The sequence below is a fragment of the Ambystoma mexicanum genome, chromosome 4q, assembly GCF_040938575.1.
Source record: "Ambystoma mexicanum isolate Mex_15411 chromosome 4q, UKY_AmexF1_1, whole genome shotgun sequence".
NCBI classification, from domain to species: Eukaryota; Metazoa; Chordata; class Amphibia; order Caudata; family Ambystomatidae; genus Ambystoma; species Ambystoma mexicanum.
The window spans coordinates 899,134,424-899,278,602 of NC_090928.1; the positions used below are offsets into that span (position 1 = coordinate 899,134,424).

A 144,179-nucleotide genomic window follows, 5' to 3' on the forward strand; every position below is an offset into this window, starting at 1 on the left:
ACTGGTGGAGACCGCAGCAGTCCAGCTTCGTTCGACGCCCCTGTGGAATCCAGGTGAGCGTAACAGAATGCAAAGCCTTACTACAAATCTCCACCCGGGCGTTATGGAGACCTCAGAGACTGACCAATTAGCCCAACTACTGGGAGAACTAAGGGCTGAAGTGCATTCCGCCCGTCAAGAGACTAATGCTCTCAGGAGAGAACTGATTGTGGCAAAAGAACGTACGGATGATCTCGCCAGGCAATTACTTCAAGCTCAAGCTGGGCACACACCTTTACCTGGACTCGGGGGAGCTTCTGCCCAAGCTCTATCAAGTAATCCAGTGCAAGTAATTTTACCAGGGACAGTTCCTTTAGCACCGCCAGAACGCTTTGCGGGGGACCCAAAAAGGTTTGCCGTGTTTAGGAACCAGTGCCACCTGCATTTTTTTATGTAGACCTGGAGCCTTTCCGAATGATCAAGCTAAGGTACCCATTGTACTATTGTATCTCAGCGGCAGTGCAGCCGATTGGTCTATTCCACTGGTCAACCAGGATGACCCTCTTCTTCCGGATTTTCAGGGTTTTCAACTAAGCATGGAAAGACTATTTGCCCGACATTCCCAAGGCCAAGCTTTGAATAACAAACTTTTGTCCTTGTGTCAGGGTAACCAGGATCTGCTGACCTACATCGCACCCTTCAATAGGTTGGTGGTAGAAACCGTTTGGCCAGAGGTCAAGCGGATTACGCTATTTTATCGTGGGCTACGAGATGAACTAAAAGACATTTTGGCACAAGTAGTGAACCCACCTCAAGATTGTGCTGAATACATAGACCTGGTTGTCTAGTTGGATAACAGACTTCAGAATCGGAAGGCTGATCGGGCTAGATTCAAGAATCGAGTATTGGTAAGACCTAAGGACAACGTCACACCCAAAGGAACTGATGTATCTGAACCTATGCAAATTGGGGGGTTAAAGGACCTTTGACTCAAAAAGAAAGGGACAAGAGGCAGCAGTTACAATTGTGTTTGTATTGTGGAACCTCGGGGCATTTTTTACGGGATTGCCCAGTGAAACCACATAAGAAGGTGGTAGGAGTCGCCAACAAAATCAATATGGAATCAGAGCCGGGAAATGACCACGCCCGACAAGCGTAGAGGTCCGCTTGCCGAGCATGAAGAAGGACACTCAGACCTCGCCTCTAATTATACCAATGGTCCTTATAGATCAAAGGCAACCATCTTGTATGCACACAGTGAGAGCATATATAGATAGCGGAGCCATAGGAAACTACATGGATCGAGAATTGGCTACAAGGATGAACCTGCCTCTTTGCAAAAAACCCACAACTGATGTAATCACCACCGTTGATGGGACCGAAATAGCTTCCGGTCCAGTAACTCATTCAACTATGGAGATGACACTGTTGGGTCAAGGTGGGCATCGAGAGAGCATTGTGTTTGACTTAATCAAGGCCCCACAGTTCCAAATAATTCTGGGAATGCCATGGTTGGAAACTCATAATCCTTTTATTAACTGGCGAGAAAAGAGAGTGACCTTCTCGGATTGTGCACACACTTGTTATCCTGAAAGAACTTTGATCAAAAGACTGGCTATGGTCACAAATCCGATAACTCAGTTACCCCAGGAATACCAGGAATTTCAGGATGTTTTCCAGAAAGACCAAGCAAATACGTTACCACTCCACAGATCATATGATTGCCAGATCGACCTCCTATTCCATGCAGCAGAATCAACACCCTCACTGACCCGAAAATCTTCATTTACGGCAATATTTGGATCAATACCTTGCTAATGACTTAATTCGCCTGTCCAAGTCTCCGGCAGCATCGTCTTTATTCTTTGTCCCTAAAAAGGAAGGTGACCTTAGGGCTTGTATTGACTTTTGTGCATTAAACCAAATAACGGTAAAAAACCGATACCCGTTGCCCCTGATCCCAGAACTACTGGACCAAGTAAAGGATGCTCGTATCTACACTAAGTTGGACCTCCGAGGGGTGTATCATCTGGTACGAGTGAAAAAATGCGACAAATGGAAGACTGCCTTCCGTACCAAATACAGTTTGTTCGAATACCAGGTGATGCCTTTCGGCATTGCAAAGCACCGGCAGCCTTCCAGTATTTTATGAACGATGTCCTTCGCAAACTCATAGACGTCTGTGTTGTTGTATACAGATACGACATCTTAGTATACTCTTCATGTGAATCAGACCATGTGAAGCACGTTCGTGCTGTACTAGAAAAACTATGCCTGCATAAATTATATGCAAAATTGGAAAAGTGCGTTTTTCATACTTCGGAAGTTGAATTCCTTGGATTTATCCTGACCCCAAATGGAGTTCGAATGGATTCACGAAAGGTGGATGCAATCCTCAAGTGGCCCTCACCTACCTCGATTAAAGGGGTACAGAGTATGCTTGGATTTGCGAACTTTTACCGCAGATTCATTCCTGATTTTTCACATCTTGTACACCTCATCACGGCTCTTTTGCGGAAAAATAAACGCTTCCAGTGGACAGAAGAAGCTGAAAAGGCCTTCCAAGACCTAAAACAGAAATTGACTTCAGCTCCTGTTTTAAAGCACCCACGTCCAGAACTTCCGTACGTGGTTGAACCTGATGCATCCAGCTAAGCCATGGGAGCTGTCCTTTCCCAAAAGGATCCTGAAACTGGTCAACTTCACCCGGTGGCGTTCTGGTCACGGAAATTTTCAGCACCAGAGTTAAACTATGCAGTTACCGACAAGGAACTAATGGCCATCAAGTCGGCGTTCAAAGCCTGGCGGCCTTATCTTCTCGGAGCTCGACACACCATCATCGTAATCACGGATCACAGGAACTTACAAAATTTAAAGACAGCCAAGGCTCATTCGTCATGCCAACTTAGATGGGCCTTATTCTTTGCGGAATATGATTTTGTGATTACTTACCGACCAAATTGTCGAAATGGCAAAGCAGATGCCTTATCTCGTATTGGAATGGGAGAAGCATATTCAAATCCAGAACCAGTACCCATAATTTCGGAGAGAAGAATTGTTAGTATAACCACTCTACAGACTCTGGACGACATCCATAAAAAGATTCAACAGCTTTTCGACCCTGCAGCCTTACAAAGCTGGTTGAACAAAGTCAAAGATTATTCAGTCACCGATCACCTACCATACTATCAAGGACGTCTTTACCTACCAAATAAAGAATTACAAGAACATGTTATCTCCAAGTACCATGAGTTTTTGATAAAAGGGCATCCTGGGATCGCTAAAACCGAGGCCAAGATCAAAAGACAATTCTGGTGGCCTACTTGGCGGAAAGACATTAAGTCATTTGTACTGTCTTGCGGTATTTGCGCCCAAAATAAGACCCAGAAAAGGAAACCAGCAGGCCTATTACAACCTTTGGACATTCCGCCTACGCCTTGGCATACCTTATCCCTTGACTTTATTACTGACCTTTCCCCGTGTAATGGGTATAACACAATCGTAGTTATAGTGGATATTTTTTCCAAAATGGCTCATTTCATTCCATTAAAGGGTCTACCTTCAGCCTCAACCTTGGCCAAGGAATTTCTAGAACATATCGTCCGAATACATGGATTCCCCTCCGTATTGGTTTCCGACCGGGGAAGTCAGTTCATTTCTCAGTTTTGGAGGAAATGCTGTCAATTGGCCCAAATCGACGTTAGACTATCAACCAGTCACCATCCTCAAACCGATGTTCAAACTAAGAGGACCAATCAGACACTAGAGCAATACCTACGGTGCATGTTACACCAAACCGAAGGCAATTGGAAAGAAAATTTGTGGCTATCCGAATATGCATACAACAACTCATTGCACTCAGGAACAGGACAAAGCCCATTTTATATTATATATGGGCGACATCCTTGAACCTCTGAACTCGATTCGCCCCAACACTTAGAGATGCCCGCCATGAACCATCTACACGCCACTATTACACAAGCTTTTAAAAAGGCAACTGAACATTTGAAACAGGCTAAAGAAAGATACAAGAAAACCGCAGATCAACATAGAAGCGAAGCTCCGAAATATCAGATAGGAGACCAAGTTTGGCTGGCTTCAAGACACATACCTTTAAAGGGGACTTACACTATTAAAGCCATTATTAATCCCGTGGCCGTCAAATTGGAGTTACCGTCAAATATGCAAATTCACCCAGTCTTTCATGTTTCACTTCTAAAGCCAGTACAGCCAGGGACAAGGCTAACTAAACCACCTAACCCCATCCTAATAGACGGGGAATCAGAATGTGAAGTAAAAAATATTTTGGACTCAAAAATAGTCAAATCAAGACTTTTTTATCTGGTTGACTGGAAAGGTTATAGTCCACAAGAAAGGTCATGGGAACCAAGTCACAATATTCATGCACCTCGATTGGTGAAAAGGTTCCACCAGAATTTCCCAGACAAACCGAGACCAGTGAGGAGAACAGCCTTAGGAGGGGCCTTGGGGGGGGGGAGTGCTGTCACGATGCCTGCCCCCAGACATCCGGAACAGGTCTGTCTGTCCAGGGAACAGGCACCCAAGAAGACACAGGAATTCCCAAAACCCTGCCTACGGGCTATATGGGTTCAGTCTTGGCGCCGTAGGCGCCAGGCTCATATTGCCAACTTTAAACTATGCAGGTCATCCTGCAAAGAACTAATGTACAGGCCATCATGATGCCATGAAGGGACTACTTTCCTTTAGGAACTATTTTGCTGCTTGGGTGTGGTACTGGAACTTCTTACCTGGGAACTACTTTTTTGATGCTATTTAAACCACGCCCAAAGAGCAGCACACGCTTCGCGTTATTCTGCATCTTAGCAGCGTAACGCTCACCGTGTCTGCAGTCCAGCATCCAGTCAACAGCCACACCCGTCTTGTGTCCGGAGCCGATCCTAGAGAAAAGGAAAGAAGAAGAGAAGGTTAGAACAAGGAGATTTCCATTTGGTCATCATCTTTTCCTGCAGCAGCCGCACCTGTGGATAAAGGAAAAAGACATTAAAATAAACCGCGTCGCATTGCCAGCTGCAGCACCATACTCACCTGTCTTCAGAGAAACGCCACGACCCGGCGCAGCACCCGTTGAATCTCCGCCCGAAAAATCAGCATCTGAAAAGACAAGAACAAACAAAAGGTGAGCGGGGTTCCGCCAAAGACATTCTTTTACTTACCGCAAGATACTTACTCAGAATTTTAGCGCTTGAGGCAGTGCTGGTCACCATCCTACGTGAGACATTTTCGGCAAGGCACCGCACCTGCAAAGAAGATAGAGAACTATTGGTTAATTACATTTGGAACAATATTACTAGCTAGACAGTGCTTGGTACAAACTGACTTTTACCTAAGCGCTACCTTCATCCATCGAGGTGAACTCACTCCTTAGATCACGCTGCAAGGGAAAAGGTATGAAAGGAGCAAGAGTGAATTAACAGACATTTGAACTCTAAAAGAACTATACATTCGGTTTACATGCTACTTACCTCGGAGTCATTGTTGTCTGGAACTCTGCCAAATACCTTCGGATCAGTGAAGTAACTGAACTTCTACACGCCCCTGCACTTCACGCAGGATGGAGAGTTCATCCTTCCAAACAATAAGGTGAGACTTTATGAAGGGGAATACTGGAAGTTTTCAGGGAAAATAGTGTTAGTGTAACCTCTCTACCACGGGTGGCTAATCCCCTTTACTGCTTTTAGGAAAATATTCCTGCGGGCCAGACAGACGAAACTGAGTGGGCAAGTGAAGTCGATCATCACTTCGCTACGAGTCACACTGGTGGAGACCGCAGCAGTCCAGCTTCTTTCGACGCCCCTGTAGAATCCAGGTGAGCGTAACAGTTATGTCAAACTGTTGCAATGCCAGATTTACAGCCTTTTCTCATTTACTGCATAGCTCACAAAGCTCTCAATTACATTGGGGGTCTATTTGAGACAATCCTGTGTTTTCCTTTGCACTATATGTTGGCACATTAAGCACAGTCCTTATAATGTGCAAACTAAACTACAAGTTCCATCATTCAATTCGTAAACAAAACCACAACGTTTAATAAGGTGGCCAGATGTAAGTTCAAACATTTTGAAGATATCAATTGCGCTTGCGTTGTGATTTAATCCCTAATAAAAAAATATTTCAACCTGCTGTATCCTAATAAAAACAATTCTCTGTGTTTGCGTCAAGTTGAAGATAAATGTACAACATTGATATGCGTTAAACGCACAGTTACAATAATTATAATTATTATCAAAGCAATACATTAATTTTTGGGTGTCCATTCTTGCAATGTAAAATTCAGGTCATTCTCTTTCAAGAGCTATTTATAAATTAAACTTGTTTTTAGGCTGATGTGTTGCTTTGAGGTTCATGTTACCACATTTGTTTCTTCTTACTAACTAAATGTTATCCCTGTAATCTTTACGCTGGCCATTTCAGGAACACCTTACAATGAGACTCTTCTAACACTGTTGAAAATTCAAAGGTCCCCTTAGCTTTCGGTTTCTCCTTTACCGCAGGAATGAAAATTGTTATGTTCATATTTCTATTTAGATGTCGATATGAAAATTCAGACACCTTTTTGTCCCCTCACCATAATATAATTTAGAAAATAGGTTACTATTATATATATTTGTTATCAAACCATGTTAAATTTGTAATAAATAAATATACAAGTCTACAAGCAGACGTGCACGAGTCTTCTTGTATTATTTCTTTTATTTTACATATCAAAGACATTGGTGTGGTTTCCCATTAAAGGTTTTTGGGTAAATATATTAAAGAGTAACTTGTTTGTAACAAGGAAAACATGTTGCTTTACTAGCAACGATAATTGAATATCACTTTGAATAGCATTTGAAAAAAAATAGTAAAGTATCACAAAATAGAGTAATTTTGGTCGACAATTGCAAAAACCAAGAACTCTCTTACACTGTGACGAAGGTAGGATTTGGGCCTGAACAAAACAGAGCTGTCCTCTGGCAAAAATTGTCTAGCCGGAGCACCCTTCCATGTAGACCCTGACTGCCGTACTCGTGCTCCGCCATCCTTTGCTGACTAGTATAGCCCAAACTCGTACAATGAAACACTCCAAAGCTGTATATATATGTCTCATGCGTTGCACACATTTTAGTGTCAATTTGACTATTCTGACAGATAAAATGAGCATCATACCAAGTGTGCATTGTATGCTCAGAAGGAATACACAATTGAATTACTATCACAGGCATGTTTGATAAATTGGTTGTCATTCTTATGTTGCCGAAATGCACTTTGTTTTTATGCAAAGCTGGCAACATCCGATATTCAGGGCACCCACATGTTTTGACACCTAGCTCCGCCCCTCAGCCCCGCCCACACCACTGACAATCCTCTCCTACCCGTGTGTGCAGGAAGGGGGGAGAGAGTTCCCGCTGTACATTTTGTCAATTTCCATCACTGATTGAGACACATACAATGGCGGGATGGTAGCTAGATGGAGGGTGGCGGGGTAGGGAGGAGGAATGGAAAGGTACTACAGGGCAACGATGTGGCTACATAAGCAGGACATGATCAATACAGAGTACAAAGGCTAGACTCCTTTAGGAACCTTTGTGCTATTAATTCTGTCTGTACAACTGTTTTTGAGAGTTCTTGGGGTACAGAGTTACAAACAGAGATCAATGCAATCATATACAACATTTCTGACAGACAGACATACAAAACAGATGTTGGGGGGTGTAAGGAACTAATGGTGGCAAAAGTAAAGTCAGACACAAGTGATCACAGTTAAGGGTGTTTATTGAACAATGAATACAGGGTGGAAAACCACCTAATCTAAACCTAAATCTAAGATGGGAGCAAGCGTTGACCATCAAATGAAAAATAAGGCAGTCCAAGTGGCGTTGTGTCAAAATAAAAGGACCTATACTAAGAAACACCTATTGCCAAATCCTTGCAACTCATACAGAAAGAGTGTGGGATAAGGTTTCAATAAAGAAAGAAGTGTTCGAAAATAATAAGTCAGGATATGATTGCCAGGGGTCTCCCTTCCCCATGTTTTGAGCATGTACAAAGTGGATCTCCTGAGCATATTACACGCTTGAGTTTTCCCAGCATGAGCTGACAGTTCCGCATCAGCTATCAGGTTCCTCGATGGTTAAGTCTCTTTGCAATAAAAAGTATTTTGCTTTGGCGGCCTGATGTATTCAACAAACAAACAAACAAACACAAAGTTCTGCTTCACGTATACCTTGGGTCCCCCTCTTGCGGGCGTAGACCCTTCATAAAATTGTAGTCACCAAATTGATTAAACAGTTCCTTTCTCAGTGAAGTTCAGGTGATAGGTTTCCACCCCTGGATCTCCCTCGACCGAGATCGGATCCCAGATCACAAAGGGGCACTTCCCTTCCCCTTGTCTTGCAATACTTCTTGCTTTCACAAATCTTAATGTCTTTTTAAACAGGTTTTCGGGCTTTACCCTTCGTTGTCGGTTTCCGGGTTCACTACCGCCGACTTTTCCGATATACAGTTCATGTACTAATTTTCACCATGCGGGATTCACTTCCCCTAGCTTTCGTAAGTCAAAGACTTTCAACTGTACGAATGATTTGATCACCACTTTGATTTGATTTATGACCACTTTGACCCCCTTCCACCTTTTCCTAAGGTGTTGTGGTTACTGTAGTTCAATAGCAGGGTAATCACTGAGTTTCTCGAATGAATACCCATGTGGTGTTTGATTCTGTTGTTCTGGCTTTCCCCTTCTCTTGTATCAACAGTTCTTAGTTTATTCAAAGTTCAATTAGCCGGTTGCCACTTTTGTTCAACACAGTTCGGTTTCTTTATCGGCTCTCCCCTTGTCTCACCGGCTGTGATGAATTGTTTTACTTTCTTGTCTGTAGAGTCAAGGCCGGTACCATTGGGCCTTGCATCCCTCCTCGGCTTGGCTGTCAGCGGAGGAGGTGCCCGGGTACCATTGACATCTGCTGCAACACATGCTGGCTCATGTCCACGGTCTTCGATTCCTTCTCTTGAGGCTTCACGGGTCTCTGTCAATAACAGGAAGGTCACTTCTCCCCTTTGTATCTTCTCGACTCGCGCCGTCTTTCTCCTCCTCTTGAACTGTCGTGCTGAGTTAGCTCTCACATCGTGTGGTCTACTTTGCTCGTCCTGTGCTCTCGTGCTCCACCTATTATCCCTGTGGGGAAGGGAAAGGGCCGTCCAGGGTGTGTGATTCTGATCAATTGCCTGACTTTACCTGACCCTTGTATTGGGACACGTCAGGTAAACGGCTTGGGTGTTAGTCCATTGTCTTTCGTGTTGTTCAAAAGTGTTTGTGTGGAAAACGGGGGGGAGTGTTTTGAAATATCCTATTTGATAGGATGGGAAAAGGTGTTGAAAGAAGGGAGATATCGGATCTCGCCCATCAGTGTCCCCCTCCCGCTCCCCAAAGACCCCCCATCCAGGTGATCCACCCTCACTGGTCCACCCCCAGGAACTGGATCCAATAGCGATGGCCGTGTCCTGGCCACCTGGATGACCCGTTCCCAGGAACTTGCTAGGGAGACACCTTCAGGTTTCTCACACACCCTTCCTCCATGCGATGTAGTCACATTTGTTTCACAGGGGAACCGGGAAACGAAATCTACATTTCCCTGGTCTTTTCCTTTTCTGTGTTCCTCAGTGAAATAATAGGGTTGTAGTTCTAAAAACCATTGCTTGGCCCTAGAGTTAAAGTCTTTGAGTTGGCTAATCCAAACTAGGGGTGAGTGGTCTGTAACCAGTGTGAACATTTGTCCTAATAGGTAATAACTAATATTAATGGCCCACTTGATGGCCAAGGCCTCCAGTTCCAGCACAGAGTAATTTTCTTCACGTGGGAACAACTTGCAGCTGCTGAACAATATGGGATGTTCTAATCCATCACAAACCTGGGATAGGACGGCTCCTAACCCTGTAAGAGAGGCATCTGTCTGTAAGACAAACTCCTTAGCGAAGTTGACTTCCTTTAGGATTGGGTCCTGACACAATGTTTGCTTCAAGGTTTTATAACATATCTCATCCTTGTCATTCCAATGAAGTTTCTGGGGTTCAGCATTCTTAAGTTGTCAGCTGGGCTGTTTTGTCTGAAAAGCTTTGGATAAACCTTCGGTAGTACCCTATTAACCAGGAAAAAGCTCTAAGATCTCTTATAGTTTTGGGAGTTGGTGTATCTAAGACAGTTTTGTGGTTGTACATTCCAGTTCCCTACGAAGAAGCCAAGATATTTTACGGCTGATTGTGCCAATCTGCACTTAGCAGGATTAGCAGTGAGACCAGCGTTTATAAGGACTTTCATGATGGTATATAGATGGAAGAGATGGTCCTTCCAAGTTCTGCTATAAATGATGATATCGCCAATATAAGCTCCACAGAAATCGGAATAGAGTTGAAGGATTTTATCCATGAAGCTTTGGAAAGTGGCCCGACCGAAAGGTAAGACTTTAAATTGGAATAATCCTAGTGGTGTTGAAAACACGGTCTAAACACAGTCTTTTCCTTATCTGGGCCATAGATGGGAACTTGCCAGTATCCCTTGGGTAAATCTACGGTAGTTAGAAAGGTGGCTGCTCCGAGTTTATCAATTAGTTTGTCAATGCGTGGCATAGGATAGGAATCGAAGTCCGATATGGCATTAGCTTGATGGAAGGCATTACAGAATTTCCAGGAACGGTCAGGTTTAGTGACAAGCACGATAGGAGAGGACCATGAGCTTGAGAATGACTCAATAATGTTGGCTTTCAACATTTTGTTGACATCCTCAATCACTATCTGCTTATGAACTTCGGGGAGTTGATATGTTTTTAAGCGTACCACTTTACCCTTAGGTGTTCTGATATAGTGATATCTATTCTTTACTCTCCCTGGTTTTTCCAAGAATACATTAGGAAATTAAATTACTACACCCTTTATGTCTTGTTGGTCTTGAGTAGGTAACTCAGAAGGAATTAAATGAAAGTTATCTATGTCTTCGGGAACCAAACAGGCTAGTACTTTGGCATCGGTTACTGACGGGTTCCCTTTCCACTCTTTCAAGAGATTTATATGATATTGGGTTTTCTGTTTCCTATCCGGTTGGGCTACTCCATAAGGACAGGTCCCCGTTCTTTCAACTATTTCATAAGGTCCGTGCCAATTGGTGACCAGTTTGTTCTCTGAAGTTGGTAAGAGGACTAATACTTTCTGTCCTATGGAGAAAGATCTTAAACTCACTTTCTTGTCATAAGTGGCCTTTTGTTGACTTTGAGCCTTTGCCATGTGAGTGCAAACTAAGTCTCGGACCAACTTCACATGTTCTCGCATTCGGGTGGCGATTTGCTAGATGGGAATATGGGGCTCCTCCTGTTCTTCCCAGGTTTACCGGAGCATATCCAGGACATCTCTCGGCTCTCTTCCATAGAGTAATTCAAAGGGAGAGAAACCTGTGGATGTTTGGGGGTTTTTCCTCACTGCAAATAGTGCCCATGGGATTATGCAGTCCCAGTCTTTCCCGTCCTTGTCTACCAGTTTTCGGAGAATTCGTTTTAAGGTCTTATTGAATCTTTCTACCAAGCCATCGGTTTGAGGGTGGTACACAGAAGTTTGCAAGGTAGTAATGTGGAGTAACTCTTTGACTTCAGCCATAAATTTACTCATAAAATTCGAACCTTGTTCTGTTAGTATTTCCTTGGTCAAACCGACCCTGGAGAAATGCGTTAGAAGATGTTTAAATATCTGCTGGGTGGTATTATTTCTCATTGGGAGTGCCTCAGGATAGCGAGTTGCATAATCCACGATTACAAGGACATATGCAAGGACACCTCACTGATGCTCAACAAGGCTGAAACACGTGTCTGGGGTTGCTGTTGGTACTCTTTCTTGTTCAAAGGAGGTTTGCCTGGCATTTCGGTGCTGGACTGCCCTTGTGGGCAGGACAAAGACTGATATGTAAATGGATATTCCTCCTTTGTGAAAACTACAGTGAGCAAAACGCAGTGGCTGAAGACTCTCAAAGTGGGAAAAAACCACAGAACAGGTTATCGTGCCATGTTCTTTCAAGAGAGGGGCGCCTGCTAACTTTTTTGTAACCTTTCCCAGTGAAGTTTGGGTGATAGTTTCCACCCATGGATCTCCATTTTTAACCATATTTTTATAGATTTTAATACAAATATCATTAACAACATTAAACATTGTTTTCCCCTTTCCCCCTGCCACCCTCCACCGGAAAGTTCTGCATTAGTGTCCCTGCCTTTCAAGATAGCTCCATCCTCCCTTAATTGAACAAGTCCAGAATCCTTATTTTGTGCGGGCACCATTGTTCCATGTAATCCCCTTGCAAAATTTCCAAAACCATGCCCCAGTCATTCCTAAATTTCTGATATTCCCCTTGAATGTTGTATGTTATGCGTTCCATAGCTAGATGTGACCAGACTCTTCGTATCCAGTCAATTGCTACGTGCAGATGTTTCTGTTTCCATTTTTGTGCTATCTCCAGCGAAGCCCCTATCAGTAGACCCATAATGTTGCATTTCTGTGTCGTGGTTACATTTTTATCTTTGGGGTCTCATAGTCCGCATAACCACACTTCTTCTCCCTGGTTCCCCATATCTGGGAACATCGTCTGCATTTGTGCCTTGACGTCTCTCCAATATTGGTGTGGTGCCGGGCACTCTCACCATATGTACTGCCAGTCCCCCTACTGCCACATTCCCTCCAGCATGTATTAGGTGTGTTGCGGTACATCATATGGAGTCTTTCCGGCGTGTAGTGCTATTGTATGAGTATTTTCATTCTCATTTCTCTAGTCTGTATCGCTCTTGTGAGCTTATGTATTGCACCCCATATCTAGTCCCAGCGTTTCTTTGTAAGTGAGCTTTGAAGTGTCTTTTCCCATCTTATTATGTATTGCCATTTGACATCTTATACTGGTGCATTTATGAACTTGTAAGTATACGAGACACATTTCTTTGCTCCTGAATGTGTCATAATGTATGTTTCAAATGGGGTTGGCTCCCTTGTTGCCACTTTTTTGATTCCGGGGGTGTTCAACTAGTGATATAGTTGTTCGTATTTATATCTGTCGATGGCATTCAGGTTTAGGAGCGACTTGCATTCCGAAAGGATTTTATCTGTTGCGCCTGATACATGTCCTCGACCATTTTGCATCCCGCCTCCTCCCATTTGTGGAATGCCCCTTTTTCTATTCCTGGTGGAAATTCTGTGTTTTCAAATAATGGCATAAATGGGGCTGGGTCTATGGTTAGTGTTCCTGTCTGTGCCGCTTTGTCCCATATACATAGCGTTGCTTTCATAATTTTTAATGAACGCTGCTTCAGTTCCATTTGTGGTGACTTGCTTCCTGCCTCCTATTCTGCCGTGCTATGCTGGCGAAACGAACGAACGAACGCTCACAGTCTGATTGACACTCACCCTGAGCCCGCCTCTGGCTAACTGGGATTGGCTTGTTTGATAGTCTTCCAATTGGATTGTGTTTAAACCTGCAAACACGCATCCTATTCTGCCGTGCTGTGCTGGCGAAACAAACGAACGAAGGCTCACAGGTGAAGTGACTGTGTCTGGTGATTGTGTTCATTATGAGCGCACCTGGGAACTTTTGCAACAATCTTTAAAAGAACTTTACAAGAACTGACACCATTTTGTTTCTGTTTCTCTTACCCTGATTGACACTCACCCTGAGCCCGCCCCTGGCTAACTGCGATTGGCTTGCTTGCTAGCCTTCCCATTGGATTGTGTTTAAACCTGCAAATACACCCGCATCGCGTGCGCGCATCTCGGGTAAGTACTGAGTTAAGTACCGCTTGGCCGCTTTGTCGCGCAGCCACGGTGCCTCAGAGTCAATTTTATTCACCTAACATGTGGCTGTGTGTTTTTCATTCTAACAGGTTGGACGGAGAGTATTATATTGAGTTATTAGTGTCTCCTCGGTAAGTCTGTACTTTATTGTTTATAATCTTTTTCTCTTTTTTTTGTTATTATTGTTGGTTTTCTTTTTTTCCGCTTCTAGAGTACATTTTATTTATTTATTTATTTTGCACATTGTCCCTTGTATTGATCTCCCTAATGACCACTTACACTTCTTACAAACTAACAACAAGCATGCAACCCATTGTTCCATTGTCGCTTGTTCAGCAATCTAACCCAGAGTCACAAGGACACCTAGATTCTCCCCTGATACCCCAAACTTGTTTTTCTCTGCTACGTCTGTTACTCCCAGGTCTCCCAATAAACAGACCTGATTTCCATTCAGCACTCAGAGTAACAGAATAGACATGTCCTCTCCCCTTTCCCCTGTCACTATCTCATCGGGTGAGACTCACATGCCTTCCGCCCTCACAATTGGGAAAGTTAACACCTCCCATTGTACGCCTCTGAGGCGCATTAATCCCCATCCGATTTCCGATATGACCATGATGGAATCCACAAAAAATTGTCCAGCTGTACGAAATACGAATATGTCCATTTCACCTATTGCCTTTCCTCAATTGTTATCTGATTCTATTGCTCTTTCAATACATGCTAGCTTATGTGAGTCTGTCCATTCTACTATGAGGAATGATTACATTACTGGCGTACCATCTGTGTCTTGTGTGCCCAGTGACCTTTCCTCTGTAAATGTACGCCCGATGCTCAAGTCTTTTGCTTTACCAACACCTTGGACAAACAAACCATATCCGATTGATAATTCTGCCCAAACTTTATTAATGGTGCAACCCGCTCTCACAGCCACCAACACCGCCATTTATAGTCTGTGTAAACGTTTTGAATCCTTAGACTCCAAAGTTACCAGACAAGCTCTACAATTTGAGGATTTGATGAAATGGCTTTCCTCACAACAGCTCTCCAAAATATCTCAAAGCAATGAGAAGCTGGATGAGTCAGTTGTGATGATTCCCAGCCATTTGGCTGTTTGTAACGATAATCCTTCTTCCAAGCATAAGCCACCACAATCATTAAAACTGGTGACTCCTGTTGTTTTGGCTCCTTGCCCCCTTCCGTCAGTCTCAGGTATTATAGGCACTGGCGCTTCTCCTGTGGCGATCACCCCCCGTCATAGAGGATCATAATGTGAGTGATGTAGTGCCTCCTTGTCTTGGAGATTTGCCAAGAACTCAAACCGCTGTGACTGATGGTCAAAGCCATCTTGAACAATTGAAAGCGAGGAATCCTAAACGTATTACTAACAAAAAGAAAACACTGATTCCTATAAAAAATAAAAAACATGATTGGAACCAAAAACCCCAAAAGCACTCTCAAAACTTTCTTTAAAGTACTTGGTAAAACTTCAACTTTGTCTGAAGGACAATATTCTGCTGCTTCAGTTCCTGTTGATAGTGTGCAACCAAAAACACCAGGAGTATCCAATCTGCCCACTTTTCCAACTTCTAATATATGTTTACAAGTGAAGCCCACTGTAACTTTGTCGCCGCTCTCACAACTGGTTAATTCTTTACGTGATGTCCAGAAAATTCCCCCGTGCAATTCGAATACATACCTATTTTCCGCTGCCCCTGGCAAGTCAATTCGGAATCCTGATTGCTCGAGCGCTGCAGGTTCTGGATTTCCAGAATCATTGGGGCAACCACAAGTGTGCCAGGCCCCCTAATACACAGCCTAAATCAGTTTCTTTTGCCCCATTGTCCCAACTGCCTCATGCATTGGACACTGTCGTACCGCAAAGCCTGACGGATGAACTTAGAAAAAGAGTTGATGCCTATCCGCTAATTTGGCCAAGGTCTTTTTCCAAATGCATGCCAAGTTACGTTGCCAGCCAGATGTGTCAAGAGGCGCAACACACTTGTTTGGTTGTCATCAAACAACCAATCCAGCTGAAACCAATGACCTCCAGAGACATAGGCATGAATGGTCATCTAATCATCTTGGTACCCCTATCATTCCGAAATGGACTCCTCGTAAACCAGATTCTCGGTTGCTATCACGCCACTTACACCCACAACGAGCAAAATTCCATACTCTGATTCTCAAATGTAGAGAGGGGAACCATCCTGTGTATGATCTAAATCGGCAAAGTGTGCTGAAAATATTTGGTGAAATTGATGACCTATGTAACATCTCCAGAGGTGATCTAGACCAGATTGAATTTCTAACTGATTACCCACTTTCCATAGTCAGACTTTGGATTCCTTCTGGTGTGGTGTTTCCATCAATATGGCGTAACAAAATGGATTTGTTTGACATGGGGTTTTTGCTAGCACAGGATCCAGAGAATGCATTTTCAAAACCTAAAGCACCTATCACAATGCCGAAAATATATCAAGGCACTCGACGTGATTCCAGAGAACCTTGGGCAGCTGAGAGTTCCCATCAATAACCATTACAATGTGATCTCACAACAAAAATAAGTGTTGCCAGCTGGAACTCTAGGGGTCATGGGCATTTAAATTCCTCCTTCAGAGAGATGCCTCATCTCTTTCATATCATAGCCCTAAAAGAGACATGGCTAATCAAACCCCCATTGTGGGACAATTATGAACGGTAACTCGTTTCCGCAGTGCCCACTGGAGGTAGACCATCCTCCGGCCTTCTTGTTGCTGTGAATATCAAAGCGGGCTTCTCTGTTGCTCCATTGGCCTCTGTGGGAGCACACATACAGCTAGTCAGAATCACCAACGGAGAGATGGTCCTTGCCATGGTCAACTTATATCGAAATGTTGTCAGTATGTTTGACGAGACCTTTTTTGCCGGACCGCATGACATGTTCCACCTTATTTCATTAGACAACTTGATCACATATACCATCATATTGGGCGACCTTAATTTAGATTGTTGGAAGCCCGGACCCCAAAGTCAAGTGGTTTACAATTGGTCGGCACTCATGCGAGAGCGTAACTTCCATATGGTGAATGGTTCAGTTCAGGGTGATATCCCGGCTCACTACACCTGGCACCTTGGTATATCGACTAGCATAATCAATTACATCTATGTCGATATTAAACTATTCCAAAAAATTGAGTCATTCACCGTAAACTACCATCCAAAAAGTGATCATAGTTTATTGATCCTCCGGTTTAACTTGAACCTTTTGCCAACACGAAGGGAGGATCACTATCACAGCAATTTAGAAGTTAATACCTCTCGTATACTTTTGAGATGGAACTTGAGAACACTAAACCAGTTTGAACACCTAATTGTTGACAAGTCTAAAACATCGCACAGAAACCAGTACACAGATTTGCTATACTCTTTTGCTCAGATGGTCATTATTCCCCAGTCTAACAGCATTAGACATCCACATGCCTTTGATCCGATTGTTTTACAAAAAAGGGTCAAATTTAGGTCAAACAAAAGGCAAATTCTAATTTCAAACTCATCATCTAAGTGGCAAGAATTAAAGTCAGCCAAATGTAAATATAAAAATTGGCTACGTGGTCGGAAGTCAAAATTGTTTCAGCAAGACAGCGAAGCCATGGCATTCGCATTGCGCAATAAAAATTCCTCTGGTATGTGGTTCCTCCTTAACAACCATACTTGCCATCAGCATGCAGATGCCCAACTAAATGGAGTGACGGAGCAAACTTGGGCCACCCATTTTTCAACCCTATACGCTGACCCCCAGTATGCAGCTTGCCCCTATGAGCCGGTCTCCCCATCGTCCTGGCAGTTAGAAGCTTCCTATGAAACCATCTATACAATTATAAAGAAAATCAGTTCGTCTAGAGCTGAATGTCCAAATGGGCTATCGAATCAAATGTTCAAAACATATCCATCCATATGGGCATACATACTCTCTATACTTTTTCACAGTGTACTACACATGTGCATTATTCCCTTGTCATGGAAGTCTTCTATAATCATTCCAATCTTTAAAAAAGGTGACCGAACTGTCCCGCGAACTATCGACCCATAGCGCTTTTAGACGCATAGGGTAAGATCTTCACTAGGTTGGTACTCTGTGAATTTAACATCTGGACAGGGATTCATAATTATCGTGATTCTAATCAGACAGGGTTCTTGGTAGGAATGGGAACGAATATTAATCTCTTGACCCTTAATGCAATAAAAGTGCAATGTCAGGAGACTAAACAGCAGATTTCTTTTGCGTTTATCGATCTAAACGCAGCATTCGCCTCTGTGAGTCGCCTCCTACTCTTGAAAAAAGAGATAAGTGTCCACCGACGCTATATGACATAATTCACTCCCTACACCATGAAACATCTATCCGAATCCGACTCACCCTGGATGGTCTTTTGTCAGAAAAAATCCCCACATTTCGGGGACTAAAGCAGGGATGCTCATTTGCGTCAGCGGTTTTAAATTATTACATACATGATGTTAAAGAGCCCCTGTCGAAGATAATCTCAGACTCTCCTAAACTAAATATCCAGCAAATTCAGTCGCTCATGTATGCCGATGATATGGTCCTTATCTCTAGGACCCAAGTTGGGCTTCAACGGCTACTTGATGCGTTTCAAGAGTATGTATGCCTTAATGAACTGTCAATTAATTCATCTAAAACCCAAATCGTACTATATTCACCTAAACATCTAAGGCCAATGTCATTTGTCTGGACCATTGGCCTTACACCGATTGCAGTATTACCAAATTACTGCTACTTGGGAATGACTTTCAAAGGGAAGTTGAGAGCACAGGGACAACTGGAGCGGGTGGAGGGCAAGCTAATTTCAGCCATATCTCAAGCCTGTATCATTATGTATAAGTTTGGCAAGTTCTCGATCTTGCCTGCATGGCACTTTTGGACCAAAAAAGTTGTCCCCATACTGCTATATGGCCTAGAAACCATTCCCACTGATTCCCTCTTCAAATTCAACCAGTGGGAAGCTAAATTTTGGCGCGCAGTGCTCTGTCTGCCGCAATGTACACCGATTTCATGGATGAGATATGAGCTGGGGTTGCTCTCTCTCCAGGCACACTCCAGCTGGCGCCTGTGTTCTCTTTTTAGGAAGTCTTTGCTGTCTACCAAGGAAAACGTACTTCTAAAAACACTCTCGCAATACATGTTTGCAGACAAACACTGTAGGTTTATTAACAAATGGTTATACAAAGTCTATTGTATACTGGTTAAGGCTGACATAACTATCGATCTGCTATTGTATAATCCTGACAAAGCTAAATTAAAAATACATCAGACTGCCTGGATTAACACCTGTGAGCTTTGTCTGTTGTATCGGGATGGTGATACAGTGGGCTTTCCACCAAAGAGAATGGGCATACTGCCTCCATATTTGATACGATCTCCCTCACCCAAATACCGTTATGGCATTCTTCGTCTCCGTTTTAATTTGTGGACCACACTTGACATAAAGGCTAGGTCGCCGGCTTGTGAGCCCAGAACAAAATATGTGTTGTTTTTGTAAAGATGGCAATACTTCTGAGACCCTTGTTCATTTGATTGCAGAATGTATATTCTTAAGATCTAAAAGAGACACTGCCTTCACAAGACATTGTGAATACTTGGGAAATATATTTCAGTTTGAATGCTGGGCAGTACTGTTGGGGTATAACAACAACTTGGCAATACAAATTGCAACTGTTAACTTTTTAGCCTAAACATGTAAGATGATGTGGAATTAACATCATAATTGAACAAGAAAACTGTTAATGATCAGCAAATATGTAAATTATTTTTTTTCTTTTCTGATAAGTATTGTATTTTTGTGTGATGTCCATTATTGTAACAATGATGCGCTAAGTTATGTGGCTAGGTAAATGAATTGTTAGGTGATTCTCTTTTTCATTTTAGAATGTTAGTCTAAGTAATTAATTTTAAGAAATGTTTTTCAGATTAATTGTTTTATTATATGTTTTGTATTCACTTTGGAAGGTTGATTGAATTCAGCCATATCAAATAAAAAAAAAAAAAATGTCACTAATTTGTACATTAGGGCGTCTGTATTGTTTTGTTTCCCTAACCAGATGAAGTGTTGGGTGTGAGTTGTCGCTACTGCTCTGGATTGGGCCGCCCACATTTTCTGTGATTTATCTGGTATCTATTCTTTGAATACCCATAGTTGGGCCGCTTCATAATACTTCTTGAAATGCGGAAGAGCACAGCCCCCATCTTTCCTCGATGCTGTCAGGACCATACTCGAAACTCCGGGGGCCTTTTTCTGATATATGTATGCTAAAATGAGTTTTGTCAGGGATTTGAAAAAGGCTGGAGGGATTCTTATCGGATTAGTTTGGAACAGATACATGAGTCTGGGTAAGATGGTCATCTTGACTGCCGTTATCCTGCCCACCAAGATATCGTTAATGGGTTCCATCTCGTTAGGACTTGTTTGATTTTATCTAACATTTGCGGGTAGTTTTGGGCATATAAATCCTCTATTTTCCCTGTCAAGGTAATCCCCAGATACCTGACCCCACCTTTCGCCACTTTCAGGTGTAAGGTGGATGCTACTGATTGAATATGCGATCTGTCTCCTGCCAGCATCAGGATTTCCGATTTTTGTCTATTTTTTACCCCGATATGGAACTGTATGTGTCAATTTCCTGCATAAGACTCTGGATAGACTTTCCTGGGTCTCCCAGGACCACCAGCATGTCATCCGCGTACGCAGTGATTTTGTGCGTGTACCCTGCCATATCTATCCCTTTTATTTCTGGGTTGTCTCTTATTCGTGCCAATAGAGGCACTAGGAATATCGCGTAAAGGAGTGGGGATAGCGGGCACCCTTGTTTTTTCCCTCTCTCGATTAGTACTTTCTTGGACAGCCCCCCGTTCACTGCTATTCGTACTGTTGGGGAGTTATAGTTAGCCTGGATCATGTCTATAAAGGATTCTCCCATGCCCATTTTTTGCTGTTGAACGCTTTCTCCGCATTGAAGGACAGCACTATAGCTGGGGATTGTGTTATCCCTATTTTTTCCACCAAATGAAGTACTCTCCTAATGTTGTTGTGGGTTTGTCTATTTGGTACAAACCCGGATTGGTCTTGGTGGATCAGTTTCGGGAGGACTAGCGCTAGTCTATTTGCCAGAATGTTGGTGTATAACTTCGCGTCCAAGTTAAGTAGCGCTATCGGGCGGTACGAACTAGGGAGCTGCGGGTCCTTAACCTGCTTGTGGAAGACCACCACTTTTGCCTCATTCATAGATTGGTGACATTGCTCCTTTCCTTGAACGTATTAAATAGTTCTGTCAGGACTGGGGCAAGTATGTCTTTATATGCCTTGTAAAATTGTGCTTTGTAGCCGCCCAGACCTGGGGCTTTGCTCGTGGGAGGTCACTAATCGCCCTATTCACCTCCTCCTCTGTGATTTCCTTGTCTAGTTGTTGCTTTTCCTCTTCCGAAATTGTCGCGAGGGAAACATTTTCCAGATAGGTCTTTTGTTGCCCCTCATCTGGATGATCTGAGGAGTAAAGGCTCTGATAGAATTGCTTAAATATGTCCCAAATATCTGACGTTTGTGGTGTTGTTTGCCATTTGTCGTCTATTAGTGCCTTTACTGTCTGATTCAGCTTTTTCCCTTTAAGTTGCCTAGCTAAGATTTTATCAGCTTTATTTGCCTTTACGTAGTAGCAATGTTTCAATTGTAGCAGGTCTCTCTCCGCTCTCTTGGTGCGAATGGATTCCAGCTGTCCTTGGACGTGTCTCAATGATTTGTTTAGTTTAGATGTTGGTTTTTGCAGTATCTCAACCTGGATCGCGCTTATGTTTGCCTCTAGCTCTTTTTCCCATTGTCGGTTCTGTCTCTCCCTCTGAGTCTTGCATGCTATCAAGTGTCCCCTTGTAACTGCCTTAAAGGCTTCACATTGGGTTTTTCTTTTTTTTTAAGCTTTTCTTTATTGGCAAGGAACAGTAGCAGGTGGAGGACACATCACATCAGCACTTAGCATTTCACATTTAAAACATTTAGAACAACCGATGCATTAGTTGTAAACGGGCATATTAACTTAGGGTGTGTTGAGTCCAGTGGGGCTGCTCAGAGTCCTGGTTGCGCTTCCGCCCCTTCCACCGACGAGGGTGAGGATAGAAGCTCAAAGTCAACTTTGTTGTTCAAATAACTACAAAACTCTGTCCACACATTTTTTGGGTGGCCATTCGCAGGTAGGGAATTGATGTAGTCCTCCTCACACATTTGCGTCCAAGTGAGGGCCTTTAGCCACATCTCAAATGAAGGGCGGGAGCGACGCTTCCAAACTGTAGGATACATCTTCTAACCACTATGGCCCCAACATTCAAAAATGTGGCGACTTTCTTCACTGCAGTTCCCTCCCATAGCCCAAACAACAAAGCAAGGGGGTCGGGACCAATATGGAACCCCACCATTTCTGAGAGGGCTTCCAGCACAGCATCCCAGAACGGGGCCAGTGCCCTACAGGACCAGAACATATGTGTATGGTCAGCTTCACCGGATCTGCATCTCGGCACATGTGGGGTTGGTTGTGTGTGAATTTCTCCACCCTGTGAGGGGTGTAATACAGGCAATTAAGGAGCTTATATTGCATGCATCTGAATCTGGAGTTGAGGGAGACCTTACATGTATGCATGCACATTTTCGCCCACACCCATTGGGTTTTTCTTGATATCTCCGGAAGGCTATTGTGTGCCAGGTATTCGCTCATATGTTCCCTGAGAGTGTTTCCCAATACTGGATCCCGTATGATTTCCTCTGGCAGTCTCCACCTACATAGCCCTGTGTGATTTTCTGCCAGTGCTAGGTCTGCCCACAGTGGGGCATGGTCATAGAGTAAAATGGAGCCTGCTTCCGCCTGCCGTATTTTCTCCAGGAGACCTGTCAACACCCAAAGATAATCTATCCTTGACATGGTTCCGTGGACATATGAAAAGTATGTGTAGCCTTTTTGTATGGGATTCAAGTGTCGCCAGACATCTTCCAATGCTAAATTATTCATTGCCCTGCAGTCGAGGACCGGATCTGTCTATGCTAGGATCCCAGGCGATGTTCAAGTCTCCTCCCAACACTATCTCCCCCACTGCAAAGTGCTCTAGTTTGTGCAGTGTGTCCCTGAGGAAACCTTCTTGTCCAGTGTTAGGGGCATATAGTGCCGCAATAGTCAGGGGGTGGCCCTCTACTTTTGCGTTCACAAAAATATATCTTCCCTGTTTGTCTGCTTCTGTATGGTGTATCTGTACATTTATGGTGTCCCTGATGGCAATCAGCACCCCGTCCTCTTCTCTTGTGTATTTGCCTGTATCATTTGATTATACCCTTTCAATCTGACCTTACCTTTATCCTGTCCTTTAATGTGGATTTCCTGGAGCATTATTATATCGTATTTTCCTTGCCGTAGGAAGTGTTCACCTTTTTCTTTTTGACCCGGGGGTTCAGCCCTCGGACATTGTATGTCAATATTTTTATCCCCATCCTGTCGTGGGTGCTTGGGTTTCTATTTGGACTTCCACTTCTTGGCTAAATGATGAATATGAGTGGTCTTTTCCGGTTACCCCCCCAAGCCCCCTGACTCTGCCTCCTCCAACTTGCGAGTCCCCCCCCCCATAACCGCCCTGAGGAGGGCTCTGGTTCCTATGATCGCTCAGGCGTACGGCCTTCTGCGCCATGCCCTCTGTCATCTCAGGGATAACTTGTAGGGTGTCCTAAAACCCCTCTGGATTCCAAAATGCGTCCCGAGTAGCCCCCCAGCACCTGAATTTGTATGGAAGGCTCACTCCTCTCTTGTCCTCGAATGTCCAGAGTGGAGGGTCTTCCCGGAGCGGGGTCTATCCTCTGTAAACATTCATAGGTCTGTTCTGTCGGAGGCCTTCTTTTTCTTTGTCGTTGGCCGCTTTGTCCTTTTGTCGATCATCTTCCATTCCCATGCTGCTCTTCTCGAGATCGGTCTTCCTCTGTTTATTTCTTGGTGTTCTCCTTCTCGGTCTTGTAAATCCATTATTTGCATTCCTTCTTCACAGGTCGTGATCCTCCGCTGCTTTCCTTCCTAGGAGAACAATAGCCCGAATGGAAAAGTCCATTTATACCTTATTTGTTTCGCTGACAGTTCTCTTACCACTGGGCCCATGTCTCTGCGCTTCTTTAGCGTGGACTGCACTAGATCTTGATACAGTTGAATGTCCTCACCATTCATATGGTATGGTCCATTGTTCTCGCCCTTCTCAAGATCTGTTCCTTTTGGGAGTAGGAAGTGAGCGCTACCTGAAAGTCACGCGGTGTGGCTCCCGGTTGTCCTATTCGTTTTGAGCCCACTCAGTGTATTCTATCTATTGGCACTTCCTCATCTTCTTTCGTATCCAGAATGTCCTTGAAGACTTGCTGAACTGCCTTGTTTAAATCTTTCTCTTCCACCGTCTTTACCATGTTTTTTATCCTTATGTTTGACCTCCTAGAGCGGTTTTCTAGATCCTTGCATTGTATTTCGAGGTTGTGGGTCAAACACACTAGGTATTCCTGGGTTTCTGTGCGTTGTTGTGTTTCCTCCTCTAGATTTTGCATTACTTTCTCCAGGGTGTATGTTCTCTCGCCAAGATTTGTCACCTCTGTTCTTAGTTCTTGCACCACTGTTTTAATCTCGCCTATCATGGTCTCAAATTGTGTCCGCACTGTGGTCATGAACTGTGCTTGCAATTCCCCAAACCACTCTTTCATAGCCTCCTTTGTCGCCATTTCTGCAGTTGATGTTTCCGAGTCAGTTTTAGTGACTCTATCTTCTTTATTCTTTTTCCTCGCCTGTATTATAGGGTCCACACCCCAGCGTTGTGGCAGATTCTGCTCTTGCCTCCCTTGGGGACTCTGCTGGTTGGCTTGCGTTTGTTTCGCCCTAGTCTTGGACATAGGTGCAGTAGTCGGTTGTCTGCCTTTGATGTCGTTGTGCTTGTCCTCTCCCAGTGGGTCCTCTTTAGCGGGGTGTTCGCGTTATGGCACAGGCTACCTTCTTGCTCTTCCTGGTTCTCTCCCTTGCTTTCGTGACAGTAGGAATTTGGGGTTTGCTGTGGTTATCTATCCACCCCTTCCCCTGTCCTTCCAGGCTTTTCCTGGGTTGGTGTTGTATCCTGTGTCACAGTGTTAGCGGGGGTTCTCAGATGCCAGGTCCCTACTGCGATGTGTCCGATTTGGGTGCCTGTCTGGTGAACCATTGTAAAGGACCCTTTATGTCTTCCTGAGCCAGATTGGGTTCCTTTCCTTGGGCTCTCCTGTGGGTGACCCTCTTTAGGAGTTCTTCTTTGCTCCACTCTCCTCTTCGTTTCTCTATCTCAGTGCCTGTAGTCTCTCCTCTCTCCCGCCTTCTGAAGACATTCCACCTCTTCTTAAGTATTGAGCTGTGGGTGACTCTATAGTTTGTAGAACCGTGGTCCGAGGGTATTTGCCCTGTTTGGCCCTGATGTTAGTCCCTGATCTGGGAGGTTGCAGTTGTTGCCATTGTTCCTGCAGAGTTGGTCTCGCTCACCGGTGGTTCTCTGTTTCACTGTTTCCCTGTGTTGCATCAGTGGGGTGCTGTTCCTTCCCTGCTGTGCTTTAGATATCTCCCCCGCTGTCTGGCACCCCTCGGGTGGGGGGCTGTTTCCCCTGCCCCCCCATTATCTCTCCTCTCTCTTGTGCTTGGGTTGGGGGTCCTTTCCTAGCGCATGGTCGCCAGGTTGTGTTCTGACATCCCCTCCCCCTGCGTGTTATAGCCACCGTGAGTTCTCCTCTTCTTGTGGCCTTAGCCGTGCCACGTACCCACGTACCTTAGTGGCTGCCCAGTCTCAACGGCCCGTCCTTGTCTTCCTCTGATGTCCGGAACTGCTGCTATGCTCTCCTCCAGAGCCTGCACTTCCCTCCGCCGGCTGTGGTATGCACCCCTCGTACCCTTCAGTTCTTTGGAGGAGAGGGAATCACTTCCTTGTGTGCCAGCCACCTAAGTGTCCCTGCGTGGTGGAGCGGGTTCCCTGGGCTTAGGTACGTAGTGCCTCCTTTCCGTGTCCGATCCCGGAGTCGGATCGGGTGCCATTCAATGCCTCGATCCGCCTTCCTAGTGTTGCGTCGCTCCGGTTCTCCTCTGTGGGCGTCTGCTGCCCCTGGGATTCTGGCACTTCATTCCTGGTATTTGACGGCGCCTTTGGCGTATTTCTCCCCGTCAGCTGCTCTGTCTGGAGCGCTTCTGGTCCTCGAGGGCTCGGATTGATTTCTGCGAGCTGTGGAGCGGGAAATCCACTTTATTGGATTTCTTTATTGTTGTGGCCCGGGAGGGGGAACGGAACCACACTCAGGCACGTCTTCCTCTCTCCGACGCCATCTTGGAATCCAGTTGTTTTTTTACCCGTAATGTCTTTTTAAACAGGTTTTTGGGCTTTGCCCCTTGTCGGTTTCACTCTCGCTGACTTTTCCGATATAGAGTTCATGTACTAATTTTCACCATGCAGGATTTACTTCCTTTAGCTTTCGTAATCATCTGCCGGTCAAAGACATTAGTATGTACGAAGGATTTGACAAGACCCCTGCATGACCACTTTGACCCCCTTCCGCCTTTTCCTAAGGTCTTTGTTAGGGAGAATTCTCTGTTTAGGCTGAATTTCCTAACCTATTGAGTCCCCCAGCAGCTTTGCTGGATTTTCTGGGTTTATTTTTTTCTCCTGCCAAGAGTGAGACTCTTTTACCCTCACTCTTGGACATGTTTGAAGTGTGTTTCTTTGGTTTGCCTTGTGTTGAATGGGCTATGGGGTCTTTTACTCCATAGGGCCTCATGTGTTTTTGTGAGATGGGTTACACAGCACCCTCAGTGCCGTAACCCAGGGGTGTCCTAGGGACCCCCCAACATAGACTCCATACCCTGGGACTGGCTACTGTCTCCCAGGGTCTATAAAGTCACCATTGACTTTACTAGTCTCAAATCCTGAACAGAACCAGTACAAACCATCATATTGTGGACGTACTGGCCGGGGCAATTCCATTGCCCCGGGGTCTGTTAGTCGAGGGGGCACGTCTCCGTCCCCCCTCATCGAGTTTTGGCTGGTGGCAGTGGAAACTACTTTTTATATTCAACCGCGAATATTTTCCTATGGGATTTCCCATTGTTTTAGGCTAATACCTTTATTTATTTATTTACGGTAGCCTTGAACATACCGCCGGGTTATTTCTTTATTATTATAACACCGGTTGGTATTTTTTGCCAAAACTTGATTCTAAAATGGCGTTGGTGTTCACCTCTGTAACTCTGACCCAAAGTGGAGCCCTTTGTTCCACTTTTGGCGGGCTTCTCCACAGCAGCCCTCCAAAGTGGTGCCACTCTGTCTGGGGTACTTAGGAGGGGTGGAGGGGGATTTAGGCACCCTGGACTGAGTTACCTTGGTAACTCAAGTCGCACTCCGTCCTGATTGGCCCAAGTGGTGAGCCGGCCGGCTCACCACTTAGCATGTTTGAGTGACAGCTAGGCTGGGTGAATGGGGGTTTGCTGCATAAAAGCAGGGCTTTGGGGACTGGAACTTGAGAAGTCGCCACAGGACCTAAGAAGCTGGAGAGGGAGAAGCCGAGCCGACCTGCCAAGACGACACCACCGGTGGAGCCCTGCAGAACCGTCTCACCACTTTTTCCGACGACAGAGGAGATCTCCCGCCGGAGAGTCTTCTTCCCTTAACTGGTGGGGACAACCAGTTGCTGCCCTCTTTTCGCCGTCCCGAAGCATCTCGTGGCCGCCTTGCCTGTGCCAAGCACCCCGGCAACCGGGATACCACTTTTTACCTCAACCGCGAAAGAGGGGTAAAATCCTTTGTGACCGAAGAACTCCACGGCTGGCCTCATCCCTGGTAGTGCAACGACCTGCAGCCTTCCTCCCCGTCGAGATCACCCCTTCCTCGGGACGACGCCGCAACTTGCACCCACTACCAGGAACGACTATCACCGCTGGAGGAATCTTTCCACTTTTAAATGTACTGTGTTCCGCCCGGCCCCCCTTGCCACCGATTGTACGGGGTAGATTTAGCCCTCGGCTCTCGAACCTGGGTAGGCCTGGGACACCCTAACTAAACTTTTCAGAACCGTAGTAAAACCTTTTTTTCTCACCTGCAAAGACTGATGACATTGTGTGATCTTGGGCACATTTTTCGCCTGGCTCCCTCTAAAGCGGGCCCCGAACTAATTCTCCTTGTTCCACCATTGACTGCCTTTGCTAACCTTATGTGAAAAGTGTTTTACCTTACTGCTCTCTTTATTTCTGCCTTTTCCCTCCCTTTTGGTAATACTTGTTGGAGTGCCATCTAACGTTAAGCGCTCACCTCTGCTTGGAAATAAGTGGTGTTAACTTAGAGTTGTCCAACAAATGATTAGGGATGTACATATGAGTAATAGTAACTGTGTTTGACTTTCTTATCTTTTCTAGTGTGCTAGTGTAATTTATGAGTGTACCTTTAATAAATAAGTTTATGCTTTTACACCTAGCTCTGGTTAGTGTTTGCTTGTGCTACTGTGTCTCTGTGCCTATTCTGTATTCTCTGTATACTGCCTAACTCTTCTTGAGGGAAGTCTGGCTGCTCAGCCACAGCTACCACAGTGAATCTGTGCGGTGCAGACTGCTACCAAGTGGGTTTACTGCCAACACCTGTAGTCTTAAATCTTTTGCAGTGGTCCCAAAGGGAACTGCACAGGTTTCTGCCTAACACTGGTGTACAGCGGTGGGATCTGTATTGAGTATACACTTTAGAGTACTTTTGAGATACCTTAGTGCAACTAACCACAAAGCTTAAGCACAAGAAAGAAAAAGTCATTTTTAACCTGTCTACTATGGAAAGTTATAGTCAAGAGTCCCTTGCTACAAAAACTGCTGATTGTCTAAGACTTCTTTGTAGGCATAAGAATCTCCTGACTAAAGGAAAGAAAATAGAGCTAATAGAAAGGTTGTTAGAAAACCAAAGTCTGGAGGATGGTCCAGAGGAACCTATCACTCCAGCAATTGTAGAAAGCAGCAATGATCTTGATATGGCGCAAAGTATTGATGATCTTGGGTCAGAACCAGAAGAGGAGGATGAAACTGTTGTAGATAGTCCCTCTAGGCCTCTGTCTGCTCTACCAGCTGTACCTACTGGACCTTTGCCAGGTCCCACATTTAGCCCTCAATACTTTGAACTAGAGAGAATGAAACTTGAATTAGAGTACAAGAAACTTAATGCTCAAACTGACAAAGAACTAAGGCTAAGGGAAATGGAGCTCAAGTATGAGCTAGAAATGAAGAAATTGTCTGTTGAGAATGCTTCTCTCTCTGGCTCCTCTAGAAGTTCCAGTCCTAAAAGACCCCGGATGCCTAAGGAATTGATTGGTATGTATGAGCCTACGTTGGATGTGTTGGATTGGTTGTCTATGTTTGAGTATAATCACGGGCTCCAGAACATCACAGGTAATGTGTTACTCACCTGGTTGTTCTCTAGGCTTCCCCCTGTTGCAACTGATGTGGTAGTGGAGTTGGGGGAGGAGGATAGGAAAGAGTATGAATGTGTGAAACTAGCTTTGATAGCTAGGTTTGGGAAGACCCCTTCCCAGTATCTTAAGAGGTTTAGGAGCCTCAAAAAGCATGATGGTACCCCTTGGGCTACCTGGGTGTGTGAAGGGTTGAAAAACATAGAGGGATGGATTAAGGGTTACAAGGTGAACACTTATGAAGGAATGAGAAATCTTGTAATGATGGAGTCAATTTATGATGCCTGCTCTCCTGAGCTCAGACAGCACTTGGCTGATTCACAGGAATTAGATCCTAGGAAACTAGCTAAGGCTGCTGACTTGTGGGTTGCCAACAGGGCTACTCACAAGGATTCTGGGGTAACTCAGAAGAAGGATGAGGGAAGACAGCCTAAGAAAGACTCCAAAGAGAATTCTAATAATCCTAATTCCAAAGAGGGCCCCAAACAAAACCATAAGGGTAAGCCACCTGGGAAACCACAGCAGAGTAGTATACCTTCTGGTGCTAAACCAGAAGGAGGTCAGAACAAGCCTCCATTCCAAAGGACCTTTGGGGCCTGTTATGTTTGTAAGGCTACTGACCATGTGAAAGGAGATCCCAGATGTAAGGGTAAACCTTCAGGGGTCCAACTTGTCTCCTTAGGCTTCGCTCCAGAGGAGGAAGTCACTATGGCAAGTGGAAACTTTCTACTACTGGCTGATGAACCCACTGGAGTCTCAGCCAGTGCTTCTTTAGTCTCTCTGGGGTTGTGGGAACAACAAAATTTAGATGTGTATAATTCTATCCCAGATAATACTAAAGAGTATTATAAGGACAGTGTCCACGTGAATGGTCAGGAGACTCCTGCCATCAGGGACACTGGGGCCAGCATAACTGTGGTGGATGAATCATTTTTCAAGGCAGAGGATGTTGCTAAGGCACCCAAATGCCTCACCAAGTTAGCTGGAGGGCCTGTGCAGATTTGTCCCCAGTTACCAGTTCTCATCCAGTGTAATGATATGGCTGTGAAGATACCTGTCAGTATACAATGTGAAGTGCCAGGAAGAGTTCTGCTAGGAAATGACCTGAAAGCTCTGGGATTGGTGTCACATACCCCCAGACCTCCTAGTAAAAGGTTACGGGAGCTCACCAAGTCTGCAAGAGAGAAAACCCTGCGAGGTTTATCTCAGGAGATGATGACAGAAATCACTCCTCTCCCACTGGAGCAACTTACTGCAGTAACTACCAGATCAGGAGCAAAGGGGCAACCCAAGACTCCTAGGAAAAAGCCTACAGCAAGCACTCCAGTGCTTCCAACAAGGACTCCCCCGAGGTTGTCCAAAGTTGTCCAAAGTTACCTGTGTGGTTGAACTAGACTCTGAAGAAGAGCTAGTAGGAGGCCCAGAACTTATTGGAGACCTGGACCCGGCTGACCATCCTGAGCTGCAGTCTTTACTGGCAGAAGGTGGACCCAGCAGGACAGCTTTTCGTAAGGGACAAAGAGAATGTCCAACTCTGGAGGGCCTTCGCCAACAGGCAGCTTCTCAGGCTGATGGGCAAGAGCCTGGGAAGTATAGGTTACACTGGGAAGATGGCCTCTTCTACAGTGAACCAACCGAATCTGAACCTGGAGCATACCAACGCCTGGTAGTGCCCCAAGAGAACAGACAACAGTTCTTGCAACTAGCCCACGAGATTCCTTTGGCTGGTCACTTGAGTTTCAAGAAGACCAAGGAAAGGCTCTCTCTCTACTTTTATTGGCCAAAAATGGGGGCTGAAGTAGATAGGTATTGCAGGAGCTGCCATACCTGCCAGACTTCTGGTAAGGTTGGTTCCAAGAATGTGGCACCTTTAGTGCCTCTCCCAGTTGTGGGAGTCCCATTTGAGAGGATAGGGATTGACATTGTTGGTCCCCTTGATCCCCCAACCTCCTCAGGCAACAGTTTTATCCTTGTTGTAGTAGACCATGCTACTAGATACCCTGAGGCAATTCCTATGAGGACTGTTACGGCTCAGGCTGTGGCTAAGGCCCTCCTTGGTATCTTTACCAGGGTTGGGTTTCCTAAGGAGGTGATCTCTGACAGGGGGACAAATTTTATGTCCAACTACATGAAAGCCATGTGGAAAACCTGCGGAGTTACCTATAAATTCTCAACCGCCTACCACCCTCAGACCAACGGGTTGGTAGAAAGATTTAACAGAACCATGAAGAGCATGATAGGTGCCTTAGAAGAACCCCTTAAGAAGAAGTGGGACCTTCTACTGCCATGCCTTCTATTTGCTTATAGGGAAGTCCCTCAGGAGGGAGTAGGTTATTCTCCCTTTGAACTTCTCTATGGCCATCCCGGCAGAGGCCCCTTGGCCCTGATTAAGGAGGGGTTGGAGAGTGCTCCTTCCCCCAAGCCAGTCAGAGTGACTGACTATGTGATAGGTCTCCGAAGGAGAATGTCACACATGATGGCAGAAGCAAGTGACAACTTGAAAGCTGGCCAAGCTCTGATCAAACATTGGCATGATCAGAAGGCTAACATGGTTGAGTTTACTCAAGACCAGCTAGTTCTAGTTATGCTCCCAACAAGGCAGAGGGCCTTGCAAGACAAATGGATGGGACCCTTCAAGGTTGTGGGAAAACTTGGAGAGGTCAACTATCTGGTGGATCTGGGCAAACCCAGGGAAGCTCCCAGAGTCTTCCACACCAACCGCCTCAAAGCCTATGTCTCTAGACCAGAAGTAGGAGCATTGCTTCTAGCTTCATCGGAAGAGGAGGAGGAGAGTGACGCTCTACCTGACCTCCTGAGAGGCTTACCTTTGGACGAAAAGGTTGAAGGAGTTAATCTCTCTTCAGATCTGACCCCTGAGCAACAGGAAGAGTGCAAAGCTATGTTAAACCAGTTTGCCCCCCTGTTCTCACTTTCACCAGGCTTGACCCCTTGGGGACAGCACGAGATACTCACTGGTGACTGCCTGCCAGTCAAAAGCAGGGGATATAGAATGTCAGAACATGTCAGAACCCACATCAAAGGGGAGGTCAAGAAGATGCTTGATCTCGGGGTAATAGAGCCCTCTACTAGTCCATGGTCTAGCCCAGTAGTGTTAGTACCAAAGGCAGGATCCAAAGAGTTGAGATTCTGTGTGGACTATAGAGCTCTTAATGCAGTCACCAAGACTGATGCCCACCCTTTGCCAAGGACAGATGAGTTGGTGGATAAACTTGGTGCAGCCAAGTACCTCAGCACACTGGACCTTACGTCAGGCTACTGGCAAATAGCCCTGACAGACCATGCCAAGGAGAAAACTGCATTTTCTACCCCAGTTGGCCTATACCAATTCAAGGTTATGCCTTTTGGACTGAAAAATGCACCTGCAACATTCCAAAGGATGGTGAACCAGGTTCTAGCTGGGATGGAGGACTTCTGCATGGCATACTTGGATGACATTGCAGTCTTCAGCCACTCCTGGGAAGAACATGTGACCCACCTAGGACATGTTTTGCAGGCTCGTGAGCAGGCCAATCTGACCATAAAGGCAAGCAAGTGCCAAATTGGTCAGAGTAAAGTGGTCTACCTTGGGCATGAGGTAGGAGGTGGAGAAATAAGGCCTTTGCTCAGCAAGATTGAAGCTGTGCAAAATTGGACAACACCTACTACTCAGACCCAGGTGAGAGCCTTCTTAGGCCTCACTGGGTACTACAGGAATTTCATTGAGAACTATGGGACCATAGCTTCTCCTCTGAATGTGATCTCCTCTCCAAAATTCCCTAAGAAGGTCAAATGGACTGAGGAATGCAATCAGGCCTTTGAAAACCTGAAGAAAGCTCTCTGCCAAGCTCCAGTACTCAGAGCTCCTGACTACCACCAAACTTTCATTGTACAAACTGATGCTTCCAATGTAGGTATAGGTGCAGTTCTTAGCCAACTGGATGAGAAGGGTAGGGAACACCCCATTTGCTTCATCAGTAGAAAACTGAAGGATCCTGAAACAAGGTGGGCAACAATCGAAAGAGAATGCTTTGCTATTGTGTGGGCACTGAAGAAGTTTAGGCCATACTTGTATGGTTCTACTTTTGTCATTCAGACTGACCACCAACCCTTGAGATGGTTAATGCAAATGAAAGGGGAAAATCCAAAACTATTGAGATGGTCAATCTGCCTCCAAGGGTTTGATTTCACCATTGAGCACAGGTCAGGGTGTCACCATCAAAATGCTGATGGACTCTCTAGGATGTATGTCATCGACTAGAGGTATGAGGTTCATCCAGGAGTGGATTAAATCCTCCTGTCCCTTAGTCTGGGGGGGGCGAGTGTTAGGGAGAATTCTCTGTTTAGGCTGAATTTCCTAACCTATTGAGTCCCCCAGCAGCTTTGCTGGATTTTCTGGGTTTATTTTTTTCTCCTGCCAAGAGTGAGACTCTTTTACCCTCACTCTTGGACATGTTTGAAGTGTGTTTCTTTGGTTTGCCTTGTGTTGAATGGGCTATGGGGTCTTTTACTCCATAGGGCCTCATGTGTTTTTTTGAGATGGGTTACACAGCACCCTCAGTGCCGTAACCCAGGGGTGTCCTAGGGACCCCCCAACATAGACTCCATACCCTGGGACTGGCTACTGTCTCCCAGGGTCTGTAAAGTCACCATTGACTTTACTAGTCTCAAATCCTGAACAGAACCAGTACAAACCATCATATTGTGGACGTACTGGCCGGGGCAATTCCATTGCCCCGGGGTCTGTTAGTCGAGGGGGCACGTCTCCGTCCCCCCTCATCGAGTTTTGGCTGGTGGCAGTGGAAACTACTTTTTATATTCAACCGCGAATATTTTCCTATGGGATTTCCCATTGTTTAGGCTAATACCTTTATTTATTTATTTACGGTAGCCTTGAACATACCGCCGGGTTATTTCTTTATTATTATAACTCCGGTTGGTATTTTTTGCCAAAACTTGATTCTAAAATGGCGTTGGTGTTCACCTCTGTAACTCTGACCCAAAGTGGAGCCCTTTGTTCCACTTTTGGCGGGCTTCTCCACAGCAGCCCTCCAAAGTGGTGCCACTCTGTCTGGGGTACTTAGGAGGGGTGGAGGGGGATTTAGGCACCCTGGACTGAGTTACCTTGGTAACTCAAGTCGCACTCCGTCCTGATTGGCCCAAGTGGTGAGCCGGCCGGCTCACCACTTAGCATGTTTGAGTGACAGCTAGGCTGGGTGATTGGGGGTTTGCTGCATAAAAGCAGGGCTTTGGGGACTGGAACTTGAGAAGTCGCCACAGGACCTAAGAAGCCGAAGAGGGAGAAGCCGAGCCGACCTGCCAAGACGACACCACCGGTGGAGCCCTGCAGAACCGTCTCACCACTTTTTCCGACGACAGAGGAGATCTCCCGCCGGAGAGTCTTCTTCCCTTAACCAGTTGCTGCCCTCTTTTCGCCGTCCCGAAGCATCTCGTGGCCGCCTTGCCTGTGCCAAGCACCCCGGCAACCGGGATACCACTTTTTACCTCAACCGCGAAAGAGGGGTAAAATCCTTTGTGACCGAAGAACTCCACGGCTGGCCTCATCCCTGGTAGTGCAACGACCTGCAGCCTTCCTCCCCGTCGAGATCACCCCTTCCTCGGGACGACGCCGCGACTTGCACCCACTACCAGGAACGACTACCACCGCTGGAGGAATCTTTCCACTTTTAAAGGTACTGTGTTCCGCCCGGCCCCCCTTGCCACCGATTGTACGGGGTAGATTTAGCCCTCGGCTCCCGAACCTGGGTAGGCCTGGGACACCCTAACTAAACTTTTCAGAACCGTAGTAAAACCTTTTTTTCTCACCTGCAAAGACTGATGACATTGTGTGATCTTGGGCACATTTTTCACCTGGCTCCCTCTAAAGCGGGCCCCGAACTAATTCTCCTTGTTCCACCATTGACTGCCTTTGCTAACCTTATGTGAAAAGTGTTTTACCTTACTGCTCTCTTTATTTCTGCCTTTTCCCTCCCTTTTGGTAATACTTCTTGGAGTGCCATCTAACGTTAAGCGCTCACCTCTGCTTGGAAATAAGTGGTGTTAACTTAGAGTTGTCCAACAAATGATTAGGGATGTACATATGAGTAATAGTAACTGTGTTTGACTTTCTTATCTTTTCTAGTGTGCTAGTGTAATTTATGAGTGTACCTTTAATAAATAAGTTTATGCTTTTACACCTAGCTCTGGTTAGTGTTTGCTTGTGCTACTGTGTCTCTGTGCCTATTCTGTATTCTCTGTATACTGCCTAACTCTTCTTGAGGGAAGTCTGGCTGCTCAGCCACAGCTACCACAGTGAATCTGTGCGGTGCAGACTGCTACCAAGTGGGTTTACTGCCAACACCTGTAGTCTTAAATCTTTTGCAGTGGTCCCAAAGGGAACTGCACAGGTTTCTGCCTAACAGTCTTCTGGTTACTGTAGTTCAATAGCAGGGTAATCACCTAGAGTTTCTTGAATGAACACCCACATGGTGTTTGATTCTGCTATGCTGGCTTTCCCCCTTCTCTTGTATCAACAGTTCTTTGTTTATTCAAAGTTCAATTACGCTTGCTACTTTCGTTCAACACAGTTAGGTTTCTTTATCGGTTCTCCCCTTGACTCACTAGCTGTGATTGTCAGAATCTGTAAGCAAGTTGCCCACGTAGTGTAGATGACAAATTCTACCTAACAATATACACCTGTGTACGGTGACGTTCCAAATACTTATTTATTATTCGGAAGAATGGACCCAAACACGACCACCAGAGCTCCTAGAACCGGAAAGGAAAGTCAGGTCAGGAACAAACCTTTCTCTGGTAAGGCAATAATACACTTGTTGCAAGAACAGACTAACCTGTAAGTGAAGGAAGTGGTATCCAGGGGTACGTCCCACACTGTGTCTCGGGACAACCAATTTCCTCCAGTATCTAGATAGGAAGCACCTGATGTATCTAGGAACACAATAAATAACAAAACCTAGCATGAAGAAACAGAGTGTGTGTTTCAGGGTTAAGAACTGGATGTGAATGTATCCTCACCGTGCAAGAGGATATTAAAGGTCCTTGAGGAAATGCAGCGGTGACAACAAGAAGGAGCAAGCCAGCAAGCGAAAACAATGTGAAGGTACTATGCCCGACTGCACGCGTATGCCTAATGACCAGGAAGTTCTTAATGTTCAGTCGAGCCCCTGACGGATACACCATCAGTCTCTAGTTCGTACGGGGTAGACAAGAGGAGGTAGGCTTCCAGGCTTACTCGAGACGTGTGAACACCACAAACAGTTCCATGATAAACGTAGCAACAGAAGCTTCCGGTAGGGGCATAATCCGAGATAACAATCTGAGTCGGCAGCGGGGCAAGCAGGATTTTTGTAAGGTTCTGGGGACACCACTGCATCATATAGTCTCTCTGTCATGCACAATAGGTCAGTTACACACTCATACAACACCTTGCATAACACTCCGACACAAAGGACTGTCAGGCTCCCCGGGTCACAGTCAAACCCTCCAGTTGTCCCATCACCTAGGGTGCCGGGGAGTCGCCATCACCGATGGTTTCAGGTCACACGCAGAGGACGGCGTTGTTTGTTTCCTCGTCTCCAATGGCAACTGCCATGGAGATTGCGATCGGGCTGGAACAGCCGATTGCGATTGCTTCCTGCTTTCACATCAACTTCCCGATCACGTGCACGAAGCCCCGCTCACGTGATCAGGAGGCGGCTCACATAAAAGCCGGGAGCTTTGAATCACTCGCCGCTTCACAGCTGTTTCACAACACTGTTTGGCGTTCTTGACTCTTGTTTTTGACCACATCGGATTTTGACTTCAGGCTTACACATCACGGATTTGGTTAACTCTTGCTCCTTGGATACGGTTGCTGATACTCTGCACGGATACTGGTACTTTGGACCTTTGGCTTACGCATAACGGACTGCTTTGGATTTTCCCTATCTGCTCACTTGCTACAACCTGGATTTTGACCCTTGGATTCTTTACGACCTTCCTTCCGTTCTTTCTTGGAAACCATTACGTGCACCTTAAGGGTTACGGGTGGTCAGCCCGTACCTGCCTCCAGGTACTTGACTGTTTGAATCGTTGGCGCTCCCTTGCACCAATACCTCAGGCTCCCTTCCACTGAACATAGGTAAGAGAGTATCATTTATTTGCATTTAACTAAAGCACTGTCTTTGCCTGTATTAACCCTGACTTCCTTCCAACAGCCTCTGGGGTCCTCAGCGCCATCTGATTCAACAAACCAACAACCACCTGTGGCCTCAAAGCTCGCACAGGGAGTGTTTATCTTTCTCTCCCTGTGGGTGATTTGTGGACAGAGGCTCAATACTCTTCACTTCGTGGCAAGTCACGACAGACTGTGAAGCCGTTGCGCTGTGTCGAGTATGGAGCCTGTAGCCGAAGACCCCGTGGTTGCATTGGTACAGGCACTCACAGTACTGAGGGCAGACATGACAGCCACCAATGCGGCTATACATCAGAGATTAGATTTGATCCAAAGTGTACAACACCCGTTACCCGCTGAGTTCAGGTAAGCCGCCGCTCAACCCCCAGTTGTCCAACCTATTGTTCCCCCTGTAGCACTACAAGTTCCTGTACTCATGCCTGCGCCCTTTCCCCTGGCCGCCCAGAAAGATTCCACGGAGACCCCAGAAAGTTCTGCACTTTTGTAAATCAATGCAAACTCCATTTTCTTTGTAGACCTCAGGCCTTTCCCGACTCCACCACAAAGGCGGCTTTCACCTTGTCCCATCTGGCCGGCACTGCTGCAGCATGGGCCAATCTCCTACTGGAAAACAACAACCCTGTCCTATATGATTTCGAGTTATTGGTCACAGAAATGTCTCATGTATTCGACACACGTCATAAAGCCCAATCCCGGGATCTTGAGCTGTTAGATCTGACTCAAGGAAAGGGGTCACTCATAGAGTACATTGCCCGATTTAACCAACTGGCTGCTGAAACATCTTGGCCCAAACCCAAAAGGGCAGTTGTGTTTTACAGAGGGCTCAGTAATACCATGAAAGATGCTATGGCCGTCGTTCCTTCTTTGCCCACATCTCATACTGGCTTAGTGGACCTCGCCCTACAGATCGATGCAAGGCGTTCCGAACGCAAGTTCGAAACAGGGTTCCCTACTACTAGTTTGGCCTCCCCCTCCTCTGATACAGGTGGTGAACCTATGCAAATAGGCGGTATTCGTAGCCCGATCACACAACTAGAGAGGGACCGCAGAAGAACCGACCACGCCTGCTTCTACTGTGGCCTGAGTGGGCATTTTGTAAAGTCCTATCCCAGACGCCCCAAGTTAAAATATCCGGTTTTTCAGAATGCTCGACCCTAGATCCGGGGGCCGGATCGAGCAATCCTTCAATTCCCTCAGACAAGTTCTCCACCTTTGGCAGGAACAGGCCGGTGATGGTAAAGGCTACGTTAAAACCCACACCCGACATCGTTCATGCCGTTTCGATCTATATCGATTCTGGTACCACTGGCAATTATGTCGATATAAACCTGGCCGGGTCATTGAATCTGCCCCTGATTACCAAACAGCATCCGGAACCAGTACAGGCGGTGGATGGCAGAGCACTGATTCCTGGCCCAATTCGACAACAAACTGCCCCGATCACCCTGACTATACAGAAAACACATCAGGAAGTCTTATCCTTTGATTTAATTACGATGCCCCAATTCGGGATTATACTAGGGCTCCCATGGTTACACCAACACAACCCTTTGATCGACTGGAAGTCTGGGCAGGTTCACTTTGAATCAGAAATCTGTCAGAATTTTTGCCTCACCGCACTTGACGACACTGAATCTCCCTCACGTGCCTTGGGGGCCGTCGCACAACTTACACTATACGAGGACGCTTCCACGTCCTTGGAGCCTCACATGGTGGGGGCGGTTGCAGCAAGTATCCCTAAGGAATATAAGGACTTTCATGAGGTCTTTGACAAGGGTTCTTTGGAGGTACTACCACCACATTGTTCTTACGATTGCCCTATTGACCTCATCCCTGACTCCAGCATCCCTTCGGGACGTATTTACTCGCAGTCCCACTCAGAGGAACAGGCATTGAAAGAATACATTCAAGCGGCTCTGAAGGTTGGCCATATACGCCCTTCCACCTCTCCGGCGGCTAGCCCTATTTTTTTTGTCCCCAAAAAAGAGGGCGACTTACATCCTTGTGTGGACTACCGCCGCTTGAATGCTATTACCATAAAAAAACGGTATCCGATTCCCCTGATTACACCATTGTTGAACAGGTTGAGTCACGCCAATATCTTCACGAAACTCGATCTCCGCGGAGCCTATAATTTAATCAGAATTCGCCCCGGAGACGAGTGGACAACGGCTTTTTGCACTCGTTACGGACTGTTTGAATACGTAGTCATGCCCTTCGGGCTTTGTAACGCCCCCGCTACGTTTCAACGTTTCATGAATGAGATTTTTCATGACTTGTTGGACATCTGTGTAGCGGTATATCTCGATGACATCCTGATATTCTCACAGGACCTGAAGGAACATGTACTACACGTCCGCGAGGTATTGTCTCGACTTCGCCATTTTTCACTCTATGCTAAACCAGAAAAATGTCAGTTCCATACTGAGAGTGTGGAATTTTTGGGATTCCACATTACCCCTGGGGGTTTAGCAATGAACCAATCCAAGGTTTGTGCAGTTTTGGACTGGCAAAAGCCCTGTAATATTAAGGCATTACAATCATTCCTTGGGTTTTCAAATTTTTACAGGCGCTTTATCCAGGATTTCTCATCTCTTGTAGCACCTCTTACTGCCTTGACCAGCCCCAAGTTACCTTTTATCTGGTTGGAAGAACACCAAACGGCTTTTGATGCGCTAAAAGCTGCATTTACTACTGCTCCTGTACTGAAGCATCCCGACCCGGAACTCCCCTTCATTGTAGAGGCGGATGCATCCTCCTTTGCTCTTGGTGCGGTATTATCCCAACATTGTCCTTGTTCAGGTCAGCTACACCCGGTGGCGTTTTTTTTCCCGAAAGTTTACTCCTACGGAAACGCACTATACGGTCACGGAGAAAGAATTGTTGGCCATCAAGGATGCCTTTCAGGTCTGGCGGCACCATCTGTTGGGGGCAAAACATGCAGTAACAGTATTCACAGACCACCATAACATCCATGACTTGGCCTCACTCAAGTGCATCAATAGTCGGCAGGTGCGGTGGCATTTATTCTTTGCAGCCTTTGACTTCCAGATAAAACACCGGTCAGGTCTGTCCCACGGGAAGGCGGATGCTTTGTCTCGTTCTCCTGGTGGGGTATTCTTGCCTGTTTTCCCTGAAAAACTACTAGATCAGCATGTCATTTGCCTCTGTACTCCTCCTTTGCCACTTCTAGAGTCCATTCGCACATGGGTTTCGTTACATCCCGAACAGGCCTCCGAGTGGGATCCGATGTTTCATGATGGGCTGGCATTCATACAGAACAAATTATGGTTACCAACAGCCGACACTCGCAATCTTGCACTGGAATGGTCCCACAACAGTGCCATTAATGGTCATCCTGGACAGAAGCGTACGCTGGACCTCCTCAGACGGTGGTGTTGGTGGCCCTCCATGAAACGCGATGTTGAAGGATATGTCAACACGTGCGCTGTATGTGCCCAATGCAAACATCGCCGAGGACGTCCGGTGGGGCTCTTACTCCCATTACCTATACCTCCTAGGCCCTGGCACACAGTGTCAATGGATTTTGTGACAGACCTACCTCGAACCAAGGGCTTCGACACCATTTGGGTGGTGGTCGATTCCTTCTCCAAAATGGTCCGTTTCATTCCCTGTTCTGGCATCCCATCAGCACCGGCTCTGGCCAACCTTTTCTTTAGATCGATCTTCTGTCTTTTCGGGTTACCCACTATTATAATCTCGGACAGAGGACCCCAATTCACTTCTCAGTTCTGGCGGGCGCTCACAGGCCTCTTGGGCATTGATTCCCGTTTTTCCTCCGCATATCACCCGGAGACAGATGGCCAGACGGAGAGGGTGACTAGGCCATGGAGCAGTATTTACGTTGCCTCATTCTACAGCACCAACGATCCTGGCTGAGTGTACTGCATCTCGCTGAATTCTCATATAATAATGCTCTGCATACTTCTACTGGCTTTTCTCCCTTTTTTGTCTTGTATGGCCAACACCCCCGCACCTTGCCTGTTCCAGACCTTACACATTCTGCTAACCCTGCCGCTGTTACCTGTGCACGTGACCTATCGGCCGTTCATGCCCAGACTCTCGCTCACCTTCATGAGTCCCAAGTCTCTGCTAAGTCTGCGGCTGACCGGCGGAGGGCTGTGGCACCTTCCTATGTAGTGGGGGACAGGGTTTGGCTTTCCTCTCGTCACCTCCGGCTGCCTGGTTGTCGCAAATTGCTACCCCGTTTTGTGGGCCCTTATAGGACATCTGCTGTGATCAATCCTGTGGCTTATCGCCTCTCAGTTCCCGCCTCCTGGCGCCTTCACCCTGTATTCCATACATCTTTGCTAAAGCCTTGTCCTGCCCCTACCCGTCTCAGGTCTACGCCTAGCCCCGTTTCTGTGGGTAGCTCTGTGGAATATGAAGTGTCGGGTATACTGGGTTCTCGTATGGTTCGTGGTTGTCTCCAGTATCTGGTGGACTGGGTGGGTTATGGTCTGGAAGAACGGTGTTGGGTCCCCGCGAGTGACGTCCATGCCCCGAGGCTTGTCTCCCGTTTTCATTTAGACCATCCCACCTGCCCACGTGGTCGTGGGCCATTGAGGGGGGGCTCTGTCACGCACAATAGGTCAGTTACACACTCATGCAACACCTTGCATAACACTCCGACACAAAGGACTGTCAGGCTCCCCGGGTCACAGTCAAATCCTCCAGTTGTCCCATCACCTAGGGTGCAGGGGAGTCGCCATCACCGATGGTTTCAGGTCACACGCAGAGGACGGCGTTGTTTGTTTCCTCGTCTCCAATGGCAACTGCCATGGAGATTGCGATCGAGCTGGAACAGCCGATCGCGATTGCTTCCTGCTTTCACATCAACTTCCCGATCACGTGCACGAAGCCCCGCTCACGTGATCAGGAGGCGGCTCACATAAAAGCCGGGAGTTTTGCATCACTCGCCGCTTCACAGCTGTTTCACAACACTGTTCGGCGTTCTTGACTCTTGTTTTTGACCACATCGGATTTCGACTTCAGGCTTACACATCACGGATTTGGTTAACTCTTGCTCCTTGGATACGGTTGCTGATACTCTGCATGGATACTGGTACTTTGGACCTTTGGCTTACGCATAACGGACTGCTTTGGATTTTCCCTATCTGCTCAATTGCTACAACCTGGATTTTGACCCTTGGATTCTTTACGACCTTCCTTCCGTTCTTTCTTGGAAACCATTACGTGCACCCTAAGGGTTAACGGTGGTCAGCCCGTACCTGCCTCCAGGTACTTGACTGTTTGAATCGTTGGCGCTCCCTTGCACCAATACCTCAGGCTCCCTTCCACTGAACATAGGTAAGAGAGTATCATTTATTTGCATTTAACTAAATCACTGTCTTTGCCTGTATTAACCCCAGCTTCCTTCCAACAGCCTCTGGGGTCCTCGGCGCCATCTGATTCAACAAACCAACAACCACCTATGGCCTCGAAGCTCACACAGTGAGTGTTTATATTTCTCTCCCTGTGGGTGATTTGTGGACAGAGGCTCAATACTCTTCACTTCGTGGCAAGTCACGACACTCTCTTCATATAGTCTAGTATCAGCCCCCATTTGCAGCAAAAGTGTCTCCCTCGTCTTGCATTTTATAAGTGATCCACTCCAGGGCAAGTATATCCCATACCTTGTGTAGCCATTCGACAATAGTGGTGGGTGTTTTCTGTTTCCACTTCCTTGCCAACCACACCCATGTAGCTATCAGTAGTATACCATATGCTTTGCATTGGGATTTTAGTGGGATTTTGAACTCCGGATCGAAGAGGCCACACATCTATTCCCTCAATGAGTAAAATGGGGCACCTTGCACAATATCTTGTATCTGTGATTTGACCTCCCCCAACACTTCTGCACCACAGGGCATTCCCACCAGATATGTCTCCAATTCCCCCTCCCTGAACACCCCCTCCAGCATTCCTGAGTTACGCCTGGGTACATGGTGTGTAGCCTTTCCGGAGTGTAGTGCCACTGAACTACCAACTTGTACCATGCCTCCCTAGTTTGCATGGAGCGGGTACGTTTGGGAATCTGTGCTCATAGACATTCCCATTGCTGCAACGGTATGTCTTTCCCTAATGTGTTCTGCCATTTCAACATATATGGCCATGTCTGGTCTGGACCCTTCCCATGTATAATTGCGTATAGGTTCAACACCAATTGTTTATCCCCTGCGTGCGTTGTTATGAATTTTACGAACCCCATGAGCTCTCTCTGTGTTGTTTGCCTCATGGTAGATTGCTTTAGCCAATGTCTTAATTGGTAATACTCAATTATTTCCATAACTCACTTATTGACAACGGCGAGAATGACAGTGGTAGAAGACGGTGGAGGGCCCCACCGCACCCTGGTAGTGGGTCAAAGTGTGGGGAGTCATGGCAATGGAAAACATCTGCGCCACAAATTCTGGAAAATACTTGAAAGTTCTTGCGATATGGGAACCCCTCCAGGATTGTGTAGGGGAAAGAGAGGCTCACTACTACAAACCGAGATTACTCAGGAACATCCATATCCGCTGAAAAGACATCGAGGGACCATGGTGGATAGTTTGACTCAAGGAGTAGAATTGGAAAAGAATCAAGGTCTTTTGGTAAAGATGAGGGTAAGGGGTGGGTGGGGTGAGAGAGGGTTGAGAGAGGGGGCAGATGGGAAGGGGTAAAGTTTAAGGGGACAGAAAACTAGAGACAATACAAAGTCCTCTAATACGGTTGAAAGTGGGATAAAGATGGCGGCAATGTATCACAGAACAAATTGCAACTGATAACTTGTTTATGTCTCTGTTAAAAATGAAAAAAGGTTGGTTAACAAAATACTCAATTATTTCTTTTACTGATACACCCAACTGCTGCTTACACTCATCAAAGGATCTAACTTCTTCCTGCATAGTCATGTCCCCTACTTTGTCGCATCCCACTGCCTTCCAAGCTGTAAAGGAGGGTTGCCGAACAATGGGGTGAACGGTGATGGATTCGTGGAGAGATGTCCTTTCCTAATCCACCTATCCCAGACATCACACACCACCATCAATTTATGGCTCAATCTTACATTTTTAGGCCTATCAAGCTTGTCCAACCTCAACAACCCGACGAGGGGGACCCCTGCCACTGCTTGGTCCATTCTAGCCCATGGTTTGGTGTCCTCACTAGAGAACCATTCCCTTAGGACCCTCAACTGGGCTGTTGCATAATACTTTGCAAAATTCAGAAGGTCAAACCCCCCTTTTTTATAGGAGCCATCAATGTGGCCATTGCTATTCTCTGGGCTTTTCTCTGCCAGATGTACTGTGAGATTATTTTATTCAGTCTTGAAAAATGTATGTGGGAGCCTGACGGGAAGCGATTGAAAGAGGTATAACAATTTGGGGAGAACCACCATTTTTATTGAGGCTATCCTACCTAGCCAGGATATACAGAGTGGTGTCCATCAATTTAGATCCATTTTAATTGTGGAGAGACTACGTGGGAAGTTTCCTCGATAAATTGTTGAGATTGACTCTGTTAATTTCACTCCTAGGTAAAGGATTCAGTTTGTAGCTATCTTAAACAGGGAGACCTTCTCCACCGACGCCATCTGGTTTACCATGAGCCTTAGGTTTAAGATTTCAGACTTGGCCATAGTAACCTTTAGTACAGAAACCTTTTCCATATCCGCCAGTTCCTGTATTAATGCCGTAATCAATGTTTCTGGCTGTTATAATGTCATCAGCATGTCATCTGCGAATGCTGACTCTTTCTGTTCCTCAGCCCTAAAGGGAATTTCCTTTATAGCCTGGTTTAGTCTAATGGATCTGAGAAATGGCTTCAGATATATAGCATATAATAGGGGCAACATGGGGAACCCCTGTGTTATCCCCCGGGATAATTGTATAGAGTCTGATAGGCGCAAGTTTATAGAGATTTTTAAGGGAGGATTAATGTAAACTGCCTTTATCATTTGTACAAATCTCGGACCCACCCCCATGTCCGTAAGTGTCTCCATTAAGAATGGCCACTCAACTCGGTCGAACGCCTTCTCAGCGTTGGTGCGATTAATACTGCAGGAACCCCCGTGGGCTCAACCATCTCTATCAGGTGGGATACCTTTCTGGAGTTGTCCCATGTGTGCCTCCCTCTTATAATGCTGGCCTAATCCGTTGCCACTAGCCCTGGTAAAAGGGGGGCCAAACGCGCCCCCAACACCCCCGTATTAATCTTGGCATCTATTTAGCAGTGCTCTGGGGCAATAGGATCCACATAACATCTGGTCCTTATTGGGTTTGCTCAGTACAATAACATTAGCCTCTGACATTGAGGGGGGTCAGTCTGCCTTTGTTAGTGAACATGTTGTAGAATGTTGCTAGTATGGGACACAACTTTGTTCAGAACCTTTCGTAAAAGGCCTACGGGAAGCCATAAGTGCAGGGGATTTATTTATCAGTAATACTCTAATCACTGCCTCTACCTCCTCACTAGTTATCTCACTTTCCAGGAACGCCCTATCCAGAGCTGCAACGAGCGGCATTGCAATTAGTTTTATGTACTGTTTCACTTCTTGTTGGTCAGGTGGTCTGATTTATATAAGGCAGCATAATATGATTGAAAGATATTGTTTATTTTCTCTGTTTCCATTGCCAACCTTCCGTGTTCAATACCCACGACTGTTATGGTATGCTTTGCCTCTTCTTGCCGCAATTGCCTGGCCAGAGGTCTGTGTGCCTTATTGGCGTTGACATAGTAATGCTGTCTAGTGTACTGTAAGAACCTCTCTGCTTTACAAGAGCAGAGTAGTTCCAGTTGTTAATTAAGGACTTTCAGTTTCCCATATGTATATGTAGATCACTTCTCGGCAATTGTTAGGGAATGCATAGTTTCCTGTATCTGGGCCTTTATATCTCGTTCCACCACTTCTCTCTGTCTCTTTGTATGAAACTGTATCATTAGAATTTCCTCCCAAAGAACCACCTTGAAGGCCTCCCAGACCCCTTTCATTGATATCTTGCAGTTCTCGTTTTCAGCAAAATATTTGTCTACTTTGTCTCCCAAGGTACCCAGGGTCACTTCATTGGACATAATCTCCCCGGGGAACGCCCATGCCCAAAGTTCTCTACGTGGTTCCCATCTGCGTATTGAGATGGTCAATGGAGCGTGATCTGATAAGGAGATTGCCCCCAGGTTCATATCCTCAACCTCCCCCAACAGGGCCACAGAGACCCAAATGTAGTTGATTCTAGATAGTTCCTGGTGTACAAGTGAAAAGCATGTGAACCCACTATCCTCGCCCCTCGATACCTGCCAGGCATCCCTAAGGGCCAAGTTCTCAAAGGATACTTTTAAGCTTTTAGGGGGGAGTTGCTTCCTTGATTACTCTGTGAACTACAGTCCCTTGTGGGGTCCCAGGCTAGGTTGAAATCGCCTGTAAATTTAATCTTTCCTATAGCAAATGTTTCTATTTTTAGGAGCACATTATGCAGGAAACTGGGCTGATTAGAGTTTGGTGTGTATACAGTTCCCAGGGTTAGGTGTTTGTGTCCCAATTGTATTTGCACAAATACATATCTCCCCAATTTGTCCTCCAGTGACTGTAGTACCTTTGCCTGGAGGGAGGTTCTGATGCCTTTCAGTACCCCTGCCGTCCTCCCCAGGGCATTACCATGATATATATGTGTGAAATGTTGAAATCGGGGACTGTTTTGTCTGCTTCTTCATATGAGTCTCTTGTAGCATGATTATGTCCGGTTTATTGCGGTTAAGTAACCTTTCGACTTTCTTTCATTTGGCGGGGGAATTCAATCCCCTTACGTTGTAGGAGGTGATCTTTATTGACATTGGGCCTCATTGCGACCCAGGCGGTAGAGGGTTAACGGCGCCGGGAGAGCTATCCCTCTACCGTCTCATTACAAGGTCTGCTGGCGGGTCCCGCTAAGGACGTCTGGTAAAACCAGGCGTCCTTAGCGGGACCCGCTAGCAGACCAGGATGCTAACAACGGTCCCATGAATTAACGGGCCCATTTTTAGCATCCTCCCCATTCCCATTGAGCCCTATGGCCAATGAGGGCCATTGGCTCTCTAGTGACCTCTTTCTATGGACCCCATTATTATGAAGGTGTATCCCCTTCCTACCATGTCCTTGCAGATTTCCTTCATTTCCCTTCTCAACCCATCCTTCATCTCTTCCCCTGCCCCCTTTGTCTTCCCACCCTCTCCCCCCTTAATCTCCCCCAACTCCTTCCCCCTTCCTTACCCCTCCTACCCTCCTCCAACCTCCCTCCCGGTCAGGACCTAGGTTCCCTCGAACCACCCCAGACACTATCCCGGAGCCATGGACCTGGTGTAACCCCGGGAATTTCCCCCATAGAGGTGCACTACACCCCAGTGTGGGTTCCAACATAGCCTCTCCCACCCCCGGACCCAATCTTCCAGAACTACATTCGTCATTATGAAGTTACACCACAACCTACCCACCAAACATTTTGTCTGAGCTGAGTCTGATTGCATATCGCACAGCCTACTCTGAGCCCTGGCTAGTCGTAATACAATTAACTTATCTCGAGGGACTTTCAGTTTTATATCTCTGTTCCTTCTCCTTTTCCTGCCCCCAACTCCCAATGTCTTTTGCCATCCCCATGGGAGATGCCCCTGGCTGATTGCGTTGGTTGTGCTTCTTCCTCCTCTATATTCAGTATCGATAGCCCCTCTTCGAGTGTTGTTGCTCACTGTTGCCTGCCTTCCCATGTGAACAGGAGACCGAATGGGAAAGCAACGTTCTTTGCTATTAACGCTTTATTCACTGGCTGCATTGCTCTCCTCTTTTGCAGTGTGGACAGTGCTAAGTCTTGGTAGAGTTGTACTTGGGTGCGTTAATAGTGAGGCCTTGTTGAGATCTGCAGAGCGTAACTTCTTATCCTTCATTTTGTACGAGGCTATGGCTACCTGAACATCCGTGGGTCTCGTCCCAGGGTCTCGCTTTTTTGGGTCCACTCTGTGTACATGGTCTATTTTTGCTTCCTCCGGTTGTGTGTCTATCAGGAGACTTCTAAAGCACTGCTGCATAGTGCCCTTCAGGTAAGCGTCCAAAAGAGTCTCACATAAGCCTTTCACCCTTATGTTGGACCTACCGCAACGGTTTTCCAGATCCTCCGCCTGGAGTTTTAAGTTGTGGGTCGCCCTGGCTACCTGCTCCAATAGAATGCTGTTGTCCTTGACTTCCCCTGACACTTCGAACAGACCCTGTTCTGTTGTGTCCACTCTAGAGCCAAGGTCAGTGATTTCTTTCCAAACTTCCTGGAGCAAGTCCCGAAGTTTATACAATTTCGAAGTTTGTCTTTCAGTTTCATCAATTGTTCCTGAAAATAGTTCACCATTCTGTCCTGCGTTCCCTTAAGGCCTTCCTGCAGATCTTCCTTATTAAGTGCCATGTATTGCGTACTTCCCACTTTGTGTCCCCCTGTAGCTTGCTGTTCAGTGGTCCTTCCTTGAATGTCCTCCTATTGCTGTTTTCAGTAACGTTCCAGTTGGCCCCCCTGGGAGTCAATTGATCCTTTTAGTTTGGCCGGCGTGCTCTTCGCTTTGGGCCCTGGCATCTGGGATATTCCTCCTGTCTTCTACTGTCTTGCTTCTGTTGTGGCATTTTTTGGGGCCTTCCCCTACTCTATAGGCACTGTACGCATCCCTGAAGTTCCCTATGAGGGGCTTCCAGGCCTGATGATTGACGTGCTGCAGTGCTAGGCACAGTTCAAGTATGAAGGGCCCTCTGAGCTCACTGATCCCTATATATATCCCGTAGTCTCACACTATTGCAGCCTCTCACTCCTGTTGCTTCCAGAGGCAAGGGGCCTTTTACTTTTCTTGCTCAGCCTGCCTGAGCCCCCCTGGATTAGGGTTCACAGATCACTGCCACCTTTGCTGGGTCCCCACGTCTCCCTCCGGTTGCTTCTTGGCCCCCTGGGCCCTTCTTATAGATTTTTGTAGGGGAAAGGGGGTGGGGGGACAGGGAGTCACTCCCTCCAGTACACATCTGCGTCACGTGGCACACTTGTGGCTTCCTTTCCTGTCCCTTGCCCCCGGGATGGCCTATGCAGCCCAGCAACTGATGTTTGTGAGGAGTCTGGTGTACCGTTGCTACGTGGCCCAGCGTTCCTCCCTGATTTGCCACGGGCAGAGTCTCCCTTGTGGCCCACTGCTTCACTCTTCCCTCTTTGCGGCTGCCGCCCTGGATGTACCTTTTAGTGCTGGCTCGTTCTCCTGCTCATCTTGCGGGACTCCGTGGGGCACAGCGAATGGTACGCTTGTCCCCAAAGCTCCTCTTCTACAATGCTCAGGGGCACAGGCTGCAGTACCACACCGAAACTCTAATGCAGCAACCTTGCCTTCCTTCTTAAGGGTCCAGCTGATTCCTCTCCTCCTCGGTGGGGAGGGGTGGTGGGGTGGGGCACCTTTCCTGGATATGCCATGAGTTGGACCACTTGAAGATGCTTATGAGCGCCCGAGGGCGTGCTGTAGTACTAGGCCCCGACGGAGGACTAGGAACACGTCCTCACTCATCGGCGGCCATCTTGGAATCCCTGCAGGAACATTTCTGATATGGAGGAATACAAGAGACAAACAAAGGGCTTACAGTCTAAATTTGTCAACAGACATTACAAGCAAAAACTGATTGAAAGTTATAGCTGAACGAGTTGGACAGACTCCTAGAAAATCATTGTTGACACCCAAACCACCGAAAACAGATCTGTCAAAGGTGTATGTTACAAACTACTCTACTCAGAGCTCTAAATCAAGAAAATAATCAAAAGACATTGGCCCTTATTGTACATGGTTCCGACACTTGACAGACTGTTCCCAAATGCCCCTATCTTTGTGTATAGAAATAGCAAGGCATTGAGGAACTCGCTTGTGAGAGCTGAATTAAAAGCCCCCAAGAGGGGGAAGAAACATTTTACTTGTACACAACCTTGTTGTAACTATCAACATTGTGATAACATCATGAAGGGCAACATCATCACACACCCACACACAAGGAGAACAATGTATCAGAGCAGCTAGCCATTGAGCAGATTGACAAATGTCATATGATTGGTTCCATGTGTTAATATACCCACAAAAATATTGCGATACAAAAATATCCCCATATTTTTGCGGCGATATTGACCCATGGAACCTGCAGAGGACACCCCCGCAACCCCTGCATTATTTTAAAATGTGCGGGGGACACCCCTACATCCCCTGCTCCCACAAAATATCCTCCCCAAAAATATTGCCTATGGCGAGACAAACGGCCATATGTATGGCGATATTTTTGGTGGGGATATTTTGTAGGGATACCATATGTTTGTGTGCAGAAAACCTCTGAGAGAAGTTCCTTAAAAGTTCTGTCCAGTCTGGTTTGTGAACAGGTGAACCTGTGAGGAGTTCCTGTGAACCACTTCTAACTGCCCTTTAGATTGTGAAGAGGTATGCCTGGGAGGTGTCCATGCATACCCTTTGAGTAATACCTATGGGCACCTATGGGCTTGCACTGCACCAGTTATCCTCCATATCTGGTTTGGCCAACTGAATATACAAAACTTAGGGGCTGTGCAGAATGGGTTATCTGTACCCGGTTTTGTTGTGTTGAGTGCCAACACCAGTTAAACAGTACACAGTAGGAGCTGATTGTTCAATAGTTGGTGATACGCAGAGTCTAGCTGAGTTTTAAGAGCTTTTGGAGCGTGGAGAGCAGAGTGTTTCTACTATCCTCATTGTTGGAGGCGGAGTGATCTGTGCAGCGAACTGCTAACCTCCTAGACTCACCGCGGAGCAGTCGCGGAGTCCAGCTGAGTCTTAGGAGTCTTGGGAGTTCTTGCGAGCTTCTGTAATAGCAAGGTGGGAAAATGGTTCCGGTTGGTGATTCTTCCTCGCTCATGTGAGACAAGGGCAAATCTTTGCAGCAACCGCTAACCAGATCTCAGCTGCGGCGTGGGAGATCTGAAGCAGATGCAGCAATTACCTCAATGCGACAAGATTTCACAGAGGCTGCTTGCATCACTTGTAAGGATTGTCGGGGGGTAATGAAAGTACGGCTGCTCACACACTTAAACGCTCAGCCTCACAACGTAACTGTCGGTGTGTAGTAAAAATCAGCAATGACAATATTTGCCAAGGACGGTGTTAGGTGGGACCCTCCTGTGTGCGTTGCCCCTTTAAGGGGATGTGTTTTCTTGATGTGTATGGCCCCTTTAAGATGGGCCATGACTGCGTCATGGCCCAAGCTAATAAAAGGAGCCCCTGCAGGCACGTGAGATAGAGCGGCTGCAGACTCCCAAAGAGGAACGACTGAGTCCGTGTCTCATTATCAATGTAGGTCCCAGGCCTACACGTGGAGGCACAGGCCTGCACGCCCAGATGCTGAGGGACCCGCGTGCCAGGATGGCAGCCGAGGTCCCCTCAGTCGGAGGCCTGGCAGGCTGTGACCCCACGCCAGGGTGCCGAGACCCATGGCACCCGGGGCCATGCCGGATGTCCATGGCAGGCCCCCACCCCACACATGGTGGGCCTGCACGGCGCTAGCAGAGATAGCTCCCAGGGGCGCCTGCCGGATGACCATGGAAGGCGAGCCCCAACAATGGCGACGAGGATGAGCCCGCATTGCCCCCCCTGCTGCTAGGAAGTGGTGGGGGGGAAGAAGAGTTTCCAGCCCCACCGCGGTTTCGCGTGCCCTGCGCCTTACCGCCGTGGCACTGGGCGGTGTAGGCCCGGGCTGCCCCGCAGTGAGGCATACACCCGGCAACGTTCCGCCGCAAATAAGATGGAGATGAGGTGATCCATGGCGTGTTTCGCCCCGGCCGCGGCCCTCAGTGGTGGGGGTGCTCGTGCGGCCGGGATCGAGGCACGGTGGCACCCTGACTCCTGCGACGTTCATTTTGTGCAGGGGGAGGGGACGAACACCACCCGGTGCGGTGGGACATGTTGCGAATTATTCCCCGGCATCCTGCCATACGGAGGATGAAGGGGTGTGCCCCCGGAATTGCAATGAGCGGTGTACGCCGCGAAAGGAGGGGCGAATGGCAGACCCCTGCGGCATCCGCTGTGCGGAGCCGTCGTGTCGTGCCTGTGGCCCTGGTGCGCCTGCCGTTGCAGAGGCCCAGTGGCCATCCCGCCCCAGAGACTGCGGATGCTGCTCCAGTCCAGAGCAAGCAAAAAGAGGTACGGTCGCAGCGGCAGTGGTGCGCCCCCATGGGAGTCGGACTGTCTTCCCCCAGCCGCGAGAAGGTGGAGGACGCGCTGGCCCGCCCCGCGAAGAGGAGAAGGAGCGGCGTCTGCCGCGAAGCGAGAGGCCGTGCTGGCCCGCCCCTGTACGGTGGGTCCTCCCCAGCCGCGTCCCTCTGCGTGGAGGGTGCTCGTGCGGCCGGGGGAGAATCCAGTCTGCTGCTCCCTGCGGCGTTCGCTGTGCTGTGGGGGTGAGGTGGGGATGCCAACCTGAATTTAAAAAAAAAAAAAAAAAAAAAAAAAAAAAAAAGGAAGCTGACGCGTGTGTGTGCTGTTCCGGCACCCCTCCTCGGGGTGCGGGGATGCCAGGCAGCGGAGAATGTCACGCTCCAGTCTAGCACGAACAACGGGAGGTGGATTTCCCCTGCAGGTGGCAGTGCTGACTGGTGTTGTGCTACCGCCAGAGTCCCCACAGTGATCACAGGCCCGGCAGAGCTGTCGGATGCTCCAGTCGGGAGCAGGTGGATAAGAAAATACCCGTGGAAGATCCCGGGCCGCTGCGGGTGAATGCTACTGTGCTCCAGCGGGAGCAGAATGGAAATAAAATACACATACATGCTCCCTGCTGGAGCGTATTCAAGGACAGCTGATGGCCCTCTGACAAGCATGGGCCTGGTGGGGAAATAGAAGAAGAGCTCCAGTGGGAGCGGACGCCTGGAGGTGGGTTTCCCATGCAGCAACAGCATGGTTATGCGCGTTGCAGTGCTGTTGGAGCCCAAGGATGATTCTGGGCTGACAGGCGGTGTGAAGTTGGGTGCAGAGTCCAAGTCCCTGCAGAAGACCATAACTCCCATATGACGGGAAACAGCAACACCACAGCCTATCAGTCAAGAAAGATAGCTGTTTTCCCCTAAGAACTGTTCAGACATCCATACAATCTGGAGAGGACAAGAAAGGCTAACCTCAGGCATACCAGAGGGGAAGGGCAGGACGGCAAGATCTGAATTTGAGGCTATCCTTCCTCGGGTGCTGGTGCAGTCATCCTTTCCTACTACGGGGTAGGTCGGGGAGGTCGTCGGGAAGTAGATGAGCAGTAGCCCCCACAGCGCTACAACCCACACCCAGACCTGAGTGAGGTGGGCAAATATGGACCACCAAATGCTTTTGGGGATTGGCTGCCTGGAGCTGTGTCCTCTTGTCAGCTCGAGGAGAGCACAACAAAGAACGCGGCCACAACAAGCGGGGGAAAACACCCTATGTCGACTGAGGCAGAAATTTGACCCCGAGGCCCAATGGCAGCAATATGTCACTAAAGCGGAGCATCTCCAGCAGCGCCAGGATGGTTCTGCCACCCTCCGGCTCATCAGAATTCCACACATCGACAGTGGGATCTCCACCCTCATGCTCATTGAGGCTCTCAAGCCAGGACGTTGGAACTATCTGTGCACTGGACACCGCCCTAGCAGCGCCATCAATGAGGCGCTGCATGGGGTATGAAACATGCTGTGCTGCCGGATACTCAGAGAAAATCAGGCGTCATTGCGCGACTGCGGTGCCGGTGCTGTCCATCAAGAAATGTTGTGCTCACGGGGCAGGAGGAGAAAAAGGCCCTCCAGCACCGGGGAAGTGGCGCAAGGTGCTATCAGGTGGCTCGAGAGGGTGGCTCCCACCACAAACCTGTGACGCCAATCCAGCCCATCGGTGGCAGCCGGGTAAGACCTGGCACACCGTTACAGTAGTCTGAGGGGAAGGCCAACCAGCGCAGGGGTTATCGTCTCCCGGAACAGCACCATCAAGCATAAACCACCCTGCCCACCATATCGGTGGCCCTGACTGCCCGCCACTGAAGACACCCTGGCGGCCTGTTGCTGATGACACCTTGCGCGCGATGCCGTCGAAGGGACAAGCTCAACGGGGTTTGGGGAAGATACCTGCTGGAACCCCTGAGTTCAATCGACAACTTGTGTCTGACCAATTAACCAGGCAGCTGTGGGCCCTAAAACCAAGAATCAGTGCATCAGTCGAGAAATGGGTTGCAGCTCATCATGAGTGCTTGTGCGCCCTTCTGTGCCCCTGGAGGAAAGAGATGTGCCAGAGCGGGGGAGCATCGCCAACAAAAAAGGGTGAGTGATGCCATATCACCCCGTACTTGATCAACAGCACATGGAGCAGCCTGGATGCCCCGCAACCGGCGTCTCGCTGCTCTGCTCGGAACATCAAGGGACTAGGCCGATGTGGCCCCTGGTGCCCGCCAGGTGCGGCTTTGCCGGCCGTGAACTATGCCATCAGACTAGGCCGATGTGGCCCCTGGTGCCCGCCAGGTGCGGCTTTGCCGGCCGTGAACTATACCATCCATGGACCGGAACTCGGGAAGTGACTCCTGAATGGATGCGGATGGGAGATGGACTGGTCTAATGCTGCCCGGCGATTGTTTAAAGAGGGCTCAGTAGTATTGTGCTTTGATGCTGTGAACCTGCATAGTAGCTAGATGTTTTAAGTAGTTTCAGCAAAGAATAATAGGGTGAGGCTGTGATCCCGCAGTGGCGTGTGTGCATGTAACACCAGCCGCCAACCATGGCATCTGTTTGTGTATTTCCCGTTCCGAGCCCCAGGTTAATAAATGGTTTTTGCGAACTGTGGTGGAACTGCCCCCATTCATCTAGCAGCGCACTTGCCACGACTGTCACCTGTTTCAGTGTGTTAGAAATGTGTTAATATATGTTAGGGTTGTAGATAGTATGTGTTAGGTCTTTAATGGTTTGAGCAGGCTGAGTATGTGGCGGTGGCCTGTCTCGTTATTTGCCTGCCCCACAAGTTTTAGACCAAAAGGTACGTCATTGTTTTTATTAGGTGGAATGCCTGTGTGTTTCAGCACTGTCTTGTTTGTTCATTATGAAAAAGGAGGAGTGTTAGGTGGGACCCTCCTGTGTGCATTGCCCCTTTAAGGGGATGTGTTTTCTTGATGTGTATGGCCCCTTTAAGATGGGCCATGACTGTGTCATGGCCCAAGCTAATAAAAGGAGCTCCTGCAGGCACGTGAGATAGAGCGGCTGCAGACACCCAAAGAGGAACGACTGAGTCCGTGTCTCATTATCAATGTAGGTCCCAGGCCTACACGTGGAGGCACAGGCCTACACGCCCAGACACTGAGGGACCCGCACGCCAGGATGGCAGCCGAGGTCCCCTCAGTCGGAGGCCTGGCAGGCTGTGACCCCACGCCAGGGTGCCGAGACCCATGGCACCCGGGGCCATGCCGGATGTCCATGGCAGGCCCCCACCCCACACATGGTGGGCCTGCACGGCGCTAGCAGAGATAGCGCCCAGGGGCGCCTGCCGGATGACCATGGCAGGCGACCCCCAACAGACGGGATAGTGTTGTCAGCAACAATACGCAGATCAGGTGTTTTATAGTGGAAGAGGCAGAGCTTTCCATGCAGGTCGTAATTCCGCAGTTGCGAGTACTCGAGTGGCGAGCTCGCACAGGCTTACAGGCTTGCACAGGCTTACGGCCGGATTCATGCTCTGAAACTTATGTGCCTCGCCAAACAATGCAAACTGAGTATTCCCTTGTTCATTACTTTCAGCCAATTGCGACCCACAGAGCGAATCAATTAAGAAATGAGACGCCGTGAATATGGGGAATGCAGCTGGAGACGCAAGGGTTACGATAGATTCAATCAGAAATCTTCCGGGCTGTGATCCCAGGCGTGAGGGCTTGGTTGAACCGGCTGGGAAAGAGGCTTCTTTTGAGGATGACGTGTTCAATGCTCCCCTTAACCATAGGGACCCAATAATTAGCCAATCTAATGTGAAATTGGATAAGGAACTGTCGCCTAGGGCGCCTGAATCACAGGAGAGTGGCTTGCCTGGCGTACCGCCCGTCATCACGCTGCTTGATACAAATAACGATAATCGAGCCCCTGAGAACGTGATAAATGTATCAATACACCTTTTGCACTCAAACAAGGATGCAGTTCATATCTGATCTGCGTATTGTTGCTGACAATATTGTTAACTTTGGTGCTATCACTATCCCGTCCTTGGCAAATATTTTCATTGCTGATTTCTACTCCGGAATTGAACGAAAGAAGTGAAAGGAGAAACTCGATAGAAGTGGTTAATAAACCTCTACACGACCTAACACAAATAAACACAGCACGCAGTGACAAAAACAGAGAAGAGCTCACAGAAAATAGGAAGAGTGTGTGCCAAAGTGAACGTGACAGAACCACAACTCCAGAGAGCCCATCTGGGAATAGGTGGCAAAGTGGGGCCCAAAAACGAAGAAGGATAGAGCAGAGGATATACTGCTCTCAGCAAAGAAACAACGAAGCCTTAAAACAAATGAGGGTATCAGGGCACGCAGTACACCAGTGCCAGGGACCTAATGCAACAATATCTGCAAAAATTGCAAGTACACGTTCAAGTGGAGTAAATTATCGTCTAAGGTCCTCTTCCTCTGATGACTCCACAACAGACTCGTCATTAATGGAACGTGAATTTTCCAAAATAAGGTGCACACATCACAAGGCAAACACAAAAATGGACGAGCCTGACTGTGTACAGGAAGACATAGCAAAGAAAGTTCACCAAGAACTACAGCCAATCCTGATGTCGTCATTGTCAATCACCATCTCCCCTTTCATAAAAATGTATGAACAAATGAATGATAATGTCAAAGACTTAACTACGCTGGCTGCTTCGATGAATTCTAAATTAATACATTTGTAATGCAATAACACCCTCTTCAAGCAAATGTCTCACAAAGTAAACAAAAGAATTGCAGGGTAATTCATAGAATTTCGCAGAAAAGTGTCGCAAGCGGCTGGCGCAGAGTGTCCGCGTGCAATTGTCTGCGCCAGACACGTGCGCTAAAACCGATTTCCGCGCAGAGCGTATTCATGGATTTTAGGCTCCCAAACCAGCCGTGGCGCAGAGTATTGCAGCGACCCTGCAGCAGCGCCAATAACGCCCCCAAGAACGCCCTCGCGCAAGGAAAAGCCATCAAAATCGCAAAATCATCGCAAAGGGCTGCGCTAACCCTGGACCAGTTTACAGGGCTGCCAAACAAGGAACGCAAAGCGGGTAACGTGCATATCAGGGGTACGCGTGAAGTTATACGCGCGATTAGCCAGGGTACGTGTATTACAGGGGTACGCGGGAAGTTTAACACGTGATTGGCCAGGGTACGTGTATTACAGGGGTACGCGTGAAGTTTTACACGCGATTAGCCAGGGCACGTGTATCACAGGGGTACGCGGGAATTATCACACGCGATTTGGCTGGGTACGTGTATTACTGGGGTACACGGGAAGTTTTACATGCGATTCGGCTGGGTACGTGTATTACAGGGGTGCGCGGGAATTCTCACATGCGATTTGGCCAGGTACGTGTATTACAGGGGTGCGCGGGAATTATCACACGCGATTTGGCTTGGTACGTGTATTACAGGGGTGCGTGGGAAGTTACACACGCGATTAGGCTGGGTGGGTCCTCACAGGTGTTCCCTGTACACCCTCCACGGCCCCTGCAGGCAGCCCACAAAACAGGGGACTACCCTGCACACCTGCTCATGTCCCCCTGCACCCCCACCCCCCAGCAGTGCAGAGGCAGCCTCCACCAGGCCCCCACTCATGTCTCCCACCACCCCCAGCCACCAGGGGCACCCTCCACCAGGCCCCCACCCATGTCTCCCACCATCCCCAGCCACCAGGGGCACCCTCCACCAGGCCCCCACCCATGTCTCCCACCACCCCCACCCCCCAGCAGTGCAGGGGCACCCTCCACCAGGCCCCCACTCATGTCTACCACCATCCCCCCCCAGCCACCAGGGGCAGCCTCCACCAGGCCCCCACTCATGTCTCCCACCACTCCCAGCCACCAGGGGCACCCTCCACCAGGCCCCCACTCATGTCTCCCACCACCCCCACACCCAGCAGTGCAGGGGCACCCTCCACCAGGCCCCCACTCATGTCTCCCACCACCCCACCCCCCAGCAGTGCAGGGGCAGCCTCCACCAGGCCCCCACTCATGTCTACCACCACCCCCAGCCACCAGGGGCACCCTCCACCAGGCCCCCACCCATGTCTCCCACCACCCCCACCCCCCAGCAGTGCAGGGGCAGCCTCCACCAGGCCCCCACTCATGTCCCCTATCACCCCCACCCCCCTGCCACCAGGGGCAGCCTCCACCAGGCCCCCACTCATGTCTCCCACCACCCCCACCCCCCAGCAGTGCAGGGGCACCCTCCACCAGGCCCCCACTCATGTCTCCCACCACCCCCACCCCCCAGCAGTGCAGGGGCAGCCTCCACCAGGCCCCCACTCATGTCTCCCACCAGCCCCACCCCCCAGCATTGCAGGGGCAGCCTCCACCAGGCCCCCACTCATGTCCCCTATCACCCCAACCCCCCCGCCACCAGGGGCACCCTCCACCAGGCCCCCACCCATGTCTCCCACCACCCCCACCCCCCAGGAGTGCAGGGGCACCCTCCACCAGGCCCCCACTCATGTCTCCCACCACCCCCACCCCCCAGCAGTGCAGGGGCAGCCTCCACCAGGCCCCCACTCATGTCTACCAGCACCCCCAGCCACCAGGGGCACCCTCCACCAGGCCCCCACCCATGTCTCCCACCACCCCCAGCCACCAGGGGCACCCTCCACCAGGCCCCCACCCATGTCTCCCACCACCCCCACCCCCCAGCAGTGCAGGGGCACCCTCCACCAGCCCCCCACTCATGTCTCCCACCACCCCCACCCCCCAGCAGTGCAGGGGCACCCTCCACCAGGCCCCCACTCATGTCTCCCACCACCCCACCCCCCAGCAGTGCAGGGGCACCCTCCACCAGACCCCCACCCATGTATCCCACCACCCCCAGCCACCAGGGGCACCCTCCACCAGGCCCCCACCCATGTCTCCCACCACCCCCACCCCCATCAGTGCAGGGGCACCCTCCACCAGGCCCCCACGCATGTCTCCCACCACCCCCACCCCCCAGCAGTGCAGGGGCAGCCTCCACCAGGCCCCCACTCATGTCTCCCATCACCCCCACCCCCCAGCAGTGCAGGGGCAGCCTCCACCAGGCCCCCACTCATGTCCCCTATCACCCTCACCTCCCCGCCACCAGGGGCACCCTCCACCAGGCCCCAACCCATGTCTCCCGCCCCCCAGCAGTGCAGGGGCACCCTCCACCAGGCCCCCACTCATGTCTCCCACCACCCCCACCCCCCAGCAGTGCAGGGGCACCCTCCACCAGGCCCCCACTCATGTCTACCACCACCCCCACCCCCCAGCAACCAGGGGCACCCTCCACCAGGCCCCCACCCATGTCTCCCACCACCCCCACCCCCCAGCAGTGCAGGGGCACCCTCCACCAGGCCCCCACCATGTCTCCCACCACCCCCCAGCCACCAGGGGCAGCCTCCACCAGGCCCCCACTCATGTCTCCCACCACTCCCACCCCCCAGCAGTGCAGGGGCACCCTCCACCAGGCCCCCACTCATGTCTCCCACCACCCCCACCCCCCAGCAGTGCAGGGGCAGCCTCCACCAGGCCCCCACTCATGTCCCCTATCACCCCCACCCCCCGCCACCAGGGGCAGCCTCCACCAGGCCCCCACCCATGTCTCCCACCAACCCCACCCCCCGGCAGACCAGGGGCACCCTCCACCAGGCCCCCACTCATGTCTCCTACCACCCCCACCCCCCAGCAGTGCAGGGGCACCCTCCACCAGGCCCCCACCCATGTATCCCACCACCCCCCAGCCACCAGGGGCAGCCTCCACCAGGCCCCCACCCATGTCTCCCACCACCCCCACCCCCCAGCAGTGCAGGGGCACCCTCCACCAGGCCCCCACCCATGTCTCCCACCACCCCACCCCCCAGCAGTGCAGGGGCAGCCTCCACCAGGCCCCCACTCATGTCCCCTATCACCCCCACCCCACCGCCACCAGGGGCAGCCTCCACCAGGCCCCCACTCATGTCCCCCTGCCCACAGGCCCTGACAATCCTCAAGCATGTGCCTCATGGCCAGCCACCAAAGCCCAAAGACACAACCAAGTATTACATGTGCCCATGATACTACTCCAATGGAAACAATGTAAATCAACACATGTGTCTCACACACACACACACACACACACACAATGGTTGCAAGGGAACCTGAAAACCCATATCATGACATGCATGAAAACAATGAGATGAAAACATCAAAATAATGTATTAAAAACAACAGCAATGGCTATCAAAATCAACCAAAATACACAAGTAAAATAATTAAAAAATTAAGCAGGCTGTCTCTTTTCAAAATGAAATCAACAAATGACAATACGAAAAAATATCTTCCAAAGTTCAAGTCCATGAAAAGTAAATGAAGGTAAAAAAGAAATAGAAAACCATTGCTCCATGGCAAAAAATATTCATAGTTAAAAAAATATCCTAATCCAAAGTCCAACTATGTACAAAGTATTCAGGGTCCATCATCCCAAGAGAAGAAATGAAACCTACCAAAAAACCTATCTAAAATGGAACTATATACAAAAGGTGGAGCAGTGTCCGTCGACTCCAAAGAAAAATAAACTGCAAAGGAAACCTATCACTAAATAACTATATACAATGGCGGCGGCCAGTCCAGAGGCTCACTTAGTGGTGTTCCGGGCCAGGGCATCATCGAACTCCTCGTCTATGTCCCGGAGGCGGTCCTGTTCCATGGCCCTGAGGGTCCGCAGGGACGCCGACATGTTCACCTCCAACTCCCTGCGGATTGCCTCGAGGCACTCGGCCCGCCTCAGGGCCCTCCGCATGGAGTTCTCCGCCCTCTATCGTGAGCCGCGCCTCTTCTGCCTGCCGCCGCTCCGCATCTATGGCGTGGCCCAACCGCTGCCACATGGAAGACACTTCCCGTCCAGGGTCCTCCTGCCCTCCGGCCGAAGCCTGCCCCTCCGATGTTGAAGGCCCCGAGCTATTGTGGCTCCCACCTACAGCCTCCTGCTGCTGCAGCTGCTGCTGTCCATGTGCCCTGTCCAATGGTGCCTGCACATCCTCCTCCAGCTGGGGTGCAGTCGTTGACGTGGCCACCCCTGCTGGACGTCCGACTCCCGACTGTGGCAGGGATCTGTTGTCCACCAGCCTGGCCGCACGGTCGGAGGCAGCTCCACAGGGCACCCAGGTGACACATGGGTGGGAAGATGGCATGGAGGACGACTGGGGCATAAGGGGTTCTGTGGAGAAGTGGGTCGGAACAAGGTCCAGGAAACGGAGGAATCCAGCCCTGGTGTGCTGTCCCAGTGGGTCAACGCGGTCAACGAGCCATGCGAGAAGACGTGCAGACTCATCATGAAAAGACTGCAGGTCAGCTCGCATAGCCCGTTGACGCAACGCCACCCCACCCTGGACAGGCACAACCTGGTGCAGGATAGCCACATCCGCAGTGAGTGGAAGGCCAGGTGTCGTAAGCCAATCCTCTCCCTGAGAACGGGTCTGGAGGTAGGCATCCCCGCTGGTGCAAGATGATGCAGTGACAGGAGCAGGGACAGGATTGCACACAGGCACCTCCGCGGCGGCCTGTGCTGCCTCCTGTCCCTGATCCTGCACTGCACCACTAGCACCAGTGGAATCCCCACCTCCAGACCCCGCCACTGTTGCTTGCACGGCCTCCTCCTCCACCAAACCCCCCACCAACCTGGAGGACTTCGTGCCATCTTCCCCCGTTGGGCCCTGTGGGGTCCCAGCTGCCCCTTCTGCTGCCGAGGAGTCCAACTCCAACCTCCGCCTCTTGGACCTCCCCTCGGCAGCTGCGGCCTGGGACGCGGCACCGGACTCCTCACTCCCTGACGAGATCACAACCTGGGAGGGGATCCGGGCCTTGCGTCTCCGGCTGGTGGTGCGACCCCTGACGCTGTGCTCCACAGCACCTTCTCCGCCCTCTTCATCAGTTGACGCTGCAGACAGGGAGAAAGAAAACACAGGCATCAGGGCACTGTAAAATGGACTCATACACACATGACAGTTATACATGAGTGGCATTGGTAAACCTCAGACATGGCATCACAATCCCCAACACACATGTCATTTCAACTTGCACACATGAGCCATACCACAGCCATAATGCAACAGCCAGCACCATCCATTCACATACAACAGCATGAGCAGCCAAAGGTCATCCACACATCACATGCAACATAGGGAGTACACTACACATGCACACACAACACCAAACTTGCATGCATGTGTACACCTCCGCCAACTGTCGCAGTGTTTTGATCGACATCCATGTCACACCTGACAATCATTCCTCCACATCCTGTGCCATGCAAGCCCACACACACAAGCACCATCCATGTGTCACACATGAGACCCCTCGCATGTGTCACCCTCACGGCCCTGTACACCCCCCCTACTTGGCCACATAAAAATACATGTTCAACCTGCACACTCCTGGCACACCACCACACGCACAGCTTACAATCAGTATGCATGCACACTTACCGCTCGACTCCAGACGGGTCTGCTTCTCAAGGACCTGGATGTGGAGTGCTGGGGATATGCGTTCCAGGACACTCATCTGATCTTCCGACAAGTGGCCCCTGCGCCCCTTAGCATCCGCTGCCTTCAGGAGGCGCCGGGCCTTGTTGAGGGTCCTGGACCTGAAGTCCTCCCAGCGCTTCCTGACACGTTCGTAGTCGCGGACTGCCACCTCCTCCGCGTTGATGGCAGTCACGATGTCCATCCAGATCTGAGTCTGTCCTTCCTTGTCGGCGCGCAACCTTCCGAAGAGGGCATCATACTGCCCCAGGACATGCTCCACCAGGACACCAACTTCGGTGGCAGTGAAGCTGGTGCCCCTCTGCCTCCTTGGCCGGGGGTTGCCACTGGTGCCAGATGTTGCAGTGCCCGACATGGCAACCCCAGAGGCAGGAGTGGGTGGGCAACTGGGTCCTGGGGCTGGGCTGTGGGGCGATGGAAAATCAGTCAGGAGTCTTCGGTTCCAGCAGGGGTGGTCACAGCAACAGCACCCCTGGCTGATGTGCAGGCAGCAAATGGCAGGGCACGTGGACAGCAGGCAGTCAGGCAGCAGCAGATGGCAGGTGGGAGCGTGCTCAGGGCTCTGGGGGGCAGTAATTTGGCCTTCTGGGCAGGAGCGTGGTCTTCCGTGTGTGAACGCATGGCCAGCTTGATACGGAGTGATTTGGTACGTGAAAATCCAACACGTCTGTGTGTAATTCGAGGAAAGGCCCTTAGCGCGTAAATGCGTCACCAGCGTATGCGCGTCTATGAAGTCACGTGCACGTTGAATTGGGCACACGTTGGAAAATGTTGCGTGTGAAAAAAATGAAAGACACGTCCGAGTGTCAAAGCGTGTAATTGGTGGGAATGGGCCTAGCGCGTACACGCGGCAGTGACAAAGCGTGTAATTGGTGAAAATGGACCTACACGCAGAAGTGACAAAGCGTGTAATTGGTGGAAATGGCCCTACACGCAGAAGTGACAAAGCGTGTAATTGGTGGAAATGGCCCTAGCGCGTACACGCCGCGTAAGTGACGCTGGACGTGTGGGCCTGCATAAAAGGTACGTGGAGAACACCATTTCCTTGTACGTGCTTTTCGTGGAGAGCGAGTGGGTGAATTCTGTACTTCTTGTCGTTTCACACGCGATTTACTTCACGGCGTTTCAAGTTCGTACTCCCTGTTACCTCTGACAGCTTTTTCTCTTTTTTCTCTTTTACTGGTTTACCTGGGCCTGTTCCCTCAAACAGTGTTCCCTTCTACTGTTGTCCTGTCTCCTCAGACAGCGTACAAATCTTCTTTTGGCGGGGGTGTTGCCAACCAAACGCGCTCCTTTTTCACGCTCTTTTACCTGGCAGACGGTGAGTCACGCACGTATCTAACATCTGTGCTTGCCCCGTGTGTAGCCTACCCCTTCAGAGGTCATTCTAGGCTGCGTGTGACACGCATACGTTCATTCTTGTGTTACTGGGTGCCACAGCGTAGTGCAGGTTTTTCTTTCTGCACACGTGGTCTAGGAGGGGTTGCGTGCACGTCATCTCCCTTTTTTGGGCCTCCTGTGCGTAGCGTGACCCGTCATATTTCCCCAGGGGTTACATTCAGCCTTGCTAGAGCACTAGGGTACAATTACCATCTGGTACCCAACTCCTTTGACCCCCAATTGCCCAGGACAATAGTTTACAGCCACTCCCATACGCACATTAACATCAGTGCCATGGCTGGTGAGGAGCGAGGATTCCGTAAGGGTGGCAAAGGTGGAAGAGCCACAAGTGGTGGCCGTGGTGGATCCGGTAGGGGACGTGGTCGTTACTTGCAGGGTGAGCCTGTCCCCCCATGTGTGGAGGACCAGTCAAGGGCACCCATAATCCCCCCCCTCCCGTTGAGGCTGATGTGGCTGACACCATCCATGCTCAGCCCTTGTTGGACCAGCCCATTGTGGCACCAGACCTGGCTGACTTCATGGCTGACTTCCAGGTCAGCAGGCCTATGACAAGTGCGCTGGTGCACGTTGATGTCATCATGCCACGTGGATCTGGGGCAGCAAGGTCATCTGCTGCCCCAAGTAGGCAGGGCGGAGAGGCTGCAGGGGCAGCTGCGGCTCCATCCACCCCAGCTCTCACACACCCAGCCAGGACAGTGTCGGTCCTAGTCCATCCTGCTGACATTCCCCCTGACACCATTACACTTGAGCCAATGCCTGCACCAACTCCCATGCTGAGTGTGCAATCCAACACTCCTGATACAGAGTCCACCAGGGCTCCTGCCCCTAGTGTCCAGAGCGGCGCAGGACACTCAGGATCACCACCACCTTCCAAGCGGAAGAGGAAGAGTGCTCGTCCGGCACAGGCTGATGCCCCAGACACGGCTACGCAGTCCGGCCCGTCGAGGAAGCCCAGCTTCACGGATGACGAACTGAATGCACTTGTCGAGTATGTGTCCGGACATGATAACGAGATGGTCATTGTTGCAGGATCCAAGACCGTTGCGGACATCGTAAGTGCCCTTGGAATCGTGAGGCGCACAGCCAATGATTGCTATAAGCGCTGGAATGACCTAAAGCGCAGGGCAAAGAATAAGCTGGCCTCAAGTCATGCCGCAACTCCACATGAGTCAGTCGCTGGGACCTACGTCACGGAGGAACAGATCCAAGGCGTGGGAGATCTGCCTGATTACGAGGCATTGTCCGGTGAGTGCACATGCATGTGTGTGTCATCCATGTGCATGGTGTGTGTGTGAGGGCTTCTGTTTGTGTGCCAGGTGAGAGTGTGTGCGCCTGAGTCGTATGGGTCAGCCATGTGCTTCATGCAATACATCCTGCGCAGCTGCATTTGGCCATAGCAGTATCCCTTCTGCCAACAGTAGGCATCTAGCCCAACAGCACGCCAGTTGCCCTTGAAGTGTCACCTTGCCACAACATTGTTGCTTATTTTTATCTGTTCATTCAGGCAGATTGTTTGCATTCCACCACTTTTACTAGGCATTTCTCAGTCCTCTAGTCACATGTCTGACATGGCTATGGTAAAGTGGAGTGACTTTGTTACCTGGATATCATTTGTTCACACATGTCCCTGTGCAATTGGACCATTTTGGACTGGCAGCCCCCGGTGAAAAATCTGACCTGTTTGAATTAGAAAAGCTATTACATGCGGGAACTGGACTGAATGAATAGGTGCTGTCCTCCTCTCCATCTTCACTCAATAGCAATGGTACATGCCATCTGTGTGATGGCTTGTGTGTTTCACCTGGCAATCACAGGCCAATGTGTGATGCCACTGCCAGGCAGCATGCAGAAAATGTGTTCATCTTCCATCTTGGTATCATCAGTGTGTGCCATTTGCCTGCCCTTCATATGCAGTGAGGGTGCATGCATGGGAGGGTTTTAGTCATGTGTGACATGTGTCAATCAAGTACTGGTTCTCTTGCTTCTCAGCCCTCATTGTGTGCCATGGTGCTAATGCCTGTTTCCATTTCTTTGTTTTTATGTCTTTGCATGGGAAGACGCACCTGATACTGCTGGGGTTGTGGAGATGGTGCAGACCCAGGAGGGGTCCGAGGGCCGACCAACCACCAGTGAGGGACGTGGTGTGGTGGTGGGTGAGAACCCACAAGTGCTGCAGGTCGTGCTCTCAAGGGGTGTCTCTGGCTGCACCTCCCCCGACCTGTACTCAGGTGTTGATTCGGATGATGAGACCTACGTGCCGTCGCAGGTGAGTGTTCCAGGGAGGGATTCTGTTCTGTCCCACCCACCTGCACCAGGGTCAGAACCCTCAATGGGGATGTCAGTGTTGGCAGCTACGCCTTTGGTGGTACGGATGCAGGGTCACACTCCGCGACATCTGATCCTGTTCCTGGGCCAGCAGATCAGAGGGGGAATGCAGTCCTGCAGCCTCAGGCAGTGCCGGCACAGCAAGGCGCAGTTCGCCTTGCCCCAGACAGGTGTGGTGCCCGCCGACGTGGTGGCCGTACGCCACCTGGCAATACCGCATGGGAGCAATCCATTTATGGTACGGCAACCCAACAGGCAGCATCATCCGAGATGATGGCTCAGGCCATGGATATGGTGGCCACTTCCATTGTCCCCCCCTTGAAAGGCTGATGGAGCCACTACAGCAGGCAACCGACTCCATCTGCCAGTCACACAGGGAGGACATGTTGGCGTCCAACAGGGACAGGCGGGCGGCACTGTCAACTCTGCAGGAGGCCATCTCCATAGAGTCCCAGGGCCACAGGGAAGCCCTGAGGCAGGAGCTCCTTCACCTCAGGACGACTCTTGTTGAGCTTGAGGCTTCAACACACCAAAGGACAGAACAGCAGCTGGAGCGTCTCACCCGTACACTCTCAGCTGAGATGCAGACAACGAGGGCGGAGGTCCGGGCATCCCGTGAGTTGTTGCATGGGGACCACCGCACACTCATCCTCCAGAACGAGACCTACCACACCCGCATGCTTGCAGCCATGGAGGAGCAGACTAGGGCCTTGCGTGGGCTGCCTCCCATAGTGCAACCACCTCCGGATGCAGCTGCATAGGTGTCATGATCTCTGCTTCCAAAAGGTCAGGGTTTTCCCAACTCCCTTGGAAGCAGATCCATAACCCAGGTTCCGAGGGCCAACCAGTCCCAATTGGGACCTTTTGGACCCAGTCCTGGCGCCAGTGGCACCAGGCTCATAAATGTGCCCAGTCCCAGCGCTGGAAGCGCCGGGCTCATGATGCTTGGGTGGACTTACCTGCAGCAGACCATGCTGCTTACTTGCCTGACAGCTGAGCCTCTGATCCTCTTCTGTTTGGAACTACTTTTCCTGTTGGGTGGGGCAGGAGCCACTCCCTAGATTCAGAACACTGGAACTCTTCTGGAAAGCAGGAACTCTTTTCTTACCTAGGCGTGGCTGTGGAAGGAGACACCTAAGCACTACAGGAGGCTATTTAAACCACACCCGGTGGATGAATCTTGCTTTGCGTTATTCTGCATCCTCTGCAGCAGAACGCTCATCGTGTCTTCTGCATCGGATCCTGGGCCTAAGGAAAAAGGCTTACCATCCTGAATCCAGTCTTCAGCAACACCTATAAAGACAAGAAAGAACAGGTTAGCATTCCGGCATCTGAAAGACAAAGGCTTACCTACTCTTCGTGCGCTCCGGAGGTCTTCACACTGCATTCCGGCATCTGAAAGACAAAAGCTTACCGACTCTTCGCACGCTCCGGAGGCCTTCGGCGCTGCATCCTGCATCTGAAAGACAAAACAAGGTGCGTTTAAAGACATTGGGGAACTTTGATACTCACGTGCCATTACTCCTTTCCACATCAACCCCAGTGGGTATTCCGGCACCCTGCAGCCGCTCCGAACTCGTACCTGCAAAATAAAAGACAGTTAGAGCGCATCGTGAAGCAGGCAACAAGCGCTTACTTACGTGCTTCCAAGCGCTTCTATTCATCATACGGACTCCATCTTCAACTCACTTCAGCCCATCATCCGCCATCGCCGGAACCTGCAAAACAAGAGACATCATTGCTAAAGACTTTAAAGACAATAGAATTACTCGAAACTTACCGTTCGTGCAGTAAACGACGGACAGCAGTCCTCTGAAGTCAAGAGGCCTGCGCTACCGATCCAGTGAAGAAACTGGTTACAGCACCCTGCCCCGAGGCAGATGGAGAGCTCGGCATTCACTTACCTAAGGTGAGAGCGTTAACCTTTGGGGGTCTACAGGAGAGCAAAAAAGAGAAGAGATAGGGACACCCCATTAACCCCAGTTCATTAATCCCATATTTTCTGTCTGCAGACATCTTACTCTTGAAGTCAGGCATACAGTGCACAGAGGTCCAGCCCAAAGAGCCAACCGGGTGCTACACATCACCTTTGAAGATACGGTAGTCGCCCAGTCAAGACCGGCGCCTCTGCGGGAATCAGGTGAGCGTTACAATAGGGTGATAATAGCGACAGCAGTGATACTCCCACAATAGGGTAGCCGTGTGGGCCATGAGCCCATGGAGGTGTTTTTTTTTCCCAGGATCCACACAGGTGGGTTTTGGTGTGCACCCTGTCCTCGGACCTCCTGGGTGGCCTCCCCAACCCCCCCCCCCCGGGCCCATCAATGGCCATTTTTGATTTTTTTGATTTTTATTTTTGTTTTTATTTTTATTTTTCCCAATTTATTTGGGACAATTTGTTGCCTTCAGTGGTTCCTGTGGGCATACGCTGCATTGTGGCTGGGCACATGCAGGCTTGTCATGTATTTGGTTCAGATGCTTGGGTTTGAGTCACACACACCCCTCCTGCTTCCCGTTTCAATGGGCTTGCAAAGGGTGTGCCCAAGTGACATTGACGTACATGGTGACATTGGACTCCCACTACATGTGTGGGTAGTCTAGTCAATACTGTGTATACATTCCTAGTGCATATTGCTGTTGTGTTGTACACTGCATGTTGCATTGATGTGTAACTCATCATCTGTGTCTACCTCCCAATTTGCAGGTCCCTTCCTCATGTCTACACGAGGCCCTCTAGTTTGGAGATGGGCTCCATGTTGGCAGCAGTGCACCTACAACTCTACATGGCGCCAACACTGTACAGTTGGAAGTGGTGGGAGTGCAGGCATTTCCAGGTGGTGAGACTACTAATTTATTACATTTGTGATGTCATGTTAATGGTAGTGCCTTCTCGAGTTTGTTGTTGGTCCTGCATTACTGTGAGCATTTCAGGTGTTGCAAGTTTCAATTAGGGACACTGTACATTGTGACACTTGTGTCATGTTGTGGGGATTACTTTGTTTACCTGCAAATAGCATGACATGGCACGGTGTGTCGTGTGGTGGTGCTGGGGATGGGTTGGCTGACATGGCACTGTCCTCTTGTTGCATTTTGCAAGTGGGTATTCATTTTAGCTGCTTGAATGTGTTTCTTCACAAAACTGCCTTGGTGGTGTCTGTGTGGGTAGGGATGCACACATTGTAATACTTCCAGGTGAACAATCTCAGGCTGATATGGTTTGCACGGTTGATTCTCCAGACATTCAGGATCAGTGTCAGGTTGAGTCATCATTGATTGTCAGATGGAATGTGCCAGGGCAGTGTGCACTCCACAGGGGTGTGATTTCTATGTGAAGTAATTAGCCACTAGCTGTGTACGGGCTGCCTCCCCCGTGCCCTTTTCCCTCCCATGCGCAGCAGCTGTGCATGTGGTTGGGGATGTGGGGCCACCACCATGTCCACGGCCAGGCCCCGGCGTGTTGCAACGTTGTGCAGGACACATGCTCCCACTATGATCCTGCACACTACTGGGGGAGCGTATAACAGCTGCCCGCCAGAACGGTCAAGGGAGCGAAAGCGTGACTTTAGCACTCTGAATGTGCGCTCCACTATGCCCCGGGTTGTAATGTGGGCTGTGTTATATCTTACCTCGGGTGGCTTGGTGGGGTTCCAAATTGGCGTCATCATGTGGGGGCTGAGAGGGTAGGCACTGTCCCCTGTGGAGGTGGTGATTGGTATCATTGGTGGGGTTGTGACCTTGCTCAGTATCTGACATGCATGCATGTGCAGTGGCATTCATACTCACCAAGCAGCCATGTATCGCCATGCCGCCCAGCTTTTAGGTCCCGGCTTAGGGTGGACATTCGGTAAATGAAGCTGTCGTGGGTGGACCCGGGATAGTTGGCATATACTGAGGTGATGATTCCCTTGGCATTACATACTACCTGGACGTTGATGGAATGCCAGTGCTTGCGGTTCCTATAGATGTGCTCTGATGCCCTGGGGGGACGTAGAGCCACATGGGTGCAGTTCGATGGCACCTAGCACTTTGGGGAATCGTGCCACACCGTAAAAATCCAGGGCGGCAGCATGCCTTTCTGCAGGTGTTCTGGCCAGGTATATGTGCCTGCGGACTGATGGGCGTGCAGTGATGATGTTCAAGACCTGGTGTAGGCAGCGTGACTGGGTGGCCTGTGATACCCCACCCACTATGGCACTTGTCCGCTGAAATGATCCAGTGGCTAAGAAGTGCAGTACATTGAGGACCTTCTCCAGGGGGCTGAGTGCTTGGGAGCACAGGGTGGGTGATGTGAGGTCATCCTCCCACTCACTCACCAGGTCCAGTATTATGTGTGGTGGAAACCTGTACCTCCCATACACCTGGTCATCAGGCATCCCGAAAAGGCTGGTTCTGGGTGTGAATATTCTGGCCCTGACTATCCTCCTCCTCCTCCTTTGGTAGCCCACGGCCACTGCTGCTAGGAACGGTATGTTCATCCTGGGTCTGAGCTTGTTATTTTGTTAGCGCGCAAATTTATGCGTTGCGCGTGTTGTAGGCGAGCGTGTGACCCGCGCACCCCTGAAATCCAGTACCCAGACCAATAGCGTGTGGAAATTCCCGCGCACCCCGGGGTACTGGTGCGCTGACGTACTTGCGTGTGTAAGTGCCCGCGCACCCCTGAAATACACGTACATAGGCCAATCGCGTGTACGCGCACTTTTGTCCAATTACACGCGATGACACTCTGACGTGCTGTCCAATTACACGCGATGACACTCTGACGTGCAGTCTTTCCACGTGTGCTCCGTCATCACGTGCTGTGTGGGAAACACCCGTGCGGGTCACGTCACAGACGCGCTTACGCGCTGAGGGCCTTTGGTCCAATAGAATCGCGTATGCGTGCTGACGCACTTACGCGCTAAGGGCCTTTCCTCGAATTTCACGCTGTCGTGCAGGATTTTCACGTGCCAAATCACTCCGTATCAAGCTGGCCACGCGAAAACACACGGAAGACCACGCTCCTGCCCAGAAGGCCGAATTACTGCCCCCCAGTGCCCCAAGCAGCCTCCCACGTGCCATCTGCTGCTGCCTGCCTGCCTGCCTGCCTGCTGCCACCGTGCCCTGCCATTTGGTGCCTGCACATCAGCCATCTGCAGGGGTCCAGTTGCTGTGTCCACCCCTGCTGGAACTGAAGACTCCCGACTGGGATTACATCGCTCCACAGCCCAGCCCCAGGACCCAGTTGCCCACCCACACCTGCCTCTGGGGTTGCCATGTCGTGCACTTCCACATCTGGCACCAGTGGCAACCCCAGGCCAGAGGGGCAGAGGGGCACCAGCTTCACTGCCACCGAAGTTGGTGTCCTGGTGGAGCATGTCCTGGGGCAGTATGATGCCCTCTTTGGCTCGTCCCGCGCCAGCAAGGAAGGATGGGAGAGGATCTGGGCCGACTGTGTGGTTGCCATCAACGCGGAGGGGGTGGCAACCCGCGACGTCCAGAAGATCAAGAAGCGCTGGGAGGACTTGAGGTCCAGGACCCTCGTGAAGGCCCGGCGCCTCGTGGAGGGGGGCCGGGGCCGCATGAGTTCCATCCAGATGAGGGTCCTGGAACGCGTACGCCCACCGCTCCACGCCCAGATCCTTGAGAGGGAGACCCGTCTGGAGTTGAGCGGTAAGTGTCCAAGCATAGCTGTGTGAGACAGGGCATGTTGCGGTGTGCTGGTTCCCTGATACTTGCCTGTATGTGTGACATAGGCCATGTATGCATGTATGTGTGCAGGGACATCATGGTAATGCATGTGCGACCAGTGATGTGTGAACCACATGGTTGTTGCATGTGTTTAAATGCCACATGGGGAGCCCTATGCAGATTTTAAACATGAGAGCATGCCAGTCTCTGTTCCTGGACATGGGTGGGGGTGAGGGATGGGTGCTGATGCCAGGTACATATATGGTAGCCATGTCTGTGTGCCTGACCTGCGTGTCTGTGACTTGTGCATGCCATGGATGCATGACACATGTGTGTGACAATGCACAGATTCACTGATGCAGCCTAGTTGCCCTAGTATCCGCTGTGTTTGGGGTGTATGGGGCCAGATGGATGTGACTGAGGTGAAGTGTGTGCATGTGATAGGCATGACTCATGATGCATGTGAGTTCCATATCATTGTATGTTTCAAGAGTCCATTGGACATGTATGGAAATGTCCATGGCATGCACCATGCCTGTTACTGTGTGTGTTTTGCCTGGACTGACCCATGTGTTGTGGAGGGACATGATGGAAGTGTACTTTGACAGTGGTACTCATCTGCTATTGCTTCCTGTCTAGGGGACCATTGTACAGTACCCTGATGCTTGTGTTCTTTGTCTCCCTCTACGCAGCGGCTAGTGAAGAAGAGGGCAGAGACGGCGCTGTGGAGCAAGGCGGCGGGGAAGCCCCCACGGCTCCAGCGGAAGGGGTGGGTGAGCCCCCACAGGGGCCTGCTACGGTGGAAGACGGTGAGGAGCCATCCAGGTTGGTGGTTTCCACAGAGGAGGAGGAGGCCGCCACAGGGGCACACATGGGGCCTGGTGGGGGCATCCCTGCTGGTGCAAGTGGTGCAGTCCAGGGCCAGGGGCAGGAGGCAGCACAGGTCACCATGGAGGGGCCTGTGCATGTCGCTGTCCCTGACCCTGTGAGTGCACCACCATGCACCAGCAGGGATGCCCCGTCCCAGGCCCGTCCGCAGGTAGAGGGGATGTCCATGTCACCTGACTCCCCTCCACCTGCGGACGAGGGGACCCGTGTCCGTATGGAGAAGGTCCTGTTTGGGGTTGCGATGCGCGGGGGGTGCAATTCGTGATGATCTGCGTGGTTCCCGGGAGGAGCACGCACATCATCACGAAGAGCACCGTGCCGACGTGGCCCAATTGGGATCTTCCATGTTCGGGGGTTTCCTGCATGTGTCGGCCAATCTGGCGACCCTCTCCTCCTCTGTCGAGGCTATACGCCGGTCGTTCTCCTTGCCGTCTTCCGGCCCAGATGCCACCAGGGCCCCCTGTGGACCTGCCCTGACCTATGCAGCCAGCTCGGTGGGGATCCCATCCCTGCCACAGTCGGGAGTCGGAGGTCAAGCAGGGGTGGACAACACAGCAACTGTACCCCAGCAGATGGAGGATGTGCCGGCATCATCAGGCAGGGCACGTGCACGACGGCGTCAGTGGATTCCATCAGCCTGGATGCCGTCGTGCTGGCAGAGGCAGTTGCGTTGGAGGCAGCAGCAGAGTCAACGTGGGAGGCATTATGGCTCGGGGCCATCAACATCGGAGGGGCAGGCATCGGCCGGAGGGCAGGAGGACCCAGGACAGGAAGTGTCTTCCGTGTGGCTGCGGTTGGGCCAGCAGATAGGTGCGGAGCGGCGGCGGGCGGAAGAGGAGCGTCTCATGATGGTCAGGGCGGAGAACTCCATGCGGAGGGCCCTGAGGTGGGCCGAGTGCCTCGAGGCAATCCGCAGGCGGTTGGAGGAGCAGATGGCGTCGTCCCTGCGGACCCTCGGGACCATGGAACAGGATCGCCTCCGGGACATAGACGAGGAGTTTGATGATGCCCTGGCCCGGAACACTACGGAGTGAGCCGCTGTACTTGCCCGCCGCCTTTGTATATAGTTCTTTAGTTTTAGGTTTCATTTGTTTATTCTTATGATTTGGAGTCGACGGACACAGCTCCACTTTTTGTATATAGTTGCATTTTTGTTAGTGTTTTTAGTAGGTTTCCTTTGTTCAGTTGGGCTCATGGACCCTTGGATATTTTGTACATAGTTCTTCATTGGATTGTTTTATTTTTTAATTTTTTATTTCTTCTCCATGGAGCAATGGTGTTTGGATTTATTTTTTTTCTGTCGGATTGATTTCATTTTTAATGTGACTTTGAAGTACATTTTTTTTGGATTTGGTGTTTTTAATTTTTTTGGACGGACATGCACCTTTTCTTTTTTTCATTGGCATTGTAGTTTGTTTCATTTCATTTGCATTCATATTTTTTTAATACAATTTTGTTTTCATACTTCACTGTGTGGGATCATCTCATTGGTTTCATGCATGTCATGTTGGGTGTTTTCCAATTCATTTGCAACCATTGTGTGTGACAGACATGGGTTCATTTGCTTTATGTACGTTGGGGGTGTAACATGTAATTTCCATTTCCATGTGGGTGAATGGGTTACTTGGTAGGGCCTTTTGGCTGTGGAGGCTGACCATTACGCACATGGTTGGTGATTGTGAGGACCTGGGTGCAGGGAGACATGAGTGGGGGCCTGGTGGAGGCTGCCCCTGGTGGCTGGGGGGTGGGGGTGCTGGGAGACATGAGTGGGGGCCTGGTGGAGGGTGCCCCTGGTGGCTGGGGGTGGGGGTGGTGGGAGACATGGGTGGGGGCCTGGTGGAGGGTGCCCCTGCACTGCTGGGGGGTGGGGGTGATAGGGGACATGAGTGGGGGCCTGGTGGAGGCTGCCCCTGCACTGCTGGGGGGTGGGGGTGGTGGGAGACATGAGTGGGGGCCTGGTGGAGGGTGCCCCTGCACTGCTGGGGGGTGGGGGTGATAGGGGACATGGGTGGGGGCCTGGTGGAGGGTGCCCCTGGTGGCTGGGGGGTGGGGGTGGTGGGAGACATGAGTGGGGGCCTGGTGGAGGCTGCCCCTGGAGGCTGGGGGGTGGGGGTGGTGGGAGACATGGGTGGGGGCCTGGTGGAGGGTGCCCCTGGATGCTGGGGGGTGGGGGTGGTGGGAGACATGGGTGGGGGCCTGGTGGTGGCTGCCCCTGCACTGCTGGGGGGTGGGGGTGGTGGGAGACATGAGTGGGGGCCTGGTGGAGGCTGCCCCTGGTGGCTGGGGGGTGGGGGTGGTGGGAGACATGGGTGGGGGCCTGGTGGAGGGTGCCCCTGGATGCTGGGGGGTGGGGGTGATAGGGGACATGGGTGGGGGCCTGGTGGAGGCTGCCCCTGCACTGCTGGGGGGTGGGGGTGGTGGGAGACATGGGTGGGGGCCTGGTGGAGGGTGCCCCTGGATGCTGGGGGGTGGGGTGGTGGGAGACATGGGTGGGGGCCTGGTGGAGGCTGCCCCTGCACTGCTGGGGGGTGGGGGTGGTGGGAGACATGAGTGGGGGCCTGGTGGAGGCTGCCCCTGGAGGCTGGGGGGTGGGGGTGGTGGGAGACATGGGTGGGGGCCTGGTGGAGGGTGCCCCTGGATGCTGGGGGGTGGGGGTGGTGGGAGACATGGGTGGGGGCCTGGTGGAGGCTGCCCCTGCACTGCTGGGGGGTGGGGGTGGTGGGAGACATGAGTGGGGGCCTGGTGGAGGCTGCCCCTGGTGGCTGGGGGGTGGGGGTGGTGGGAGACATGGGTGGGGGCCTGGTGGAGGGTGCCCCTGGATGCTGGGGGGTGGGGGTGATAGGGGACATGGGTGGGGGCCTGGTGGAGGCTGCCCCTGCACTGCTGGTGGGTGGGGGTGGTGGGAGACATGGGTGGGGGCCTGGTGGAGGGTGCCCCTGGATGCTGGGGGGTGGGGGTGCTGGGTGACATGAGCAGGTGTGCAGGGTAGTCCCCTGTGGTGTGTGCTGCCTGCAGGGGCCGTGGAGGGTGTGCAGGGAATACCTGGGAGCACACAGCCAAATCGCGTGTAGAATTTCCCGCGTACCCCTGTCATACACGTGGCCAGCCAAATCACGTGTGGAACTTCCCGCGCACCCCTGAAATCCACGTACCCTGACAAATCGCGTGTGGAACTTCCTGCGCACCCCTGAAATACACGTACCCGGCCAAATCGCGTGTGGAACTTCCCGCGCACCCCTGAAATACACGTACACGGCCAAATCGCGTGTGGAACTTCCCGCGCACCCCTGAAATCCACGTACCCTGACAAATCGCGTGTGGAACTTCCCGCGCACCCCTGAAATCCACCTACCCGGCCAAATCGCGTGTGGAACTTCCCGCGCACCCCTGAAATCCACATACACGGCCAAATCGCGTGTGGAACTTCCCGCGCACCCCTGCAAACCACGTACCCTGACAAATCGCGTGTGGAGCTTCCCGCGCACCCCTGAAATACACGTACAGGGCCAAGTTCCACGTACCCGGATAAGTCGCATGTGAGACTTCCCGCGCACCCCGGTATACACGCACACATATTTTTTGTCAGCGGGTGTCTGTGTTTGTGGGTACCCCTTTGCACGTCATTTGTCCTGGAGGGCCACAGTATAGGACATTCATCATGGCTGTATATAGGTGCTATTTGTTGGTGCACCTTTTGGCGCACATTTCTTACAGGCGCAGAGACGCTACCGCCTGCTTTCTTGTGGCGGTCGTGTTTGTGCCTGTGCGCTGGTTTGAGCGTGCGCTTTTTTGCCCTATTCTATTCCATGAATACGTGTTGTAGGCGAGCGTGTGGGCGTTCCGCGCACTTGTACCCTGTACTTCCCCCGTGACGCCCACATTTTGGCAAGTTGTTCCCCATTCCGAGTGTTACGCCCCGTGTTCTGCCTACTTTTCTTGCGTGTGCCGCGCTATGTGCGATTTTCGCTGTGGACTGTGCGATTTTCGCTGTGACCTGGCGCACGCAGTTAGATGGCCTGTGCGCCAACGTGCGCCGCGCACTTTTTTATCGCACATCCGATGGTTTTCTCGCGCACGGCCTTCCATGAATCGATGTGCGCTGCTTTTTGTGACATTTTCGCACTTGCACTGCGATTTTCGCTATTCCACTGCGATTCGCACGTTTTTGGCCACTTGCGCCGCGCTAATTATTCCATGAATCGGCCTGTTGATTGTTCACTGACAGCGCTGGTAGATCAAATGCGCAATAACAGCGAAGACAAAAAATTACTTGCTGAAGCTTTGGGGCTGTTGAAACACAAACAGCGCAGTCCCTCATGGGAAAAGTGCAAATTTGGCAAGGAACATATCCAATGCATCCATTCTGAATTATCGCAAACTAAACAAAATGTATGTAACAAAGAACCCAACACAGAACTCATCACTGAAGACAGGCATGGAGTTATGGAAACACATATAGTCAACGCCTCTGTGTAAATCTTGGCGCAGGACATGGGGATAGTCTCCTCCTTTGCAAGTGCTGTTCAAAGCGTGAACCAATGTAAAAACCACGCAAACTTAGACATTCAAATACCATCGACGTCAGCTGTTGGTGAAGGCTTAAGTGGCAACCTAATCGTGGCACCGCAGACTGGCCCTAATGCAAATGGAAGCAAGGACGGGATGTTTGCCATCGTTAATGTCAAGAACATTATGATGGCAGAAAGTCTGCACCTAAACCACTTCAAGTGAAAAAATCTAAAAATCAAAACAAGAGGAAATCCCGAATGTCGAACAGCTCGAGAAAATTCTTACGCAATATCAAAACTGTGAATTTAACTCTAAACACAGACAAACTTAGTGGCGCAATGGAGAAACCTGAAAAGAGTAAAGCATCGGAAATAGCAAATCATGAAGGAAACATAGCTGTTGAAATATCGAGTAGTGATGAAATGTCGATTGACTTACTAAATTTGTCTACATATGAAAATGACGAGATGATGGAGAACATTCCAGTTAATTCTGGCGAAGTGAATCAGATCAGCAATGGCTCCCCTCTGCAAGAAGACTCTGCCAGCCGTGCCAAAATGTTGAACGAAGCAAGAGTGTTGCGAGTTTGCACTCTGTTACTACCGAATGTTCCAACACAAATAAAGCCTCCTAAAGCTTTGAGTCCAACTTTTATCACGCTGGAAGAAAAACTGAAAACATTTGCAGATGCCCAGACGTTGAATGTGTCAAACCCAGGGTGCTTCGACTTAGTACCTGTAAATCGTATTGATATTAGAAAGGAAACGGAGGATAAGGCTGTGACGTTTGCATCAGCGTCAAGACCACTGTGCCAGGTTCCTAGTTCTGCCAATCCACATAGAGTTCAAGAAAAGGAAGTCGAACCTTGGCGAATGAGCAATAACACTAAAAGTGCTCTGTCAAATTCCATGAAGAAAACACATTCTACCTACTGCCTGGTCCTGCAACGCATCCTATAAAGTAAGGATGGCTTCATCGTAAATCAAAACAATGTATTACGACTGCTACATCATGTGCTGAGCCTTAGGAAAATTGAATCAAACGACATAAAAACAGTGGAATTCATCAAAGAACACCAAAATGACATAGTGAGTCTGCGTATTGATTCCAGAATAATATGTAACATTCTGCTAGAGGCAGCTCCTGTACTACTTTCATTGGGTTTTGACATTTCCGAAACAAGAAATGAACACATAAATGGAAGTGAGGGCAAATCCAATAGCCCAAAGGTGATGTGTGTTTTGAGTCAAAATAAAATCACTGCAAATGAAAGTCATGCAAACCTCAGGAGCAGGGACGATGAATCGCTATTCAACCAGTACAAAAAATCAAATATAAAGCCAAACTTCACTTTGAAGGAACTTGACAATACTCTACAGGTGGCTCAAATAGGTGAACGGATTAAAATCACATTTGAATGTGGAAACAAAATGAACAGTTGTGACCAATGTAAAGAGGGACTGCAGAACGCATCACAGGAATCAGACAATTGGAACTGGCTGGCCAAAGCATTAACAGGACAGAATCAGAATTAATGCCAAAAATTGGGAGAACAGACCATACTTGCCTTTGGTTCTTGGAATACCAGAGGCTTCTTGAATCGGTACCAACTAGATTGGTTGGACGGCCTGGACATAGCTTGTGCACAAGAAACCTGGCTTGAGGATTGCCCAATCTCCGATGAGTTCGAGATTGCAATAAATCCGGCAATCAGGAAACAAAAAGGAAGACCAACGGCTGGCCTTTTGACCTGTGTAAGAAAAAGTTCTGGATACAGAACCGTCGGGCCCAGGATCACCTCAGCGTATATTCAAAGGACAATCATCGATTCAGAAGGGAAGTTTAACTCTGAAAAAGGTCCCATTTACATCATTAATGTATATTGGCAGCACAAAGCAGCAGGGACAACCAAATGTATGCATCAAGTATCTGCATTAATTGACAAGATCAATGAGGAAGAAACTTCACCAAATATACTCTTGTGTGGGGACCGTAACATCAATTGCCTGGATGTAAAACAGACTAGTACTTATGGAAAATCCAGAAAAGCCCATGTGGCAGCTCAATGGGGCATCGAAATGGAAACAAAAAACATGTCCATGCTGAATGGAAACACAACAGGGGAAGCTCCTGCTAAATCTACTCGGAGGAGAAATCTTCAGGAATCAACCCTAGACTATTACTTTGTTTCCGACAACATACATGAACGTGGAGTTTTGCTACAGGTGATTCATAAAGCACAGAGGGATCATGATTTGGTGAGGTTGCTTGTTGCTTTATCTGCAAAAAAAACACTGTGCGGTTGAATCATAATGTAGCAGTGTCTAGTCTGGCAGGGTTAGACTTCGGCTCAACGACAAAGACTTATGGTTGTTTTCAAATGCCTACCATAAGGAACATGGCAAAGTTGAATATTAACATCTCCTGACACAATTTGTCAAGAAAAAACAGGGGCTACGGAGCAGTGCATTTAAACCTAAACACACCTTTGACCTTGTAGTCTTGAGAAGAAAACGCAAAATGAGAACTGAAACCAGACAATGTTCAAAAACAGACAAAACATCCTATACTGTTGAAAAGAAATCAATAAAACAAAAATATAAAAACTGGTTCAAATCACACAAGGCTATTACTTTACAGCAAGATGCAGAGACAATGATGTCCAAATTAACAAATAAAATTCCTGCGTCTTCTGGAGAACCATCAATGAAGAAAGTGGGCTGCAATCGGCAATTCAGACAAATATGGTGTCTGAAAGCAAATGGAGTCATATTACAGCCAGATGTACAGCAACAAGGGAAGTCGCAAAGAACCAGCGTTTCCTAAACTAGATTGTTGGGACCTCAAATTCGATAAGGGCAACACTTTGAACATCATCACCAAAAAAATAAGCTTGTCACGGGCTCCTGGCCCCGACGGTCTGACTAATTAAACACTAAAGAGGAACCCAGAAGATTGTGCCGATTTCTGTTACTCACTATTTACAAAGATTACATCTAAATGTGCAACTCCTTCATCATGGAAAAGTGTGATTATTGTACCACTCTTCAAAAAGGGCAACAGAGCTAACCCCAAGGACTATCCCCCAATTGCACTCTTGGATGTGCTGGGCAACATTTATGCCACTCATCCTCAACATCAGCCATTAGAGTGGATCATTTCTAGTAAGCACATTGTCTTCAGGCAATCAGGCTTTGTCAAGGGTTTGGGGTGCAGTCTGAATCTACTAATTATAAACATCATGAAAATGGAGGCCATAAGAGTGGGTGGAAAGGTTTATCTCGCCTTCATAGACCTTTCCCATGCTTTTGACAGTATAGATTGTGAAACTTTGTGGACCAAAATGCATAAATGGAACTGTCCTCTAAGCTTATTACGGGCCATTAAAGAGCTGCATACCAACACTGAAGTCAGGATCAGTTTACATCGGGCCGGCACCCTCTCGTCAGCAATACGAACGTATTGTGGTGTAAAGCAGGGGTGTCCACTGGCCTCAATAATCTTTAATTTGTTCCTGTGAGACATTGCTCTAACCATCGAGCATGTTCCATCGTTTCCACCAAAAATTCATGGGTCTCAAATAAGTTGGCTCCTTTATGCAGATGACTTAATTCTGCTGGATGCAACACCAATAGGACTTCAACGAAAGTTGTGTGCCCTTGAGGAATATGATAACACCAACAGGTTGTGCATCAACCGGAATAAGTCAGATATCCTGACGCTACAAGACCTAAGGAAAAACAAGACCCATTCTAAAACAAAATTTCAGTGGCAATTGGAGTCTTTGAAAACCGTATTCCACACCAGATACTTGGGCATGCAGATCTGCTCCAATTTGAACGACGCACCATGGGTTGAAAATATTAAAATCAAGTGTCGACAATTAGCAATTCAAGCAGCTGTGCTAAATAAAAAATATGGTACATTTTCCTTGATACCAGTGGTCGCTTTCTTCAAACAAAAAGCAGTCCCTGCTTTAATTCATGTAGCGGAGGGTGTGTTAGGCTGTTCACATGAGCTCTGGGCTACATTGGAAACATCTTTTGGTCCAAAGTATTATGGCTACCAAAGGGAACACCAACAGCGTGCATCCACTACAAACTTAATTTAACATCAATAAATGCAAGAGTTTGTTTGAACATGCTCCCACTCTATCATAAAATGACCATGAAAGATACTCTCCCACAATTCAAAATCCTATATGATCCAGGCAATGGAAATAAACAGTGCATATTGTCTTTGTAGGCAGATAGTTGCAAAGAAATACGAAAAGAGCTTGATATCGACATCACTACTATTCATACCAATCCGAATCTTGTTAAAATAATACTCTGGAAACGAGATTGGACTGTGACTGGTGAACAGAGATTGAACCAAAAGATAATGAAGAATGCACCAACTGAAGCAAAAGCACTGAACAAAACACAAAAATATCCGATGAAATTTCCTGATCGGCATTGTAGAGCCCTGCACATGAAATTCTGCTTGAACTCGTTCAAGACTAAAGAGAGACTAAGCCTATGGACAAACTATGCTGGGAGTAAATAAACCTGTAGGCTGTGCAATTATCAAGATGAAACATTAAAACATCTCATGCTATTTTGTACTGCACTGCATATGGAAAGAACAAAGCATTTTCAGAGTTTAATGGCAAAGAGGGAGTCATTAAGCGCTGAGGACTGGTGGCAAGTGTTTTCGAAGAATCCAACAGGAAACTAACAATTGCCTTCGCTTTCTTTTTGGAAGATGTGAAAAATCGATTGGCAACAGAGAAAGACAGTATTTAAAAATTGAGAAGTGCCATGATTATAACTGCTATCACGCATGAGATTTATGTAGAGAACACTAATTTTCATTGACTTTTCCTTCTGCAATTTGATTTATGTTAATTGAAGATGATATGACTTGATTTGATAATCTTAACTTTCACAATAACTTGTATTTTAAAGGTTTGTAATAAAACATATAAAATAAAATTAAAATAAAAAAATAGTTGGTGATACTAGATATTTTGGATGTTGTTTGGGAAACACAGTCACTGTGAATTGTATAATATCCGGCTAACAGATATTTTCTTCTATCTTACATGACCACGGTCAGTGTGGAACGAGTCTGGAGGATAGAAATGAGATCCAGATAGTGTTGGGCCTGCAAAAGAGGGGCCATTGGATATCTTATGTAGCCTGGTGTAACTCCGTACGGACGGGATGTTGTTGTTGACACAAGCACCTTCACTACAGGCGGTGCGTGACGTGGCGCTATGAGCCTGTGATTGGTTGCGTAGCAACAGTATACACTACCAGGATAATTTAACGTATAGCATGTTATTTATACATTCATTCCAAATTACAGAATGATCACAGACTGACTAGTCCGCAGTTTAAATACACTTGTGAAACACATTATTTATCGTTTGGTTTGATGAGTTTTTGATGAGTTTTTGGCAAAATGAGAGGTGAGCTTAATATATTGCTTTTTGTACATTTCCACCGTGAATACTGGTGAGTACTGCGAATATGTGAAGGATAAAGAGCATGACGCAGGAGAAGGAAAGGCTAATATCTACCACATATTATTTACTATAGATCAATTTGAGCGCATGCTCAAACGTTTTGAAAGAGACCTATGCAACATGAAAACATCCAGTTGTGGGTGAGTGTTTTTTGAGGTCCCTGAATACATTGTAGGAACGGCTAGGAAAATGCAATTGCCTAAAGGCTTATAGCACTTCTCTTGCTTTGATTATAGGTTGTTACCTGTATGATGGATATCCTATTAGAGAGGTCAGTAATTGAGGTAATTTGAAACTATTGCTTGGTTATTACTGTAGTTGAATGATCAGAATTTAATGATGGGTCATTATGATTTTTTAGGCTTAAAGAAACTAGAAAAAGCAGTATAACGGCATTGAAAACAGACATTGGATCCGAAACGCATCAGCACCCGCGAAGTGTCAGCAATTCACAGCATTAGGACTGAACACTTCCTGTTAAACTGCTTGGTGTTTGTAGAATGTTTATTTTATTTGACATTTGTTGTAATACTTCTATGGGTTCTCTTATACCTATATGGTCATTGGAAAAGCTATTTCTCTTTAAAGTTGTTATTTCTAAAAAATTGACATTCAAATTGTTAATTTTTGCTATTTCGAATCCAATGTGAGGTTCCACTTAGGAACTGACTTTGTTCCTGTCAATTTAATTTGTGTTCAATGTATGAAACAAATACTTCATTGTACCTGAGTGAAGTACTCTTTTTGGACCCAAAATTATATTTCTCGTCTCCATTACATTTAAAATTATATGTTTACATCGAATTGTGAAACTCAATTTTAGAACTACATTGGGAATAGTCCCACAGGAGTGCACTGGGGGTCACCCTTTGGAAACAATAGGTTTATTCTTTTTACTGTTCTGCTGAGGTCCCAAATGGTCAGGGGACATTACCCCACTGCACCTGAAATATTATTCAATCATTGAATTTTCTAAGGAATATTGTATTCAATTTATTGATTTAGTAGTGCACCTCAGCTTCTCAGTGTTCTTCCCTGGTACCTGCCACGTGTCGCTGGCTCTCCCGCCAAAGGTAAGAAATGCTGACAAGTGGCAGCTTGAAAGCATCTCCCTCCTGCTACATTGTCCATACTCGTGTTTCTGCCTTCTCCTGACGTCCTGCTTCCTGCTTCACCTGCTCGGCTTCTCTCCTCTCCTTTCCGACTCCTGATTGAAAGTGCAAGCCATTTTTAAATTAAATGTATCACGCAGCTTATCTCCATTGTAACAACTAGTCTGCGTGTTTGGCTTGGGGTTTCTTTCAATCCATACTAACTCCTTCTTCCTCTTTCTCATCTCAGTACTTCAGGCATTATGGGAGTTGGAGTCCATAGTATTCATAAGATTTCTAATGTGATTTTGTTTGAGATTTCTATTTAGGACAAAAACACCAGATACAAAGTATTTTAATTATGTGTATTTGAGGTGTGAATGCTATTCTCCTCAGAGTGTTTTGCAGAAAGGGTTCTTTGGTTCCTACAATGGGAGGGACTTGTAAAGTGACAATCAGCCATTTAGAATTCATGAATTATGGTGTCTTCCTCTCTGGGAAAGAAAGAATACCATGTCTCTTCCGATGGGGTCACCACTTTTCCTTCCTAGCCATCTCCTCCCATGTGATCCTTCCTCTTAATACCAACTCCAGGGTTAGGATCAGGTAGCGACTGCCTCCCCCTGGCCACATATCAGAATATCTTTGGCTGGCGATCAGTGATGACTCCACAGGACTCATCACATACCCTTCCCCTAAAGGTATTACGGTGCAGTAATTGCACCGAAAACCAGCATTTTCCCGGTGTGTTTACCCCCAGCTCTGAGCTGGGGGTAAACACGCTATACTCATGACTGGGCGAACCCTTTAAATGCGGCGGTAACCCTGTTACCACCGCATTTAAGGGCTACTGCCCATCTCGTGATGAGGCCCAGTGTCTATGTGTTTTATGTCCTATTTGTAACACTCTGTGTCAGGACTCCTACCTGGATCGCTGGGTGATCTTTTTTGTTGGGTGTTGACTCTATCCAAGTGTTCCTGTTTTCTGTTTCTGTCAGGACTCTTCTCTTTGTAGAGATAGGGCCTGTCTCAGTGGGAGGTCAGTCTGGGGCTGAATGCAAACCAGAACACAGACAGGCTTACTGTAAGGAACTCATGGTGGCAACAGTTAAGACAGACACAAGGGATCACAGTTCAAGGGTGTTTATTAAACTGCAAAGGTAGGTTGGAAAAATGCCTAATCTAAACCTAAAACAAGCTTCGACCATCAAATAAGGCTGTGTCATGTCTTACCATGGCAGGCCTTTCTGGTCAGCATAGAAGGTTCGCTCTTTGATCACAGAGGCCATTTTACCTACCAAGATAGCTGCCGCAAGTGTTCCTGGGTTGCTGAACGCTGTCTAGCTTCGACAGCGCTTACTGGAGCCGGAGATTCTTAATCGCCGGGGACATAGCAGACCTTGCGTCTCAACGCTTGGTTGTACTGCCTTTCCACCGGTTTGTACTTCCCTAGCTCAGCGCTACCCTTGTCCATCCCTCCTTCTTGTGCTCTCTGCCCTTGTTCTCCTTCCTTCCTGGTTCTGTTCTTGTTCCTTCCTCCATGTTCCTGCTGCCCTCCTGGGACTTCTTGCCTTTCCTGGTTGCCTCCCACTATGTTCCCTGGATTCTGTTTGCTGTATTTCCTGTACATTCTTATACTAACATCCAATATAATTCTGGTTTGCCTGCACTGCCACTTTACAACAACACGTTTCTTCCCATTTATTGGGGTTTTTTGTCCCCATACTGGGTGGTCTCCCCAGGCTCAGTGTGCATGGTGCTATGTTTACTAGGCACGTTGGTGTCAGGGGAGGCTCGCCCCTTTCTTCACGAAACCCGGACCACAAAGAAAAACATCAAGAAAACAACTAAAAAGAAATCATTGCAGAAGATTCCACAGGTGAGGTCTGAACCACTAACTCCTAAATCTGTCAGTTTGAGACCTCAACTGGCCACACACCTGTGGAAATGGACCTCAGTCCAGGATTTGCTACGAGGCATGCAGGAGCTCTCCACTGAGGACCAGAATTTAAAGGCCAATAATTCTGCCCTGAGACAATTAGTATTATCTGGAGATACTTTTTTGCAAGTAGGGACATCTATGGGAGGAGTGTTTGAGAAGTACAATGGTTCCCATAAGACTTTACAGGCATTTTTGGATTCCTGTTTGGTACACTTTACCTATAAGCCCTATTTTTATTCCACAGATACATCCATGGTGGGCTTTAATATTCCACACCCTTAGTAGGCTTGGGAGACCCACCATTGGACAATTATAATGGGTGTGTTGTGTCCTTCAAGGCCATGATTGATCGGCCCGACATGGTTTTTCAGCCAAGCGGAAGCTACTTGAATTTCAACAAGGAATGCAGGACATACTTACCTATGCCACGAGATTTAAGCAATTGACTAAGGAAGCCGATCAGTCTTCTAATCCCTGCTTTCCCTTATTCAGGAGAGGACTGAATGAGGAGATAAAGGATGAGTTGTCACGTGTTGCCCGGCTAGGCTCCTTTCAGGCCCTCCTAAACATGGCTATGCAAGTCGACTATCTGCTGCCGGAACGGAAAGCTGAAAGAAGAAAGACTTGTTCCTCACCCTTGAAACCTGCTTCCATCTATCCGAGTCCCCGTGAAGCACCACAGTCCTCTATGGGAGAGCCTGAACCCATGTAGATGGGTTCACTACGAGGACCTCTTACCCCTGAAGAGAGGAACGAAGAGTGGAGAAGGGCTTATGCCTGTGCTGTGCTTCTCTGAAACACGTGGTATGCAATTGTCCCATTGCTCCTCCAAGGCGTCAGGGAAAGGCCAGCTCCCGTTCTGAAATGGCGCTCAGGTTCGCAAGGTCCTTTTTCTGCCTCTCTGGGACCCATATCACATTCCTCGTTGGTGGTTCTTCAAGTTTCCTTATTGTCCAATCAAGGTTAAAGCGATTCTGTACTTTTATTAGTTTATTCTGGTGCCATGGGGATATTCCTTGATGATGATTGGGCTGTCAACATCGGATTCCCAGAGAAAACAAGGAACATGTCCAAGCAGTGGAAGGAATCGATGGACTCCCTTTATCTTATGGCCCAATTATGCAACACTCAAATCATCTTTTCCTGACCACAAACAACCACCAAGAATGCCTCTGCTTTGATATTATCAAGGCAGCCCACTATCCAGTGGTTTTGGGTATGCTAAGGCTTCATCAACATAACCCGTTCATAAACTTGGCTGCGGGTTGACTTTTTCTGGTCTCGGAATACTGTCTTTCTCATTGCCTTGTGGGAAACTCAAATACCACCCAGAGCCCACCGCTCGATCACACTGAAGAACATCCTGTCTCTGTTTCCAACATCAACCATGTGCCACAGGAATATCAGGATTTTGCTGATGTTTTCTCAGAAACGTTAGTACAATCTTTACCCACTCATCATCCTGAGGATTGTGCCATCGAAATGGCAGAGCATAATATCATACCATTTGGAAGAATGTCCATCCTATCCACCCCTGAAAAGAAGGCCCTCAAAGATTACTTGACAACAAACTTGGAAAATGGTACCATTCGACCGTCTAAATCTCCAGTTGGAGCTTCTCTATTTTTTGTTCCCAAGAAGGACACTACGGAGTTGCGCCCCTGTTTGGATTATAGAGGCCTTAATTTGGTTACTCAAAAGGATAGGTATCCTTTACCCCTCATTTCGGACATCTTGGAGGCCCTTCAAGGGGTGGTGTTGTTTTTCCAAGTTAGACCTTCGGGGGGCTTACGACCTTATTTGGATAAGGGCTGCAGACAAGTGGAAGACTGCCTTCCGGACCACCTTTGGTCATTTCAAATATTTAGTGATGCCCTTTAGCCTGTCTAACGCACCAGCGGCCTTTCAGTGCTTCATGGATCAGATCTTTTCTGACATGTTCCTTTTTGTAATCGTCTACTTGGATGACATACTGATCTATTCCCGGGATCCCAAATTTCATCAGGAACATGTTACCAAGGTTTTGACTCGACTTTGTGAAAAAAATGTGTTGGCTAAACCTGAGAAATGCCAGTTTCATGTATCTACCATCCGTTATATCGGATTCGTGTTAAGCCCTCAGGGTATTTCCCTGGATCCCAATAAGGTATCTGCTGTCACTTCCTGGCCAATTCCCACTACAGTAAAAACAGATCCAGTCCTTCCTTGGATTAGCTAACTTCTGTAGAAAATGAATTCTATCATTGTAAGACCCATTATTGCCTTACTCAAGAAAGATATTCCTTTTGTCTGGTCACTTACCCAAGATTCAGCCTTCAAACTGTTAAAGAAAAAATTCTCGGAAGGTCCTATACTTTGTCAACCAGACGTTTCTTAACCTTTTTTTGTGGAAACTGATGCCTCTAATTTCGCTGTTGGTGTGGTGCTTAACCCTTTAAAAGCCATGGGTTTCCCCCCCCCAGTGCCAAGGCCTTTTTTGGTGATTTTGGTATGTCGCCATTCAATGCCTTGTAACATTTTTGTTACACAGGATATCTCGGCCAAATTTGGCCCCTTTTTTTCCCACATGTAGGCGGTCGTAGGATATTGTAGGGGTGGTGGGAGAAAATTTAAAAAAAAGGGCGAAGATTTTAAGAGCTAGAAAGAAATGGTTTGTTGTGCTGAATTTCCCAATTACTTGGCTTTCAGGAACAGGTTGAGTGGAAACGAAAAAAAAAATATTTTGATGTGATTATCAACCGTTTTGTGAGAGGTAGGCGATTTTGGCCTTTTTTGCCAAATGGACATGCATGGACGGAATAGAAGAAAAGGGTAGGAAAGCCGAATTGGAGGACAAAAAGGCATACATTTCTGAAAAGTAGACACAATTCCAAGTTTAGGAAGGGGTGATTTGCGCAGGGCAGGCAACAACTCGGTAGGGGAAAATTCCATAGTTTGGGGAAAAAGCGGGAAAATGACCGGATAAAAAGTTTTGTGGTGGACATTGTTGGCTTGGTAAGGCAATGGCTTCTATGAATTTTGAGAAAAGCAATGCTCTGAAACATTCCCCTGACTCTTGCAGTTAGGAAATCACACCTTTTTGTACTGTTTCACAAAACAAGCAATACCACAATCCAAACACTGAGCCATGGTACACAAGAGTTTTATGCTTACGGCCTGAACAGACGTACTTAGCAGGTGTAAATCAGGAAAACCAATGTGGTGAGGAACAGCAAGCATACATTTTTTGAAAGAGCACAGGCAGACCTTTTTAAGGGTAGGTGATTTGTGCAGGTTACAGAAGGGTATGGTGCCTAAAGCAGCGACTACATGTAGGGCTCAACAAAACAATAGTATCCACACATTCACACAGTGCTTTACAAATAGCTTTTGATACAAAAGAGGCACTTAGCTCTGTGGGTGAGTGCTGGCCTCCTGCCTGCGCACTCTCAGGTCCGGAACTCGGAGCAGTTCAAATGCTGCAAGAGAGTTTTACTATTAGTGACCTGTGTTACTTCACATAGGCACAATACAAACCATAAAACACACAACAGTGAGGCATGCCACCTCTGGGTTTAGTTAGTGCAAGCACATGCACATTCTGGGTTAATCCGCTCACAGAGCTTAACAGTGTCCAAGAACTGACAAGAGTTTAGCGCCCGGTTACGTTAAGGGATTGAGAACGTGTGGCCCAAGTTCGCCACACGTGGCTTAAAAAGAATAAGACCCATCATGCTGCCAAAGTTTTTCCCCATGTGGATTAAAATCAAAAGCACTCCATGCTGCCCAAGTTTTGCCGCACGTGGCTGTGCTCAGAATGCTCTCCGTGCTGCCAAAGTTTACCGCACGTGGCTGAAAGTAAGTTGGGTAAATAAACGCTGCACGCGTTAGTCTTAATGCTGCATGCAAACCCAAACCGCGTTGCTTAAATACAGCAGAACGCGGTTAGAGATTTAGCTTTGCCCTCGGCAGGGGACGTGATGTGGCTGGGCGGTGCCCCCTGCGTGTGCCCCGTAGAGGGTTGGGACCCCCAATGCTCTCCTTTCGCTTCCGTGCTCTCCCCCTGTAGCTGCGTGTCTAATTCCCCTGCGCGCTCGTTCGCCGGGAGTTTACTGCACTTATCTGCTATGAGCGAGGGGCCAGAATGCTGGTTCCTTGGGGCGTGGCCCCTCGCGTGATCCCCGTCGGCAGGAGCTCCGGTGGATGCGTCCGTTCCGGGCGGGAGCTTAAGCAAAAGCCTGGGAGTGAAAAAGTAGTTCCCGGCGTGGAGGCTGCTGGGAATCGTGGTCCGTAGGCTTTTTTGCCTGCAAAAATGACAGAGAAGCCTCCTATAAGGCTGGAGGCTGTTCCTTTGGGTTTGTCTTGTTTTGGGTTCTTTTCTCCTGTGCCTGGGGCTCCTCACTGAGCCCTGATTCCCCCTTATAACTCCCTGTACCCTGACAGTACTCCCCCCCGCACGGAAGGGCTTGAGCTTGGGCTTTCCAGGGTGATTTTCATGGAACTTTTCCACCAGTCTAGGAGCATGCACATTGCGTGCTGGCTCCCAGGAACGTTCCTCAGGACCATATCCAACCCAGTCCACCAAGTAGTACAGCCCATCAGGGCGACGCTGTGAATTCAGAATGGCTTGGACCTCATATTCGGGATGCCCTTGCACTATGATAGGTGGTGGTTTTTCAGTGCGAATGGATGGTCGGGCTGGTTTCAGTAGGTATACATGGAAAGTGGGGTGGATTTTCATTTGATGGGGTAATGCCAGCCTCACTGCCACTGGGTTAATTGTGTCCGAAATAGTAAAGGGACCTGTAATTTGCGAGGTCCAGATAGCTTCATATGTCGGGTTGATAACCAGACTCTGTCACCTTGTTTGTACTGGGGATTTGCACTTCTTTTTTTATCTGCATAATGCTTATATGATTCTTTTGCGGCATTTAGATTCACCTGGATATCCTTCCAGACTTGTTGTGCATAAACCTGATGCCCCAATAGGGTGGGAAGGTTTGTTGGATGATGATCACTATATTTCGTGGGTAATACTCGAGGATGGTATCCATAGGCGCCAAAGAAGGGCGTATGCTTGGTGGAATTATGCACCGTATTGTTATATGCCACTTCTGCCAACCACACATACTGGACCCATGATGTCTCAGTGTTTGCCGCGTAACAGCGCAGGTATTGTTCCAAACCCTGATTCACTCGTTCGGTTTGGCCATCCGTTTCTGGGTGATAACCGGATGATAGGCTGACCTCCTTTCCGATTAGTTGACAGAATGCTCGCCAGAATTGCGAGGTGAATTGAGGGCCTCCTATGCGTGATAACGCGTGTGGGCAAACCGTGTAGACGAACTACATGGTGTAGGAACAAGTCTGCCAGTTCACCCGCTGTGGGAAGCCCAATACATGGGATGGAGTGGCTCATTTTCGTGAGGGAGTCTACAATAACTAGGATTGAGGTATACTTTTGTACTGGTGGTAGGTCTACAATCAAATCCATTGTGATTGTATGCCATGGAGTTGGTGGAGTCGGTAGTGGCTGGAGTAAACCCACCGGTTTCTGATGACTAGCTTTTTGTCTACTACAAGTGTTACATTCCAGTACATAGATCCGTACATCACGAAGCAACGTTGGCCACCAGAAATGTCTGGCCACGTTCTGCTGGGTCTTTGTAATACCGGGATGTCCGGCTAAAGTGGTGTCATGGCACCAATGAATAACTTCCTTTCTCAGCGCTTGTGTTGGTAAGTATAAAGCTTTAGCGTAGTACGGGATACCGTCTACCAAAGTGTGTTGCGGTCCTCTAGTGCACCATTTCTGCAATTCTTGAGTATACATGTTTCTTAATACATCATCAAAGATGTTAGGTCTACCCACTAGTCCAATTATCCGGGTAGCTGGAACTATTGGATGAGCCTCGCTAATGCCCTTATCTTCTGGTTCTGGATATCTAGACAAGATATCAGCCTTCATGTTATTGGTTCCTGGGCGATACGTAATTAGAAAGTCAAAACTTGAAAAGAACATTGCCCACCGTAATTGACGGGGGCTTAGTGTTTTTGCGGTTTTAATGAATTGTAAATTCCGATGGTCGGTCATGACAGTGACCGTATGACGATCTCCCAACAGATAGTGTCGCCATTCGTCGAACGCTGCCTTCATCGCTAATAGCTCTTGGTCGGCTATGGTGTAATTAATTTCTGCTGGTAATAACTTTCTGGAGTAGTACGCCACAGGATGTAGTAACCCTGTTTAGGGGTCTCGCTGGAATAAACTGCTCCCAAGGCATAGCTCGAGGCGTCGGTTTCTACCAACAATGGCTGGCTCAAGTCAGGATGTCGTAGCACAGGTGCAGACGTAAAGGCTGCTTTTACCTGCTGAAAACCTTGTTCGGCAGCTTCATCCTATACAAACGCTTTCCCTTTCTTGAGTAACGTTGTAATGGGTGTCACCAGTTCACAGAAGTTCTTAATAAAATGCCGGTAAAAATTGGCAAAACCTAAAAAGGCCTGAACCTCCTTTACAGATGTAGGAGCCGGCCAGTCACCCACTGCCTGTACCTTTTTCTGGTCCATCTGCACCCCAGATGGATTCAGGAAGTACCCTAAGAACTCTACCGTGGTACGGTGAAACTCGCATTTTCCGAGTTTAGCAAATAGATTGTTTTCCCAAAGTTGCTGTAACACTGCCCTGACGTGTTTAAAGTGTTCCTACATACTGGTGGAATATATCAATATGTCATCGATATAGACCACAGTAAAAACATCCAGGTATTTGCGTAGCATTTCATCAAGAAAGTGCTGAAATGCTGCTGTGGCATTACATAACCCGAATGGCATCACCTGGTACTCGTACAGGCCGAATTTGGTTCTGAACGTGGTTTTCCATTCATCTCCAGCCCGTACTCGCACCAGGTGATAAGCCCCTCGAAGATCCAACTTTGTATACACAGTTGCGTTTCGCACTTGATCCAGCAAAACCGGAATCAACGGCAACAGATATCGATTTTTTACCGTAATACAGTTGATTTCTCTGTAATCTATGCATGTTCTCAAGTCACCCGTCTTCTTCAGTACGAAGAAGAGTGGCGACGAGGCAGGCGAGTTGGAATGTCAGATGAAGCTGCTTTTCAGATTGGTATCAATATATTCTTTTATATTCTGTCTCGGCCTCAGTGAGGGCATACACGCAACTACAGGGTAGTACCGCTCCAGGTTCTAGATCTATACAGCAATCAAATGGCCGATGGGGTGGTAGCGTTTCAACCGATTTTTTGCTGAATACATCCTTGTACTCTTGGTACTCTGATGGCAAGTTACTGAGATCTGATGTCTCTACAGTGGTGACAGTAGGCTCCTGAACTAAGGACATGGATTGAACTACTGCTGTACAGTGTGAACGACAGTGTGGAGAGGACATGGAAATTGCGCCCTTGGACCAATCCATGAGGGGATCGTGTTTCGAAAACCATGGTAAACCCAAGATTACGCCAAACTGTGGCGCTGCTATAAGATCAAACTTGATTTCTTCTCTATGATTCTGTTGACAATAGAGTGTCAAGGTTTGAGTGCAATGAGTTATGGGGCCCGAACTCAAAGCTGTTCCGTCCACTGCCCTTATTGGTTCTAGTGTCCCTTTCTTACACAAGGGCACTCCTAACTTAGCAGCGTATGAAACGTCCATGAAGTTACCCGTGGCAACGGTATCTAAGAGTAGAGTCACCTTGACCTCCCGTCCCAGGAAGTACAAGAATCCTGGTATAGTGACGTGGGGGGCATAATTCACAAAGTCTGAGACTGGGGTAACTTCTTTCCCTAGGCTCGGCTGTAGGACACCTACAACCGTCGAGCCGAGGATTTTCCCTGCGCTTTAGGTTTTGAAGGGCAGTCCTTGACGAAGTGCCCTGTGGTTCCACAGTACAAACACAGGCCCTCCTTACGCCGCCGTTCTTTTTCGTCCTTGTGAGTGGACCCCGGACTGATCCAATCTGCATCGGCTCGTCCCCGCCTGACTTTTCCAGGGTATGAGTCATGTGGGTGTGGTCTAACCTGGCTATTGGACGAGAATCTCCTCATTTCTTATTCCCCCGTCTTTCCGCTTGACGATGATCTAGACGTAGTGCTAGGTCTATCATCGCTGGGCAATCTCAGGGTTGGGGGTCGACCTGCACAATCAGGTCTTTCAGCTCGTCGCGGAGTCCTTGATAAAAGAATGACATTCTTTTATCTCGGGGCCACTCTGTCTCTGCCACCAGCCTATTAAATTGAGTCACATATGTGACTAACTCTTTACTACCCTGACGTAAAGTAAGTAGCTCCCTATCCCTGCACATGGCGGCAGCTCGGCGGTTAAAGATCTTACCGAACTCGGTCTGGAATTCATCCCAACTATACAATATAGCATCATCCCTTTGCACTAAAGGATTAGCCCAAGCGGCTGCATCCCCTGTGAAATAGGAGATTAGAAAGGCTGTCCTAGCCTGTGCTGCACGAAATGCCGCAGGTTTAGTTAGGAAATGGAGCTGACATTGAGTCAAAAAGGTTTGATATTTCTGTGGGTCACCTGCATATCTTTCTGGAGGGGCTAACGGTCTATGGACTCTGGGGTAACACTTACTTGGACCGGAGTGGGTGCGGTAGCACCTCCCGGAAGGGGAGCAGTTTGTGCTGCTAAGGAGCGTACCTGGGTGGCCAGGGTAGCTCGGCTTGTAAGTCCTGCAGGACCTTGGTTAATTCCTCCATGGCCTAGCTGGGTCATGCCACTCAGGCACCTGTTATACTTGGGCTTGTGCTTCTGTCACGGCTCCAAAGTCCAGGTGCAGGAGTGGCGCGAACCAACTACCCCCACTACGGTCTGGGCACCTGCAAGTCAATGCTCACACAGGCCTCTGAGACCCCAGCAGGGAAAGAGGGTTAGGATCTCGTTGGTTGGATATGTCGCGAACAGCGGGTAACCGGACAGAGGGTTAGGAAAGGGAAAGTGGACAGGCAAGGGAGCATATGGGAAAAAACAACAATAGTATCCACACAATTCCCCCACACATTCACACATTCACACAGTGCTTTACAAATAGCTTTTGATACAAAAGAGGCACTTAGCTCTGTGGGTGAGTGCTGGCCTCCTGCCTGCACACTCTCAGGTCCGGAACTCGGAGCAGTTCAAATGCTGCAAGAGAGTTTTAGTATTAGTGACCTGTGTTACTTCACATAGGCACAATACAAACCATAAAACACACAACAGTGAGGCATGCCACCTCTGGGTTTAGTTAGTGCAAGCACATGCACATTCTGGGTTAATCCGCTCACACAGCTTAACAGTGTCCAAGAACTAACAAGAGCTTAGCGCCTGGTTACGTTAAGGGATTCAGAACGTGTGGCCCAGGTTCACCACACGTGGCTTAAAAAGAATAAAACCCATCATGCTGCCAAAGTTTTGACGCATGTGGCTTAAAATCAAAAGCACTCCATGCTGCCCAAGTTTTGCCGCACGTGGCTGTGCTCAGAAAGCTCTCCGTGCTGCCAAAGTTTGCCGCACGTGGCTGAAAGTAAGTTGGGGAAAATAAACACTGCGCGTGTTAGTCTTAATGCAAACCCAAACCGTGTTGCTTAAATACAGCAGAACGCGGTTAGAGACTTAGCTTTGCCCTCAGCAGGGGACGTGATGTGGCTGGGCGGTGCCCCCTGCGTGTGCCCCGTAGAGAGTTGGGACCCGCAAAGCTCTGCTTTTGCTTCCGTGCTCTCCCTCTGTAGCTGCACGTCTAATTGCCCTGGGCGCTCGTTCGCCGGGAGTTTACTGCTCTTATCTGCTATGAGCGAGGGGCCGGAATGCTGGTTCCTTGGGGCGTGGCCCCTCGCGTGATCCCCGTCAGCAGGAGCTCCGGTGGATGCCTCAGTTCCGGTCGGGAGCTTAAGCACAAGCCCCGTGCCTTTGTCCTTCGCGCATGCGTGTGCGTGAGCCCCTCCCAGCCTGGGAGTGAAAAAGTAGTTCCCGGCCTGGAGGCTGCTGGGAATCGTGGTCAGTAGGCTTTTCTGCCTGCAAAAAGGACAGATAAGCCTCCTATAAGGCTGGAGGCTGTTCCTTTGGGTTTGTCTTGTTTTGGGTTCTTTTCTGCTGTGCCTGGGGCTCCTCACTGAGCCCTGATTCCCCCTTATAACTCCCTGTACCCTGACACAAGCCTTTGTGGAATGGCAACACCTTTTGTTAGGAGCAATTTTTCCTGTACAGGTCAGAACAGACCATCGGAACCTCCAGGTGTTGGAATGTGGAAACAGAAGACAAGCTTGTTGGGCCTATTTCTTTGCTCAGTACCAGAGTTTAATCACCTATATTGCTGGAACACTCAATGTACTTGCAGATGCTCTTTCACAACGTCCTGATTACGTCAAAAACGACTCCTTGCCGCTGCTCAGTATGTTTCCGAAGACTAATTTCAGCAGTCACGCTGATGATTTCCTTGAAAGAGTACTTCAAGAGACACAATCCTGCGAAGAATTGCGAATACTTCCCCATGAGAACCCTTTGGGCCTAACTATAAAAGAAGGGAAGCTCTTCAAAGTGACTGCCTTGTATCTACCTTCCAAAACTTTAAGAGAGTCAGTGATGAATCTCTGCCATGATACCACCATTTCCGGGCACGCAGGAGTCAAGGTTACTGTTACACCGTGGCGACACTGGTCTCTTTGGCTGCGCCGCCGTGTGTACGGAGCGATACGATCCAATACATCCAAGATGGCCACGGATGTCCGTGCCGTTGTTACTGACAACGGTATAGACGTTGCACGCTCCCCATAGACATGGATGGCTGTTCACGTGATCACATATAGTGAAGGAAGTTCTGCTACCTGCCGCGTCGCTATGCTGATTTCGGCGCTCCGTAAATTCGCTGCTAGGTGATTCCTCGCTTACCTTGTGAATTTCTTGCTCTCCCTAACTGCTACCTATTGACTCTCTTACATTTAGACTCTCCTCTCCTTTCTCATCTCGGCCACATTCTGGGTCTGGTTTTTCCCCGGCAAGTTATCGCTCCCAACATCCATTCAGGCTGTCATCACTTTCTGCTTTCCCATCCAAAGTAAGTTAGCGTGTTTTCCCAAACACCCGTTCCCCGCGTTACTTGTTTCCATTGGCTGCAGTTTAACCTTCTTTCTCTATAAGGGAGGGCTTATGTTAATGTTCTCGGACTACAATATTGGAGACTGGTATTCTCGGCCACCTTATTGTTCTTTGTAACCTCAGCATAATCCTACAGTAAGTTCCAGCCTGTTACCTCTCCTGAGTCTTTCAGCCTGTCCTTCTCTTTTGAATACTTATCTGTCTGTTCTGCTCCTGTAGAGAGTTCATCTCCATTACAAGTTGTCAGCTACACCGAAGACCTCTACTACCTCAAGACCTCTTCACCTGTGAGCGACATCATCCAGGATTTTTTTCCCCAGAGGGTTTCCCTGAGGGTTTTGCTCCTTCCCACACTGGTTCTGTATTGTTCCCGGTGTGGGGGGAGTAGAGCTGTATGGGGGTACTTTCATTGCAGCATTTGTATCCTCCAATGGAAGTCGCTGTTAAATCAGGTTAGTGATACTTTCAAGATTGAATGTTGTCAAAGAAGTTACCAGCTAACAGATAACAGATAGCGACACTAAAAATAATTCGGAACTATACTTGAGCTTTCAGCCTTCCCATGGAGCAACAAATGCAGCAGTTTATGGCTGCGATGCAAGCCATGTCCCTCGAGGTACAGTCTCTTAAGCAAGATAATGCCCAACTTAAGCAACAGGTTGCTAGAGCTTTCTCTGAGTCACCTCCAGCCAGTTTAGAAACGGGCAAATTTGATGGGGATCCTCACAAGTTGAAGGAATTTCTGGATAGCTGTACAGTCCAGTTTACCTTCAAGTCTCGGTTTTTTCCCACTGATAAGGACAAGGTGGGGTTCTTAATATCCCATTTGGTCGGGCCTGCATTAGCCTGGGCTACCCCGTTGGTCACTTCCGGTAATGCCATTCTTGATTCTTATCTAGCCTTTACTAATAGTCTAAGGTCCATGTTTAGCTGACAAGAGGTCGCTGTTACCACTCAGGAAAAACTACTTGATTTGAGACAGGGCTCTAAAGACCTTATATCCTACATCACTCAGTTTAAACAATTATCCGCCAAGACGGGTTGGCCGGATGATGGTCTTCTCACACTTTTCCGATGAGGACTGTCTGAAGATCTTAAAGATGAGATTGCCAAAGTTCCTCGCCCAGCCAACCTGGCAGATATGATTACTCGCACAATGCAGATAGACTACCGTCTGCACGAACGCTCCCATGAGAAAAGGAAGGGAAAGAGTGTTTGGTCAATACAAGATTACCATCCTCCTGCTAACAAGCCCTCATCAGGGGATGAACCGATGCAAATCGGATCGGTTCGAGACCCCCTCTCCAGTATTGAGAGAGAAAGACGAAAGACCCTTGGCCTATGTATGTATTGTGGATCGTCTTCACACATTTTACGTGATTGTTCCATAGTTCCACCTCGCCGGGCACCAATCTCGGTGCCGGGAAATGCCAGGGTCCTGCCATAGTGGGGAAAATGGCAGGATTACAGACACAGAGTTCCCCACACAGATTTGGATTATCTTTAGAACCACCTTTCGATAACCAGACAATGGTAGTTCTCTCCCTAACCATAGTGTTACCAGACGTAACATTAAGGGGCATACCGGCATTAGTTGATTGCGGGGCAGCAGGGAACTTTTTGGATGATCGATGGGCTGCAGATAGAAGGATCGCTAGAGAGACCAAATCTTTGGCAACATCTATTCAAGGGGTAGATAGTAATCCCTTAAACTCTGGACCCATACGAGAACAGACTAGACCAGTCACCTGCATGATCGCTTCCCACAGAGAATCTATGGTGTTCGATCTGTTCAAGATCGCCCATTTCCCGGTCATATTAGGTCTTCCTTGGTGCAACGCTCACCTGATTCCCGCAGAGGCGCCGGTCTTGACTGGGTGAATGCCGTGTCTCAAAGGTGATGTGTAACACACGGTTGGTTCCTCGGGCTGGACCTCTGTGCACTGTGTGTCTGACTCGGAGAGTAAGATGTCTGCAGATAGAAAATATGGGATTAATGAACTGGGATTATTGGGTGCCTCTCTCCTCTTCCCTTTCTCTTCTCCTGTAGGACCCCAAAGGTTAACGATCTCACCTTAGGTAGGTGAACGCCGAGCTCTCCATCTGCCTGGGGGGCAGGGTGCCGTAACCAGTTTCTTCACTGGATAAGGGTGCAGGCCTCTTGACCTCAGAGGACTGCTGTCCGTCGTTTACTGCACGAACGGTAAGTTCTGGGCACTTCAAATGTCTTAAAAGTCTTTAAGTGCGTAAGGCGTAGCTGCTGTGGAGCGGTGTCGAGGAGCACGTGAGTATGGCTTTTGACTTATGTAAAGTTCTTTTGTAATGATACCTCTTGTTTTGCAGGGTTCCGGCGATGGCGGATGGCGGGCTGAAGAGAGTTGAGGATCGAACCCGCGCGAGGAATAGAAGCGCTTGGAAGCACGTAAGTGAGCGCTTGTTGCCTGCTTCACGATGCGCACTAACTGTCTCTTTTACCTTGCAGGTACAAGTTCGGAGCTTTAGAGAAGCTGAAGGGTGCTGGGATACCCGCTGATTTCGGCGTGGGAAGGAGTGATGGCACGTGAGTAGTAAAGTTGCCCAATGTCTCTAAACGCTCCTTCTTTTGCCTTTCAGATGCGGGATGCAGCGTTGAAGGCCTCCGGAGCGTGCGAAGAGCCGGTAAGCTTTTGTCTTTCAGATGCCGGAATGCAGCGCGAAGACCTCCGGAGCGTGCGAAGAGTTGGTAAGCCTTTGTCTTTCAGATGCAGGTGTGCAGCGCGAGGCGTTGGTGACAGCCGCTGGACCAGGTAAGAGATGCGCTTCCACTGAAGACCGTAGTGCTAACCTGTTCTTTCTTTGTCTTTATAGGTGCTGCTGAAGACTGGATTCCAGGATGGTAAGCCTTTGTTCCCTTAGGCACAGGATCAGAAGACACGGTGAGCGTTCTGCTGCAGAGAATGCAGAATAACGCAAAGCAAGATTCATCCATCGGTTGTGGTTTAAATAGCCTCCTGTAGTGCTTAGGTGTCTCCTTCCACGGCCTCGCCTAGGTAAGAAAAGAGTTCCTGCTTTCCAGAAGAGTTTCAGTGTTCTGAACCTAGGGAGTGGCTCCTGCCCCACCCAACAGGAAAAGTAGTCCCAAACAGAAGAGGGTCAGGGGCTCAACTGGCAGGTAAGTAAGCAGCATGGTCTGCTGCAGATAAGTCCACCCAAGCTTTATGAGCCCGGCGCTTCCAGCGCTGGGACTGGGCATATTTATGAGCCTGGTGCCACTGGCGCCAGGACAGGGTCCAAAAGGTCCCAATTGGGACTGGCCGGCACCCGGAACCGAGGTTATGGGTCTTCTTCCAAGGGAGTTGGGTAAGTCCTGACCCTTTGGAAGCAGAGATCATGACACTTGGCTACGGGTCCATAACCCATACATTAATTGGACAGCTGGTACATTATTTTTGGGCTCGGAACATTGTGTGAATAATTGCCTTTCTCATGATACTGTTGGAGTTCAGGTCCCTTCGGAGATAGTTAACCCTCTCTCGGCACCGCTGGTCAGTCAGCTCGGACTTATCCCAGAATGCCATCAATCTTACCACACAGTGTTTGCAGCACCCGAATATCCAACGCTACCACCCCATCGGAGAGACGACTGACATATAGACCTATTACCTGACACTCCTCTCCCTTTCGGACGCATGTATGTACTATCTCAGCGAGAAAAGAAGGCCCTCAAAGAATATCTACATGCAAACATTCAGAATGGACTCATAACTAAATCCAAATCCCCGGCAGGAGCCTCATTATTTTTTATTCCAAAGAAGGAATCAGAAGAACTCAGGCCCTGCATCGATTATCGGGGCCTCAATAAGATCACTGTGCCCGATAAATATCCGATGCCGTTGATAACTGATATACTAGAAGCAGTTCAGGGGGCTGCTGTCTACACAAAACTGGATCTCAGAGGTGCGTACCATTTGATACGGATATCTCCGGGAGACGAATGGAAAACGGCCTTTCGGACACCATTTGGCCATTATGAATATCGAGTGATACCATTCGGTCTTGTCAACGCTCCCGCTGTTTTCCAGCGTTTCATGGATCATTTGTTTGCTGACATCCTCCTCCATTTTGTTGTCATATATCTGCACGATATTCTGGTCTTTTCATCAAATAAGGAAGAACATATTTGACATGTCAACATAGTCTTAGAACGCTTACAATCCAACCTCTTATATTGCAAAGCCGAGAAGTGTGCCTTCCACCAAGATAGGGGTACCTATTTGGGATTTGTACTGTCTGCACAAGGAATCTCCATGGATCCTAAGAAGGTCTCTGCGGTATTGGAGTGGCCTTCTCCGATGAGTATAAAGGACATTCAACGTTTTCTTGGTTTCGCGAACTTCTATCGGAAATGTATTCCCAATTTCTCAGAGATCATTCTTCCCATTACCAGACTACTAAAGAAGGGAGTTGTTTTTACATGGGACAAGCAAGCCCAAGAAGCCTTTGAAACCCTGAAAGGATTTTTCACATCGGCTCCCGTACTGTCAACTCCAGATCAGTCTCGGCAATTCATAGTAGAAACTGATGCCTCTCATCATGCATTAGGGGCCGTTCTATTACAAAGTTCAGAAGAAAGGGAGGAAAGACCAGTGGCCTATTTATCCAAGACCTTTAATCCTTCGGAAATAAACTACTCAGTTCTGGAGAATGAGCTTTTAGCTATAAAGAGAGCTTTTGAAGAATGGAGACACCTTCTCCTAGGCTCTCCCTTTCCGGTCCAGGTACGCACTGATCATCATAACCTCAAAGTTCTTCAGCAAGTCCAGACTACCAATAGCAGACAAGCAAGGTGGGCCCATTTCTTCCTACCATTCCGGATCGAATTCACGTTCTTACCGGGATGTCAAAATCTACGAGCAGACGCCTTGTCTCGAAAAGACACACCCATTCACAACTTTCGTTCGGAAAGACTGTTTCCAAAAGCTCAATTCATCGCGGTACTTACAGAATTTCTTCAAAGGCTACATCAAGACACAACTCAACACAGGCAATTATGTGAGAGTCTGGAAGCAGCTCACCATCTCACAAAGGATCGAGGTATTTCTTCTATGGAGAACAGGTCTTGGTTCCTACACTTCCCTGCAAAAGGAAGTCCTTCTGATGTGCCACGACTCCCGGGCAGCCGGGCATCGCGGCTATCAAACTACTCTTAATTTGATTAAGCGACATTTCTGGTGGCCCACCTTATGCTCTGATGACAGGGACTACGTAGCAGCATGCACCTTATGTATACAATCCAAGACTCCTCGATCCCCACCATTCGGTTTACTGGCTCGCATGCCTATCCCGGAGAAACCTTGGCAGGTGATTTCCACAGATTTTATTGTGGATCTCCCCTCTTCCTCTAATTACACTACCATTATGGTCACTATTGACTATTTTACCAAACTGGCACATTTTACAGCGTTAATCAAGATCCCAGGAGCTTCTCACATGGCCAAGCTGTTTATTACAGAGGTGTTTTCTCGACATGGTCTACCAGACACCATAGTATCGGATCGAGGCCCTCAATATACCTCTCGGTTTTGGAAAGAAGTCTGTCACGCATTGGGAATCAAGAGGGCTCTTAGCTCGGGATACCACCCCCAGACCAGCAGACAGACTGAACGCCTCAACCAAACTTTAGAGTGTTACTTACAATGTTTTTTTTCAGCGGCTCAGGACAATTGGGTCGATCTACTTCCATTAGCGGAATTCGCTTACAACAACTCTATCCATTCTGCGTTGAAGACTAGCCCTTTCCACTGTTCATATGGATATCACCCTTCCTTTGTTCCTACGGTATCTCCTTCCTCCACCAGTTGCCCAGGGGTCGATGATCTTATATCAAACATACAGAAACGCCATCAGATCGCTCACTTATCCCTCCAACCTGCACAAGACAGAGCCAAACGGTTTGCTGATCGTCATCGCCATGTGATGCCGGAACTAAAGGTGGGAAATTCAGTTTGGCTAGCCTCACGGTTCCTCCCAATGCACTTAACTCCATCTAAACTATCTCTGAAATTCTTTGGCCCTTTCAAGGTGAGAGAATTAATAGGAAATACAGCGGTTCGTCTGACTTTGCCCTTATCATGGTTTCGTATACATCCAGTCTGTCATGTCTCTCAAATCAAGATGTCTGTAAAGGATCGTTTTCTACGTTCTAATAAGGCACATCCTCCCCCGGTTATGACAAACACCGGCCCAGAATATGAGGTGGCCAGTATCGTTGATTCCCGTTATTATAGGGGCCGCCTTCAATTTCTGATAGACTGGAAAGGCTACTCTCCTGCTGAGAGAACACGGGAACCTGCTTCGGGAGTTCACGCCCCTAGACTCATACAGCGATTTTTCCGGTTCCATCCTGGGAAGCCGGGTTCACCCCCTTTGAGGAGGGGGCATACTGTTACACTGTGGCGACACTGGTCTCTTTGGCAGCGCCGCCGTGTGTACGGAGCGATACGATCCAATACGTCCAAGATGGCCGCGGATGTCCGTGCCGTTGTTACTGACAACGGTATAGACGTTGCACGCTCTCCAGAGACACGGATGGCTGTTCACGTGATCACATATAGTGAAGGAAGTTCTGCTACCCGCCGCGTCGCTACTGCTGATTTCGGCGCTCCGTAAGTTCGCTGCTAGGTGATTCCTCGCTTACCTTGTGAATTTCTTGCTCTCTCTAACTGCTACCTATTGACTCTCTTCCATTTAGACTCTCCTCTCCTTTCTCATCTCGGCCACATTCCGGGTCTGATTTTTCCCCGGCAAGTTATCGCTCCCAACATCCATTCAGGCTGTCATCACTTTCTGCTTTCCCATCCAAAGTAAGTTAGCGTGTTTTCCCAAACACCCGTTCCCCGCGTTACTTGTTTCCATTGGCTGCAGTTTAACCTTCTTTCTCTATAAGGGAGGGCTTATGTTAATGTTCTCGGACTACAATATTGGAGACTGGTATCCTCAGCCACCTTACTGTTGTTTGTAACCTCAGCATAATCCTACAGTAAGTTCCAGCCTGTTACCTCTCCTGAGTCTTTCAGCCTGTCCTTCACTTTTGAATACATATCTGTCTGTTCTGCTCCTGTAGAGAGTTCATCTCCATTACAAGTTGTCAGCTACACCGAAGACCTCTACTACCTCAAGACCTCTTCACCTGTGAGCGACATCGTCCAGGGTTTTCTTCCCCAGAGGGTTTCCCTGAGGGTTTTGCTCCTTCCCACACTGGTTCTGTATTGTTCTCGGTGTGGGGGGAGTAGAGCTGTCTGGGGGTACTTTCATTGCAGCATGTGTATCCTCCAAGGGAAGTCGCTGTTAAATCAGGTTAGTGATACTTTCAAGATTGAATGTTGTCAAAGAAGTTACCAGCTAACAGATAACAGATAACAGTTACCCAACGAAACCACAAATGGTACTTTTGGTGGCCTAAATTGTCAGCGGATGTACAAGCATATGTGCAATCCTGTTCTGTCTGGGCCCAGAGTAAATATGATAACTGACAGCCATCTGGGTTACTGTTACAGCCAAAACTTCCTTCTTGACCCAGGCAAGTTATTGCCACTGATTTCATCGTGGAGTTACCACCATTTAAAGGATGCACTCCCATTATGGTCACCATTGATGTCATATGGCTCACTTCACTCCGCTTTGTAAGTTACCCATCGCTTGTGAGATGGCAAATATCTTTCTGTCTGAGATTTTCCGTCTTCATGGATTACCATAAACCGTTTTGTCAGACCGGCGACTCAGTACACCTCTCGTATTTGGTCTCAACTTTGCCATCCCCAGAGCAATGGGATAACAGAAAGGCTCAATCAAACCCTAGAGCAATGTTTCTCATGTCCAGGATGATTTGGTATCTTTGCTTCCAGTAGCTGAATTTGTCTATAACAACTCGGATCATTCATCCATGAACATCAGCCTCTTTTTCTCCAACTTTGGCTTTCATCCTTCTATATTGCCTGTTGATGCCGCAGAATCAGTCCTATACCCTCTGTGGACATCTGGATTAATGATCTACAAACCATCCATAAGAAGGTAAAGGAACATCTGTTGAGAGCCAGAGAGTACACTAAGAAGTATGCGGCCCACAAAAGACGTCCATCTGTCCTGTATGCCATAGGTGATAAGGTCTGGTTATCCTCTAAATTCCTAACCCAAACCGTGTTGCTTAAATACAGCAGAACGCGGTTAGAGACTTAGCTTTGCCCTCAGCAGAGGACGTGATGTGGCTGGGCGGTGCCCCCTGCGTGTGCCCCATAGGGGGTTGGGACCCCCAATGCTCTCCTTTCACTTCCGTGCTCTCCCCCTGTAGCTGCGCGTCTAATTCCCCTGCGCGCTCGTTCGCCAGGAGTTTACTGCACTTATCTGCTATGAGCGAGGGGTCGGAATGCTGGTTCCTTGGGGCGTGGCCCCTCGCGTGATCCCCGTCAGCAGGAGCTCCGGTGGATGCCTCCGTTCCGGTCGGGAGCTTAAGCACAAGCCCCGTGCCTTTGTCCTTCGCGCATGAGTGTGCGTGAGCCCCTCCCAGCCTGGGAGTGAAAAAGTAGTTCCCGGCCTGGAGGCTGCTGGGAATCGTGGTCCGTAGGCTTTTCTGCCTGCAAAAAGGACAGATAAGCCTCCTATAAGGCTGGAGGCTGTTCCTTTGGGTTTGTCTTGTTTTGGGTTATTTCCTCCTGTGCCTGGGGCTCCTCACTGAGCCCTGATTCCCCCTTATAACTCCCTGTACCCTGACACAAGCCTTTGTGGAATGGCAACACCTTTTGTTAGGAGCAATTTTTCCTGTACAGGTCAGAACAGACCATCAGAACCTCCAGGTGTTAGAATGTAGAAACAGAAGACAAGCTTGTTGGGCCTATTTCTTTGCTCAGTACCAGAGTTTAATCACCTATATTGCTGGAACACTCAATGTACTTGCAGATGCTCTTTCACAACGTCCTGATTACGTCAAAAACGACTCCTTGCCGCTGCTCAGGATGTTTCCGAAGACTAATTTCAGCAGTCACGCTGATGATTTCCTTGAAAGAGTACTTCAAGAGACACAATCCTGCGAAGAATTGCGAATACTTCCTCATGAGAACCCTTTGGGCCTAACTATAAAAGAAGGGAAGCTCTTCAAAGTGACTGCCTTGTATCTACCTTCCAAAACTTTAAGAGAGTCAGTGATGAATCTCTGCCATGATACCACCATTTCCGGGCACGCGGGAGTCAAGGTTACCCAACGAAACCTCAAATGGTACTTTTGGTGGCCTAAATTGTCAGCGGATGTACAATCATATGTGCAATCCTGTTCTGTCTGTGCCCAGAGTAAATATGATAACTGACAGCCGTCTGGGTTACTGTTACAGCCAAAACTTCCTTCTTGACCCAGGCAAGTTATTGCCACTGATTTCATCGTGGAGTTACCACCATTTAAAGGATGCACTACCATTATGGTCACCATTGATGTCATATGGCTCACTTCACTCAGCTTTGTAAGTTACCCATCGCTTGTGAGATGGCAAATATCTTTCTGTCTGAGATTTTCCATCTTCATGGATTACCATAAACCGTTTTGTCAGACCGGCGACTCAGTACACCTCTCGTATTTAGTCTCAACTTTGCCATTCCCAGAGCAATGGGATAACAGAAAGGCTCAATCAAACCCTAGAGCAATACTTACGCTGTTTCTCATCTGATGTCCAGGATGATTTGGTATCTTTGCTTCCGGTAGCTGAATTTGTCTATAACAACTCGGATCATTCATCCATGAACATCAGCCCCTTTTTCTGCAACTTTGGCTTTCATCCTTCTATATTGCCTGTTGATGCCGCAGAATCAGTCCTATACCCTCTGTGGACATCTGGATTAATGATCTACAAACCATCCATAAGAAGGTAAAGGAACATCTGTTGAGAACCAGAGAGTACACTAAGATGTATGCGGCCCACAAACGACTTCCATCTGTCCTGTATGCCATAGGTGATAAGGTCTGGTTATCCTCTAAATTCCATCCCCAGCATTTGCGACCTAACAAATTGTCACCATGTGTTTATGGTTCTTTTTCTGTGATCAAAATGATCAACCCTGTGGCATTTCGCCTCAAGTTAACAGCTACCTGGAAGCACATCCACCCTGTGTTTCACACTTCTCTACTTAAGGCATATCATCCATCTACAAGAAAAACTGTAATTCCTCCACCATTTGTAACTGATGATCACCAACTGGAATACAAGGCTTCAAGGATCTGTGATTCAAGATGTAGGAGAGGACTCCTACAATACCTGGTTGATTGGAAGGGTTATCCTCCCAGTGAACGTTCTTGGGAGCCCATTTCCAATATACATGCCCCTCGCCACGTCAGCCATTTTCATCTCCTTTATCCTGGTAAACCTGGTGGTCTAGATCTTCGGAGGGGGCATGATGTCATGGCTTACCGTGCCAAGCCTTTCTGGTCAGTATGGAACGTTCGCTCTTTGATGGCAGCTGCCTTTTTTCCTACCAAGATGGCCACCGCAAGTGTTCACTCTTCGATCGTGGCAGCCATTTTTCTACCAAAATGGCCACTGCAAGTGTTCCCGGGTTGCTGAATGCTCTCTAGCTTCATCAGTGCTCACTGGAGGCAGAGATTTTTAATCACCTGGGACACAGCGAAACTGTCATGATGCCTACCTCTAAGGAGCCAGGTCGGGCCCAGCAACCCCAGAGGCAGACATCATTTTCCCCAGGGAAGTCTCAGCGGGCCCAAGTCGGGGCCCTTTGGACTCAGTCCTGGCGCCTTAGGCGCCAGGCTCATAGCGGACCCCAGTCCTGGCGGCTTAGGCGCCAGGCTCATAGAAGAGGATATGTGTTTAAGTGCTTGGGTGCACACTTACCTGATGCAGACCTTGCTGCTTCATCCAGGCCCTCTTGAGGCCTGAATGGGACTACTTAACCTGTAGGACTACTTCACCACCCGGGTGTGGTCGGGGAAGGATACATAACTGATTGGTGGAAGGATACATACCAGGAACTTCTTCCAAGGCTATTTAAACCCCACCCGAACAGCCACACATGCTTCGCGTTGTTCTGCACCTAGCAGCTGGACGCTCACCGTGTCAGCTCCTGCATCCTGACTTCAGCCACGCCTGCCAGCACCCTGGAACACCTGCAAGGGGAGAAAGGAAGAGAATAGGAGAAGAAAAGCCCTTACCTGCTAAATCTGCATCCCAGATTCATTTCTCCAACGGCCCTGAAAAGGAAGACATCATTTTAAAGGCATTTCGTTTCGATCGCTGCAGCGCTGCATTTTACTCACCTTTGCAAGGCGCTTCCATCTTCAGCAGCGATCTTCCGGATTCAGCTACGCCCCGGCGCCTAGAGGAAAAAAGACAAGAACAAAGGTGAGAGGGAGAAAAGGAATAAGGAAAGCTCAGTTTCCTTTTAAGTCTTACCTGTTGGATTATTCCCACTGCATTTCGGGTCCTGCCGCTTCCTGGCATCTCCGGACCCCGGCCCCTATGGGGAAAAAAGACAAAGACATTGAATGAGCGAATGCAAAGACATTACCTGAGCGCTCATCCAGAACTGTTTCACTTCGGGTCGGCGCCATATCTCCGGCACTCCGAACCCCGGCCCCTAAGGGGAAAAAGACATAAGCCTTAGCGCTTGCTGCAATTAGACAACAAACATTATTATTAAGCTTGAACTTTTGAATAGAACTTTTACAGCGCCTTACCTGAACAGTCAAGCTTACCTGAACTCCCATCAATCCTCAATCCAGTGAAGTAACTGCGTTTCAACGCGCCCCTGCATCAGAAGCAGGATGGAGAGCTCATCCTTCCAAACCCTAAGGTTAGGCTTCACGGGAAATCGTGGAGGAGGTATCGTGGAGGGTTGGAAAGGAGTGGGAGGCTTGAGCATTGTTCCAATGTTGGTAATACTCCCTTTTCACGCACAGGAGGGTATCCAACGAGCCAGGGAAGCCAGAATAGAGGGGCCCTTCTTGTCCATCTTCAGAGTTCTGCGCCTTCGACGCCGCGCCTCCGTGGGAACCAGGTGAGCGTTACAGAACGCGAAGCCTCACCACAATTTCCCACCTGGGCGCTATGGAGACTTCCGAGACAGATCAGCTGGCCCATCTTTTAGGGGAATTACGGGCAGAAGTGCACTCAGCCCGCCAGGAGACTAATGCTCTCAGAAGGGAACTAATCCTATCCAAGGAAAGAACTGATGATCTGGCCAAAAGGTTATTGCAGGGCCAGGCAGAGCACACTCCTTTACCTGTTTCCGGAGATATTGGTTCGAATAACCCAGTACAAATCAATCTACCTGGACACATGCCTTTGGCCCCGCCGGAACGTTTTGCGGGGGATCCCAAGAAATATGCCGTTTTTATGAACCAATGCCGTTTACACTTTTTATGCAGGCCCGGGGCCTTCCCCAACGACCAGACCAAAGTAGCCTTTGTACTATCTTACCTCAGTGGCTGTGCTGCCGATTGGTCTATTCCATTGGTAAATCAGGATGATCCCATTCTCCGGGATTTCCAGGGCTTCCAGGCCAGCATGGAAAGATTGTTCGCTCGACACTCGCAGGGACAGGCCCTTGACAACGAACTGCTATCCTTACGACAAGGTAATCAGGATCTTTTGTCCTATATCGCCACCTTTAATAGACTAGTTGTGGAAACCGGATGGCCTGAAAATAAAAGGATCACATTGTTTCATCGAGGCCTGCGCGGAGAGCTTAAAGATGTTATAGCTCAGATAGTAGATCCACCCCAGGCCTGCGCAGACTACATAGACTTAGTGGTTCAACTTGATCACAGACTTCAAAATAGAAAAGCAGATCGGCTCAAGTATGAAACCAGAGTACCTATCAAGACCCACGTTAACTCCAAGAGTACTGACGTTTCCGAACCTATGCAAATTGGCAGTGTTAAAGGACCATTAACGCAGAAGGAACGAGAGAGAAGGCGACAAATGCAACTTTGTCTGTATTGCAGAACTTCCGGTCACTTTCTTCAAAGTTGTCCAGTTAAACCACCCAAGAAGGTGGTTGGAGCCACTGATAACGAGTTATTGACACCTGGTTCGGGAAACGACCTAGCCCGACAAGCGTGGGGGTCCGCTTGCCGAGCTTGAAAACAAACTCTTTGACCTCGCATTTTGTCATGCCAATGGTGCTTGTGAACCCAAAACAGCCTCAGCAGTTGCATGCTATTAAAGCATACATAGACAGTGGAGCTATTGGAAATTACATAGACCGTGAATTGGCTTCCAGGATTAAGCTTCCTCTCCGCCCGAAAGTAGCCCAAGATGTAATTACTACAGTTGATGGAACCGAAATAGCCTCAGGGCCTGTAACGCATTCCACAGTTGAAATCACTCTGGTGGGTCAGGACGGACATCGGGAAGCAATCGTTTTTGATGTGATCAAGGCCCCACAATTTCAAGTACTTCTTGGAATCCCTTGGTTAGAAACACATAATCCGAGAATAGACTGGCGAGCAAAGAAGATAACTTTTCCTGATTGTGAACCAACCTGTTACCCAAGGAATCCAGCTATGGGTCTAGCCTCTGTAACTTCCACCCCTGTACAGCTACCATCTGAATACCAAGAATTCCAAGACGTTTTTCAGAAAGAGCAGGCTAACACCTTACCTCCCCATCGATCTTACGATTGCCAAATCGACTTGGTACCCAATGCACAACTACCTTGTAGTAGGATTTATGCTCTTACTGAACCTGAGAACCTGCATTTGCGCCAGTATTTGGATCAATACCTGGCCAATGGTTTCATTCGCCCATCAAAGTCACCAGTCTCTTCCGCTTTGTTCTTCGTACCTAAAAAGGAAGGAGACCTTAGGGCCTGTATTGACTACCGCGCCCTAAATCAGATAACGATTAAGAATCGTTACCCTTTGCCCCTGATACCTGAGCTTATCGACCAAGTAAAAGATGCTTGTGTGTACACCAAGCTAGATCTCCGAGGAGCTTACCACCTGGTACGTATAAAAGAGGGCGACGAGTGGAAGACTGCATTCCGCACCAAATTTGGGCTCTTCGAATATCAAGTAATGCCCTTCGGTTTGTGCAACGCACCTGCCGCCTTTCAGTACTTCATGAATGATGTTCTTCGGGAACTTATCGATGTTTGTGTCATCGTTTATATTGACGACATCCTGGTGTATTTCTCCTCAGAATCTGATCACAGAAACCATGTTAGGGCAGTTCTTGAGAAATTGCGCCAGCACAAATTATTTGCCAAGCTCGAAAAATGCGTTTTTCATACCACAGAAGTGGAGTTTCTCGGATTCATCCTGACACCTCAAGGAATCCGAATGGACTCGCGGAAAGTGGACGCCATTCTCAAATGGCCATCTCCTAGCTCTGTGAAGGGAGTGCAAAGCATGCTTGGCTTTGCCAATTTCTATCGAAGGTTCATCCCGGAATTTTCTCGAACTGTTCAACCCATCACAGCTCTCCTAAAGAAAAACAAACGCTTTGAATGGACTCTTGAGGCTGAACAAGGCTTTCAGGACCTGAAAACCAAATTCACCTCTGCACCTGTATTGAAGCACCCGCGCCCAGATCTCCCTTACATCGTGGAAACCGATGCATCCAGTTCGGCCATGGGAGCTGTCCTGTCGCAAAGAGACCCAGAAACTAACCAACTACACCCTGTAGCCTTTTGGTCCAGAAAATTCTCTCCACCTGAACTCAATTACGCAATTACTGACAAAGAACTACTGGCTATTAAATCAGCTTTCAAGGCTTGGCGTCACTATCTTCTCGGTGCAAGACACACCATCACCGTAATTACGGACCACAGAAATGTGCAGTATTTAAAGACAGCCAAAGCTCAATCTTCGCGACAACTCCGATGGGCTTTATTCTTTGCGGAATTTGATTTTGTAATTACCTATCGCCCTGGCTGCAAGAATGGTAAGGCAGATGCCTTATCCCGGATAGGCATGGAAGAACCCAATTCGAGTTTAGAACCTGTGCCAATCATACCGGAACAAAGAATTCTGGGCTTGACTTCATTGCAAACCATTGAGGACATCCAAGCTCAAGTAAAACAGCTTTTTGACTCTTCTGCTGTCAGAAAAACATTTGTTTGGGGCAAGAAACAGCGCGTTACAGTTAGAAAATAGGCTGTTCTGGGATTAAACTACATTTCCCAGCATGTCTAGGGAATTCAGTAGTCCGGGTTTTTCGCGCGATGCAGCAGCTGGTAATTAAGGAAGGAATAAATCTCCAACCGCCCGTGTCTCGGTGCAGATAATTAATGATTATGTGCACGGGCGGCAGGTTGGAGAGTTGGTGAACCAGGTTATTGTCTCGGACGCCGAAGGACTGTTGGGCGTCAGCACGAATTCCAGATCAAGATAAGCATGCATTCCGAGCCGCAGTGGTGATTTACAAGCGGCTTGGACGTGTTTTGGAAGCAACGATCTTCAGGGCTCGGGTGTCCTCGTGAGGCGCCCGGGCCATCAGCTAAGTGCATTTTCCATGGTGTTCTGTTTAATGGTTACGCAACTCTTGAAGTCATTAGTTATGTGTGCGTGTAAGGAAACACACGACCACGTTGATACAAAGCGGGCCGAATTACTTATCTCAGATCGCTCAAGTGTTTCATTCAAACTCAGGAATTTATGTACAAGCATATGACATTGTGTTTGTTTGTTGCATGTAGTTTTCTGTGCACCATTTGTTCGTTCTTTCATTGTGCTAATTGGGGCCATGAGTACAATGTGCTTCATTCCGATGTATGTTATATGCTTTATGTGCTAAGTCCGTGTTGCGCAAAGTGTTCCTTTATGTTGTGTTCATTACGTTTGAGTTTCTAAACACACTTACGTGGGTTCAAAAGTCAGGTTAGGTGTTCTTGCTTGGAAAGATAATATGAATATGAATATACAGTTTGAAGGACAGGTCAGGTGCAGGATTTATTATAGTGTTGTATGTTGTGTTTCCCCTCTTTCCCTTTGTCATTCCACCCCCTTTCCCTAACTCCTTTTTCCCCCCATTGGCTGCCACGTGGCTCCTTGTGTGACTAGTTCAAGCGCCCGTGCTAACCAAGGTGGGAGGGTCGACTCTATTCGGCTTCTGTGGTTCGGGAGAGAGGGTCGAGACCCTTATCCCTTTGCTTGCATTGACAGAATTATCTGCCCCCGATTTCGGGATAATAGAACCACCCAGGCCAAATGGAGACGAACCCTCCTTCGTTAGCCAATGTGCTAAAAGCACTACAAGATATTCAAGTGGAGTTAGTACAAGCCAGACAAGAATCCAACACATTAAAAGTTCAAGTACAGGGTTTGGTCGCGCAAAATGTCCCGTTGGATGGGACAGGACCACCTACAAGTGCGCCTACAAATAGAGTTCCTGCCACGGTGATAGTGCAACCACCCAGTAGTGTGCCTTTAGCGGCACCCGAAAGATTCACAGGGGACCCCAGGAAATATATGACCTTTTTAACCCAGTGCCGCTTACATTTTTTATGTAAACCCACAGCCTTTGAGACCATACAGGCTAGAACAGCATTCGTCATCTCATATCTGACGGGAGATGCGGCCGCGTGGGCAATGCCTCTAGTACAGAAGGATGATCCGTTATTATACAATTGGGATGGTTTCTTGGGAGAATTTGGAAGGTTGTTTGACCGCCGAGAAGTTTCCCTGGCACGAGATAAAGAGTTGTTGGCTTTAAGACAGGGAACGCGTGATTTAGTGTCATATGTTACCCAATTTAACAGATTAGTTATTGAAACAGATTGGCCCGAGAATAAGCAGACTGTGTTATTTTATCAAGGGTTAAAGGAAGATTTGAAGGATGCTATTGCGCAAGTGGAACCTCAACCGACTACTTGTACGGCCATGATTGATTTAGCTTTAAGACTAGATCATCGTATTAATGAGCGCAAAGGAGACAAGAAAAAACCCGAAGTAACACCCTTTGCCCGACTGGATCGGGGAAGAGGCAATAGGAGTATAGAAGAACCCATGCAGATTGGTGGAGTGAGAGGGCCCTTGTCAACTGCAGAAAAGGAACAACGCAAAGTGAACAACTTGTGTTTGTATTGTGGGCAACCAGGACACTATATTAGGACATGCCCGAATACTCCCAAGAAAGGAGTAAGTGGTGAACAAAATAATGGGGAATCGGGAAAAGGATTGGGCCGACCTTAGGGGGAACTAAGGTGACAGGCCCGAAGGAGACTAGGTTCCCCAATTGGATAGCTAACACGACAGGAAACAGGAAGTCTCATGTGTATATTCTAGTGACTTTATTTTTTGCCTGTAACAAACAGATTGTATCGGCCATGGTTGACTCAGGAGCCACGGGTAATTTCATTGATATTGGGCTGGCCAAGAGATTACGTTTACCCTTAAGAGAAAAGGCACAGGCGGAGGGGGTACAATCGGTGGATGGGTCACCCTTGATTTCTGGGCCTATTTGTCAGCAGACTCAACCTATTACCATGAAGTGTGGGTCGGGGCATTCTGAAACAATTGTGTTTGATTTGATAGCGGCACCTCAGTTTGGACTCATTTTGGGCATGCCTTGGTTAATGAAACACAATCCTAGGATTGATTGGGTTAAACACGAGGTGAATTTTGAAGATTTAGGGTGTGTGAGTCACATGGAGGAGAAGATGGGCCCCGCATTGTTGCTGGCGGAACAAGTGGCTGAACCACACAAGGTGGGAGCGGTGGTAAAAAATATTCCAGCACAGTACCTAGATTTGTCTAAAGTATTTGATAAAGGGGGAGCAGACAGGTTACCACCCCATAGATCATATGATTGTGTAATTGAATTGGAGCCAGGGGCCAAGTTACCTTGCAGCAGAGTCTATGCTTTGACGGAAACAGAAAATCAATATTTAAGGGAATATTTGGATGAAATGTTAAAGAAGGGGTTTATTAGACACTCTACTTCACCTGTTTCGTCTCCTTTATTCTTTGTCCCCAAGAAAGAAGGAACTCTAAGGACATGTATTGATTACCGAGAATTGAATAAGGTAACAGTCAAGAACAGATACCCTTTACCTTTGATTTCTGTGTTGTTAGATCAGGTAAAAACAGCAGTGGTATACACTAAACTAGACTTGAGAGGAGCTTACCATTTGATCCGGGTAAAGGAGGGAGATGAGTGGAAGACGGCTTTCAGAACTAAGTTTGGTTTGTTTGAGTACCTTGTCATGCCCTTCGGCCTGTGTAATGCCCCTGCAGCGTTTCAGTACTTCATGCAGGAGGTGTTGAGTGAGTTCCTGGATGTGTTTGTCATTGTATATATAGATGACATTCTAATTTACTCAACTACTGAAGAGTTACACATTGGTCATGTTAGAGCAGTGTTGGAACGGTTACAAGATTATCAGTTGTATGTCAAACTAGAGAAATGTGCCTTTCATACTACTCAAGTAGAATTCCTTGGGTTCATTTTGACCCCTTCTGGTATAGTGATGGACAAGAAAAAGGTTCAAGCAGTGACTGAATGGCCAGCACCTCAATGTATCAAAGACATTCAGTCTTTTTTGGGTTTTGCTAACTTTTACAGAAGATTTATTTCTAATTTTTCACAAATTGTTACACCCATCACGAAATTGTTAAAGAAGGCCACTAGGTTTTGTTGGAATTCTGAGGCAGAAATAGCCTTTCAAGAACTGAAGAAGGCGTTTACAACAGCTCCGGTGCTAAGACATCCGAATCCGGAGAATCCTTTTCAGGTGGAGACAGATGCATCTAATCTTGCAGTTGGGGCAGTTTTGTCACAACGGGATGAAGCAGGGGTGTGGCATCCAGTAGCTTTCTATTCTCGCAAGCTTACTAACTGTGAACAAAACTATTCTATTACCGATAAAGAACTATTGGCCATTCGAGCAGCCTTTTTGGAGTGGCGACATTACTTGATGGGGGCCAAACATCAGGTGGTGGTTGTCACTGACCATAAGAACCTACAGTATTTCAAGACTGCCAATACTCTGAGTCCCAGGCAATTACGGTGGTCACAATACTTTAATGAATTTGACTTCTTGGTAACTTTTAGACCTGGAACAAAGAATGGGAAAGCGGATGCTTTGTCTAGGCAGCAAAATCTAGAAAATACTATAAGTGAAACTAAAACCATTATTCCAGTGGAAAGAGTGGTGGGAGCGGTTATGACACAGTTATTGAAACAAGTGAGACAGGAAATGCGGAAACCCGAAAAAGTGCAATGGGGAAAGGAGAATCCTTTAGAAAACTTTTCGCCATGGTCTTCCGTATTATGCTGGTAGATTGTATTTACCCACACTCAATTTACAAAAGAAAGCGTTGCATTGGTGTCATGATTCTCCTTTGGCAGGGCATTCAGGAAATAAAAAAACACAGAGTATGCTGGAAAAGTACTTTTGGTGGCCAGGTTTGAGACAGGACACTATGAAATACATCCAAGAGTGTGAAACCTGTGTACGTAGTAAAGCAGACCATACAAAGAAAGCAGGGCTGCTCCAACCTTTACAAACACCTGAGAAAGTGTGGACACATATATCCATGGATTTTATCACTGATTTACCTCCAGAGGATGGGTATGATACCATATGGGTGGTGGTGGACTATTTATCAAAACAAGCTCATTTTGTGCCTTGTAAAGGTATCCCAGGAGCAGGAAGATTGGCTGAATTGTTCTTGCAGCATGTGGTTCGATTACATGGGTTACCTCAGAAGATCGTATCGGACCGAGGTCCTTTATTTACTTCTAAATTTTGGCGTGCATTCTGTCTGATGCTAGGAATTAATTGTGCTTTGTCCACCAGCTATCACCCACAGACGGATGGACAAACTGAGAGGGTCAATCAGACGCTGGAGCAATATCTGCGCTGTTATTTACATGATGGTCGTGATTCTTGGGTACAATCATTATGGTTGGCGGAATTCACGTATAATAATACCGAACACACATCATTGGGTATGGCACCGAATGAATGTTTGTATGGCCAAGTGCAAAACATGATACCTGAATATTTACCTGATGTTGAGAATATTCCCATGCTACAGGAAAGAAAACAGTTACTTCTGAACATCAGACAGACAGCAAAAGCCAATTTAGAACAGGCTAAGGAACAGTATAAAAAACATGCAGACAAGAAAAGGAGAGAGGCTCCTCAATACAAGGTGGGGGATAGAGTATGGTTGTCTACTCACAATCTGCTGTTAAGAGGACATCGAAAATTTGCACCTAAGTTTATTGGACCATATGAGGTGATTAAATGTATATCTAAGGTGGCGGTTCAACTACAATTGCCACAATCATTGAAGATCCATCCAGTATTCCATGTGTCTTTGCTTAAACCTGCAGCTCCGGGAACACGAGCAAAGAAACCCCCAGCAATCATCAAGGATGGGCAATCGGAATACGAGGTGCAGAAGATACTGGACTCCAGACGCAGACAGAAGAAATTATGGTATCTTGTCCAATGGGTGGGATATGGACCTGAGGATTGTTCATGGGAACCAGCTTCTGCGGTTCACGCACCCCGTTTGGTGCGTCAATTTCATCTGCATCATCCGGAGAAAGCAAGACTTGGAAGGGGCCCTGAGAGAGGAGGTACTGTCAGAAAAACATTTGTTTGGGGCAAGAAACAGCGCGTTACAGTTAGAAAATAGGCTGTTCTGGGATTAAACTACATTTCCCAGCATGTCTAGGGAATTCAGTAGTCCGGGTTTTTCGCGCGATGCAGCAGCTGGTAATTAAGGAAGGAATAAATCTCCAACCGCCCGTGACTCGGTGCAGATAATTAATGATTATGTGCACGGGCGGCAGGTTGGAGAGTTGGTGAACCAGGTTATTGTCTCGGACGCCGAAGGACTGTTGGGCGTCAGCACGAATTCCAGATCAAGATAAGCATGCATTCCGAGCCGCAGTGGTGATTTACAAGCGGCTTGGACGTGTTTTGGAAGCAACGATCTTCAGGGCTCGGGTGTCCTCGTGAGGCGCCCGGGCCATCAGCTAAGTGCATTTTCCATGGTGTTCTGTTTAATGGTTACGCAACTCTTGAAGTCATTAGTTATGTGTGCGTGTAAGGAAACACACGACCACGTTGATACAAAGCGGGCCGAATTACTTATCTCAGATCGCTCAAGTGTTTCATTCAAACTCAGGAATTTATGTACAAGCATATGACATTGTGTTTGTTTGTTGCATGTAGTTTTCTGTGCACCATTTGTTCGTTCTTTCATTGTGCTAATTGGGGCCATGAGTACAATGTGCTTCATTCCAATGTATGTTATATGCTTTATGTGCTAAGTCCGTGTTGCGCAAAGTGTTCCTTTATGTTGTGTTCATTACGTTTGAGTTTCTAAACACACTTACGTGGGTTCAAAAGTCAGGTTAGGTGTTCTTGCTTGGAAAGATAATATGAATATGAGTATACAGTTTGAAGGACAGGTCAGGTGCAGGATTTATTATAGTGTTGTATGTTGTGTTTCCCCTCTTTCCCTTTGTCATTCCACCCCCTTTCCCTAACTCCTTCTTCCCCCCATTGGCTGCCACGTGGCTCCTTGTGTGACTAGTTCAAGCGCCCGTGCTAACCAAGGTGGGAGGGTCGACTCTATTCGGCTTCTGTGGTTCGGGAGAGAGGGTCGAGACCATTATCCCTTTGCTTGCATTGACATCTGCCTTACTGGAATGGAGTCAAAAGGGTCCTCACTACACCGTTAAGGATGATTTGCCCTACTTCCAAGAGCGGTTATTTCTGCCAAGTAAATAATTGCAGGAACTTGTCATTACCCGTCATCATGAATCATTAATGGAAGGACACCCCGGTATCGCGAAAACAGAAGAAAAGATCAAACGCCACTTCTGGTGGCCTTCTTGGAGAAAAGACATAAAGTCATTTGTGTTGTCTTGCGGAATCTGTGCCCAAAATAAGAGTCAAAAGAAAAGGCCAGCTGGCCTACTTCAACCTTTGGACATTCCTCCAGCACCTTGGCACACCTTGTCAATGGACTTTATAACTGACCTGCCTCCTTGTGGTGGTTACAACACGATTCTCGTAATAGTGGATCTATTCTCCAAAATGGCCCATTTTATCCCTTTAAAAGGATTGCCGTCAGCTTCCACCTTGGCCAAGGAATTTATGGAAAATATAGTGCGGTTACATGGTTTCCCTTCCATATTAGTCTCAGACCGTGGAAGTCAATTTATCTCCCACTTTTGGAAGAAATGTTGCCAACTAGCACAAATAGACGTGCGGTTATCCACCAGCCACCACCCCCAGACCGACGGACAAACCGAGAGAACCAATCAGACTCTCGAGCAATATCTGCGGTGCATGTTACACCAATCCGAGTTGAATTGGAAGGACATCCTTTGGATTGCAGAATATGCATACAACAATTCAGTGCATTCTGGAACCGGACAGACTCCTTTTTATACCCTGTATGGTCACCATCCTCGGACCTCTGACCTAGATCCACCTCTGACCCTGGAGATGCCTGCAGTAAATCACCTACATTCCACAATAACCCAAGCCTTCAAAGAAGCTACAACCCACTTACAGCAAGCCAAGAAAAAGTATAAAGAAAACGCTGATTTGCACCGAAGTAAAACTCCTCCTTACCAAGTAGGAGATCAGGTATGGCTAGCAACTAAACATCTACCCCTCAAGGGTCAGCGAACTTTTAATCCCAGATTCATTGGGCCTTACCCCATCAAAGCTATTATCAACCCAGTGGCCTTTAAACTCGATTTACCATCCAACATGCGGATTCATCCCGTTTTTCACGCATCTCTTCTAAAACCAGTACAACCTGGAACCAGACTGTCTGAGCCCCCAGGCCCTGTCCAGATTGATGGAGAATTAGAATTCGAAGTGAAAGACATTTTAGATTCCAAGATAGTTAAGTCGAAACTCTTCTATCTTGTTGATTGGAAAGGATATGGACCTCAGGAAAGATCTTGGGAACCCAGTAACTATGTTCACGCACCACGATTAATTCAAAGATTCCATCGAAGATTCCCGCACAAACCAAAACCCCCGGAGGAAAAGACCTTGGGAGGGGCCTTGAGGGGGGGTACTGTCATGATGCCTACCTCTAAGGAGCCAGGTCGGGCCCAGCAACCCTAGAGGCAGACATCATTTTCCCCAGGGAAGTCTCAGCGGGCCCAAGTCGGGGCCCTTTGGACTCAGTCCTGGCGCCTTAGGCGCCAGGCTCATAGCGGACCCCAGTCCTGGCGCCTTAGGCGCCAGGCTCATAGAAGAGGATATGTGTTTAAGTGCTTGGGTGCACACTTACCTGATGCAGACCTTGCTGCTTCATCCAGGCCCTCTTGAGGCCTGAATGGGACTACTTAACCTGTAGGACTACTTCACCACCCGGGTGTGGTCGCGGAAGGATACATAACTGATTGGTGGAAGGATACATACCAGGAACTTCTTCCAAGGCTATTTAAACCCCACCCGAACAGCCACACATGCTTCGCGTTGTTCTGCACCTAGCAGCTGGACGCTCACCGTGTCAGCTCCTGCATCCTGACTTCAGCCACGCCTGCCAGCACCCTGGAACACCTGCAAGGGGAGAAAGGAAGAGAATAGGAGAAGAAAAGCCCTTACCTGCTAAATCTGCATCCCAGATTCATTTCTCCAACGGCCCTGAAAAGGAAGACATCATTTTAAAGGCATTTTGTTTCGATCGCTGCAGCGCTGCATTTTACTCACCTTTGCAAGGCGCTTCCATCTTCAGCAGCGATCTTCCGGATTCAGCTACGCCCCGGCGCCTAGAGGAAAAAAGACAAGAACAAAGGTGAGAGGGAGAAAAGGAATAAGGAAAGCTCAGTTTCCTTTTAAGTCTTACCTGTTGTATTATTCCCACTGCATTTCGGGTCCTGCTGCTTCCTGGCATCTCCGGACCCCGGCCCCTATGGGGAAAAAAGACAAAGACATTGAATGAGCGAATGCAAAGACATTACCTGAGCGCTCATCCAGAACTGTTTCACTTCGGGTCGGCGCCATATCTGCGGCACTCCGAACCCCGGCCCCTAAGGGGAAAAAGACATAAGCATTAGCGCTTGCTGCAATTAGACAACGAACATTATTATTAAGCTTGAACTTTTGAATAGAACTTTTACAGCGCCTTACCTGAACAGTCAAGCTTACCTGAACTCCCATCAATCCTCAATCCAGTGAAGTAACTGGGTTTCAACGCGCCCCTGCATCAGAAGCAGGATGGAGAGCTCATCCTTCCAAACCCTAAGGTGAGGCTTCACGGGGAATCGTGGAGGAGGTATTGTAGAGGGTTGGAAAGGAGTGGGAGGCTTGAGCATTGTTCCAAAGTTGGTAATACTCCCTTTTCATGCACAGGAGGGTATCCAACGAGCCAGGGAAGCCAGAATAGAGGGGCCCTTCTTGTCCATCTTCAGAGTTCTGCGCCTTCGACGCCGCGCCTCCGTGGGAACCAGGTGAGCGTTACAGAAACTTGCGTCTCAACGCTTGGTTGTACTGCATTGCTACCGGTTTGTACTTCCCTAGCTGAGTGCTTCCCTTGTTCCATCCCTCATTCTTGTGCTCTCTGCCCTTGTTCTCCTTCCTTCCTGGTCCTGTTCTTGTTCCTTGCTCCTTGTTCCTGCTGCCCTCCTGGCACTCCTTGCCTTTCTTGGTTGCCTCACCTGTGTTCCCTGGATTCTGTTTGCTGTATTTCCTGCACACTCTTATACTATCATCCAATATAATTCTGGTTTGCCTGCACTGCCAATTTACAACAGGTTTTTTCCCCTTTATTTTTTTTTTTGTCCTGATACTGGGTGGTCACCCAAGGGGTCAGTCTGCCTGGTGCTTTGCTTACTAGGCAGGGTGGCGTTAGGGGAGGCTAGCCCCTTTCTTCACGAAACCCAGACCACAAAGAAAAACATCAAGAACACAACTAAAAAGAAATCCTGGCAGGAGATTTCACAGGGGAGCTCTGAACCACTAACTCCTAAATCTGTCAGGCAGTCCTTGTGGCATCTTGTCAAAGTAAAAGACCTATACTAAAAGAAAAACTATTGCCAAATCCTTAGAACTAATTACAGAAAGAGTGTGGGATAGGGTTTTCAATAAAGGAAAAAGTGGTTACAAATAATAAGTTAGGATGTGATTGCCTAGGGTCTCCCTTCCATACGTTTTGAGCACGGGACAAAGTAGATCTCCTGAGCACAGCACACACCACCACGAGCCAAAAGTTCCATACCAGCTATCAGGTTCTTCGATGGTTGAGTCTCTTTTCAATAAAAGGCTCTTGCCTTCGAGGGCCTGATGTATTCAACAAAACAAACAAAAAGTTCCTTTACCAAAATGAGCTTTTGGGTGATGACTTTCCACCCCTGGATATCCCTCTTTCGGGCTCAGACCCCTTTCAGATGTGAGCTTGGCTTTCACCATGGCTTTTCTTACTTTCACGAGTCCTAATGTCTTTTCGAACAATTCACTGTGGACATCTCTTGGTCATGTGCACTCCTGTCAACACACTGTTTATCAGGACTTCAGACTTAAGCCCCTTTTTGTCAGCATCCCTCCGCCGGGTTCACTCTTGCCAACTTTTGCAACACACTGTTATTCGCTAATTTCACCAAGCAGGATTCATTTTCCCTCGCTTCTCAATCATCTGTGGGTCAAAGACCATTGACTGTACAGAGGATTTTACAAGACCCCTGTATGACCACTTTGACCCCCTTTTCGCCTTCTTGGAAGACATTCTGGTTATGCTAGTTTCAACCATTGGGTAATCTTCCAGAGTTTCCTGACTGAGCGCCCCCGTGGCGCTGAACCCCTCTGCTGCTGGTTTTCTGCCTTCTAATATCAATAGTTCTTCATGCTTTCAAAGTTCAATTAGCCGCTTGCTACATTTCGTTCAACACAGTTCGGTTTCTTATCGACTCTCCCTTGACTCACCGGCTGTGATGAACCCCTTGGCTTTCTTTCTGTTTGGAGTCAAGGTCGCTACGACAGAGACCAGCGTCTCTCCATAGCTTGGTTATCAGCAGATGAGGGCCTCGAGTACCATTGACATCTGCTGCCCCACATGCTGGCTATTGTGTGCGGTCTTATGATTCCTTCTGTGGAGAATTCATGGGCCTTGGTAGGAAAGGGCAAGGCCGCTTCTCTCCTTGTCACCCTCTCGCTATGCACCGTCTTTTTCTTCCTCTTGAACTGCTGTGCTGAGTTAGCTCTCATGTTGTGCGCTCTGTCTTGCTCTTACTGTGCTCTTGTGCTCCATCTTTCATCGCAGTGGGGATAGGAAAGGGCCATCAGGTGTGCGTGATTCTGGTCAATTGCCTGACTTTGCCTGACCCTTGTATTGGGACATACCAGGTAAACGGCTCTGGTGTTAGTCCGTTGTCTTTCGTGTTGTGCGAAAGTGTTTCTGTAGGAAAGGGGGGGGCAGTGTTTTGGAATCTCCTAAGTGGTAGGGTGGTGAAAAGGTGTTCAAAGAAGGGGGATACTGCGTCTCACCCATCGGTGTCCCACTCCCACTCCCCAAGGACCGCCCATCCAGGTGATCCTCCCTCACTGGTCCACCCCCAGGAACTGAATCCAATAGCGATAGCCATGCCCTTGCCACCTGGATGACAGATCCCCAGGGACTAGTCATGGAGACACTTTCAGGTTTACCATACTACCCAAAAGGCAGTCCAAAAGGAAGTGGGGAAACCCTTTATGGGAAGAAAACCCATGAGATGTTTTGCCTCTCATAGAAATGTTGAGTAGTTCAAGTACAGTGGTATTGTCAAGAAAAATAGGAAGTATGCAAAAGGTAATCCAAAAGGTAAGTAAGGACATGTAGAGGACTGTAGAATAACTGATCAGTCAGTTCAAGAGGGAATTTGGGAAAGAAAGAACGAACACAGAGCAAGGGAATGGAAGCTGGCTTAGAAGGAACAAGGATACCAAGGACGTCGGTAGGATAAGGACAAATAGCACAAGCGGGTTCTGTAGAGTACAGAAGAGAGGAAGGCAAGAGGAGCTCGAGAAAAAGGGGGAATGAATATCCCACACGCGAGTCAAGGCTTTCAAGAGCGCTCAGGAAATCAAGGCAAGTAAGGGATAAGGAGCCAGGGAAAAACAGTAGCGTACCTGCAAATGGGAAGCGTTGCTTCACGAGCAGCAATGCTCCGCTCTGATGACAAGCTTCTGGGTAGCAAGTGCAATGATGTTGAACGCATCAGGAGGGAGAGATGTAATGACACAGCACTCACCCTCAGGAGACGGGCAATACAACTAGAGCTCCAACGTGAGTTCTACGTTATAGAAATGCATAAGTAGAACCTTCGGGTCCTCGATAACGGGGAACACTGACAGTATGCCCCTTCCGGATGCATGGGCAGCCAGGCTTGCCAGGTTGAAGACGATGGAACTTGCGTATTAACAAAGGGGCATGTATAAAGCCAATCTTATTTATTTATTTATTTATTCGAGCATTTAAATAGCGCACAAAACCCAGAGGTATCTAGGCGCTTAAAACTTAAGAGATTGGTTACAGGCATAAATTTCACTTAATCAATGAAGCACAGTACAGAGCAAGGTACAAGGCGAGCAAGCGGGGAACCCACATAACTTGCAGTCTTGACACACAGTATACAATTTGCAATCTTGACAAACAGTATACATTATTAGTAGGGTTTGCACTGTTTACAAACTGTACACAGATTACACAGACAGTAGTATATTAGCTAGATTGGCAGGCATCTTGTTTGAACATCAGAGTTTTTAGGTTTTTACAGAAGGACCACAGGGACGTGTTCATTCTTAGTGATGGAGGCAGGGTGTTCCAGAGTTGGGCATCAACCACCGGGAAGCTAGATCGCCGGCTTTCTGTTTCCTGAATCTCGGTGTGGTGATTAGGCTGGTGTGGGAGGAGCGGGTGGGTCTGTTGGACGGGGTTTTTGCAATTTGATTGCAAAGGTATGCTGGGGCATTGTTCGAAAGGCATTCATGGGTCGGTGAGAAGACTTTGAATTTAATTCTGTCTCGTACTGGAAGCTAATTAATGGAGCTTCTTGTTGATGAAATGTCTTCGTGCCTGGGCATGTCTAGCGCAGCTCTGATTGCGTTATTTTGCACAACTTGACGTTTGCTGATGTTTCTGGTATTGGATCCTGCTAAGAGTGAGTTGCAATGGTCAATCCTCGAGAACATGATTACTCTGGCCAGGGTAATGCAATTGTCAGGTGAGAGAAAAGGTCTGCTAGCTCTGATTAGTTTGGAAGTATATGCTGATGAGGATACAATGACATTGACCTGTCTTGTTAAGGACCAGAGTTGAGTCAATGTAGACACCCAAAGTTTTTATTTCTTTGGCAACATTGATAGTATTGCCATCAATGTTGAAGGATTTGTATTGTTGTGATAGGTTGTTTAGTTTTGACTTGCTACCTATGATGAGTAAGTCAGTCTTCTCATCAATCAGACAAAGTTCATTTTGTGCCATCCAAGCTTGGATGATGAGGTAGATTTTGTTAATGGTGTTTTAGTCAGTGTCGTAGGAGCATGTGTTGGGGAGGAGCATTTGGGTGCCATCCGCATAGTTTGTATACGTGACACCCAATTTGTCTAGTTTGTCAAAGAGAAGTTTGGTAAAGGCATTATATAGTGTGGGTGACACACAAGAGCCTTGTGATACACCACACGAGACGATGGCTGTGGTAGCAACTGAGGAGGCTGAGAAAACCCTCATTGTACGGTTGGAGAGAAACGATTCGATCCAATTTATGGCTTCCGGTGAGAAATGGGCAGCTGTTTCAAGATGATGGCAAAGGATTTTGTGGTTGACCAAATCGAATTCTGCGGACAGATCAAGCAAGTGGAGGATGCATAAGTCCCCTTTATCCTTAATCTGATCATTTTGTGTTTTAAGATCCAAGAGTGCTGTTTCCGTTCCATGACCTGGGCGGAAGCCAGACTGTCTAAGGCCTAAGAGATTGTTTGCTTCAAGAAACTTTAGGATCTGTAGATAAGCTACTCAGCCTAGATTATTTAGTAGAAACAGCACTGTGGTGATAGGTCAGAAATTGGTTGGGATGTTTGGATCAAGCGTGTTTTTTTTAGCAATGGTAATACCCAAGCTTCTATTAGGTCATCTGGTACTTTGCATGAGGCAAAGGAACTATTGATGAGTGAGGTAATGAAGGGGGCCAATTTGTTAGCACACTCTTTAATGAATGAGGGAGGGCAAATGACCCCTTTGCATCTTGATGGTTTAAGACCTTTGATAATTGTGATGGTTTCTGGAATAGTCAGAGGAGTGAAGGCGAATTTGTGTGTATTTTGCTGCCTTATGGATGGGATGTCTTCTGATCCTGGTCGAGTGGTGCTTTTTTGGCTTCAATTTTATTTTGAAGGAGGGTGATCTTTTTTTTCGCCATTGCATTTTGAACGTTCGAACACCATTGCTGGTCCTTGAGGCAGTGGTTAGGGGTCGGGGCAGGAGATTCTAGCTCACGAAGCATGGGAAAGAGTTCTCTGGAGCTAGATTGGGCATTCTGGACTCTCAGATTATAAGAGTCTCCTTTGGCTTTAATGATGGCTGCCTTATATTCCTTAGTTAGGGCAAGGAAGTGGGCCTTATTCGCCGGTGTTGCTGATATCCCCCAATTGCATTTGGCTGCTTTTTTGGCTGTCCATAGAGTTTGTAGGTCTTCCGTGCATCAGGAGTTGGCATGTGCAATAGGTTTTGCTTTCTGGACACTTAAAGGGGCTACTTTGTCAATAGTTGCTAAGAGGGTTGTGTTGTAGAGAGTGACTAGGGATTTAGGGTCTGATTGGGGGAGTGGAGTGTTAGTTATTGGGAGCAAGAGGGGTAGCCTATTGTCTTTATTTATGTTTTTCTGACTTCTTGATGGTAGTGATGCTGTAAGTAGAGTAGGTGTAGTCACCCATAATGATGATCTTCGATAAAGGTTTTGAGTTGGAGGCTAGTAGCGCGGTGATATCATATTCGAAGGAGGATATTGGGCCTTGGGGTCTGTACACTATGTGGAGTGTGAGGGTGCAGTTTTGTGTGAGGGCCATTTTCAGAGTTATTACTTCCCCTGATGGGAATCAGTGTTCTGCCGAAATCCTAAAATCAAAGGAGTTTTTTGCAATGAGAGCTACTCCTACTTTAGTTGCAATTCTATCTTTCCTGTAGATAGTGTAGCCTTCTTGGATTTCTAGGGAAATGGCCGGTCCCGCGGCTGCATGGAGCCAGGTTTCCGTGATGGCAAGGATGTTTAGCTTGTTTGTTGTAATGTGGTCTTCAAAATCTAGAGCGTGGGCTGGGAGTGTTCTAGCGTTGATAAGAGCTCCTTTGAGGTGTATCTTGGAGTCGATGCAATTAGTACCCTTGTTGTTAGGTGTGAGAGTTTTCAGCTCTTTTTGTTTGTTTTTTAAATGAGATTGCAGTGTTGTTCAGGGGTGGACCCTTCTGAGAAATGCAAGGGCAAACAGGGAGGTGTCTTAGGTAGGAAGTGGGTTGGACGAATATTGAGTGGGTTGGGGATTGTATTAGGCAGAATCCTGTGCAGTTCCCTTGGGGAACACTGCAAAAAGATTAAGACTACAGGAGTAAGCAGTAAACCCAATTGGTAACAGTCTGCACCACCTAGATTTACCTGGTAGCTGTGGCTGAGCAGTCAGACCTTTCTCAAGAAGAGTAGGGCATTATATAGAGTATACACAATAGGGCTAACAACACATTAGAGCAAACAAACACTGACCAGAGCTTTGTATAAAAAGTATATAATTATTTATTTAAAACACACTTTCGGCAATATACTAGCACTCTAGATCAAAAGCAAGTTAAAACACAGTCAGGTAAAGTATACACACCTCCCTTAATAACTATTAGACAAGTCATAATTAAAACACCACGATTTGTTAAACAGAGGTGAGCGCATAACCTGATGGCACTCCAATAGTTCAGTTAAAGGGAGAGAAAAACGCAGAGCATAGAAATAAAACAGGTCCCAACACTTTTTGAGTTCTCAGCAAGGGAATAAAGGCAGTATAGACTGTAGAGCCAAAGTTCATTGGCCAGGCCCACTTAAAAGGGAGCAAAGCGAAATGTGCCCAGGATCACACGGTTTAAAAATGCACTAAAAGTCTTTGCAGAATGTTCAAAAGAGGTTGGGGCGATTCAAGAAGGTAAAGTTAGGAGGTCTGGGGCCAACCCAGTTGGCAAGCCAAGGATCTAAGGGTCACTTTGGGCAAACCGAAGAAAGGGAGGCCAGGCAGGACACAGTACCTTGAACAGAGAGGAAGCTCCAGCGGTGGCAGTTGTTCCTGGCGGTGGTTGCAGTTCATTGTTTCGGCCAGGGGAAGAGAGGATCTCGTCGAGGAGGAAACATGGAGTCATTGCACTGCACAGGGATGAAACCAGTCGCGGAGTTCGTCAATAAAAGGAGCGTTCCTTTTATTCGCGGTCAAAGTGGTGAAGCTTGGCTATCCGGCCGCCAGGGTGCTTGGCACGGGTGATTCGACCAAGGGACGTCTTTGGAAGGTGAAAAGGGCGAACTGGTTGGTCCCACCAGCTCAGAGGAAGAAGACTCGTCCAGCAGAAGATCTTCTCTTGTCATCAGGAAAGTGGTGAGGTAGTTGCAGCAGGGCTTCACCGGTGGTGTCATCATTGCAGATGGCTCAGCTTCTTCCCTCTTTGGATTCTTAGGTCCTGTGGCGACTTCTGAAGTTCCAGTCCCAAAGGCCCTGCTTTTATGCAGAAAAACCCCCATTCATCAGCCTAGCTGTCAATCACACATGCTAAGTGGTGAGCCGTGCGGCTCACCACTGGGCCAATCAGAGTAGAGTGCGACTTGGGTTGCCAAGGCAACACCGTCCATGGTGCCAATTCCCCCCTCCACCCCTCCTGTGGAACCCAGACAGAGTGGCACCATTTGAAGGGCTTCTGTGGAGAAGCCCTGCCAAAATAGTGGAACAAAGGGGTCGACCTTGGTCAGAGTTACAGAGACGGACACAAACGCCATTTTAGAAAAGAGTTCTGGCAAAAAGACCCAACCGCGGATTTAATATTAAATAAATAAACCGGCGGTATCTTTAACATTGCACCAAAAAGTGGTGCGTTTAAAATCAATGGGAAAATCCCATAGAGAATATTCCGGTGGAATATTTAGGGTGGTAACCACTGCCACCAGCCAGAAACTCGGCAAGGGGGGACTGGACAGTGCCCCTTGAAAACAGACCCAGGGGTAATATAATTAACCCCTTCCAGTATTTCCACAAGATGATGGTTTGTACTGGTTCTGTTCACAATTTAGGACTAGTAAAGTCAATGGTGACTTTACATGTCCTGGGTGACAGAAGTCAGTCCCAGGGTATGGAGTCTATGTTTGGGGGTCACTATGACACCCCTGTGTTACTGCACTGAGGGTGCTGTGTAACACACACATAGCAAATAGATGATCCCCTATGGAGTAGAAAGAAAACCCCATAGCCCATAAGCACACACAGAGTCAAAGACACTCAAATCATGCCTAAGAGTGGGAGGAAAAGAGTCTCACTCTTAGCAGGAGAAAAAAACAAACCCCAAAAATCCAGCAAAGCTGCTGGGGGACTCACTAGGTTTGGGAAATTTGCCTTATAAGAGAATTCTCCCTAACAGATTGCAATAGCCATTTGCGATCTTTGTTGACAATGGTAGGCAGGGCTACCTAACTGGGTTGTAGACATCTTCAGCAAATGTGTTAAGTATGAGGTAAGGCGAGGCACAAAATCTATCTTGCCTAAATCAATAAACAATGTCTAGGTGGGCAGACCAGGCAAAAGCACAATGTCAATGTGCATGAATCAATCAGGGGCACAGTTTCCGAGTACATAAATAATGCAAAGGCCTACTATCTGGGTTCGTAGAAGGAAGTAGGGGCACAGTTTGTAGGTGCCTAGCTCAGGCAGAAACAGTGTTTGGTGCAAAAAAATCAAACAGGGGGCATAAATCAGGCAGAGGCATAGCAACACTATCTGGTGCAAAAGTCAAAAAGGGTGTATAAAAAATCAGAGGCTTAGCATCAATTACATTGCATTACATTACATTGTATTTATAATGCGCACTATAGACCCGCAGGCATGGAGGCTTGGGCAAGTAGTACATAGAATACATACAAAGGACGTCCAGATAGTAGATATCTGCATCAAACACGACAAGAGGGCTGGCTCGAATGACTATTCTGGTTATGGAGAGAAAAACAGATTTATGAGGAACATTAAGAGCGTTTTCAGGTCTTTCTTAAAGGCTTGAAGAGAATTATGGCTCCGCATATATTCTGGGAATTGGTTCCAGAGAATTGGAGCCTTCAGAAAGAAAGCTCCATTCTCGGCTTTTGCGGTTTTGCATCTAGGTTGCACTATGAGATTCTGCATTCCGGACCTCAAACCTCTAGTATTGATTTCATCCTTGATGTAGCACTGCAGATATGAAGGCATAACTTGTAGTTTGCATTTAAATGTTATAACCAGAGCTACAAATGTAATCCTCGATTCAATGGGTAGCCAGTGAAGCAATTGCCTGGCCTCTGTTAGATGGTCATGCCTAGCTAGTCCAAGAACGACTCTGACAGCCCAGTTCTGTACCACTAGTAGACTGTGCAGTTCATACTGGCTAATGCCTAGCAGGCTGCAGCAATAGTCAATTTTTGCTCCTATTATTGCTCGAGCAATAGTTTCTGCGCTTTCCTGGGAGATCATAGGTCTCAAGTGCGAAAGCAATTTGACATAATAGACTGATCCTGGGACCACCGTTGTAACATGTGCTTTCATGTTTAATGTCTGATCCAAAGTTACTCAGAGAATTTTTGTTTTAGACAGGGAGATATAATGTCATCTCCCAATTTAAAGGAACCGTAGGCTTGATTGAGTTTACTCAAGGCTTGAGGGCTGCCTACAATCATAAGTTCTGTCTTGCTCCAGTTAAGGGCAAGGTAATTGTCCAGCATCCACGTTTCTATTAGGGTGAACATTCTGTTCACTTCCAGCTCATCCTTCGCGTGATGCCCGGTTAAGGGGATTACGCATTGAGTATCATCTGCGTAGTTTGAGAACACAACCCCTTCTTCTTCTAACATAAAGAAGAAAGGGGCCATGAAGAGATTGTAAAGACAAGGCAAGGTGCTAGCACCTTGTGGGATGCCGAATAGAACAGGTAACGGTGTTGCTTCGGCTGAATCAGAGCACACTCTACTGCTTCTATGCTCGAGAAAGGAGGCAAACCAGGATGCTGCAGTATCAGAAAAATTGGCAACCTCCCTCAGTCTGGGTGATAAGGATGGTATGTTCAATTAAATCGAAAGCCGCTGATTGATCTAAAGAGATGACAAGAGATAACCCACTCTTGTCCATCTGGGCATGGAGTTTAGATTTCAACTCCAAGAGTGAGGTCTCTGCGCCATATTGTTTCCTGAAGCCTGACTGATGGGAATGGAGAATGGAATGTTGGTTCAGGTGCTCCGCAATCTGACAATAGGCCACTCGATCAAGTATTTTAAGTAAGAATGGCATATTAGATATGGGCCGAAAGTTATGTGGATTGTCCCTAGCCAACCCAGGTTTCTTTAGAATGGGAGTAACCATTGTTAGTTTTAACTCATCAGGTACCTTTCCCTCCTTCAAAGAGGCATTTATGAACATGCACACTGCTTTAGGAAGGCGTGGGGAGCATGTTTTAATGATCATAGATGAGCATGCATCTCCTCCACAATGAGAGGGTTTAATTTGTTCAATGATTTTTGTTAGTTCATTCTCTGAAATTGGATGGAAATTAAACTGAGGAACTGCAGGATCGCAAGTGTGTATTTTAAGTGGTTCCTTGATGGAGGAAGTAGTTACTTCTTTTTTTCAAGCATAGCAGTCTGGATTTTGTGCAACTTATTATGTAGTCCATCTTGAATAAGTTGGCACCATTGTTTGTCATTTTTTGCCAGGGGGTCTTAAAGGACGGGAGTAGTCTTCTGTTCTTTCAGGATCTTAAATATTTCTCTGGTGTCTGACTTAGCATTGCTAATACAATTGTTGTGGAAATTTCTTTTAGCTTCTAGAATGGCATTTTTGTATTCTCTTATTATATTCTTATATTTAACTAATAGGCCGGGATTATGTTCCTGTTTCCATGCAAAGAATGATTTTATGGATGCATTTTTTTTAAATCTGAGTTCTTCAGAAAACCAGGCCTTGCTTTTGTTCTCTTCTTCATTTGGCTTTTTTAACTTTAGCGGTGCAAGCTTTTCTGATATGCTGACTATATTATTAATAAGAAGGGCAGCCATATCCTGCAAGGGCATTTCTATTAGAAAGTTCAGTGAATTGGTAAGCAAAGGTTCGATATTTTCTACCGTAATGCGTTTTAGATTCCGCAGCATGCGGCTAGGTGGCTTATTCGTTGTTTTTAATAGGAACGGTACTATTAGTGAAAAATGCACAAAGGAGTGATCAGACCAGGGGCATGGACTGGTGCTTACTTCATTAAATATGGTATTAAGAGTTGCCAACCAGTCAAGAGTATGACCCAATTCGTGTGTAGGAGTTAGCATATGTTGGGCAAATCCCAGGTTACCTAGAGACTGTTGAAATTCCTTGGCGGCCAGGTCAGTGTCAACACCTAACCAGTAGTTGAAATCACCCAGAATTATAAATTGGGATGCTGGTTTTAACTGAGGCAGTAAGTAGGAGCTAATAGCCTCCGCAAAGATTCATTTTATGGATGGTGGTCGGTATATTATGATGACATTAATGGTGGACTCTGCATTCATCCCTATTTTCATGTGAATGGAATCGATGCCATCAAGCATGAGTCCAGGAGTTTCCCATGCTGAAAGAGATGCCTTCAAGATGATAGCTACTCCTCCTCCTGAAATAGAAGCCTTCAAGATGATAGCTACCCCTCATCCTCTTCCTTCTACTCTGTCTCTTCTGCTCATAGTATAGACTGTAGGCATAGCTAGGTTAAGAGATGGGAAAGAGGCGCTAGTACCCCATGTCTCTGTCAAAGCGCAGAGATCAAGATTATTGGTCTCAATGTAATCCGAGATCTCTGTCGCGTGTTTAACTAGGGAGTGGATATTTAGAAGCATACAGCGCAACTTAGAAATTTAGAAACTGGCTTGATAATCTGAGTGTATGGAAGTATGGAAAATGTTATATTTTCCTTGTTAAGAGGTGTTGGAGTACCGGAAACAGCCAGGAGGTGTGGGGAGGTTATTTGAGTATGGTTTGGGCTACTTGGTGATAGTGCCTTAACATTGGAAGTGGGGTTTATTGTGACAGGTGCTTTAGTAATCTCGTTGGTCATAACTGACCTGTGTATCTCCGATATAGACTTCGGTTTCTGTTTTGCTGGGAGACAATTATGCAAAATATCCAAGGAGTTGGAAGACGATTCAATTTGCATTTGAAAGGCACCTACCTTGCACGAGTCTGTCGAGCGTAGGAGAGATTTGTTTTTCTCAGCCTTGATGTGTGAGAGCTTGCAATAAATCTACCTCTGGTCTAGCCCCTCGTTGGTGACAATTTTGTCAAACCTAGACAAACTCCTAGGGGGATGTGGATCACTATGCCCCCCCTGCTCTTGTATCTCAGGGCCTTTGTGCACTGTGTTTCTCCTAGATTACTCCTATCTTACTCCTATGGACACATTAACAAAAAACACAAAGAAAACACATGAATCGATTCAACAATAGAAACACTTTTATTCATACATAGCAACGCATAATGCAAACACTACTATAATGCAAATCTCGAATTTGCACCTTTTATGCTTTTGGTGCAAATCTACCATGCAATGCAATAACTGTAAGCCTTACCGGCTTCTAATGCAAGCAATCTAATAGCAACTCCATTCCAGACCATACTTCACACTCTCTCTCTAAGACAAACCCTGTCTGATTACCCCATCTATCATGTCAGCCAAAGCTCTGTGTGAGTGTCTGTTCTAATTCCCCATGCACATGTCTTATTCAGATCAATACTCCCCTCTCCAGCTCACTCGGCCAGTCTGGTCACTCGAACTGCCTCAATGCCTCTGCCAAGCTCTCAAACTCTGCTCTCATCAGAATGCTTCCCCAAGCTTCTGAACTCCCACAGCCATTGGATTTGGCTGCACCAAAAACACTTCTCACTCAATGGCAACTTCCTTTCATTCGCCTCTCGATCTCATGCCAACCAAACGTCTCTCTCCAAGTCATCTCCATTTAAATCTAAAAACTCCAATCTCCCTCAGCTCTGGTTATACTATTCAATGACGTACATAAATATCTATGGTTACATTAAGCATTCCCTCGTTTCTCTGTGTGTCAGCATTTCTAAATCCGAGCAGTGCCTAAATGTCTGTGATGCATGTCTTGTACTTTTCAATCACTGCGTGTTCTTGTCATTGTGACATTTTCTACATATCTATACCATGACCGCCTTCTGTCTGCGATACCCATCTTACCATCTCCTCATATTTCTCCATTCAAATCCCTCTCTCCATGCATGTCTCTCTGTGCAAAAGCTTTCCCTCTCCATGGTGCTGCCTGCCCCCACCTTCTCTCTGGCCCTCATTACGACCCTGGCGGAAAGGGGTTTACGCCAGCGTAAAGCATGGCGTACCTTTCCGCCAGATTACGAGTTCCCGTAGCGCCATGGTGATTTTTACGGCTGCTTTTTGCAGCCGGAAAAATCCATGGCGCTACGGGACTTGTTGTTAATTACGCCACCGTAATTTACGGTGGCGTAATTAACACCTTCCCCACTCCCATTATACCCTATGGGGCAAAAATGGGAATGGGGAAGGGTAAATGGGGATTGGGGACTTACCGCCCCGCCAAGGTCGGAATGGGGCGGTAAGTCCGCCAACCCCCATGGCCGAGTTGGCAGCTTTGCGCCATGGACCATGGTGCAAATTGCACCATGGTCCTCCGCCAGGGTCGTAATGAGGGCCTCTGTCTGCAAACCACCCGCCCAGGGCCTGATAAGGCCTCAATGCCTTCCCCACTCGGACAAGGTTCATGTTATCTGTCTGCCAAGCAACTGTTTATGCATACTTTGTACACTGTAACTCATAACAACTTTCCACACTCCGCTGCACTTCTTTGTGGATGGCTTAGGAGCCAGCTACATCTTTGTCTAGCATTTACTCTTTCTCTCGCAAACCCAAGTGCTATCTATAATGCCTCAATGCATATTCTAAGTGCACACTCATGCGTGTCTCTCTACATGCATACTTAATACATAACAACATATCTCTACATGTGTCTACATGTCTCTACACATATAACATGTGTCTCTAAATGGTACTTCAAATATAACAATGTGGATAGTCTAATGTCACTACTTCATGTCACTACTAATCAGTACTAATCAGAATGTATGATGGATAACTGGATCCCTAAATGGGCAATGATTCTCTAACAATGGGTAATGATTCTATAATGATAACAAACCAGGCTTCTCCATACTATCAGGTTTCACAGATGACTCTAAGAACATCCTCTAACCCCATATTTTGAAAGTGCGTAGTGAGGTGTCCTAGGCGTATCGGCGTGGACTGGCACTGACTGGCCCAACTCGTCCACGCCGGCGCGTTCACACTGGGTTTGAAGAGAAAAACCCTTCCGGACTACAATCCTTGTGGGGATTATAGTTCGAAAGCAGCAGAGAGCGTGCGTGCAGACGTCCAACAGAAAGTCTGATTCAAACCGCGCCTCTTCTGTTGCTATGATGGGTAGAAGCTGCCTTATTGTTACAGATTGTTAAAAGTATATTGGGAAACAGCAAATCACAATTTCTGCAAAATAACGTGTGTGGTAGGAAAACCAAATCTAGGCACTGTGACAAATTAGAATTAAAATTAATAAAAGTCTAAAAAACTGCAAATTGCTAGTTCTAACTATATAGATTCAGTCTGCCTTCAGAATATTGTTCACTAATATCAGGTGCAAAAGTCAAATGGGGTGCATGAATCAGGCTGAGGCCTAGCATCAATATTAGGTGCAAAAGTCAAATGAGGGGCATAAATCAGGCGAGGCCTAGCATCAATATCAGGTACAAAAGTCAAACAGGGTGCATGAATCAGGCTGAGGCCTAGCATCAATATTAGGTGCAAAAGTCAAATGAGGGGCATAAATCAGGCGAGGCCTAGCATCAATATCAGGTGCAAAAGTTGAACAGGGTTCATAAATCAGGCATAGGCCTAGCATCAATATCAGGTGCAAAAGTCAAATGGGGTGCATAAATCAGGCAGAGGCCTAACAAAAACATGTGGTGCAAAGTTCAAACCGGATGCATACATAGGGTAAATGGAAGATTTCTAAGTGAGGAGTGCAGGTTGACCTTGCAGGTTGAGCTTGGACAGAGAATACAGGAGACAAAGCCTGGCAAGAACCTAGTACATTCAGTGGGCATACTGTACCGTGTGGTACAGTAAGTTGTAGGTAAGGCGTAGTAGCCCGTACAAAGGTAGTGGTGATACTTTTGCATCAGCCTAGTATTGCAACCTTGTGCGGCAACGCTGCTGGGGATCAATGGGGGCACCATAAAGCATTAGGGATACCTGGAATGTGGAGATGGACAGTATGTGCCTATCTGAAAGGTATGATCCATGCCGGAGTCATGCAGCATAGATGCAGTGATGCGGTAGGGTGCGTACATAGTGTTTAAGTCTTTGCATTGTTGATTGTTCACATGTGGTTTGTATGCAATAATGGAGGACAGGTCGCAGAGGCAGTTGACTTCAGTGCGCGTGCCACCAGAGATAGGGAGGCACACCTTGGATTGCCGGCAAAGTTACTAAAGGGCCGGTTAGGTGCTGCAACGGGTACCTGGTCATCATGATGGGAGCTCAGTGGGGACAAATCGGTAATGCAAAAGCCCAGTACCAAGGTACTGTTATATTTGGCGATTGATTGCAACACCTTGTGAGCAAAGTGTAGGGGGATGGCTCGACTTACTTTCTGAATGAACAGGGTCAGGGGTCACGGTCACTTGTCGCCACGGACAGCCGCAGACAGGGGCCTGAGCGTGGGCCTTTGGTGGGGGCCGGCGTTCGCCTACCGGCTCCTGATTGGTCAGTTTATGGGTGAGCAAACAGCCAATCACTGCAGCATGCAGCTGCAGTGAGAAAGTGAGGGAGGCACTCTAGTGCTAAATGGCACGGCTGCCATTTTGAGAACAGACTCTCTCTGTTGACCCAACGTGGGGATGGCAAATAAGCAGGGCAAAGCACAAAGCTGATGCTCATTTCAAGAGCAAGGTTATGCAGCAAAACAAAGCGCAATTATGACTCTTATTTAGAAGCGGATTTCGGCGCTTCTGCAATTTTCAGATTTTTCTTTCTTCAAAGAGTGGTAATCCTGCACTTGCCCCCAGTGGGCTTACCTCGTGGTATACTCTTACAGAAGTCCATCGGTAGTTGCTTCCAGCTGCTGCGATGAGGGTGGGCATCCAGCAGCTTCCAGGACGACACAAAGGCAGGAATGAGGCCAGATCGAAACAGGGCCTGAGCGTGGGCCTTTGGTGGAGGCAGGCATTCGCCTGCTGGCTCCTGATTGGCCAGTTTATGGGTGAGCAAACAGCCAATCACCGCAGGATGCAGCTGCAGTGAGGAAGTGAGGGAGGCACTCCAGTGCTAAATGGCACGGCCGCCATTTTGAGAAGGGTCTCTCTCTGTTGCCCCAACGTGGGCACAGTGAATAAGCAGGGCAATACGCAAATCTGATGTTTGTTTCAAGAGCAAGGTTATGCAGCAAAACAAAGTGCAACTATGATGCTTATTTAGAAGTGGATTCTGAGATTTTGCAATTTTCAGATTTTTCTTTCTTCAAAGAGCGGTAATGCTGCACTTGGCCCCAGTGGGCTTACCTCGTAGTATACTGTTACAGAAGTCCATCGGTAGTCGCATCCAGCTGCTGCGATGAGGGTGGGCAGCCAGCAGCTTCCAGGACGACACAAAGGCAGGAATGAGGCCAGATCGAAACAGGGCCTGAGCGTGGGTCTTTGGTGGAGGCAGGCATTCGCCTGCTGGCTCCTGATTGGCCAGTTTATGGGTGAGCAAACAGCCAATCACCGCAGGATGCAGCTGCAGTGAGGAAGTGAGGGAGGCACTCCAGTGCTAAATGGCACGGCCGCCATTTTGAGAAGGGTCTCTCTCTGTTGCCCCAACGTGGGCACAGTGAATAAGCAGGGCAATACGCAAATCTGATGTTTGTTTCAAGAGCAAGGTTATGCAGCAAAACAAAGTGCAACTATGATGCTTATTTAGAAGTGGATTCTGAGATTTTGCAATTTTCAGATTTTTCTTTCTTCAAAGAGCGGTAATGCTGCACTTGGCCCCAGTGGGCTTACCTCATAGTATACTGTTACAGAAGTCCATCGGTAGTCGCATCCATCTGCTGCGATGAGGGTGGGCAGCCAGCAGCTTCCAGGACGACACAAAGGACCAATTCCCAAGTTCTTTCACAGAGCAGGTAGCCCTTCCAAGCAACCAGATATTGTAGTTTACCACAACGATAACGTGAATCACAAATTGCAGACACCTCAAATTTGGGAACATCAGCAATAAGTACTGGCATAGGGCGTCTAGGCCTCTGTTACTGTTCTGTGTCTTTAAGGCACGGGCCCCGTCAAGTTAGGGGCATGTTGAGTGACGCACGGCTGGGGGGAGGACTGTAGAACCTGATAAAATGAGAGGCCTGATTTGTTATCATTATGGCATCATTACCTATTGTTAGAGAATCAATATTCTTTGTTATGGAATCATTCCATCATTGTATCCTGTTTAGTTATCCATCATATATTCTGATTAGTACTGACTAGTAACATTACACTATCCACATATTAGACTGCCACTTTGTATGCTTTTGCTTATAGAATCACACACTGTCATATTTGAAATGCCATGTAGTGCCATTTAGAGACACGGTATATTTGTAGTTACACATTTATAGATATGTATATGTATTATGTATGCATGTAGAGAGACACGCACTTAGAATATGCAATGAGTTTGCTTATATGTAGCGCTTGGGTTTGAGAGAGAAAGCGTAAATGCTAGAAAGCATTTAGCTGGCATTATAAAGCCATTCCACTAAATGGAGACACAGAAGCGCTGCGGCACTGCAAAGTTGTTATGGTTCACTGTGAAGAAGGAATTCGTAAACAGTTTGGTTGATAAGAGGTCGCCTTTGTCCGAGTAGAGGGACGGCCTTGCCAATCAGCATGGCTGGTGTGCCGCAGAGACAGAAAGGGTGGGGGCCAGGCAGCAGGAGTGCTTTTGGATGGAGAATGGAAGAGGTGCTTTTTGCAGGGAGAGCTTTGCACACAGACACGGAAAGAGGGAAGCCAACAGTGGTATGAATGGAGAAATAGGAGGAATATATGATGTATTGCAGGCAGGCAGACAGAAGGCCATGATAGAGATATGCTTTGAAATGTCACATTGACAAAGAACAGGACAAGAACACGAAGTGAATGTACATGCAAACACAGACTTTCAGGCATTGCTAAATGCTGACAGAGAAAGAGACATTCTTAGTAGAGAACAAATGTAACCATCGGGATTTGTATACGTCATGGAATAGTATAACCAGAGGTGAAGAGAGGGGAGTTTTTAGTTGTTGATGGAGTTCGATGAGAGAGAGGTGTTTTGGTGTGGCAGTAATGCAGCCTTGGCAGACCAGCTTGGGAGAGATCGAGAGCTTGGCAAGGCTTGAGGCAGTTCGAGTGACCTGACTGGCTGGTTGCAGAGTAGCAGTAGAGGAGAGACCTGGCAGAGAGAGCAAGAGAGGGGAGAGATGCACATGCAAATGGGAAGTATGGTTTATGGCCTAAACTGATTGATTGATTAGGGCAGACACTCACACAAAGAGCTTTGGGTTTGGAAGAAGGGGAAATCAGACAGGGTTTGAAAGAGAGAGAGAGAGTGAAGTATGGTGTGGAATGGAGAGGAATGCTGGCACTTGCCATATGTATATTGCATTAGACATGATAAATCCAGCGAATAACAGGCTTGCATTAGAAGCATGTAAGGCTTATAGTTATCCACCGCATGGTAGATTTGCACCAAAAGTATAAAAGGTGGAAATTCGAGTTTGCATTTTCAATAGTGTTTTCATCTTGCAGTATTATGTATGAATAAATGTATTCTATTGTTATAATTGAATCGATTCATGTGTTCTTTTGTGTCTTATGTTATTGTGTCTATAGGAGTATGTTAGGAGTAATCTAGGATTAACACAGTGCACAAAGGCCCTGAGATACGAAACCAGGGGGGGGGCATTGTGATCCACACCCCTCCTAGAGGATTGGCTAGGATTGTCTAGGGTTGGCTAGAGTTGTCTAAGACCGGTGCATAGTTGCCCAAGGGGGGCTAGACCATGATAGGAATTGTTTTAGGGCTAGCAGGACAGATGCCTTGAATATGTCAGTTCCTGTTAAGTAAGAATAAAGATAAGGTGCATGATACTCCTCTCCGGCTCTGCGTCCTTATTGTATGAATGCCAGCCCAGTCAGGGCAGCAGCCTCTGATGGCCAAACTTGTCAGGTAAATAGTTACAAAGGAGAGAGGAGTGGAATATAGGGTGTATCCTATGGCAGGCAGCAGGTAACTGGAGCCGGAAGGCCACTGGATTAATCCTCTGGAGGATTTTAAACGAACCAAAGTAGTGAGGTACTAGTTTGGAGGGTACCAAGAGACGAGGTAGGTGACGTGAAGCCAAACATACCATATTACCTTCTTTGAACACGGGGTCTGGCAGTCTATGAAGGTCATCATATTTCTTTATCATTTTCTGAGCAGTAAGAAGATTGTCTGTGACTTGTTTCTGACCCTGCCCTGCTGGATCTCTGTGATCATCATATCAAAGCTGGGCACAGGTGTGGACAGAACAGGAAATCCAGGAAACAATCTTGAGTGGAAACCGTAAGAAGCAAACAAGGGCGACATCTTGGATGAAGAATGAGGTGCATTATTATATGCAAATTTAGTAATACGTAATAGCTGAAACCAGTTGTTGGCAGCTGCGGTAGCAAAACAACATAAATACTGCTATAGTATTTGGTTAACTCTCTCTGTGGCCCCATTAGTCTCAGTATGATGACCCGAAGGGAGAGATTCCTTTTAATTTGTAATCCTTTACAAAGATACTTCCAGACATTACACACATATTGTGGACCACGGTCAAAAACAATAGAAGTAGGAAGTCCATGAAGTCGAAAGATACTTCTCAGGAACAACATCTCAGCAGTAGTAGGAATCTTAGTCAAGTCATCAAAATGGACCATCTTGGTGAAGTGGCCCATGGAAGCCATTATAGTCATAGCCACTTGAGAAGTGGGAAGTTCCACAGTAAAATCTGTAGAAAGCACGTCCCATGGTCCCGTAAGAATCAGAAGGGGTAAAAGCTTTGTGTATTTAATTTTGGCACAGACATGACAGGTTTGAACACACTCAGAGACATCATCCTGCCATCTGGGCCACCAGAAATAATGGGAAAGCAGGTTGCTCCCTGTTTTCATGCCTCTATGACCTGCCTCCAAACAATTGTGACAAATATATAAGGCCTGTTGTCGTACAGAATCCGTGGGTAAGAACAATCTATTACCCTTTAAGGCAAACCCTTGATGAGCATGAATATCCTTAATATCGGTAAGGATTCCATCATTGGTAACACAAAGGTTATTAGTAGCATCTAACACCTCTTCAAAGAAAGGAGTGACGGAGAATAGAAAATTCTTTCCAGGAAAAAAGAGTTTGCAAGATGTCAAAAGGGTAGATTCATCATGATCAAGATGTTGCCTAGATAGATGTGAGGGGTCAGAAAACTGAGGTGGACAACTTTGTGAAGATTTTCTTTTAAAAATGCAATTTTATTAACTCAAACGTTTGCATGGATGCATCGCATTCTCTACCCTAACGAGGATTTTCCTGCCTAAAATAAACTATAACAAAAGGTTTCTGTCCCTCACACTTAAACATACAACAACTCAACAAGGTAATATATGGCAATTCAGAAGCAACAAATAAAGCAGTTAAGTTTGCATCATCATAACTGTCTCTTCTTATTCTCTTGGTGAATTTGCCATCCACAGATTCAAGCAGGAATTCACCAGTTCCAAAAGAATAATAGAACCCTGTCTTGTAACAAAGTTCCAATGCAGTTCTTTAGATTCCAACTTGACAACAGAAGTTCCAATACTTCAGAATTGTTCAACAAGATTTTCCTCTTCCACTTGTGATATCAAGAATTCAAACAACCTTCTTCATATAAACCAAGAACACTTCCTTAGTTCATCAGGATTAACGTAAATTGTGTTTGTCAGGATTATTCGGCAACAGCACACTTGTTCTGACAATGTTCGATACTTCTGCAGCAGTTTACACAAAACTTGCTTCAGCAATGAAAGTTTGTCAGGATGATTCTGTAATATTTCACAGAGACATCTCAGTGGCTCTACCCCTTCTTCTTTTCAAAACCACATCACAGTACTTCATCAACTTCCACCTGGTCCACTCACCTGTTAGTCCTACTAATTCAACTATCCCTGTTCTGGTGTGCTCTCCTGCCAGAACATAATAAAGTGTTACATAATCCTCTGACCTGGTGTACTCTCTTGCAAGGCCAGAAAAACTAATAACAACTAGAACGTCTGTGGTAAATATCAGCTTCCAATGATTTAGCTATTCTCTTTCTTCAAAATATCACGTTTAAGAATTTCTTCAGGGAAAACAAGAATCACACTGGTGCTATCTGTTATACACTTAAGATTGTCACACTCTTTGCAAGTCATGCTCCACTCCTTCAGAATACCTTCTACCAGAAGGGCAGCCTTCTTGCCACTCTTGTTTCCCCTCTTCCTCTTTACAACTTCAAACTCAAGTATTGGTTCTGGGAGAACAAAAAACTCATTGTTTGTTATACTCTTGTGAGTTCCACTCAATCTGCAAGTTATGTTCCACTCCTTCTGAATATCTTCTACCAGAAGGGCACCTTCTTTATACTCTTCTTTTTCAACTTCCTCATTAACTAAATACTGACAGTACTTCTTTCTCCCTCTGACTCTTCTTTGGCTTTAGAAATGTGGGTTTAAGGCAGTTATTTTATTAGCTTCTTGAACCATTGGCAATAGGTTTTACAAACATTTGGATTCTCATCTGCCCCCTTTGGGCTTTGGGAATGATTGTTCTTTTTAACTTGCTCTATTATATTTCTCTTTTGGCTTTGGCAATAGTAGTTTGTATTGGGTTCTCGAATTATTGCCCTGTCGTGTTGCTGGTCTTCAACCTGACCCACATGCATATAATCATACTACTTATATCTGGTATTTAAACTGTTATTTCTCCACTTGTTTCTCTCCAAGTCAGCTTGGTTTACAAAATAACAATTGGTTTGAGTTCTGTCAGTTTGCTATTCAAAATCCCTTTTTACTCTACGCATATTAATTTGAATGTTTAGGCACCTGGTCTCAGCAAGCAATCGTTTATGGAGCGCTCCGATGTTCCAATAGCTCAATGAAGTTACTTGGTCTGGCCTGTGTGGTCGTTCGCCTCGCTGACTCCAGGTCCTCTGCTCCTGCTGCTTCTTGCGTTCCTGCA

At 47.8% G+C, this 144,179-nt stretch overlaps 1 long non-coding RNA gene across 1 annotated transcript; it reads left to right on the forward strand.

The window, feature by feature from the left end:
- Window positions 1-13,529: 13,529 nt before the first annotated feature.
- Window positions 13,530-84,276, forward strand: LOC138467120 (uncharacterized). Its single transcript, XR_011268052.1, has 3 exons — window positions 13,530-13,788; window positions 13,896-13,937; window positions 83,882-84,276. It is a non-coding gene; the product is annotated as an uncharacterized lncRNA (long non-coding RNA).
- The last annotated feature ends 59,903 nt before the right edge of the window (window positions 84,277-144,179 follow it).